The following is a 123,730-nucleotide window of genomic DNA, read 5'->3' as shown; positions in this document are numbered from 1 at the left end:
GATACCTTGTACTGACAGACATGAAGTGTATCACCAAACCTTGAATCAAGACATACCGACAGACATGAAGTGTATCACCAAGTCATGAATCAAGACATACCGACAGACATGAAGTGTATCACCAAGTCATGAATCACAACATACTGACAGACATGAAGTGTATCACCAAACCATGAATCAAGACATACTGACAGACATGAAGTGTATCACCAAACCTTGAATCAAGACATACTGACAGACATGACTTGTATCACCAAGTCATGAATCAAGACATACTGACAGACATGAAGTGTATCACCAAGCCATGAATCTAGACATACTGACAGACATGAAGTCTATCACCATGACATGAATCAAGACATACTGACACACATGAAGTGTATCACCAAGACATGAATCAAGACATACTGACAGACATGAAGTGTATCACCAAGCCATGAATCTAGACATACTGACAGACATGAAGTGTATCACCAAGCCATGAATCTAGACATACTGACAGACATGAAGTGTATCACCAAGACATGAATCACAACAAACACAGAGAACTAGCGCAACAACTTTCGACCTTGTAAAACTTAGATAATAAATAACAGATGTTACCATCATCAGACGGTAATATTGTAATCCTTAAACTCTTAGCGACTACTTTCATAGCTAATGTATCACATTTACTACTCTTGCCACAAAAGTTGACTTTTTCAGACAAAAATTTACACTTATGAAAGCTCGGTGTGTATGACAGCGGGGCCCTGAACTAGATAAAATGAAAATTAAATGTGTTTGAACATTTAAATCAAATATAGCAACCAAAATTTGGCATTATTGCATCAAGATTTATTTATATTGTGAACAAAGACAAGTAAAAATGGCAAAAAGAATGATGAATAAGAGAATACAGGTAACAGCTTTCATATTTCAGTCCCACCAATATTTTCAGTAAAACTTAAATATCAGCTTGTTTTTTAAAACAGGTATTAAAGTGGTCATATGGATGACGACTGGATATTTATTTTGGATCTTTTAATTCATAAAACATTTTATCATGGTTTCCTACTTGCAAAATTAATGTGAAACAACATATGCCAAGTCTGTGTTTGTAACTCAATACATTGCAAAATGCTAAAAATGTTTTTAAAAAAAAAGAAAAAAAAAAGTTGTTATTGTACAATACAATAACAAACATTTTGCACATTTATTAATGTTTTCCAATTTATTGAGTTACAAACAAGGACTTGTAATATGTTGTTTCACACTAATTTTTCAAGTAGGAAGCCATGATAAAATGTTTTTATAAATCCAAAATCCAAAATAAATACCCGGTCATCATCCATATGGCCACTTTAATGTTGATCAGACAAAAATAATGTTATTTTGAATATTCCACTTAGAATGAGATTACTGTATGATAGAGATTACAAGAAATGTCTGGCAATGATGCCATGTGTATAAACCTGGTATCAGATTCAGAATCAGATTCACATTGGAGGACAACATGAGACTAGTCTCATATCGAGCCTCAGGTTCAGCCTTACATATTCACATGTATGGAAAATTAAGATAACACCCAACACAAGCTGTCAAACAAGAACTATCACCATGGAGACTACAGGAAGTGGCCCCCACTTCACATCCACCATAAAATGATACTTCTAAAGATTTCTCAATAAGATCAAAATCTTTCTAAACGGCTGGAATAGTGCCTACCAATCAACATAAATCAGATGAACTTTGACCTACTACAAATGTTTCAGTGACAAGATAGTATCTTTCTTTTCCAGTCGTTTTTCACCTGTGTAAGCCCAGTTATTCCCTCTCCCGTCATGTGGATGTGAATAGAGAATATGTCCTTTAGCCTCGACTGTGTGACTGTTTTTGTTTAGTGTCGTCATGATTTTTTCGAATATGACACTATATGAGGCTGAATTTGAGACCATCTGAATCTGACACCAGATTTAATACATGTAATGGTACCTAGTCTATTACAACTGTATTTGTATATGAATATCTCTGATAGTTTTTTATTTGTATAATAAGTGTATATTTTGAAATGAGTGTCTTGTTTTAATGTCCAATGATATCACAGAAATTATGTACAAAGATGTAAATTATTGTGAAAAATATCAATAAATGATGTCATAGAAATATGTATGTACTATGATGTGGATACTATTCGAGAATACTCTAAAGCTGTCGTTTATTAGCCCTAACAGACCTACTATGTTGGGTCCTGTGTGTGTGTGTGTGTGTGTGTGTGTGTGTGAGTCTACCTGTAACTCAAACATGAATAGGCCAATTTCAATCAAACCTTCAACAAATGTCAGGTGCCATAGTCATATCACTTTGTTTCATGACCTTCAAGATAATGTAAAAAATTTACATTTTGCCCATTGACACCACAAGCTCATTAAATACAGTAGACTGTATTCATGTGTCTACACCCATGTTATCAATAACAAGCTTGGTAGTGATATCTGTACCTTTGACCTTGACATTCAAGGTCAAATAGGCACAACGTGTCATAAAACTTCACATTTTGCCCACTATGAAAGTTTAATAAAAAGTGACCTTATTTGATTGTCTACACCCATTTGATCCATAATGGGTTTTCTAATGAGACCTTGACCTCTGTCTTCTACATGTATATTGTAGAGTAGTGCATTTCTGTAAAAAACAGCCGTTACTCACGTATTTGATGAAATTGATACTTGCCTCATTCATCCATCACTTTATTCATATTTTAACACACATTGTTCATTTCAAATCTTTGTCAAGTTTATTCAAAATCTGAAATGGCTACTAAGTACCTAGTCTAGCTGCATGGCCAGTTTGAAAAAAAACAATGCACGGTTACATGAACGTTTACCCATTAAAATGGGCCGATGACAGTCCCTCCTCCAAGAATGCTCTAAAATGTGTGTTAAATGCCCACACCAAGTCTTTAAAATACAAACCATGTACATTTTATTAGCTACAAAGGCAAGGTAAAGTTTTGAAATCAAAATTTTTGTTTGGATTTCTCTGATCTACCGACACACCTACTAGATGTACATGTAAATCATAGGTCACACAAGGATATATACGAGTGAGCTATTGACTGTAATATATTTATGAAAGTATTATCACAGGTGTCAGAAATTTACTTCAAACTTTAAAACTTGAAAAATCCATAACTACAGGTACCCGAACTGTAATCCTGATTTTTTGTTTCGATATCAATCTCATTTTTGGTTTTAATTGCAATTTTCATAACTGTATTGAGAAGTCCACAGTCTTTGATTTAATTTTTGCCAACTTTCATTTCCACCTCAAGCTTGAGGCTCCAGGCAATTTTGCTGATTTCTGCATCTTTACCAACCATTCTTTGAAAACAGCACTTTTCAAAAACTGTTTTGAAGCTGTATTTGATATTAGATTTTTCTAACTTCAATATTAAGCTCATTCTCTGCAGCTTCGGCTATCTTCCAGTGTATTGTGCTGACTTCTGTCTTGGTGAGTGTTTTCTCCATGTGTCTGTAGTCTATCCTGTAACAATGACTCAGTCTTTGTGTCTTAGGATGAACGAACTCATCAATCAATGTCACTTGCTCTACCAAGTCGCCGCCAACACTGCGTACAATGTCGTAAAAATCATTGGGTTGATATCCTGATGGACACCAGAATGAAATATCATTTCGTAGTAGTGGATATTTGCTGAAAGGCTGAAATACAAGGTAAGATCAAGATATGTAACTTATATTATTATAGCTCACTTATGCTAGAGACATCATTTGCTACAAAGGGCCTTGAGATTAGCCACTAGGAGTGAGGAGTGCTGTAATAGATTTCAAAACCTTTGCGATCTGTAAATTTGGGTAAACTTAACCTTCACGGGCAGGGAAACATTTCCACTTGACTTTGATATTAAACTCAACTTTGATTCAATTATTATTGTTCAGTGTATGAAAATAAATAACATGCCATCCTTCAGGTTTGTGCACATAACTATAGCATTGATACCCTTGGCCTTCACTGTGACATCATCAGTGTTAGCATGGAATGAGTACCATTCCTTGGGAAGGTAATAAATCATCACATTGTGAAAACTGTGTTTTCAAAAATACTAGCGTTCATTAAAGTGGCCATGTGGATGAGGATTGGGTATTTGTTTTTCAATTTGGATTTATAAAACTATTTTATCATGGCTTCCTCGTTGAAAAATCAATGTGAAACAACATATGCCAAGTCCTTGTTTGTAACTAGCTAAATAAATTGCCATAGATTGATAAATGTGTAAAATGTTTACACATCTTTTAGCTTTTTGCAATTTATTGAGTCACAAACACAGACTTGGTCAATGTTGTTTCACATTGATGTTTCAAGTAAGAAGCCATGATAAAATTGTTTTATAAATCCAAAATAAATACCAAATCCTCATCCATATGACCACTTAAGGAATGATCGTCATTTACCTGGAATTGAATACTGAATGGATTCTCTTTTCTAAACTGAGACAGAAACCTATCATCTTCACTCCAGAATAATCTAATATCTGGAATATTAAATAGAATCATTGCGAGGCGTTCTAATCCCAAACCAAAGGCATATCCAATCTTGTTAGTGGCACCAGCTGAAAAAAAGAAAATAAACCAATGTTAGTTTGAGAGTGAAGGTTGCTGCCATAAATGGAGATTTCTACCATATCTAATGTCACTGTACATGTGTGGTGCTAATTGTCTGGTAAGCATTCATTGTCTTGTCAATACTTTTGTCTTTTAGAAATAGGATTCAGAACTTTCATTACAGAAATTTGACATACATATATGGTAAGTAGTATAACAAAATCCCATGATGCATTAGTGCAGGTTTGTTGTACTTGGATTATTTGCATTAGTGCTGGTTGTATTTTCTGATGCTATACTTTCACATGGAGTGAAAGGGGAGCAGAAAACACCCAAACACAAATGTACCCAAACTGGCACTCACATGTAATGGGGTTCCGTTATCATTACATGTTTATCCGAGACAGCGATATTCTATATAAATCATACTGTATGTATCACAGAATGAGTTTTAAGGAATACAGTGTGATCATGAGATTTTACCTCATTTCAATGAAAATGCCAAATAAACTAATACAACACAAAACCTTCCAATCATTTTAACAAAAATTTTAATAACTTGAAAATAAAACTCGTTATATTACACTGTACCTCTGTTGAGAATTTCTTGTTCCATGATTCCACTGCCTAGTACCTCTAACCATTCTCCTTGGAATTTGATCTCCAGTTCCCAGGATGGATGAGTAAATGGAAAGTATACATCAACCCATTTAGTCTCAATATCTAGAAAATATATACATTATGTAAGATGACAATCGAGTAAAATTTTCTTCTGACAAGAAATAAATTGATCATATAAATTGCCTGGTGAATTTGCTGTTATAGTGGAATAATACTATACATTATATTCTGTATCCTACAAGTACTTCACAAAGGTGAAAATATTTAAATACAATGTCAATGTCTGATATGAGTGTTGAACAATCCTTCATAGATTGAAGCATGAAAGCAGCAAAAACTGACACTGAGATTCTGTCTATGTTGATCTAACCACATCATCTTCCATGTATTAGTATTTGGTACATATCGTAGGCTGAATTTACCTTGTAGTCTTCTGTTACCACCAAAATTATGGGAGATGCCATGGGTTTTATCAATCCCCAGATATTCATTTTGATAAACATAATCATATGAAATGAAACCACTAAAACCTGCACTATCAAGATTTCACAGTTTTCTTTCTCATGTAGTTCAGCTCAAGAATCCCTTGCTTGCCCTTGAAGATGATGTAAAACTGGGATAGCTAGGTTTTAACACTGGGAAGGTACAGTGTTAGCAGTACTGAGATTGCCTGATAGAGTATACTATATGCAGTTCTCCAGCTGCACTATACGTATACAGTAGTTTACTATTACACAAAACTTGAAATGCTTTTTTTTTTACCTTTGCCAAATAGATGTTCTATAAGTTCTGTCAGAGTCTGTTTTAACTGGAATTCTACAAGTTTGACTGCTTCTAGAGTGTGGTGCTCTTGTTTGACAGGAGACTTCTTTCCAATCTCAAAGAGACTGAGAAACGACGGATCGTTGCAGTCTTTAAACAACTAGAATATAGGGAAAGAGGACAATTATTAGTACATAATTTTATAATTGTAGGAATTTTTCATCATTTACTATAATGTACACTTCATAACATACCCGACTTACTACCAAACCTGAAAGATTATAAAATTTCAATTAGGCGACACAATGTTTTTACATCTCACACAGTTTTTGCTATGAATTACACAAATAAAATACAGGTACAAATGTATTGACAGCATGCACACACATGAAATGTTACATTTTATCTCACTGTGAACACAAATAAACATTCCTGTATTTGAATTTTGAATCCTGCTTGCAATCATTTCATCTGACAGATGTGTAGATGTCATTATTATAAAAATATTCCACACAAAATCAAACTAATATTTCCTCTACCACCATGAATGTTGATAATTATTACAATATGATTCTGTTTCTATCATTCCTACTACAAATTCCATATCTCCATAGGGACGTATGGTATAGTATCCTTTGACAGACAAATTTAGAGTTTAGCACAGATTTGCATTAAGTGTGCTTGGCTAGCTAATTTAGAAAGATAAAAACAGTCAAATTGGTGACAAAACACTTCAACAAGGTCTAACAAAACAGTTTTTGATGTGGATAAAATTACCCAAGAATAAGAGAGAGAACATATGAACACACTCTTAAGAACTTGTAATACATCCATAACGGGATATCCTGTATTGTATAAGTGTATTAAGTAAAATGCATATCTTTGTATGTCAGACCAAAGGCATTACACTCAGACAAAGTAATCTACAGCCTTGAGCATATATAAATTTTACATGGCTGTTTTTATTTGTCTAGTTACTGTGAGAAAAATATATCAGTAGCATCCTGAATCATGCATATATCACTCCATATATGTGATCAAGCACTCACATTAGTTCACACACTTTCTATATACATGGAACTGACCAGATGATGCTCTGTTAACCTGGCAAATGCTAGTCAGAACTTTAGGAAACCCTTTTGGGGATGAGTTTTGCTGAGACATGCACTTTTCATTTGGGTTTTTAAAACATGGATATATTATGTTCATTAATACATCCATGGTTTCAAGAAACCCCTCTGGTCCATTGTATCTTACCTCATGTTCATGATACAATCTAACACCTTCCATTTGATGAAATACAGGATAATGGCTAGCATCTACGGTATCTCTACGGTAGACATCACCTACCACTAGGAAGGCATCTAGTCCTGATCTCACCAAATCATACTGATGAGCTGACGTATGTGTACGTAATATTGTGTCTGTATTCAAGTAATAGTTGTCCTGTTTCTGCCGACTGATGTGGTCTTTTGGTACAAGCACTGAATCAAAATTTTGTTCCGAACTGACAATCGGACTCAAGTTGTCATAAATAGAGAAGATAGGGTTACCACGGGAAGTAGCAAATCGTTTATAAAAGAAGTCACGTATTTGTTCTTTGATCAGGCAAACTGGGTGGTGTTTGAGGTTGTGCAAATCTCGGCCAATCTTTGAGAGAATTTTTGGAGAGACTGTGGTCATGTCATCTCTATGGAACGATTTCCCTTGTATCAAAATATTGTTATTCTCCTGTACGGAAGACTGAGGATGATGTAGATAAGATGAGGTGTGTAGTGGTTGCCATGACAACTGAGGTTTCCTGGAGATCCTCATCAAATGATGGTAGTTTCTGCAGGTTTTATACCACATTGCTTTGCTCCTCAAAGTCAACATCTTTAGTAAGATAGCATGCATTCAATTATCAAAAGGCACTTTTGGTGTGAACCTTATCCTGCTCTGGAGTATCCTTCAGTGTCTGTAAGCTGGATCAGAAAAATTGAAAGTTTATGCTACCTTTCAAAAAACATTTGTCAAAATCCAATAGCAAAAATAATAGTATCTTTATAATCCCATATAATCATACAATAATAATTATCATTATCCTATGTTTTGAATAACATATTTAAATAAGTACTAGTTATGGATTTTCTGCCGATATTTTCTATCCTCATCTCATTTGAATTTGAATTTGAATTTTCCGTATAATCCTTTTAGTTCTATTTTACTTATTTCTCTTCATTTGAGTTTTGTAACAATACTAACATGATTATAATTTATAGTAAATCATTTGGGAATTTTTGCATGTTCGAAAAAATGTTATCTTTAGTCCGAGGAAGCTCTGACTTCAGTATGGGGTCAAGTCATGCCAATATATGGTACCACTTGTCATTTACTGACTGAAATCCACCTTATACAATCAATTTAGTCTGACTAGTTACACAAGGGGATTCATACACTTTGATGTCCACAGCTGTAATCTGCAACTTGCAAGTTGCAAGCAGAATTCTAGTTCTCAATTCCTACGCTGGTGGCGGTGTCCAGTTCAAATGTTAACCTTTTTCATAATTATATGAAGAAAATGAGGTAGATATGTTGGAGGTCATGAATACCATCCTCAATCACCATATGTACTTACAAATCGCACACTTTGATCATACCTGCAAAACAGCGATTCGGTGGTTTCACATGTCGCTGGGCGCAGCCATTTTTTGATTCCCTAGCTAGATGAAAATTGTATGAAATGGTTATGAAATCTCCGCGACTCTTTTATAGCGACTGATTTAGTCATATTCGTGATTAATTTGGAATATCAATTCCTAATTTGTTCCAGAAAGTAGTGTGTTTTTTCAGTTAATGAAGATGAATTGACATGCATTTTATAATTCAAAAACAACCAAGTTAGGGTGTTAATTGCAATGATCTCTGGGAACAAATCGGTAGCTCTCACAACACAGAAGTCATGGCATCGCGGACGAAAGTACTAACTCTGTACAAACAGATGCTACGAGAATCAAAGAAATTTACGGGTTACAATTATAGGTAAGCATCTATATTATTAGGCAAGTAGCATAATATCGGCTTTAGTGACCAGATATCGCCGCATGCGATGATGCACACGCGTGGTACCGTGTATGTGAATTGTGATGTAATTTAAACGCATGTGACTGTTGTTTTAAAACTGGTCCACGTCGCTCAATAAAAACTTACGTAAACATTTATTTTGTTTGATGAATATGATTTAAAGTAGCTTGTACACATTTTTCTCAGATCTAAAAGACAATCTTTACGCAGACCTGGCCATTCGAAAAGCGGTATTCTTAGTAAACCGATCGCGTGTAGCGCCATCATTGTCAGTAACTTGATTTTCTTTCTTCTTTTTTTTTGGTGGGGGGGGGGGGGGGGCTAATGAAATACATGGTGTGTTTTTTTTAAATTTTACATAATGATTTAACAATTTGCGGGAAAGTTTCTTTTAAAAATCGTATTTGATAAAAACGGAAAATCCGACAGTAGATTTTACATACTCATACCATTTTCCCAAAACATAATATACTTTATTTACTTGCTACTATTAACCAATTACAGTTTGTGTTTGTTGTCTATAGTTTTTTGGATGGACATATGATATATTGTGTTCTACCATCTTTGACCTGTAGTGATATTCCCTGTATAAATGACAATATAATTATTTTATTAATTTTACATGAAGAGATGTACCTTATCCCTGTTGCATTTATGTGTATGGTATGGGTAATGATAAACAAGTAATGATGTGCTTCAGTGTTGAAAACATGCATACATTATGCAAACTTTATGCAAATCACTGTTATTTATATGTAAATAATTATGCTAATTGGTCATCACCATGAGAACACTGACATGTATTTACAGAATTTTTTCAGAATTTTTCAAAATGTTTTTCAGAATTGAGATCACTAAACGTTTGATCTCAATAAAATGTTGTAATAAAACTTTGAGTGTAGTCTTCATTTCATTTAAAAGTGTGACTAGATTTTTTTTTAAATGCTCAAAAGAAACTGAAGTTAGTGACAAAGCACATCTTCTCTGCATGTTCTTTCCATTTACATGTTCTTCAGAAATAGGATACGTGTAGGCCAGATTTCAGGTTAATTTTTGACAGCAAGTGAAAGAACCTGCAATGTCATTCAGGCTATTAAAAGTAATGTGAGTCGTTGACTAATGTTCTGTTTTATAGGTCAAGAGGTTAATTCCCCAGATTACTGTAATAAACTGTTTTAGCACTTAATGTGTTTATAGTAATTAGAAGACACATTTCTTTAATTTATAGTGTATGTGTGTTGAGTAGTAATATGAAGTGTGTTTTGAAAGGTAGGAAATAAGCAAAATTTCAAAAAATGTTTATGATAGCTTTAATTAATCTCACAAAAATACCACATCTCCATTTAACTGAAATGAAAAATATTAAAGTATTTCATTTTATTTATTTAGTTATTTTTATTTATTTATTATTCTTTCTTCACAGGCAAGTCAACATTACACAATATTAATAATAATTAAAGTAACAAGTAACATGTACAATAGACTACAACAGGACAAAAAGACCATAAATATACCTGAAACACTAATGACAAACAAACAAATATAAATACAAAAAAAAAAGGAAAAAAAGGCAGTCGGTAAAGGGAATAGACAAACAGGTGGCAAGCTTATGATACCTTTGCCTCACAAATACTACAACTCTCTTTCCCTGAAATCAATCAACTACGTTCTAGCACTTAGCAATATTTTCTATATGCTGATAAGTATGTGTACATTCAGTTTGGTAGTTGCTACATGTATATGTATAATGAAACCCTAAACTGTAAGATTACTTGTTGTTTGCGTTCTGCATCGTGGAGTGCAAACAACGACAAATTGATCACTGTCTAAATGAAATGTATTCCATCTGAAAACATTATTATTAAGAATAGGAAATGACTAGAAGACGGCACTGCATCACAAAAAGTAATTTAGTATCTCAGCAGTATAATAATGTATACAGCTGTTAATCAAGCACACATCCCAGTAGACTTGGCAGATGAAATGAAGTACTATAATGACATTACTGGTAACATTATTAACTTACTCTTAGGCAATCACATCCTCTATTTTATCAAATTATTTGTAATTAAAATGACAAAATCAGGATTTATAGCGCAGATTGTGCAATATTAATAAATGTGTATTATCTGTAGGAAGGTTCAGGTACTTTTTAGGTACGGTATAAATATTTTTATATATTGTAAAATATTTATGGTTATAGACAAGAATACAAGAAAATGATACAAAATTGAAAAAATAAATTAGCATGTCAATATTCAAAGTGAAATATAGATGTGCATGTAATATACACGCCAATACATGTAGATGAATAATTAATAAGGTAGCTGTAAAGTAGTGGAATAACATTTAGCCTGTCCATACTACAATATCTGATTCGGATTTACCTATCCATACTTGTGGTTAATTCCTGATTCAGATAGAAGCCTACTCAGTCTCTGAGTGGTGGTTTCAATTTGGATCAGAGTAATTTGAATCAGATCGTGATCAGTTAGTACTGGTTTGGACAGGTACATGTACATGTGAGTACTCGAGTGAATTAGTTTGATGATAAGTAATCCGAATTGAAGCTGGTATATGTGTAGACAGGTACACTAATGTAATTCGTATGAAATCCATTGTTCAGTTTTTTTAGTGTAGACAGAAAGTAGATTTGATGCAGATTAAAGTGATCTGGATCGGTTGAATTTAGATTGGATCAGGATCAGATATGGACAGGGATATTTTCTGCATTCCATCAATTGGTAATTTCAAAGAAATGTGAAAATTAATCAGCAGTCTTCACCCCTTACCAGTTCTGCCAACATGCGTGAAATGCACAACTACTGCTTAGTGTGATATTTGTTAGTATTACTGAGTCAACAGAAACAGAAGTGGATTCCACCCTATCAAAGTGAAAATGATAAAATGCTAATATGCAGCTAAAAAATTCATGTTTTGTACAAATTCCCCACATTATTGTGTTTTCGAAAGTAACCTGAATTGTTTCGTGGTCTGAGGTTTCACTAAACATTTTGGATACCATTATAGAAAGGATTGACTTTTTTCTTGATCAAACATCATATGTACATTGCATCATAATTTGATATCTTTTAAAATCATTATTCATTTCAAATTGTAATTTTGCAAATATTTACGCACCTTATAATCTTCAGAATACACTATATATAAATCCTCACGGTCACTAATCCCATCACACTGTGTTTCACTATTTTGACAGAATCAAGATATAATCAAATATTACTACCCAATATTTGTCTTCATTCCATTCAGGAAATTATGTATGATTTGAGTTGCTATTGTCACTACAAATCATTAATTTCATAGAAAGTCAAACACTTTCTGTCCACAGAATCAAGGTATAGCTGGATATTACTCCACAATATTATTCTTCATTTAACTAAGAAAATACAAGAGAAGGTGTTTTGTCAGTAATTCCACTCAAAGTCAAACACTTAATGTCAGTACGTTGACAAAACCAGGACATACATACGATGTACATGGAAATAGGGTTATCCTAGCAGTAGCCTAGATACATGCAGTTTAAGCCATTCTCATCCATACAGTCATCTATCATTCTATATAAACACACTGCTCAGTTGCAAATTTATCTTTTCATGCTTTCATAATCATGATGCTTATGAAACCAATTCTAAACGCAAGATTTTTGATGTAAACAAACTCATAAATCTATTCAAAATAAGACAACTCTTGATTATATACACCTAGGTATATATTCTCTAGGTGTTTATATAATAGATTTCTATGAGAGTCAGGATATCTGGGACCTCTAAACTCGCCACTGCGCCAACTCTCATTACTTATAGCTTAAAGTCAGTCAAAGGTCACACAGAATACATGGATTTGAATATAGGAATTCATCACAATATATTGTATACACGTTATTACTTTCTCATTTATAAAAATACCTGAACTGCAGTCATTGCATCATAAATCAGACTTCTGTCATATGATATATTCAAAACAAGACTACTACAGTCTTTGATGTTTAAAAATGTCACTCAGGTTATTTTTTTGAACTCATAATTGTGTTATCTTCCTCATAAAGTCAAAGGCCATTTGTTATACATAACCAATGATAGCTTGAACACAGCTATACTTGAACATGGCAGTTAATATTAAATTACTAAGATAAAGCAAGGCGTACATGGTTCGCTTGATTTCCCTCTGGTATTACCAGAAAATCAAAGGTTTTGCACGAGAAAGAGATGCACATAATCCAGATGTGAAAATTTTTCAGCATTACTTTTTGCTCGAAATAGTATATGAAGAATTATTTCTTTTATTCTACTTACATGTACAAATAAATATATATGTTGATATACATGTGTGTATTATGACAAGTTTACACACATGCAGTTACTCTCAAATTTTAATGTCATGACAATTTCAAAAGGTGGCGTAGTTATGTTATCGACTTGTTCATTTAATTTATCTAAATGTGATGGTGTAAATCTCCTGGTTACTAGTGATTCTGTAAGAATAACAAATAGAGATTAGCCAGTCTCTATGGTTACAATCATCATTTATGATTATTAGCATTTTAGTCCATTTATTCGATGCAATTATTTTTCTTTTTTTAGATTTTATCTTCATGATGACGATTTTCATATATGAGACAAATTGCTGCATTCTGCTACAGTATCATTATCAATAATTCAGTAATAATTATATGAGTAAAACGTCTACAATTCTAACCTCTCTGTACCCTTTGACAGGCCATGCAGTTTGCTGCAGTAATTAGTCAAAATCTATATTGCAAAGAGGTTTAACAAATTAATAATAACAATAATAATAACTTTATTGCCAGAAATTATAGGCTTACAAAATACTATAAATTTATCTACAAATGTACAAAATATCAAAATGTACAAGTCAATGAACAACAAAATAGACAATGTAGAGAATTACAAAATAAATTTATGACTAGGACCACAAAAATAGATGTTATGAACTAGTTGAGCTTGTGGCCCCAAAGAAGAACTCAGTGTGATTATGCAGTGCATTGTGTCAGACCGACAGCTTGGAAAATAAAAAGGATTCATTTGAAAATAAAGTGAAAACAGAAACAATAAAGAAATTAACTTGAAAAAAGATGATGTTTAAAAAAAATGCAGTTTAAAAATGATAATCTTCTAAAGAACAGGCTGAAAATGACTGGAAAAGGACAAGACAATTGTACTGAAATCTTTCTAATCCAGCAATGAAGTATCCAGGGAGTAACATTAACATTCTGTACCTTACAGCGGAACTATACCGTGTGTGCCTCCAGGCTAGAAAGGAAAAAACATGGCTAAGCTTTCACCAATGATACATTCGTTCTTTGTATTCCCTAACATCCCTGGATTCTTTAATGACATATTACTCACTTAATAAACCTGTTGATTTGTGTCTCTCCCCAGGACATATGCAGTAAGAAGGATACGGGATGCATTTAGAGAAAATAAGTCGCTCACAGACAGCGATCAAATTACTCAACTTCTAGTCAAAGCAGAGGAAAACCTAGCAATTATCAAGAGACAGGTGAGGATTATCGATATGCTGTTTAAATTTACAACTAAAGTGAAACACTAAGTTTTTATGAGATTTCAGCTTTTTATAGCACAGTATGTGAAGGTCAGTTGTGGGTTTTTACATGTACTTGTGGTAACTGTATTAACAGTATAAATTAAACATATTTTTGTGAAACCACTTTACTGAATTTCAGAGTATGAAGTCTTTGTATTTCTGTTTTAGCATTTGATGATGTTTGACATCAGTGGTGAATTATTAATTGTCTTGTTTTTTTTCTATAAACATATCTTTATTTGTTTTAAGGTGCATTTATCAATGTTTTTACTACAGTTTCAGAACCATAGTAACAGGGATGGGGCCTAACAGGAGAGGGAGGCTTGTAACAGGGAGGGAAGCCTACATTGTAAAAAGAGGGAGATATCTAATGACAGAGAGATGGGGGGGGGGGGAACTAATAACAGATGGAGGGGTGGGATCTAGTAATAGCATGAGTTGAACCTAGTAATTGAGGGAGGAAGGCTAGTAACAGGGAGAGTAGGAACAGAGGGAGGGGGACCGAGTAACAGAAGAAATAGTCTGGATTCCAACGTGGTTTCTAACTAAAAAGGTGTAAATGGTAACGATACTGTATAGGAACTAGACTATAAAAGAAGGGACCTAGTAACAGAAGAAGGGGAACCAAGTAATTGAGGGACAAACCTAGTAGGGGGATTGAGTAACAGTCGGTGAGGGGGGGGGGGATACTAAGTAACAAAGGGTGTGTTGTGGGGATATGGATAAATTTGTTGAACATTCAGTTACAATTTGATATGGAACTGAAAAACCGTGTTAAATTTTGGGTACTCTCTCTGTATCCTTAACAACAGTGTGATTTATTAAACCAATGTTTATTTCATAAAAAGAGAGTAGAATGGTTTACTACAGGGTACAATAATTCGTCTATCTTAGAGGGTACTTTACAAGAATCATAGCAGTAGAAGTAATAACAAACAGGAATAAATCTATCAACCAATGATCTTTTTTTTATACATGTAGGATCAGAAATTGTTGTTATCAGATTGATTTCTTTTCATTACAGGTTGTTATAAGTCAGTTATATTCTGAGCCAAGGCTTGTTATAGAGGTTCCCAAGTCACCGACAAGTGAAGGGAGTCAGTAGTAGACATTATTTATTGATATTTTTGTTCTGGTGCTATAAATGCTGAGACTATGCAGTGTAATGGACAGCAATGGTACAGTGTTGGATGTAATCTTTGCATGGAATGGAATGAAATGTAGACCATAGATGTCATGTATGGTGACAAACAAGTTTGGATGGAATGTAAACCACCTGAGTCCCTTTTTGTGCTGATGATACATTTCAGATGAGATGAAATTTATGGAGGCTTTAATGATTCTGCACTCTGGCATGTTCAGCCATTTTGCTGAGTTTCATCGATATAGATTTGACATTGTTATATCATAGAACTGCATATCTATGAATCAACTAGAGTGCTGTTGAAGAAAGAGAATTGATTTTAGTTTTCCTTCACTACAATGTACATGTATGCTGAGAATTGATTGTTATCTTCACATTTACCCCGGTCTCTTATTTATGAAAATTATTATTTGTTGTTCAATATTTGTAAGAAAAACTTAATTTTGAATGTTAATTTTTAGAAGTTTGAAATTGAAATAAAGCTATCTTTATGTCATATCAATTGAAAAACAATAAATTAGCATGTCAATTAAACCTGCCCTTTTCAGTAAACAGCGCCCTCTAGTGGTATTGCTGTCATACATACTTAGGTCACAAATGAGGCTGAAAGACACTTGACATTAAGTTTTACAGAAGGGAGATTCTTGAATGAATATGCATGAAAAGTTACCCAATCTGTGCTCAAATCAGATTGTGCCATTGGATGTTATATTTGAAAGAGATTTAATTTAGGTGAATTTGAAATCTGGTGGAAGTAGGACTTAAAATGTATGTATGAACTATCTGGTTTGTTCTTTTGCAAACATCAAAAACGGGGCTATATCAGTCTGAGTCATTGATTTGGAAAGTTGTAATTCACCCCAGGAATGTTACCATGGTAATGAAGAAAATGTTAATAAAGTGATTTTCTTGCATCAAGGAAAACTTACCATGAAAACTTGTTACCTTGACGTCATCCTAACAGAGATTGATATGTGTATTTGTACATACTCTACTGCCTCTAATGATAGTTGAATTTTGTTGTTGTGAGTCAAAATGATAAAAAATGGCATTTTTTGTGAGTCACCACATCGTAAGAGATAGGGGAACAACAAATTTTGGTGTATCACTAGAAATTGTGTGTGTCAGTGGTGCGTCAAATTGGGTTAGAGGGCATACTGGAGTACTCTCTTTAAGTTATACTCTGTCAACTCGACATAGAACACTCATACAGTTCTATCTTGCCTCAAATTCTAGCTTACACAGTATGGTAAACATGCACTCCAATGCATTCCAGTGCAAATATTAAAGTATATTTCTACCTCAGCAGTAATGATATCAACTTGTTGACTTTTGTGTACAACATTCTTTCGCAACACATCAAAACTTTGTTATTATTTTGTTATTGTTGTCAATTGTTTATTAGTTTATGTTTTGAAAAAAATGAATTCATCTTACAGATAGCAAGTAAACAATATGTGTGATATTTGTTATGAGAACAAAACAGGTTTCAATGTAAAGGTTTTAGACAAGGTGAATTGTATAAACAACTTTTAGTTTCCATGAATCATTCCAACAGATTTCTTGAGAAATTGAGGTAGATTTGAATAAAAAAAAGTCTCAAATGTTTAAAACAACTTCGGGTTACATGTATATTATATGTTACGCTTATCCTGACGAATTGTGCATCTCTCTCTCTCTCTCTCTCTCTCTCTCTCTCTCTCTCTCTCTCTCTCTCTCTCTCTCTCTCTCTCTCTCTCTCTCTCTCTCTCTCTCTCTCTCTCTCTCTCTCTCTCTCTCTCTCTCTCTCTCTCTCTCTCTCTCTCTCTCTCTCTCTCTCTCTCAGTAACCTTACACTTGACGCTAAACTTCGTAAATGTTCTGATAATTTCATCAATCAGCAGGGCAGTTAAAAACCAGAGACTTCAAATATTTTGACGACTAACAGCCATCTTCATCTGGAATGAAGTCGTAACCCAAAAGAGATCACGACCTCAAGCCTAAGGTGGTACGGTGTAAATGTTATAGTTGTACCGGTCACAACCACAACCCCCGGCAACTTCGTGTAAAAGTAAACAGCGCCCTCGTTCGTGTCTCTGTATCTGCAAACAAGAGCACAATGGGGAGGGTTTATTAATTATAACAAGACGTTACATTATATTATTAAAAGTATAAACTATAATTTTATATGCGTCTACTTTCAAGAGTCACGTGTTAAATGACGGAACTCCAATTAAGATATTTGACCCAGGTAATGTCTTGTATTATCAACCCAAAAGTTGAATCTCTCACAGAACGCCTTACATTGAAAGACTGTGCCAGCATGCGAAAGTATTCAATCTTAAAGCAAAACACAAGTTTGCTCTTAATAAGAAGAATAGTATGCAGAAAGGTGAAAGGGGCAAGGTTGAACTAGATAAGGGGACACCTACAAACCACGTGTCTAGCGAAAGTTTAAAAACAGACTTAGTGTAAAAACATGAGGCATACATATAATTTGGGTCATATACTAGTATATGTGTCAATGTGCTAACATTTTGTAACCGTGCCATGAACCATATAGGTCGATGTCCATTGAGGTAATTCGCCTCTCGCTCTTATTACAAACACATGAACATTTGTCAACCGACTTATTTGGTCTAGTTATGTCACGTGACAGTGGTTTGACAGATCATAGAAGTATCACAATCCCCCCAAAAAAGTAACACACACGGACTTGTTTTGGACTAAGTTTATAACGTGTGTCGCCTACTAAATTGCTACAACTACTTAAATTTTGTCTCTGTCTGTCTATGTTCGTCTGTCTGGCTGTCTGTCTGGCTGTTTGTCTGTCTGTCTGTCTGTCTGTCTGTCTGTCTGTCTGTCTGTCTGTCTGCCTGCCTGTTTGTTTGTCTGTCTGTCTGTCTGTCTGTATGTCTGTCTGTCTGTCTGTCTGTCTGTCTGTCTGTCTGTCTGTCTGTCTGTCTGTCTGTCTGTCTGTCTGTCTGTCTGCACTCTCATTGTAGACACATAACATGTTATAAGCCTATATACATGTACCATGTCTTTGTGATTGATGGGCAATGTTTGCTTTCAAAAAGTACTATCATCAAAGCTTCCGCTAGCCACCACAAGTGTGAGAACATCGTACTAAATAAATATGTCTGAAATACCCAATGTCTACATCATCAACTTTTTTCGTGTCACGTAAAACACGTACATGCAGTTGATTATTTTACGTGAGGGTCTGAGCGTTGTCCCTCATTTTAGGAAAACAGCGCAGATATAATGTGTAATTGATCTAAGGGTAAACTATTATAGTGCAAAACTAACAGGAAATCACATCAACTCTACTTGAGATTCTCCGATGACTGTATTCAGTATTTTCCAACTCATAATGACTATTGGCGACGTGCAGAAAGGATGGATGTCAATGGCGTCCTTGTACCACCTTTTACGTCATTAAGTTATGTTGATTAGGTTGCGTGCTTTCAAGTTCTAGGTGTTTACTAGAACGAACATTGTACATGTACCCACACTGTCAGTGATTTCATTCAGATAGCCTGATGCGTAGGAAAATATCGATATATGACACTTTGTCAAATGCTACAGACATGCTGTAAACACTTTGTACAGCCATACAATAGACACTGTAACACTTTGTACAGTAGATGCAATATGTAACACTTTGTACGGTGGTACATCCATGCAATAGATCACACTTTCGACAGTGTTACAACCATGCAATAGATAACACTTTTACGGTGTTACATCCATGCAATAGATAACACTTTGTACAGTGTTACAGTCATGCAATAGATAACACTTTGTACAGTGTTACAACCATGCAATAGATAACACTTTTTACGGTGTTACATCCATGCAGTAGATAACACTTTGTACAGTGTTACATCCATGCAATAGATAACACTTTGTACAGTGTTACATCCATGCAATAGATAACACTTTGTACAGTGTTACATCCATTCATTAGATAACACTTTGTACAGTGTTACAGCCATGCAATAGATAACACTTTTTACGGTGGTACATCCATGCAGTAGATAACACTTTGTGCAGTGTTACATCCATGCAATAGATAACACTTTTACGGTGTTACATCCATGCAATAGATAACACTTTGTACAGTGTTACAGTCATGCAATAGATAACACTTTGTACAGTGTTACATCCATGCAACAGATCACACTTTGTACAGTGTTACAGCCATGCAATAGATAACACGTTGTAGTGTTACAGGCATGCGATAGATGACACTTTGTACAGTGTTACAGCCATGCAATAGATAACACTCACTTTGCAGTGTTACATCCATGCAACATATCACACTTTGTACAGTGTTACAGCCATGCAATAGATCACACTTTGTGCAGTGTTACATCCATGCATTTTGTGCAGTGTTACAGCCATGCAATAGATCACACTTTGTGCAGTGTTACATCCATGCATTAGATAACACTTTGTCCAGTGTTACAGTCATGCATTAGATAACACTTTGTCCAGTGTTACAGCCATGCATTAGATAACACTTCGTACATTGCTACAGTAAGTACTAGTAATGCACACGTACAACCCAGGGTACGTACCGTCCATCCCACTTCTCTCCAGTTGTAGCCGCAATTACTAGTAATGTACACGTACAACCCAGGGTACCGTCCATCCCACTTCTCTCCAGTTGTAGACGCAATTACTAGTAATGTACACGTACTACTCAAAATGACAAAGCGGATAAGACATCAAAAAGAACGACTCTCATTTCAATTCCACATATATAGTGTTATCTCTATATGAGTGTAAATCATGACCTCCTAGGTCTTAAATCGATGAACCAGATTAGCTTTAATCACTGATTTCACAATTGCCTACTAGAACTATAAAATGCCTGTGTCAATCAAAGGTAGTTGATATGTATGCTATTAGTAGTGTGTTGTTCTTTGAATTCACATGTTAAATTTTACACCTGCGGTCTATATAAGTTAACTTAAGAAACTAAATTCATTCAGTTATGTAAAGAAGAGGAGTGAAATGGTTCGGTTTCTAGCACATATACACGTAAAGACTACAACATCGACAATACACAAATAGACAGACATATACATATAATATACCTACATGACAAAAAGGATAAGAACTATCCAGTATATAAACAAAAGATTATTACATACCTGCACTCCAACATCTGCGCATATATACTTACTCAAGAAATAGAGTGATGATATTTAGTATTTCAGAGAGTGTATGTCAACAAGAAATTTTAAACCAGCCATGTGTTACCCCCCGGTGTGTGAGCTATTTTGGTGTTTAATTTCCATACACCGTGTACTGATACTCTGAACCGGAATGCTTGTAATTACAGGAACATGTCCGACAGTCTGTTTACCTACATAGGCATAGCTGCCCTGGTAATAACACTAAATGGAAACGTGTTCACCACGTGCCCATTCTGTCAACGTCGGAATTCTTGGTTACCATGGAAACACAGATAATGTGATATTGGTCATATTGTCATTCGTATGCACAAGGGATGAGTATCATTTCCGATATCAAATTATGTCTTCAAAACACTTTGTAGAGCAATGCTCGGTTATACATATATTATCTCTTTGCAGATTATGTCCTAAATCCTGAATTCGTGGAATTTGTTGCACTGTTTTTTACGTAAGCTTACTGTGATACAGTAATGATAACAGAATATTTATAGTCTGTCTTATTTTCACAAGGAATATATCAGGATCCTCTCTGTTTTCAAATAATTTAAAATCTGCAACAGTTCTAGCCCTTTAGCATACTATCACATACTATCTGATACTAAAGGTCTCTGCGTGCGTTGAAGTAATTACAATTTTCTGCTCAACCAAACTGTCTCATTGTAAATCGTGCAACAGTTCATGTCTACGTTTTCGTTTGCGATGTAATGACCGCATGATTGTAAGTAGTCGTTTAATTAATTGCTTCTTGCCGTATTGGATGAGGAGAGACGAGCTCTATTTTGCGATGAGAGAAAGATTCTCTCTGGATTTAGTAGTCATTTGCGTCTGCTCTGTACACAGGTTGCACAGCATGGTGTTATGGAAAGAAAGAACAATGACTCGTATCTACTTTGCATAGTTCATCTCAATCCAGGTTCCACGGATTGCAGGCAATTATATCTAAATCATTCCAACTCTGTTATCAGATACATTTCTCTTTCTAAAAATGCACTTTTGTCATGATCGCATACATATGATTCGAATCATTTGTCAAATTTGGTGATAATGATGACCAATAAACCATAGACTTTGTTGCATTGGATGTGCCGACAAAGCAAAACCTAGTTATGGTGAGATTGTGTGTTCTGAAGCTAGCTGTAACTGATACATACTTCACGAAGTTCTTCTTCAATGACCCTAGCCCTACAATTGTGCAAAGTTACTGGTAATATGAACTAGACAAGGACATTTTAAAATGATAAAGCGAAAGTGAAGAACGTACAGAATATATAAAAACGTCAGTTTTTGAACAATATTTGATTATGTCATACATAATTATTTACTTTTAAATTGGCCTGATTGTTTTCTGACAAAACAAATATTTAGGAAATTTATTCGTATGAATTAATTGTCCTTGACATCATGGATACAAATATCTCATATGTAACCTAGGAATGGTACACTACATTACTTCATTTCTTTACAAGTAGACTATAATGACAAAGTCCTCAAAAACACTCAATGGAACGGAATGTCCTTAATGCGCTGTTATTTGCCGAGGTATATTCAGACCGTGTGCATTCCACGCTGGTAAAGTGGAATGCCTCTCGAAAACTAAAATCTCAAACTTCTGCTAAAAATTCCTACCCATTCTGAGTTAAAATCAAGAAAACATTTAGGGTTAACCTTGCGAATGTTTAAAATAGAAGTCAAAATGTTATCAAAATTAACGCATTTTAGAATCCAATATGGCCGGCGCCGAATACGGTAGCTCTAACTAGATAAGTCTTATGTCCTTATTTCATAAACACCCTCAACTGTGGGAAATATCAGTTTGTCGATTACCTTGAAAACAAGATGGTGATTCCCAAGTTTCTTTTATCATTTAAAAAGAATCAGGAATAAAGTTTGGAGAGCTTTGAATAAATTTGATTTTCACGGGAAATTGGTCCCCATGGCACATTCTACTTTTTGAGAAAAAAATAATGTTCTGGACACAAGACAGTCTGTAGCCGCGTTTATTAATACATACCTGAATTAACACGACATGTCAGAGGTAAGCAAATTTACTCGAGTGTGACCCCGCTTTTTAAAACAACAACTTTATGGGTGTCTAGATTAATAAATAGCCCAGTAATTCTCATGGTCATTTGGCATGGCGCGATGAAAAAGGACGTTGTCCCTGTTTCATGATTATGTATGACCTACGCTGATCATGAATTAATTTTTCATACTAGGTGTAATGAAGTGAGAGGAGTGATTTGTACATTCAAAGTCAGAGAAAAGTCAATAACACTAAAGAGGATGAACAATAGATAAATCAGTGTATCAATTGTTGTAATTACTGTGACGATTTTGTTAAAGTACAACATCAAAAGATTCTGTGGTAAAAATAAGTTGTTTCCAAAACGACATTACTATACTCACCATTAACTTAACTGAAAATATTTTTTTAACCTGAGTATCAAAATTAAATTTATTATAAATGCTAGGTTTTCGTCACAAGATTCTTAAATTATAGTATAAAACTGCAATCATATCATTCCCTAAAACACAACATTACTTTGTATCGAATTCATAAATGAATATTTTCACTGGCGAGATCATCCATCAAACTGTGCTCTGTTTGCAGACTTGGAGGGAAAAAAACAGAACATCCTTTCGCTACCCTCTGTCTGCTGATATACAGTCCATCACAATAATGCAGGCTACATATCTAACCAAAGTATGGATTTTGCTAACCGAGGTTGTACGGAAGGGTTGGCGGCGGAAGAGTTCGACCTTGAGAGGTCGTAAGCCACACTATAAATTAGGCTATTCCCCTGCATATCAATACACAGATATTAAGGATTATATTGCTCTTTATGCATACTGAATTCCACGAGTTCCATGGTGTTACGTCCCATGTTCCCTTGATGTGTAACAGACATGTTATGTAATGAAAACCTTGACGATACTATTCACTTTTTGTCCCAGGTAAATTGATTCCAGACCGTATTGACAATTCAATTAATCATTTTGCTTTAGATCATTAAACTCGGGAGGTCACCATACCGTGACTGAGAACCGTGGATTCTTTGCTTGTATAGGGTTGCTGAACTTATGCACACACACACACACACACTTTTTTGACTGAAAAATGCAACATCAAAATAAAGCTAAGATATACAGGAGTCAGTCCATAACGTATAGAACATATTCAAAAAAGAATCTCTTCGCGTATGTCATTTTAAAACGTACGTCTTTTTCAACATTCTTGGTAAAATTGTTTGATGTGTGTTAATATGACAATTTAAAAGTGTTCTTGCGTCTTTGAGTCCACAAGATGCATCTGTTTGATACACCAAAACTATTGAAATAATACTCTTAACGGAGTGTAACATGAAACGAAGTTTTGGTTATATGTTTAATGTGTAGTTAAAGCGATTAATTGAGTGAAACTTTGAAATAATATGTACATCAACGATGTGTCGAGTTGAGTAGCAAAATATGAAATATCCATACTTGTAAAGAAAAGATAATGATTTAAATTGCGGAAATATCTTACTTTTATTTATTTTTTTTAATTCACCGTTGCCATGGAGTTGCTGTCCTGCCGTTCAAGTTGATGTTTCGTCGTGTCACATTAATTAATTATGTTGTTGAAATGTTGGTGAAATCTTTGGACTTTGTCGGAAGGGAAAAGAAGATAACAAATTAACATAAACCCGATTAAAGGTTTAACACATGCAACTGTTGTACAAAATATCTCGATTAATATTCATGAATTCATTGATGAACGCCATTAGTGAAAGACTAGATGACAATCTGAGACCACAGGGAGTAGGAAGCATGTGATTAGTGATTTGATTTTCATTTATTTTTAATTTATTCATATTTTTAACGTCGCGTTCTCCCTTTCCCTGGCCAGTGTTCTGTTCCGGCAAAATATTCACTCTTACTAAATAAAGACATCTTGTCCATTTTTGATCTTCACACTTATCCAACTGAAAATGTATTTAATCTTATAATTACCACTTAGGTGTCAGTTACAATAACATTTTACCTTGCATCTTGACTTCTGATAGATTATCACTCCAAATGAACAATGAATCATGCATACCACCAAAAAATAAATAAATAAACTTATGAATAGTTGGAGCTATCGGAGGGCGTATGATTTTTCAGTGGTGTCATTTTGGTAAATATCGTGAGGAGTTGGTGTGTGAACTGGAATTTTAGCAATGACAATTTTCTTCACTGAAAAAGATAAAATTGTGTAAAACATGGCCACCCTTTCAGTTACTATTGACTGCCCCTTAAATACCTCAACGTTAGGAAATAATTTCGTTCACGTTCACACAACGTTAATGCTATCAAACATTTGAACCACATCGTATGTACACACATCTATACAATGTAAACACGTGTTCTTTTGAAAAAAAACCCCGTACAGAATGAAAAGACATCAGTCCGCATAAAATATTTATGACAGTGTGTATATTTTTTTCTGTCCTTTTAACGAGCAAGTGGCACATATATTTACCATGCATACAAGTTTATATATAACATCAATGGCCAGGGATGATATCGTTTAGCATGGAATCGCCAAGGTAATAATGTAATCTATAACTAAATCCAATTGACGTATATAGTACTGTGTCACGTCAACTATCGCGAGATTTGAATGCTTGGACACTGGGTTCAACCAACGGTTATCAGGCTATGAAGTCAATGTCCCAATAAATTAGATATTCGCCTCACGTTACGTAGTATTCATACGACCTTGGCGTCTTCTTCGCAACGGCATACATCTGTTAGACTGCCAAGGAATTTGGTTGTATCCTCCTTAATTAATGATTTCGAATACCATCGTGTGGTACGTGTGGGCGTTCTATTCCATCCATTTATTAGCCCCATCTACACGTAGGTCGCCCTACCTGAGGCAGTCCCAAGTCCTACCTGAGGTAGGATAGATTTGTGTCTACACGTAGGAAGGTTACAGTGGAGATGTCGCGCCTTCCGTCCTGACAGTACATAGGACGAAGTCAGGAGGGTTTCAGGAAACCTCGCAAAGGTGTCCTAAGTCAGGACAGTTTCAGGACAGGTTCAGGACGTGTTTACGTCTACACGGGCTTCAAACTATCCTGAATCCTACCTCAGGTAGGATATTTACTGCCGTGTAGACGGGGCTATTGATAGTGAGTGATCGCGAAACACACATCCTGCTACAAAACTGGATAGATTTTAACAAAATAATATTAATAAAAGAAAAAAGATGGAAAACAATATTTGCATCCTACCTGCGGCATTTAATACTTAACTCGTTGTTTCAATTTAACACTGGGTCACACAACGGTGTAATTACGGGTAAAATATTGACATGGTCATGAAAGTCCCACAACATACAGTAAATAGCCTTAGTCAGTCTCTCTCCATCAACAGGCAATCACATTGATGCTTGCGTCATATGACTTACTGTGGTGTCCATGTGAATGCAAATTCGACTCTAGTCTTGATTTAGACCACCTACGACGCCACGAGAGACATAATGATAACTCTATAGCGCTATCGACACACTATGCCAAAACCTATTTACATCATTTCTCTATGGCATGGACCTATAACGACGGGTTGGGTTAGGTTAGGCTAGGCTAGGCTAGACTAGGTTAGGTTATGTTCAGTTAGGCAAGGGCAGGCCAACCCGTAACCTGCATTGAGTTAACAGTCTGAGAATTGTTTTATCAGAGAAACATTTGTTCAATTCACCATGATGCTTTGATAACTTACACATTTTCAGGTATATAATTACATTTATATTTTGTGTATTGGTTTTTTTAAAATTTCAATTTTATTATAAAGTTTTCAAAAGTAACTGGCTCAACTTTATTCCGTCACCCTGAACTGCTTGTATTAATATAGAAAACAACTGCTATGTTCGATTATGATTATGGAAATGACACAATTCTTGCCATGAACTGTTTTGACTACGACAGTATCCAACTGGTGAAAGGTGAACTGTAATCCATTCAATCTTTCCTGTTCGTCTTCGTTTTAATGGCTGAGTCGTGACAGATCTTAGAGACTTTGTATTCAAACGAACTGTACCGGTGTTACACATCAAGACTAACGAGTGTGTTTGGTGAATAGACTTTGATGTATAACAACGTTTCAATATCTGTCACTGTAGTAAGCCATTGATCGATCTCATGTACATTTGTTCATTTAAAGGTACTGTATATTTGACCCAACACCATTATAATATAGTTTTTTAAACAGTCCTCCAAGTTATAAAGGATTCTGAAGAATACTTATGCCTCGTGTTACATTTTAACTCTGTCTGAAGAAGCCATTATAACATTTCTCATGTTATAATTGATTCTAGAATAGTAATTTATTGATTTATACATTGTTCTACATCACATCACAAATCTTTTAGTCCGAACAAATCATTCAATGTCATACTTCTGGATCAAGTAGCTTTACAGTATATATTTGATACTAATTGCTTTGGTAATTCATTCCGTTCAATTTTCTCTCCGTACGACAACCCAAAATGGGCATTACATACATACATACATACATACATACATACATACATACATACATACATACACACATACACACACACACACATACATACATGCATACATACACACACACACATACATACATACATACATACATACATACATACATACATACATACATACATACATACATACATACATACACATACATACACACACATACATACATACATACATACATACATACATACATACATACAGACATACAGACAGACAGACAGACAGACAGACAGACAGACAGACAGACAGACAGACAGACAGACAGACATGCATGCATGAATGTATATATTAGAGTCTTGATTTCATTAAGAATGTGTGCTGCTTTTACGCTCTTTTATTAATTCACTTAAATTAATTTTGTAAAATGTAACGCCTGTGTATATCTCGGTCTAACGATAACACCTCATACCATTGTGTACTTTCCTCTCAATACGTATATAAAATGGCCAGTCACTCAACTTTGTATGGCGGTTGCTGTCATTTGAAAATAGAACATTAGCTTTCTTTTTAATTTAAAGCAGTGCGCAACAGGATATGATGTTCAGTACTCCATTATCTTAGTTTGCCAGCCAATTAACATGGCTGTCTCCTGTTGGTCATTGTCGGTATACAAACGACATTAATGTACATTACGGACTGCGTATACCTTACAAAGGAAATTATGAGAAGACACTTACAGATGACATGTTCTCACTCTCTTTCTCTCTCGTACAGAGATGGGGAGAGAGAGAGAGAGAGCGAGAGAGAGAGAGAGAGAGAGAGAGAGAGAGAGAGAGAGAGAGAGAGAGAGAGAGAGAGAGAGAGAGAGAGAGAGAGAGAGAGAGAGAGAGAGAGAGAGAGAAAGAAATGGAAAGGAAGTGGGGAAAATAAGGGGAGAGACAGTTGGGTGTATTATGAAATATATTGCGTTGTGTATTAATGTTGAGATACCTCCAGACGAAATACTGCATCTTGTATTTAGGTGATCATGTATCGCTTTCAAGCATAAAACAATACCAAATAGCATCGTTGTACGTTTCCGAACTGAGAGTAAAACTTCCAGAATAGGAAATGAAATGAGAACAGTTACTACTAAATAAGTGGAAAAGAGGAACAGGAATAGGGAAATGGAAAAGTAGCAAATGGTCCACGTCACATATCGCTTAACATTATTGAAAGTCGTGAAAGATACAAGATAACAGTACTAACAATACACGCTTTACTAAGTAGCAGCTGCCCGTGACATCTATCAAGGGTTGAATTAATGGATTGGCTTATCATTTCAGATTGCATACCAATATCAGTGTTATATTTTAGTCTATGCAGTGTATACGTAGAATGAAGCTAAATATCATGGCTATACATCAGTAACAATACATTGTGTTCTACTCTTTTTTACCATGATTACATAAACTTGTCTCTGTGTACGTAAGCATAAGTGAAAACCTACCTGCAAATATGTATTACGTATGAAAAGTCATTATAGTTTATAGCCAATCATGTATTCCATACGAGACTTGAAAGTAAATACTCAGGGAAAAAGAAATTGCAGAAGAGGTAATACTGACGTCCATTACACATGTATTCTAAATAATAATAAAATATCCGGTTATTTAAAGATTAAGTTTTTTTGAAGGTCATGGTCATGTCAAGATGATTTTAAGAGATGTACGTAAAGGAAATACAACGAGGTGTGTTTCCTACTAATACCACATCTCCTTTTGTGGTGACGACTTGGATCATCAGACTCCACTCTCATCTCTTAATGTCATATATACACTCGCATTCATATTCAAACCCGGTCAGAGTGTCGGAATATCATTATATCGTAGTTTTTTCCCGCTTTTATTATCAATTAATTATCCCTACATTTTGTTTATTTCATCACTGAACGTTAGCAGTTTGAGAGGTGAAGACGGCGTTAGCAGTTCAAGTGCTAAAGAGTAAATGTAACTGATACGAAAAGAGAGAATTTGCAATATTTTGATAAGAAAAGGTATAATTGCAAAACTGTATTCAAAGGGAAATTTATTCCTATACGATTGAGATATATACTCCTCAAATAAACTAATCAGGCTGTACAAATGCCACACAAAAGATACTTTTACCATGAAAACAATAAAAAAAATAACAATTTCTATCTTTGAGTGTAGAAGAATATAATAATTGGCTGAATTTTAAAGGTTTCACGGAGAGATAGAAAACTGGCAACATAACGAAACATTGCATATCAATGCATGACATGTTGTCTGTATGTATTGAGAGGAATCTTCGATGTTTAGCCACTGCAGTACCAAACACTCTCATAAGAAAAGTATAGAAATGAAATGCTCTCCTCTCTAGGACCTTCTTGAACCAGGAATAAATTTTGTTACCATTTGAAATATAGTCATATTCAAATTAGTTTTAATAAATAAAAGTGTCTTGAATATTGAAGGCGATGGATTACGTCCTCAAAGTGTTTAAAGTAATCTCAATAGAATGTGCTATCTTAAGACTCATCACCAAAGCTCCTCATTAGTAATTTCAGTGGTTGGTCCTTTAAACATTATAGCTTTTGTAATTTTCATGAAAAGCTTTCAGACAAAATGATTAAATGACTGGATAACTGATAAAAGCTAGGGCGATTATGTGTTGCTGATCAGTATGCTATCGTGTAACAGTGCAGGTCACAAGGAAATATCCGGGATAATGGAGAAATTGACCCCTTGTGAAATGCACTGAAATTAGTTTTCGGGTGAATGTCCGTTGTATTTTAGCTTCAGTGAAGAGAATTACCATGTTCTTTAGTGTGCTTTAGGATACAAACACAAATGATTCAAATTCTTTGGGTGCTATAATTTTTGCTTTGGACACAGAATAGCACATCCGGCGTAATAGCAGCACGTCAAATTAGATTTTATCATTGGATAAAAAGGAATAGTGCAGTGTTTTAAGGAATGAAGTGACATTGTGGAAGCATTTATATTAAACTTAGCAATGTCATCATGTTATTCAAATATGACACAGTTCACGGATCTGTCAGAAGCATGTCTGGAATGACATACATGTCGCATCGGTCGATGATCTAGCTACAAGAACGAAGACACATACCACCCTGGGACATTTGGGAAGGTCAAAACACGACCACAAACCATTTCAACTGTCATAAGTTTTATTTCCATGGGTATGCGCTTTCAAAACCCTCTCTTATCTAATATACAATCTATATTTTACACACAAAGTCTCTCAAAAAATGCTGGGACAAGACTACAAAAATATTTTACAGGTGATGTAAATTTCAGGTAAGTACAACTGGTAACAATCGTATATTCAGTTTTCACTGTAAACTGTGACATTTCGTCGTCAGTAAAACCTCTTCTGATTGGTTGGATAATAAGGCTATTGCGTGGTCTCAGTTCTGTCACAGACAACTAACACAGTGTGTTAGTTATATGTGGTTCTGTGTTCTAATTGTACAGACGAATCCCTTAAAAGTCGATTTTGCCCATTTTTTGTATATATTAAATAATGTGAGTCATTGAGAGTAATTTTTATCACAGTTCAACTCAGTTTGGTAACAAAAAACAAATTGTGGTCAATGGGAAAATCATTTTTTGTGTCAGATTCAAAGGAATTTTCACCATTTGGAGCATTTCAGCATCGACTACTAGGTACAAAGTCCTTTATGTGACGAACTATATGAACATAGAGAGATTTACCATCAATGTAATTACTGAGACGAACACCTCATCAATGCGAGTTTACATAAAACTTCAGAAGCACAATCCACAGTGCAATCTAAACACTCAACTGCTACACGTTGTGAATATTTTGGTACATTATATCTATCCACGCACATTTCAACTGTGCATTTGGTTGGTTGACTGGCTTGACGAGTTAGGTGGCGTCACATACAACTACTAGAAACTTTACCAATCACTGATATTTACAAAGGAAACAGTTAACAGGCATAAGTGGAGTGTTCGTAAAAAGAACACTAATAACTTAAAAGTGCAATGCAGTGTAAACATTCAAACCTCAAAAAATTCGAGGTATATATGTGAAATGCCTGTGTTTTCAAAAGAAACGTTTTTCTCTTTGTCAGGATATTCAAATTATAAGCCCAACGTTCAACGAATCTCTGGACATAAAGTGTTTCTAACCTAACTTACAAATTTATCATAATGTCATATTTCTCCTGTAAGCCTACGTCATATTTTACCATTCAAACCAACGAGATTTCTCTTCTTGGATTTTCTTTCCATCACAATAAATAACTGCTTCAAAGTTACGAATGCATGCAAAAGACTTTAAACAGCATGCTCACATTGAATAGAAGGCGACACTAGAAGGTGTTCGGTCACTTCCTCGAGCACCATTTGAAATTCATCACTTGTACAAGCACAATACGATACTTACAATATCAAGTGTGAGATACAGAAATATGGCAATCCATCAAGAAACTAAACACTACAGTTCTGGAAACAAACATACATTTCTGTATACCTAATGGTATAATTGTAAACAAGCACTTTCACACAGTGCTTCCAAATTCAGTCCTTCAGACCGAGAACTCCACTTCAATATCAAGAAATTCAAGTTTGATATAGAAAGCAAAATGTTATTCTAGTACTACTAAATTTGAAATTAGTGGTCCTTATAACAAACTCCTTGTACATAATCTTTACACTAGTGTTACAATTCATCTCATATACATATTAATAGAGTTATATACTATAGTACTGTAAACGATTTGTGTATATAATTGTAAATACAATGTATAAACATGCAGGCCAAGTGTATAGACAGTTGTTGTACATTCTCCTGGGCCCAGTGTATACACACACTGTATATATATGTGTAGGGCTAGTGTAGATATACACTATATATATATGTATATTTATTGGTCAAATGTGTGCATACATGTAGGCCTAGTATATATATATATACATATACATGTAGGCCAGTCTATACAGACAATGTACACACACGGATGCCAAGTGTATACATTCAGTGGATACAGTTACATGAAAGTGCAGTGTATGCGTACAATGTGTATACTTGTAGACCAAGGGTAGAATACAATGCATGTACACATAGGCCAAGTGTGTAATGTATATAGATATAGACCTACAAGTGTAGACACCAATATAAATCATACTGGCAGTACAGTTTCAAGGTATCCATATTTCAATAGATAACCAGTGTCTGAACGGTTCAATGATCACAATCAGTGAGCGGCTTATTTAACCTATGTAATTAAACTCAAGTTATTGATTAGGTGACATATTAGGACAACGAAAGCGGTTACAGTAACTACTTGATGACAGTATGCAAATTACAGGTAACGATACATATGTCTCAACATTATCAATTCGGGTGCATATTGTTACTATTGTTACTTGCATTTGAACATGAACATATTTGGACAATAATGTCAGTGCAGTGTATTAAAGCTGTGCTGAATGACCTGGGTTGAGACACCATGTCGTAAACCAGATACCTTTACACAAGAACCGATTTGCCATATTACTCTATTTGATGAGACCGAACAGTCGAGGTCCCAGTCGATATGAGAACGGAGAATCAACGTGCCCTTCGATCTCAGAACGGAAGTCAGTGTGCTCTATGACCTTAGAACGAAGAACCGACCTAACAAATAATCATATAACAATATGCAAATATAGATACTATCACATGGACAATTCGACAAGTCTGAAAATATCACCTACGACATCTCAGTTCGAAATGCCATAAACACATATCACTCTCTGAGTTCACCACTATAATGCTAACCATTTACAGTTGTACGTGACAAGTGACAACCTTACTTGTCAAGAAAGCTGGAGTTATAACTCTGAAACTTATAACAGAATATGAACCTTTTCAAATAATAACTTACTTTACATTGGTCTGTTGAATTATGTCCAACCGGAACCGGAACCCAACTATATTAACAAGCACACAATAAGATATCTCGAGATTTCATGAACAATGTCAAAGACGTATTTTCATGACTTTTGTAATTCTTTTAGTTTGGTAATATCTTAAACAAATACCATCGTATTTTCAGTCCTAAAGGTAGATAATTATACACACTGACACTGGCTAATTAATTATTTCAGTAGCAATAGCGGAAATGACGTCTGGCGGAAATGACGTCTGGCTTACAGACTATGGAGAAAATATATGGGGTAATAAGCAATCGTCAGATAAAACGTCATTCCGTTTTTAATATGCAAAATTTTAAAATTCAATTTGACATAGTCAGATAGATTTTACCTTCCCGACATTAAACCAAGGTTTACTAGGTTTAATTGAACGCCTTTACCCAATTTCCATAAGTTTCTCTCTGTCGTAAATTGTTGGACCAGCACCAGACATGTAGAGTAGTACTGTATATTGTACTCCTGTTTCTTATATGCTACACGTCACTAACTTGCTCTCCAAGACCAGGACAGTAATTTCCGGATAGTAAACACACAAGAAACATTCCATAACTTAACACTTGTCAATCTTCACTTACAGTTTATATACACATTTCAATTCAACTCAGCTAAAAATGCGCCAATTATAATTAAAACTACAAACGTGACACATTGGCAAATTCGGCAAATTCACATAATGATTAATTCAGTTATTAAATGCATGCAATGCTGTATTTACATGCATATATTATTGCTTGACAATTTCATACACTATATTTCTTTAGTTTATTTTATCTATTTACAATATATGATAAATCATTATCAATTTGCAAATTAATAGTCAGCTTTCAGCTGTTAAAGATAGTGTTATCTTTGTATTCAATATATTCTAATTAATCTAAGCACACGTCATCATGATTGACAGCTCAATATGCTCTGCCTGTCGTCTGATCTTTATAAACAATTTGAAAAAAAAAGAACCGAAACAGATTGAGATCATGTTTCAGTCAGAGCATACCCGTATGCAATGTCTATCAGCTTTAACCACGGCAATAACCCACTCTCTCACGAGATTGCGTATATCCCCGCAAATCATGTAAGCCTTGTTTCTTACAGAGTTTTGTTTTCACATGAAAACACGTAGAAATCAAATTTTGTAACACAAAATAAAAAAATAAAAAGGCAAGTTTTTTTTCAACCAGAATTATAACTGCAGTGGCTTAGCATATCCAAGTCTTCAGTCATCTCTTCACGTACATAACTTTTTAAAATTACGCTCGCATTCCTTGTAAATGTTTTAGTGGCCAGCAATCGGCAAGAAACACGCAGAAAGTTCCATTTTCGTTAGTGTTCATGGTATGATTTGCCGACTCTATTTAGTAAACAAATTGTTATGGTAATTTTCAAGAGAGTCCAAATGTCATTGATAGCTTTTTGATTGGCGCGTTTGTCAATGCATTTCACCACTTGTAAATATCAAACATAAATGGTACTGTTCGAGAAGTAATGACCTTTGACACAATAACGTCATATCCGGCAACCAATCCGGTCAAAATCTAAATCGTAGATATAGTTTAACATCTTACGTTTCTCTTGTTTAAGTAAATGTAAGTTTTAATATTCCGAATGTTCCATCCACAATCCGAGAAGGACTTCGTTCCACAGTTGTTTCTATGAGCAATATGATCAATATCGCAATACAGTTTAAATATATACTGCCTTCAACATATCTTCTGGTCCAAGTTCAAGATTGTGTAGTTCGTAATGGTCTTGGAGCATTATCCACAGCAACATTAAAGTTACAAAGTAATTTTTCGATTTTCTCTGAAATTAGAAAATAAATGCATGTTAGTAAGGTAGTTGATAAATGGCGGGAATACCAGTAGTTTTCTATATTTTATTACATTACAAATATTTACATGTAGTACTACCAGTTACACACTAATGTTATTGTGTTGAAGCTGATTTTTAAAAAAAATAAATTAAAATTGCCAGCTTCTTTCGCCGCTTCATGTAAAGGGCGTCCTTCAAATGAGATGATATCCTTGGATCTAGTCGCAACTTTACATATCACGTGAAAGCAATGCCACATACAGTATACTATTATTTTACATGTATTTGCTCACTTTCTAAAAGCCTAAAATTCAGGTTTTTTTTTTTGAAATTTAAAGTCGTAAATCCAAAGGCATTTTTGCGGCAATGGTAGACACCGGGGAAAAAATACTAAGACTTGCGAGAATATTAAATCTCCATCACCGTTGTCTGGTAGTGACGTCACTGAATGTTTAACCTTTGACATTGCCAGGATTTCAACTCTTAATAGCATTTCCATAATCTTTGAATGTGATCAGCATCAATTAGGTACCTAAAAATCAATGATCCATGTACATAGATATAATCTTTAGTGGATATTTCTCAAATTATAATTCTATGTTTACTGTAAAGTATAGCGTTACATATACAATTTCATAGAATAGGGAATTTGGAAATAGTTGTCAAAATTGTTCTCTATTCATTGAGGTGTAGTGTACACTATCGTTAATAATTATACCTGTCTGGACATAGAATGGAAATCATGGTGTAAAATTGTTTTTTGCTTTAATCGGCTTCCTGGTTTTATTTTTTATTTTTTTGGTCTTTTTAATATGTGTCCTTCTAAGGGGACAGTATATGCATATTTTAAGAATCACTGCGTGGGCGCTTTCTTGTTGTTCTTACGTTCCACTAATAACTAAGGTTTGACCTGTAGACACTGGGAATGTATATCGAACAGTGCACTAGAGTGACCTCATCAAAGGGTCACCTTCAATTATATTGTAATGCACATACACAAAATACAAATGCATGTTTTTTATGAAAGGTTTATTGTTAATCCCCCCATTGGCTTTCAGTTCATTATTTCAAAACGAATTGCTCGGTTTACATGTAAACTGACTCTGACGCAGTATAACATTACATTAGGATATTCAATGTAAAACAAGCTTCACACAAGATGGTAGTACACGGCCTGAACAAAACCAAATTACCATCTTTTATCATTGAAGCATTCAGAATTAGAATTGAAGCAATGATTCACGCTTTTGTCAGATAATCTGGTGTAGATAGATAACAAAACATTGTCCCTGGCTGTATTCAATTATAAGGGCATCTTATTGAAATGTGGTCTATTGTACTTGTGAAAAGATACGACGCAGAATTGCTGCAATCTGGTGAATAACCTCGTCCTAGGCCCACCTTTTACGGTGATGTAGTTGTCATGGTTACCGTAAAGCAAGATAACGAACAGGAATTTGATAAAGAAAACTCTTCCATGACGACGTTGAATTGTTGTACAATAGAAATATTATTGGTGGTAACGAATGGCAGTGTTATTCCTGTCTTTAGAAATATGACGACTGCATATAAAACCGCCAGAATTGTAGTCGGCCTTCACTAAACATAAAGGGTCATAGAAAGGACAGGAAAGTGAGCAGTGGGCGGTCTATGTTGACTACGATACTCGCACAAATGCATACGAGTGACAAATTGAATATTGGCATAAATCCATACCAACAAATTCCTAACGAATGTATCAAAACTAATATATCACGACACGGAGTCAAAGGCAATGCTATGGTATAGGTCTATTTTGTGCTTCCAGTCATGTTCGATATGCTCGCCCCTGCGAAACACTACCACCTCGTCACTCAATCTTGACCACCTTCTCTCGTAAACCTAGATTTAGATGATTTACTGAAACTAGCGAATAAGTTCATCTAATGAACGTGTTACTATGACAACCATGTCGTACGTTAAATTTTGATGGGTACTGATTAGGACATAATAATGTTCACCATAGCAACAATTAATCAATTTTCTTGTTAGTTTTTTACATATAATGACATGAATACTGGTACAAACCAACAGCTGTAAAGATACCGTGGAATTAATCAGGTGGAAGATCTCTGGCTGGTGATGAAGAGTCATGGAAATGTATCCATCTGGCCTGCCACCCCCCCCCCCCACGTTAAAATACTGGTGGACCAGTAAACGGTTATGATTTTTTCTCCCAAAATTGATCATGGACATACACTTTTAAACTCTGAGGCAAGGCTCTGAAATAAAAGTCACTGTATAACAGTGCAGTACCAAATAGTTTTCTTGACTTCCTAGCAAAAAAAAATAGCGTTTTTCTTAGTCGGAGAGCAACTATTGTATTGTACTTGCAAATCGCCTCAGGTGGCAATCAATGTACAATCTATCGTGCATCGTTTCTATAACATGGTACTGTTAATTATTAGATTTTATAAAAATGAAAGATAAAAATGATTTCACTGCTCCACATATCTGACATGTCGACGACCTGGACAGAATATAAGAAATTACTACCACATGTAGACATAACACTCTTATAAGATTACATAAACATTTCACCACTTAGCTTGCATAACTATTATTTTGTGACATTGTGGAAGTATGCGGTGAGAGAACATAATTTTTTTCGAAAGTATTACGACACTATTAGGCCAGTATCCGGGTTGGAAACAAAATGTCTATTGAGGATTAAATACAACGCAAAACACTCTTGATATGGATTGTTCATCTGATTGCATTTATACCAGTACGTATTCTGAATAATGGGTCAATCTGTTGACAGAGACTGGAGTATGCAGTCGAAAATTTCTGGTAACAATTTTTCAAAAAACTGAATGTCATACACCAGTGCAATTACTTAGCACCGAGTTTACATATCAGAGCATGCACGGTTTAGTTATGGAATGCATGACTTGCGATAAATGGATTGACAATATTACTGGTACTAGTTAAAAACTAAGCGATGTTAAAAATAGAGTTAATAAAAGGCACCAATTCCTAGAATTATACTGCATGCAGATAATTATATATCACCTGAACGCAAATGAAACATGAGCAAATTAATGTACAGCGATATATGGAAGGTGTCCTAGGTAATGTGATATAGCCGTTGACGATATGCTATGCTATCAGGGTTGCGAATTACACATGAGAAAATAGTGGGGCTCAAATCCTGTCCAGTGTGAAATATTTTCATTTAAAAACGGAGCACTAACTCTCTGACAATACATACCAGGGTCATGTAAAGCGAACTCTTCAAAACACTTGGTATTTTTGAATAATATGGCTTAAGCCTCATATAGGTCTATTATATAAGACAAACAATATTGACAGTGACGTGAATTGACACAGAGCAACCATACAAATATACGCTAACGTCAATAGCTACGTGATTAGCTAGATGTGGTTGCAAAAGGCAACTGTAATTAAATGATGGAATGTCGCTGAGGTACGTGTAAGGCCATGACATGTTTTACGCCTTAGGGCTTTGTGAAAATCAAAGCTTTGAACCAACAAAGTGTCCGTGTCACGACTATATAACGTCGGTTGAAATACAGTCTTAATGAAGGTGAGATCATATGTCTTGGAATCTAATCGTAAGTTCAAAATAAAATTATGACCATTCATTTCCTATTAGATATGTGCTAAAAGTCTCCAGGTTAAACTAAACTTAAGACAGGTCTGCAGCGCAATGTGTTCTATATCACTAGGTGATGTAAATTTCAGGATGCATCATAGGGCAATCGAAATGAAGGAAAGTAATTACTTATATATGTACTAATTTACAAAAATATTATAAATATTTCCCTGAAAATGACGTATATATAGCTGTGGTCTAATAGTATACCTAAACCAAATTTGTTTTTTTCGTACGAGAACATATTAGTTAAGATAATAGGAAACCAAATTTGTCAATTAATGTGCAAAGTAAACTAATTTGAAGTCAAGTACTTGTACAAAAATAATGAGATCCTGTCTTAACCCAACTTGGGACAAAAATAACAGGTTTATGTATATTCAGTTCTTTGGATAATGTGGTGCACAGACAGTCCTGCAGAAGTCAGTCAGACCAGACATACAGACAGACATTATCATTACAGTACCTCCCGTTTTGCACTCGACAGAGACAGACATGCAGTCGGCGGTCTCAGTGATGGCGTTTTATTGAGAAAATTTACGGCATTAATTTGTCGATAACTACTGAGCCGACACATTTCGAACACGGGGTTGCTAGTGCGATAAAGCGATGAAACCCGTCTATTGAAACAAAATACGCTGTGGCCAAAAATGTATTGGCATTTCATCTTTTTGAATTCTCTGTAAAAAAAAATTGTAATTTCATTTACATCCGGGGTTTAGAAGATACATACAAATCTAAACATTTACAAGTAGATTTTTGTAACATAATCACATTAAATGGTCAACAGATGTGAACTCGTCCATCTGAAATCGATTTATGTGACACCATGAAGAGTCACATGTGAAGCTGTTATTGATCGATCGACGCTTCCTTTGTAGAGACATATGCGTTATTTCCCACTGTAGAATTAATTATATTGGTTTTGGGGCGACACTAAATAACTTTTAAACCGTACTAGTAACGTCACTCTCCTCATTTCAGTTGTTTGTAGCATGGATATGAGGGATTGAACAGGGGAACAAATCACCACTCAGGTTTACATAGCTTACATTGCGAAGTTAGAAATCGCTATCGGGGGAGTATCAGAAATGAATTGAAGAATATACCTTGAAGGTTATCGTGTAAACATAGACTTTAGATGGAGACTGTGTTGGCTATAATATGACAGTAGTATCGAATGAACCGTACACAAACCAAGAAGCTATACCTGATATCATTTTATACGAACAAAAACAAGAAAAATTCATGGACGACTGTTCAACCTTCAATAATACTATTCCACATTTACAAAAGTATGCGATATTAACTGGACGTCGACAAACGAACACTCATCCGAAGAAAAAAAAGATATCGAAAAAACTCCTGTCAAAATGACGTATGTTTAAAAGCGAGACTTTCGGGTATTGAATAGACACTATTTACATAATTATCTGTGGGAAGCTTACCGGCCGCACTACATGCTTAACAATAGTAATCTTCATTAGTCCAAATAAATTCGGAAATGTGTTGAATAGTCGCCCTAGTGTTAAAGCAGGAGGAACGCGGAGTACCTAGGGAAAACCTCAAATGTTCCGTAGGTTCAAACTGAGCATGATAACTGTCTTGCATATAACAGCCTAAGTACGAGGTTACACAACATGTTTGATGCAACTAGCCAAAACACACAAAAAAGCAACAGCAACAAAAAAAACACCACATGATTTTAAATGCTGACGCAAATATAACACGTCGAGTTAGCGAAATATGTATTCCATACAAAAGTACGACTCGTGTTTAGATTTAGTCGATACTATCATTTAAATACAATTGAAAGGCTGCATGTTACTGTATATACTTAGAGTTCCAGACTGTCATGATTGAAATACTATACTGTGTAATATATATTATTTGTACTTTATCTTCAAGGAATTGAATCTAAACAGAAAGAATAGTTACAAAGTCAACTTGGCTTTTACTTTCTATAATTTCTGAAAACATTACAATGTATATGAACAGTCTGCATAGTGAGTATCGTACATTACTTGGATTTCCTTTTAGCGTTGAGACAATCAGGCAAACAAAGTCTGTATGAAAGCGTAGAATTTAAGTGTCTATGAAATGACTAATTTCAAAGATATAGATTGGAAGAATAATTAGAATGAACATAACATGACGTAATATAATATATCTGTATATATTATAACAGAAATTATACATGTATATTTAATCCATAGATATATTTCCTATTTTTCTAAGACTGTTCGGGACAAATGAACAATAAGTGAGTTAAGTAAGCGTATTAGCAACCTATAACAATAAATGTTAAACAGTTCAGAGGTTGTCTAAAACTCATTTCTACTTTATCCGACTAGAACATAACGTCAGGTATAGAAGTCTGATGTGAACTTATTAAAAACATTGATGTATAGAACACAGGCCATTATTGCTTACTTCAATGTACACGTATACCAGAACTACTGTATTATCACCAAAATAACTCAATCCTATCAGAAAATGATGAGACAAGAATACGGTGACATACGAGGGTTAATTCAGAGCACATAAACGCAGTGACGTCACAATAAAGATATTTCTGTTAGATTTAAGGCAGGAGGATGCATGGGTGATTCTGAAAAAACATGAATTGACGGCAGTCGACATTTTATTCTCCAAAGGTCTCAACAGGCTAATGTTCGATGCACGCAATCGAGGGTCGTTATAAGGTTAGTTGTCGATGGCGTGCATCGAGTGGCTTCTACAGAAATGAATACACTCAAACTATACTCATAACCTTCGCTGTCATACTAAAACCTCATTGTACTTCAGACCTAGGAGAACGTTTTTAAGCGGTATAAAACAGAATTTATCAGTAAATTTATGACAATCCGACGGCACGTATGAAGGTCTATTGATCACAAAACGATCGATTTATATGCTCTGAACAAAATACCAGACATCGAGGAACTGAAAATGTGAATATACATGGAATTGAATTAATTTCTTCAATAGTTTTTTTTTTGCGTTTTAAACCTTTTCACATTATATCATTCAATTTTAGTATTTTTATCTGTCCTGCTTTTAATGACTCTGCTGAGTGCAGTGAACCACGTGATTAGCCAGTCGGGGTTTTCTTGTTAGTCTGTCGGCTATTTTTTCAAATTGCATATACATACACTTAAAAAAACCTCACTGCGCAGTTCTAATGTGTGAAGAATTTAGTACATTTACTGTTAGCTAAATCCCATGGAAACCTTAGCTGAAATGCCAACATTCTGTCTGCACAATCGAGTTTTCAAATATTTGTCATCGACGTCCTAATGCCATGGCAACTTCTAAATATACAATTGTACCCAATTCCCTTTCCGTTTTACAAGCATTAACAAGTTGTGATATCGATGGAAAGCAGACCTTGTTGACACAGACTGACAACTCAGAGCAAATCTTTCCCTCTCTTTACCCGCTACGCAGCCTGACTACTTGACGGTGAGGTAGACTATACACAAGTATAGAGCAAATATTGATAATGTCCCTAGAGATGGGACCCACTATAAGATTACTTTTAGGTCAGAGTATACATTTCATTTTCTTTCAAACTAATGAGGAAATATCATCATGTTCCTTACTAATTTCTCTAAAACTAATTATGTAATAAATGAACACATGCATATGATGTTTCAATTTATCAATACAAAAATAAGATATGTATGTATGTATGTATGTATGTATGTATGTATGTATGTATGTATGTATGTATGTATGTATGTATGTATGTATGTATGTATGTATGTATGTATGTATGAATGTATGTATGTATGTATGTATGTATGCAAACGATGCTTATATTAAACAGATGTACCTATTCCCCGTCTTCATAATACTTAAATATTTCCTGTACGTGACAAAAATGAATAACGGTATCTTTTAATATGCAGCTAGACAACATAACATGAATCTAGGCAACAAATGACTGCAAAAGTAATTGAACAAATTAAGTTAATCAGCAGACATATGTCTATATCAGCTGTGTAGTAGCGACAACGACCCTGGTACACAACTTATATGTCTGCACGACATATATTCATTCCGATCATAGTTTCTCTACGACAGACGGACTTGTAGTGCAATGCAACCGCCATTGAATCGTGTTATATACACCTTGTGAAGGTGTGCCAAGGGGTCCCTAATCTAAAACCGTTACAGAAGTATATATGGCATCACCATACAATTGTCATAGCTTCTGGAGAGTATATAACGAGTACTTGAAATTCTAAGCTTAGCCTACTGTTGCTTAGTTGTCAACCGATATCTGAGTCACCAACAGTCTTTTGTCAAATTTCATAAAATATAGACGTGCTAGGTTTTTTAAAATACAATTCGTTTGATATGGTGCAATTACTTTCAATGACAGTCTTTTGAGACTGGTATATCTTGAATGGTGTAATAATTGTGGACGTGAAGTGAATTCCATCAATGAAAGAGTTTCCGACATTTCAAATCACTAAGTAATTATTAAGTGGCTGTGAGTTGTTGTTTAATCCTCCCTAAGCATATTACCTAATTCCAAACTAATTTTGTGATTAACTTGTACCATACCTATAAGTATATATGACGGATGACACTGTCACCATAAAATAATACTACCCTCTTCAATGTTGCCCCATTTTGTAAAGACTTCGAATTCCGATTTTTAGTTTTTTTTTTTTATTAACGAGCATTGTATTTTCGACTTTTAAACGAACACTACTGTACTTACGACTTCACGACAAACCAAATCGGTCAAAAAATGTACGAATTGACTAGGTCATAATATAATTCGTTGAATGTGATTCGTATCAGTAAATCGATTACTTAGCAAGGTTGGTAGTTATATGAGGGCATGGGGAGGGGTGATTTCAATTTACTTTAACTACCATGGTACCGTAAGAATGACGACACGGTTACCACTCATTATGACAGTAAATGGAGACAAAGAACAGAAGCCCGTATACAAAGGTGTCAGACCAGAAGTTAGAGTTCTAAAATCGTACCAAATACCATAGACAAAAAACATCAAAACTAAAAAAAAAAATGAGCGAAAGTATTTTATCACGGTTGATAACTTTATCAAACACATCAAACATACAAATGGCATAGCTTTAGTAGACAAGTGCTATATAATATCTAAATACATATCCTGCCATTAATACGGATGCCACCATTCTCGATTATATAATGTTAATGTAATGGTATTCTGAAGTCAATTAAATACTTATTAGGTCATTTGACTTGCCAAATAACTGGGTGATTTATTCTTGCCACGCGAAGTAAAACATAACATTAAATCTTACACAAGTACATGAAGATTTATGAACATACTGACAAGAACTGTAAAATTTAATATCATTTTTTTTCATGTCATACTTACATGGAAAGTATTTACTTTATGACAGATTCAAACAGGTTTCAGCTGATATATCAAATGTAACACGTATCTAATAAATAAATCAAGGAATAATCTGACAGTTCGATTCGTCAACCTACCCACTGTCACAATATTTCTTACATCTAACAAACATTATACAATGTACAAGCATAATTACGACGATTTACAGCCACGTGGATAGGCAGTATAGTTGGTAACTCGCCGGTCTGCCACCACTTTTCAAATGCACTTATTTGATAGACTTCTATAATTCTTTGTAATCCGTCGGAAGTCAGAACATGTTTACAGTTTGTTTTCTCTATGTTGTACATGGATGTTCTGGTATCGAAAATTCAACCTCTGCCCTTAGCAAGCAAGGTTTGCTCCTACACATCTCATTAGTGTGTCCGGAGGTCAAGCGTGCAACATAGGGCTGGACTGGTCAGTCACGTACAGTAGTTACGTATATGCATGATTTCCACAGAAGATAGACTTAGAGACTTAGCCAGTCAGACATGACGTAAGTATGTCATGGATGAATTTTTTTTTTAAAAAGGAAAAAGAAAGAAAATATTCTTATGTGTGTTTCATGGCGACAGGGTATGATTACAGTAGGCGTCCGATCAGACAAAATACGATAATTCGAACAATTTAGCCTATAGCCATAGCCATGAAGGTGCGATGCAGTCCCTAGATCTCCCCTGACATTTTAGATATTTCTATAAGTTCAACCATAACATAAAAGATTCCCCGATTTGGCTATGTACTGGCACATTTTTTTTATACGTATGAATTTTCATCTGCCGAGGGTAATATTTGTGACTCAAAGGATTAATTACAAATTCTGTAAAGTTGTGATAGCTGCATCTAAATAATCCATGACTATCAAAATATACTGATATTATAGGATTTTCCTTAAAACCCCATGGAAATAATCCTCTTCTGTCTGTCTACCCTTTCAATATTTGATGATATAATTCTGAGTGCGGAGACAGTTTTATGGTGATTATGTATCGGGTAACACACTGTACTACCCAAATCAACTCAATATTATATGCCAGAGTGCAACTTGAAGGGGGTATTTTAACCGTTGCTAGGCTTTCCGGGCGCTGTATTTAATCAGAAAGCCCTAGATCTAGATCTTGTGCTTTTGGTGATGATATTGTACTATCCTTAACACACCTGTACGTGGTGTAATCGAGATTGACAGTTTTGTCATTAACTATGTACACATATACAACACGCCAACCCACATTGTTAGCAAATTACTGAAGGATAAAATTCGCCCAGTCATCGTGATCATGATTCTGTCGAAAATGAAGGTATGAATTAAATAATTGCATGACAACACATGAAACAAAAAATTATTTAAAAACAGCTATACCAACACCTCACTGCAAAGAATGTTAAATGACATAGGTACCGGTGTGGATTACTGATTGTCTGGTCATTCAAATTATCTGATTAATAAATGACAATTTGACAGAGTATTCATTCAGTCAGTCACGGTTAATGTGAGATGGCGTTTCATTAATAATAAATGACGAGGTATGTATGTTTTCTGTCAATTGAAACTTGATTACGCGACACCAACCAGCTCAAGTCAAGGTTATCGTGCTTTGAATAGTACTAGTTTAGTCAAATAAACTACCAATAATGCTAGTTTAGTCAAATAAACTACCAATAATGCTAGTTTAGTCAATTAAAATATATGTTGCACTTACAGAATTAAACCAATTTTATTAGGGCTCTGTGAGATTAGATAGATCGCTATAAAGTATATATCGCTATCAAGAACATTAACATTTTTCGTCATTTCTTCTCGCTAGTTTGTGGCCCTTGTTACTTAAGTTATACGATATGCATTCTTATGTATGTATGTATGTATGTATGTATGTATGTATGTATGTATGTATGTATGTATGTATGTATGTATGTATGTATGTATGTATGTATGTATGTATGTATGTATGTATGTATGTATGCATGTATGTAGGTAGGTAGGTGTGTGTGTGTATGTATGTATGTATGTATGTATGTATGTATGTATGTATGTATGTGTGTGTGTGCGTGTGTGTGTATGTATGTATGTATGTATGTATGTATGTATGTATGTATGTATGTATGTATGTATGTATGTATGCATGTATGCATGTATGAACTTGTCGTGCAAGTTACAATGTAGGTAGGTCATTGGTCATGTGGTTATTGACCTAGTTACCAGACTGACCTTGTAAATTTTACTGAGTAAAGGAATGACTTGGCGAAATTCACTTCAACATTTATGGCTTGTATGGTGAAAGGTTTGCAGTCATACACTCAGATTACAGGATGAGAGAAGAACACGCCGTCTGATTATTTTACTAGAAGGACATCCGTTGTTCCGTGAAATTCTCATTGTTAGGTGACGACGTAGTTTTACATAATATATATAGAAAATTATAATAATTTAGGAAATTCAAATATCAAATACCAATAAGTGACTAAGGAAGAGGATATTATTACGTATATTCATTAATAAATGAATTCATAATTATGCAAATTTGACATTAAACTACTTCGGAGTGCAGTATATAAGATGTTAATTAGTTTATCTACAAATTCACATAGAAATTGAAATTGTGTTTGAAACCTCTGTTGAGTCATAAAACATCACGTAACCATAAAATTCCACCATCGTGTTTTTTAAAAGAAAATGGGCAATCTTGGATGTGTGTGCTAAAACGGATTTTGAAGGGTTTGAGGGCCAATTCGATAAATTAGATGCCTCTTTTCCACATGTTTAAAAAAAAGTGTCCAGCAATTTCGTCAATTTTTTTTGCCCGGTTTCATACAAATTTGTCCGAAGATTCCCTGAGGTAAGGTACTAGACTAGAAAAAACGTTTTTTGGCCATTGCGTTCATGTAAAATACTAAATGTTTCTTGTGGTTTGATACCGGATACATTGGCAAGAATAGCTGAATGGGTTTGTGTATGTAACAAACTATTTGCTATTATTGAGAATGAGACGGCGTTCCTATTGTTTAAATGCCATTAAACAAATGCTAGCCTACCGAGCAGTTCACTTATCCTGACAATGGACTTGAATTTCAAGTACTATTATTTTTCATCGATGACAATTAATTCTCGATGTTTTAAAACAGTAATATTACAATGTCTTATGTATCGTCTCAAAAGCTATTTTTTCGTCGACGGGTCAGAACATTTCAGGTTAAAGTATCGTCTGGAATTTGTGATTTATCGAGAATTGGAAACAAGCCAAAATTGTTGCAAGTGAAATGGTACATAACGAGGGCTAGAACGATCTGTAGTATAGTAGCAACAGTGGTGAATAGATAGGAAACATGTTTGACGCGAGTGTTAAGTAAATAAAATCGTCGAGAGCTCGGAGCTGTCCCTCGTACTCGAAAAACGAAGGAGTCAGTTTAGGTATTAAGGTTTTCAATTTTTCCAGATTTTCAGGGTGATTAGTGGCGCTAGGAGAGGGGGGGGGGGTGATGGAACTGTCGGATTGCATTGTACCTTGATCAAAGTATACACAACCGGTGTGTAAAATGCAGGGTAAATGTTACTTTGTATATTTATGCTGATTATTAACATATGCTAACGACATGGGTGAGATAATATTACCGGTAAAGATGAGATACAAGCAGTCATGTGACAGGGGTTATGAAAAGCGTTACGCCACCAATTGTTATCGTTTCAATGTAATGAACTTAAAACACTGTGAACCAGTTAGAATACTCAGTTGATACTCAAAACAGTGCAGCTGCTCGTAAACTTGTAAAGGTCACTTGTGTAACAGTTTAATGTTACAATAATAACCTATATGTATCTGGTACAGGCATGACTGCAATGTCTAGCATAAAAGTACAGCTGACATTAGCTCTAGCTGTGATATCACATTGAAATTTAAAGTGAAATTGACGTCAAATGCCGAAATCTGCACTTTGCAAATATAATATCAACCCCTCTTATATCATCCCCAATGCACTGTACTACAACGCAAGATGCAAGATTTCTATTGATTCTGATGTCCGGAAGCACAACCCATACTTTCACATACTGAATAGAAAGTCATGCGTCTGCCTCCCGATTGAACTGTAAATATAAAATTCAAACAATAAAGTATAGTTTACCCGTAAATATTATACAAAATGCATCCAGAGTGCATCGCTGTCTGTAGTCGTGTCATTTGCTCTGGTGTAACATTCAAACATATAGTTGTGACCGTGGTTATTGTCCCAGAATGTTTGGCCGTTCACTTCATACAATATCGCAAACTGTAGTCGGGCTCCAACGTGAAATTCTCGTGGTGTTGTCAAACCAAACGAAAATCTATCAAAAGGTCCGTCGCACGAATCTTGAACATAGCTAGCCGGGATGTCGTAATGTGTAGCCCATTCGTTAGTTGTGAAACGAACTTTGACAGTTTTGTGATATCCGATATTTGCCACTTTGACAGTCCCAAGAATAGTTAGGTCTGAGACAACTGCGTTTTCTAAACACACTTTGTGTTGCCGTGTTCTGTCGAGAAAATCGACATCGCCACTTGGTTGAGAAAAACATGCAGTCAGATATTTATGATCCGATATGCCATCGTTACTGCCTAGTGAACTGTATGCAGAGTCAGGAACTTTAGGTACAGAATCAGTAAGAATATGACGCACAGTTTCTAAATCAAGGCCCAGAGCGTCTGCAAATTTTACTGACTTACGTCGGGTTGGGGTACCAGGGGGAGTTTTCGACGGATCTTTCAGTGAACTCCCGGACGGCTTACGATGTCTTGTAGGGCTTAGCGGCGACGATTCTCCAGACGAAGAGGCCGCACTACTTGTGTACGAACTGTATCCGTTGATCTGATCGAGTTGAAATTCTTCCGGTGACCGACATTCTCGAGGCGGATAATCAACCGGCGACCAGAATACAGGAGGACTGGTCGGTTCTTCCGTGTTCTGGTTATAGTCCTGGTTCGGCCTGTACCCATCAGGTCCGAATATACTGAAAGTATTAGCGTCTTTAGCGTGTCTGCTTTGTTCGTTCATGATCTTAAGAGTTCTTGCTTGAGGACACCGCGAAATGTCACCATAGCTCCAATGCAGTAGTCGTACTAAATACCTAATTACTACCTGGATTCACCGGTCATGAGCCCAACATCGACTGTGATCACGCATTTTCACACAAATGGTGAAAGGCGTCCTTCAAGTACAACGGACCGGTGTTATGGTTACGATGAAAACTCATACGATGCCTAGTGCATTGGTTTGACCAAGGTGGCTGACACACTCATGTGTTTTTTGCGTATTTTTTAGAGATACCCACCGGCTTGTGTGTACGTGCAAAGGTCTCGTGATTTGATTGGTCGACGCTGTAGGGCCACGCCTACTTTGGGGTTAACAGAGGACGGGGGTGAACTGCAGGTCGAGATCAGAAATGCGACAGACGCAAACAAAAATAAATGCACTTTCTAATTTTCTTCGAACACTTTAAACCCTTTTTTTAAAGACTGATTTTTCGCAATCGTTTTTAAAAAATCCTTGCCAAGTACTATCCAACGACGACATGACATGCGTACAAAGTGCCGGATGCAGCTGATCTAAATATGTGCAGACAGCTACTGAATTACGCTGTGACGTCAAAACCATGTCCTGCTATTGAAAGAAGCGGATTCATTCCCTACTACATTAACTGAAAGTAATACATAAGTCTGTCGTTTTCGAACGGGCATAGGACATTTTGGTGAATAATTGATCCGTATATACTTCCAAGTAGGTTGTTTGTAAAGATGTCAAAAACAAAAAATAAAATATTTTGCAACTGTGTCAGCTTCCCTTGAGAAACCATGCAACGCTACAACATTATTTGCATATTTCGTACCTGCAGAGGTCATAGGAGTCAGCCAGGGCTTCTTCGACGACCTATGACCGCGTTCTATGTTTTTTTGTTTACCAACTGAAACACATGGTGTACCTTACCTTCATCGCCTTGACGCACGCACGAAACTGAATTAATGCAGGTAATGCTGGTAAGAATTGGATCGTGGAACGTGTCAGTTTTTATCATGAAACTATGGTATTCGCGACCTACTCCAGACACTAAATTCATAGAAGTATTTTGGGGGTTAACTTGTTCATGTTGCTGTATAACTTTATACCGTTTTATTATGTTGGAATTGATTGGTAAAGGCAAGTCCCATGTAAAACCACTGTCAGTGATCCATATGTCAAATCGAGTGCCTCTAACTTTTCATTTCTTCGTAGTTTGAAATAAAGATAAAATCTTTGCTTTTTTTTCGACCATAGTAAAATACAGTATATAAAGCTAACAGTCAAGTTCCTTTACAAGAAGTTCAGAATTTCCTGTTTTCTGTTTTCTTTTTTGAAGGTAGCAAGATGGCGCCCTCTGTAGACGGTTATTGCCACTGTCGTTGTCAATGTTGAAATCGTTGAATTACACAATTGATACGGTATTAACCAAATACTAAATGCCAGGATACGAATGTACCCACTCATGTGTAAATAAACATACGTACGAGTATTTATTTTTGAAAATTACAGAAGGGATTTTCGTAGTTATATATATTGTGCAGCAATCTGATTGAATTTTGATGTAGTAAATACGGCTCGATTTCTCTATTTACCTGTATTTCCTTAGTTTATTGTCGTTTAATTTGTTTTCGATTTTGTTGTTCCGGGGGTGAGCACATAGAAAGGAGGCGCTCACTCCCGAAACAACAGAATTGAAAACGAAGGAAATACTAGAGGTACAGATGTTGCTATTTCTTCTGCATTTCTTGAACTGTAGTATACAGTATTTGTTTCCTAACGTTACTCGGAATGTCTATTTCGAGATAACAGGAATTTAGACAATTGATAGCGTCATTGGAATTTGAAAACTATCATGTCAGAGATTTGAAATCGACATGCTTTGAGTAAAAGGGTCGCGACCCCGATGCAGTGACCTTTAACCCCCACTTCAGTTAAGATGACACAAAGCTGTCTGTATGCATTAATTCTTGTTATTATGGATGCAAATAAGGTCACCAGGTGAAACTCAGTGTAGATGAAGTATATTTTACTGAACGTGCTTTCATAACAATTACTATTCGTCACCATACCATAACGGAGTATATACAATAAAAAATAGACTAAGTGATCATTTTCTATTACACGTCTATTTCAGGCCTGCCTTTCAAGAATATTGTACACAACCTGACGTAAGTTAAATGCATTACACTCTAACCATGTTTCAATTACAGCAACTTTATTTATTTATTTATTTTTGAATAATTGCACACTTTAAAATCAAATATACAAATTACTACTATCAATAAAGGAAAACATAGAGGCCTAAACAATGACTGGTTTCGATGATTCGATCAGAATGCGGAGATAGTTTAGTATGTATTAGTGAGCTTACTGACTACAATGAAAGCACTTTCTGTGCGCACTATCACAATCAAAACATTTCCTCGTCTGTGGTTCTATTGATGGTGGAGAAAAAAACCTTAGAGGTAAGGACGAAATTTTGCGAGCTTATTGACAACAATAAAAGTATTTTGTGAGTTTTATCATATACAAAAAAACTCTTCCTCATCTGTGGTTTCATTGATGATGGAGACTATTGTCTGTGGATATATTGATTCAGAAAAATCTTAGAGGTAGGATCAAAGTTTTGTTACGATAACAGTTGGTTTCATAAGATATCATTGAAACCTTCAACTGTGTATCACGCGCACATATTCTTTTTTTGATGCTACAATACAAATATAGATAAGGGCAATGCCGACTCGTTACAAAAAAACCATTATGACTAATCTAACATAGTACTACTACTGATGTAACTGTGTTCTGTTATAATTTTAAACTTTATGCATTTATTTATTTATGCCAGACATACATGTATATATGGCTTCAGAGTTAACAATGTGTTACATTACCCGTAGCTTGTTTTCCTTTTCAGTGATTCGGCATGTCTGAAATGTTGTCCTTATTTAAACAAATTGCCCTATATCAAAGATACAAATGTGTGTGTGTGTGTGTGTGACACTCACGTATAGTTATATTTACAGTTTCGGTGATCGATGTCTGGTGAAACTAACCGTAATATAATAGCAGTTGTATCTGCTCACATGGTGTACAGATTCCATACACAATGGCGTCATTTTATTTTGTGATTCAATATATTACTTTGTTCAAAGTAAACCAAGACAATTATCATACAAAAGAAAACAAAAGAAAGGAAAACAAAACAAAACAAAGAAAACAAAAGAAAGGAAAACAAAACAAAACAAAGAAAACAAAAGAAAGAAAACAAAACAAAGGGAAACAAAGGAAAACAAAAAGAAAACAAAACAAAGACAATTAAAAAGAAATGTACTCTGAGCTGCAACTAACATTTTAACCGTAAACAAAAAACTTCATACACTCTCATGCTTGTAGGTTGGGTAATGAAATTGCGTCTTATTTCTTCGATTAAACTACATTCTACAAGACACTGTGGCTACTAATTCTGTTGGACAACATCCTTTTAATTAATTTACCGAAATAACAAGTTATCAAGTATCTGCAGCTCTACATTTGCAGTTTGTTGGAAAATAATTCCAAATGTATCAAAAATATCAAAGGTAATTTAATATTGTCAGTTTGTTGGAAAATAATTTCAAATGTATCAGAAATAGGTAATTCAATATACTCTTTGTGTTCATCTAATTTGGTAAAAGCAATCTTTCCACTCTAAGGCAAAAGGCTTAAATTGTCAAGACGGTTGAAAAGACTGGTATCTTTAATCACATAATTTCAATGACGGTTTATCCTCCATGGCCAGTCACATTTCACTTATTTGCTTAATTGAATTTTCATCGTGGATTGCTACATTAATTAATTGCCTTGTTGTGCCTGTGGCAACATTATAGGAGGCGTGTATTATTTGTTTACTGTTTTCTAAAATCGTTAATATTCAACAATCGTACTGGCCGCATCACTTTATAGATTGAAAAGAGTGAAAATAATGTAAAAAGTTCATTTTATCTATTAAATCGGATGCTCAGCTGATGTTGAGGCAAACTACTTATGAAATTGATGCATTTACGTAAATGTTTCAGGGTCTTTGCAAAGGTTAAAGGTCAAAGATCAATATATAATGAATGAAATGGCGTTCAGTTGTTATCTAGTCAAGCCAGTTTGCCAATTCTGTCTACACGTTTTGCAACTTCTGGTTGTACATAATTAAACGATTAAAATAAACTAAAAGACTAAAATAAAATGATTAAAAAGTTAAGAACTAAATGAACTAACTACTGAAAATCTCAAATACTGAGCATATTTGGATACATAATTGTAACAAAAATCATTTTTAAAAAATCGGTTATTTTCAGACTAGGGATTTCATCATCTTGCACTGGAGAACGTTTGTAATCTGGAGACACCTTGGAATGTATGTTAATTAATTTTTGAGCCTGTCCTTTTGACTAAACATTCCGTTTTTACCAAATTGTATATTGTAGAAGATCCGACTATTTTTCCTTGAACCATTTTTCACCAAAGCACCCTGAGAAAGAACTCTACTAAATATTACACTAAACTGGCGATGTTTCGTATTTTAAAAAAAAAACACTCCCGATTTACATGTTTACTTACTTAGGCAACCATTATGCCGCACACGTACACAATATTACAGATACCAAACATAACAAGTAGTATGGGAAGTCGTCTAGACATCAAACCAATCACACACATACATACATACATACAAACAAACACACATACATACACACTCAGTATGGCATGCTTATAGCATAACGGAATATCAAGCTCGAATTTAGATGTGCTCTAAAGTAATTATTTTTCTCAATAAATTATGTTTGTTCAAATTATTGCAGTTCATCCTTAAAGACATAGCACAGCTACGACCCTAGCGTAAATACAATTTATGACAAATCATAGCATGAACTACTGTATGTCTAATTGTAATATTTCTTGGTGAAGTAAAATTTACTAAATCCTATACATACAGTTATCTTTCTGTAAGTTTTTATAAAAATGAATATAAAGGACGTTGATATTAAATGTAAAATCATATTTTTTTCAATCATAAAAATATTCCTGAGTCACATGTATTAGGTAATATGTCAAAGACATACTGGTGACTATTAAGCCTGTATGGCAATGTCCATAAACAAAATTATTGCTATAATAATTAGATTGATACAAAAAAATCACAATGTCATTTCCGATTAAGTACTTTCTTAAATGGACATCATGAATACTGATAGGTATGTATGTATGTATGTATGTATGTATGTATGTATGTATGTATGTATGATTTTGTATGTGTGTATGTGTGTGTATGTATGTATGTATGTATGTATGTATGTATGTATGTATGTATGTATGTATGTATGCATGCATGCATGCATGCATGCATGCATGTGTGTGTATGCATGCATGCACATGCACGTGTGTGTGTGTGTGTGTATGTGTATGTGTATGTCTGTGTGGAAGGCTGTGATTGTGTCACAGCATACTGTACATTCACCTTCTTACATCCAACATTTTAATCTTGTTATTTTGATCTCATGTCAATTATTGTCCCTTCTTTTTATCATCAATGTCATCGCTTGTAACCATGACAATAGACTCCTATGTACATAGCATCTGGGATATTAAATTTCCAATACAGGTTATTAGCACCACAATGTTTCAATGCCACTCAATACTTACATACAACTTTCAGCTATTTACAGATAGATGTCTAAAATCTATTACTTAACCTAAATCCTATTTGTAACTTGTTAATCTAGCTATGCATAATGTGGCATGCATCATGTAAATAGTATGTAACCATTCAAGGTTACGTAGAAATTTGCCAATTTATAGACAATAGTAAATGTTATTCTAATAATCTCAGTAAATCATTGTTTCAGCTTAGCAACTAGTTAAAACAATTAAAAACAAACTTGTTCTCCTATAAAAATATAAAATTGAGAGACAGTGGTAACTTGAAACATGGTATGGTATATGTATATCAAGGGTTAGGAAGGAAACCCTGGATACATCAGCATTTTTCTTGAGATATACCATAATTCTACACTTCTTTGTGGAAATTCAATCTCTCCCTATTGCATTGAATGTATTTGGTTGAATGATGATGTAGAGTGGACAGCATATAAACCTGAGACATATCACTCCCGTTTATAAAATCAAACAAGTCATTGTATAACACGTCTCAAGCAGATAATCCAAATCATGGCAGTGTATGTGGATATTCCATCATTTTCCATCAGCAAAAATCACATCTAGGGTTCTCAGTTATTTTCACACTCCTACACTTGGATACCTGTGAACAAAAAGAATCTTCGATTAGCTGTACAATGAGATGTCTATATTGTCAAAGATTTATAGTTGAAAACCTGGAATCCATTTACAGGAGGTCATATGAATAGACCTAAAGCTAGGCTAATCAGTAGAGCTGACTTCCATGTGTAGTTATTGTGTATATATTAACTGAGCATTTCAGCTTTGGTTTGCTTATTGCACAGCCATTTTGTTCTAATTGGGTATATATGATCTACTCACTTACCAATATCATTATTTTATAGATATGTCCTGTTAAATAATCTCTAAAGATGTGCAAGTATCATTTCATTACTTTATGAAATTTAAAAATGCATTTCCACTCAAGTATAAGTAGACTGAAGTACATAGCATAACACCAAACACCAGCACAACAGGATTAGTGCATATTCAATTTCCTATACATAATCATCCTCTAGCGGATGGAAGAACTTTACAGGCATACCTACCTACCTACCTACCTACCAACATACATACCTACCAACATACATACCTACATACCTACATACCTACCTACATACATACATACATACATACATACATACACACATACATACATACATACATACATACACACACACACATAAATAAATACATACATACATACATACATACATACATACATACATACATACATACATACATACATACATACATACATACATACATACATACATACATACATACATACATACATACAAACACATATACAGTTACACACACTATTAGTTATCCCAGCAGCAAGCAAAAACAGTCTGTAAATCTAATTGTTCCATTTGCTATTCAGGTTAATCTTCTGAAAAGTTATCAAAAGTTGTAAAGCTAAAATGTACTAGTGATAATGGATAACTATGGTTTGGTTAACTAATCAAGATTAACATGGTTTTACAAGATGTTACAGATGGTCTGAATTTCTATTGGAACTAAATATGGTATTACTTCCGTCCTTGACAACAAGTAGTAAGTAATTGCTTCTATTTCTATGTCAGAGTACTATTACAATATATATAACCCAGAACATGTTAGAAAATGCCAACAAAATTCTACAACAACATTCTGACATTGTGTCCATTTGAAATTAAGCTGTTATGCTAGTTCTAATTGTAGAGATCTAGAGTTACAAATCGCGATTGAGAAGCCACACCATACATCTAATATTAATATCAGATGTAGGGATCAGCTAAGTTTTCACTATTTATCTTCATTTATTTGTTTGAATTGTTCTTTGCATCTAAACGTGTTCATACGCCCCAAATAATTTACTTCTATGTAACTTAATGGTGACATGATTTAAAAGAAATTACATGAAGTAGCAAAAATAAGTGCTAAAAGGTGTCTGTGATATTACAGATAAATTGATGGATTTCAGTCAAGGTCATTGGTCAGGGTCTCAAAAGAAAGATTACACCTAATAATATGGGAATGCACATTTGAATACCGTCTCAGTCTTAAAGTTTTTTTAATTAGGCGATAAATTATAATTCTTCATCACAAATATAGCCATCATTCAGTAAAACAATTAAGCGCACCAAAAGTAATGCAACTGTATATTTCTTGTTCTAGTTACATTTAGACATAATTTTAAAAGATATAGACAACACATAAATGCTACAGACTGCCTGCAATAGGCAAGATATAGTTTGATTTTGATCATTGGCCCTGAAGGTCAAAGTCAGGGGAAAGTTCACTATGTAAAAAGAAAACTTGTATGTGAATATATGAAGTTAGACATTTGAATGAAGTCACTAATAGGTGTTTTAAAGGGTTTTTGTTTGTTATGGATAATATATTGATTTGTTACTCCAAATATATGGCTGCCATTCAATAAAACATGACATGATCAGCAATTGTCAGCAAATAAATATTACAAAGGGTCTTTGATTGGCAAGAAAATGGCTTGATTTTGAGAATTGATCCTGAAGGTCAAGGTCAAAGCTTTAAAAGGAAGCTCATATCAGCTCATTCATTGAGTAGATATTTATTTGGAGTCACTATGTATTACAGTATTTGAGCTATATCGTCAATATAAATCGATTTTTAACTATAAACATGGCCACCACTCGGTCAAATTTGCATATGTCGTGAAACAAGAGACGTACATACATCCTATATGAAATATCACCTTTGTGCCAGGCTTGAAAGAAATTGGATATTTGCATGTCTGAGAAAGGACGTAAATTACGGATGGACGGACAGAGCCCGTTGTAATAGCCCTCTTCGGGAGACTATGACAACACAAGCAATAGAGAAAGTCAAAGGTCAAACTCCCGGTCAAACTGAACTAGCCAGCTACTATATATCGGATTTTAGTCGGGTTGCCATACCATTTGGGATAGTCCTGCTTGTAGACAGAGTACGTTGGGACTCTATTCTGGCAATGTCCCATTCCTTCTCGAGGGACAATGTCAGAATCGAGGCAAACTCTGTCAACGAGCTGCAAGCACTACACTTGAGACAAATATATTCGTGAGGTCAGGCAACAACTACAACTGTTACTATAAATTTCAAACATTTACATTGCTGCATACATTAAACCAGGCTTCCATATATACTATTGTACAGAATAGGATTTTCACAGATCTGTTTGTTATTGATTTACATTCACAGGTCAGGTCAGGTCAAACGTTCCACCGTATATACGGAAGAGGCCGCCATTGATTTATACTCAGCCAGTCATAATAGTGACACTTTTATACATTCATATATTAAATTCACATTGTTAAATTCGCTATCGCATACTTTTGGTGTGCTGATTTTCAGTGTTAATATTTAAAATAAAATGATACTCACTGCCAACGATAATCTGGTCTACAGCGTTGCTGTCTCGTCACACAAAGTGATGTCCCCATCTATTTCTTGGGTTATAGGAGTCATTCGTTGATGCATAGCAGATCACAGCATAGTTTTTACTGTAGTTGTTGTCCCAATAAGTTTGTCCATTGACAGTATAGGAGATAGCGAACTCTAGTCGACATCCTACCCTAATATTCTGAGGCAGTGACAAACCAAAGGAAAAACGATCCGTCTCCCCGTCACATGATTCCTGTACGTAGCTCGCTGGTATTTCGTAGAATTTAGTCCAGTTGTCCATAGTAAAGCGTACGTTTATTTGTTTCTTATATCCTATATTAGCAACCCGGACTGTCCCAAGAACTGTAAGATCTGGAACAACTACGTTCTCTAGGCAGACTTTTTGCTGTGCAACTCTGGACAAAAAGTTTGGTGCAATACATGGATGTGGGAAGCACGCGGATAAGTATCGATATTCGTCATCCGGAGATTTATTCTCTGGCATGATCCCTCGACTTTGTAAAGTCTGCCAGGCATTTTCAACTTCAGAATCTTCTTTTAAAATCGTATGTACAGCTTCTACCAAGTCCTCACCAACGGCATCAGCAAAGCGGACTTGTTTTTTCTCTATCGGTGTACCTGGAGGAGTTCTGGCCGGGCTTTTCAAACAGCTACCTGATGGTTTCCGCTCGCGTGTCGGAGATGTATCGTCGGTGCTAGTTTTATCGTCATGGACTGAATCGCATGATAAGACGATCCAATCAGGACTCAGTTTTAACTTCGGTTTGCGTTTTCCACTCATTGGTTTACTGTTTACGACAAACCCGGTGATTATTGTTTCAAATAATAAATTAATGGCTTCGCTTCGTTGCCATCCAGGTCTACACGTGTGACAGAGCGCAGACGCTATACGCTAGAAGCAGGCATGTACACACAGTCGATTGTCGGTAAACCGTCGTCGACTGTACAAAAATATACACGACGTCGAAATATATACTTGTCGTTCAAGTATTAAACTGGATTGTGCCAGAGATACGCAGCCTACGTGCACCAGACAGGGTGGATCTGTTTTCATTCATGTAAATAAAACCACGTGACAAAACTACGTCACAGCAGACGACGACTCCGGTTCATTTCTATACGATCAATGCGTGGACAAACGAAAAATAAATATGTAAAGATATAAGATTAGCTATCATATCTTTCAAGTAAAAATCATAGCGTTTTTCTGACACTACAAAAATTAAGAAGAAAAGTCACATGGTCAAGTGACGTAGATAAGGGTTCCCCCATGTCACGAGTGTGGTGAGTCTATTTACAATATTGACCCCGGATCATTGCTCCAGAATGTTCGCAAGATTTATGTCATGACATTCATAGCAGTGACCCACATACATACACTCTGTTAATACGGCTTTCTTTCTGTCCTTCAGCATACGGTACTAGTATTTTTCCCATAGAATGTGATTTGAAAGACTGGTGTGTTCAGAGTCACGGAAAACAGATGTCAACGTACACCCGGCAATATGTAAGTCATCAGATCTGCTTGGCAAGCACAATGTTATATACTTGTAGGAATCAAAACGAATTTCTGGCTGGTGGTTGTGAATGATAAGCATTTCTGGAGTCCTCATCAAATAAAGGGAAGTGGGGAACACGCGAAAAAAGGGAGGTTGTAATGACAATGTTCTCTAGAAATACATATTTATGTTCTGAATCATTTAAAGATGTAGCTCACTTCGAATATTGTCTTTTATTATCATTATTGCAGACGTTCAATATTATCGAACGATAGACAACTTATAACTTTCATGTAAACATTCTCGCAAACCAGAGCTGTTATTTCTTCCGCTACACTTCGAAATACAGCACGTTTCGACGGTGTCGTAAAAGAGGCCGTGGTTTGCGACGATGAATGTAAACCACGTGATCTAAGCGTGACTCGGAACGAGGCTATTATTACACGCATTATTGATATTTGTTGGCCTAACGTTAGGACACAGTAATCGTCTCTCGAGCGTAGGCTAGTTCAATGACGTCATTTCTCATGTGACTTGTGACGTTTTCTTGTCTCGGTCACTCTGACCTTCAAGGCAACACTGTACATCAGAAAGTACGGTATGCTAGGAAGATCTAGGTGGAGTTTCTGTTCGTAAAGGGGGGTTTCAATATGTCGATGGTCTCAGACGTGAATCTCTCCCTACACCCTCAGACCACTAAAATATGTTTTAGTGATCTGAGCTACACCATAAAAACTCTTATCAGTAGGTGGGGGAAGGACGGACGGGTGTCAGATTTTTTGGGGTGGGTCATATTTAGGGAAATAGAATGAGGAGGGGTTGCATTTTATTGTAACTAGTTGTATTATCTATTTTTGCACTATTTTGTGACTTTGGCATCCCACCACTACCAATGTGGTACCATATATATTATGAAAACATATCCAGTCAAATCGCTGGTGGCGTTGAAGCAATTGTAAGTTGTGGTGTGATGAGCGTACAGGGTCTCACAGAAATGAAGGGAGAAACATTTGTGTTAAAGATCTTAGGGATATTATAGCGGGGCAGAGATGTTGATCTCGGTGTAGACAATATTTGTAGCGTGCCCATCTAGTCTTTGAGGTCACACTTTGAGCTATGCCAATTAGTACACAGCTGCAGCTTTGGTATTTCCTAATACATTGAATGAAAAATTACAATTGTTAAGTTTACAATTTGTTTTCATTTTCTAACTGTGAAGGTAATTTTGCACAATTTGTCTAGACGAGCAACACGCTACCATGACTCTTTCATTGGGTGAAGTTGTCATTGCGTGTACATGGTTGTGTTTGTTGTCCGCTCAAGGAGAAATTCCATGTTTCCCATGAATGAAAGTTTCGAAATAGAAGCATTGACTCTTTGTGTATTGTTTGCGACTGTTGCCGTGGACATGTTGTTTATATATACATATATATATATATATTATATATATATATATATATATATATATATATATATATATATATATATCATGTGCAAAAAGAGTTCGCATCACGGAGCCTATACAATCGTAAATGACGTCACTATCTTGTATCTGGTTGGGTGAAAGGTCATCTGTACAGAGCACCACATGCAAAGTTCGACGACACGGTATGACGCCGTCAATCTTGACAAATATATCATTTATGTAACAGAGTCCATCGTTTCTGGTTTGTTTTTATCAGTGACTTTATCCACCTACATACATATATTTGCACTACGTGACGTTTCGCAGTGGGTTTAGGGGGCCGTCATAGTATACGACCGTGGGGGGAGTCACGGACAAAAATTAGGAAAGGCAGCAGGGGAGCTGTTCGAAACCACTTTCCGTTAATATACATATAAAGAACCAGAATAGAGTCGTTGGTCCCTCAGTCAGACTTAGCAAATGTGATCTTGGGATGATGATTGAGTGCCATGGAACCATTCTACACAACATTTTGTGGTTAGAAAATGTCTCGTTTGCTTTCATCACATATAATAATTGATATTAGATCAGCTGTATGATATATTGGAACAAATATATCTGCCACTGGGGTTGGAATAATGCCAAAAACTGACACTAAGCATTTTGTCCTTTCCCATAGGAAATATTCAAAAATAGGCTATGGGGTCAACAGAGGACATGTGTGCTAATGATATGCAAATAGGTAAAGCATGGATTCTTGATTGCGCAATATTTGCATTTGAGTTCATTCGAGCATATGAGCCGTATCATTTCTGAAACTTTCCAGGAATGAATTTGATGATGATGATGATGATGATGATGATGATGATGATGATGATGATGATGATGATGATGATGATATGATGATGATGATGATGATGATGATGATGATGATGATGATGATGATGGTGATGATGATGATGATGAGGAGGAGGAGGAGGAGGGGAGGAGGAGCAGGAGGGTGGTGGTGGTGGTGGTGGTGGTGGTGGTGGGGGCGGCGGCGGCGGCGGTGGTGGTGGTGGTGGTGGTGGTGGTGTGATGTTGACGATGACGAGACGACGACGACGACGATTGTATAAATTTACCAACTATTTTCTCTCGGTTAGTCCGACTCAGAACTTGAGTCGATATTACGAGTTTTTTTCTTCCTAGCACTATGGACATTGTTCAACATCCTTCCAACATACTTTGTTATCCTTCAACAAGTCACCAATGTTATTTCCATGACAACAAAGGAATGAATGTAGATATGTTGGTTAATTTACGTTGAGTTGTGTTGTGCTGTGGCATGTTACGTTACGTTATATTTCAGTATGATGTTATGTACTGTTATGTTATGTACTGCTATGTTATGTTATGTTATATTATGTTATTTTATGTTATGTTATGTTATGTTATGTTATGTTATGTTATGTTATGTTATGTTATTTTATGTTATGTCATGTCATGTCATGTCATGCCATGTCATGTCATGTCATGTCATGTCATGTCATGTCATGTTATGTTATGTCATGTTATGTCATGTCATGTCATGTTATGTTATGTTATGCATTTCTTTACGGCTTGGCCACTCAAACGTATCGTGTGGTACGGAATCCAGTCGGGGTGGATACAGTCACAATTTGATATTTAATTATTTTCGTCATAATTTCATTTGTGTCACTCTAGTAGTTTTTGCTTTAACTAATTTGATACAAGATCTTATTATCGTCTTTACACCTGAAATCCCCAGCGTTAATTAAATTGATTATGGAAGATACGTCATAAGCATCGATAACAATAATAATAATAATGATTGTAACAACGAAATCACAGACTTGATATCCATTTTTCTATTCCTTCTAAACGTTAATATAAAAACTGTCAAGTAAACATCTTGTTTAATAACACATAAATTATGTAATATCTTCATGCGTGTATGTAAACAACAGATAGTTTATACCTGGAAGCATTTCCCTTCATGTTATATGATTATCATAGCTTCACCATAGAGGGATACAATATGAAACTACCATATTCGAATACCTACAGCGACATACTCACCTTTAAGTTTGCTACTTACATAATTAGTAACCTGTATAAAGCTATCAACCTAAATAATGCATGCATGCACCCAAACTTACCAATGATACCTCCCTACCCATCTACTAGTACCTGTATATACGCATCACCCATGCAACTTACAAAACTTGTAACGTGACTACACATCGTCTAGTGATAGAGGAACTATGGGTCATACAAGAGAAAAGCACAGATGTATCACTAATATAATGCATTGACGTACCTATGGCATTGACTTTGACCTTGACACCGATATCACATCTATGCGAAGTGTGTCCACAGTGTGTCTATTTTCGGAGGATGGTTAGTCTTTGTGTAGCACTCTAAGACATAATTATCTCCATTGTTATTATCCCAATAGGTTACCCCATCAACTTCATAGTAGATGGCTAACTCGATTTGGTCACCGACACCAAAGAATCGTGGAGGAGTAATACCGAATGCGAACCTGTCGGTCGGTCCATCACACGATCCTTGTACGTAGCACGCCGAGATGTCGTACTGGTTCTTCCATTGATTAGCGGTAAATCGTACCTTTACAACCTTATGGTACGAGATATTGGCTACACGTACAGTCCCTAGAATGGTCAAATCAGATACTGCAATTCGCTCTAAACAGACTCTCTGGTTTTGTACGTTTTGTAGATACTCTGGGTCGATTTCTGGTTGTGGGAAGCAAGCTTCTAAGTATTTCTGCTCTGGGGCCTGTTCGGCAAAGTGGACCTTTAAATGTCTACTGCGCGAGGACCTGCGAGGTCGAACTACAATTCTTCTGTATGTACGTGGGCTTTCTTGTGATGTTACTTCAGCCGGCTTTATTGTTGGTTTTCTGTAAGGATGACAATTGTCTCGTTGAGGACACGGTGACTGCGACGAGGCTTTTCTATTAGGAAGTGGGTTGTCCTCCAGGGTTCGTGGCTGTTCAGACACGGGCTGTATTGCCACTGTTGAGTAATTTTGCTGGGGGATGAGAGGAGTAAAATTAAGTCTTGCCCCATACCAACAAGTCTGTGTAAGCGGCGAATACTTAATTCGTGGACGTTGTGATGGCGGTGTTGACCAGGGTTTAGTAAACGCACCTACCAGAGTCTTTAAGCAACCAAGCGCTGTGCAGTCCATGCCGATTTTGACGAATCGTACGAAGTGATTACTATGATGAGGAAGACATTGGAAAATTAGCGTTGTATTGCGTGCTGGCACCAAGCGTTGCTCGTCTACACAGTGCTTTTGTGAGTCGACGTCGAGACATCACTGAGAGATCTCCGTGAAGCCCATTCAGCGAGTAGATGGAAACTCAGCTGATGATGAGGCAAAACAGTGGAATGCTCTGAGAACGCATACATTGCCTGTTCGCATCGTGAGTTCATATGAAGGTCACGTATTGCCATGCACTGAGAGTGTGATCATACAAATCTATAGAGAGAGGGGAGACAAGTCAATTTACATAGCTTCATCTAATAACAAACTAAAACCGATTTACATATATAATTAAATGAACTGCAATATGCCAATAGCTGATTGAAATGAACACCACTGCGTATGTACAGACATCGATTATATATTACACAGTACATTAGAATATTAATGTGCCGGTGTTATTCCCGGTTAAAATCGTAGTGTATGGCACTTACAGTGGTTTATAGCGTGACAAGGTCGTGATTACTTTTGATTCATCAGCCAGTGACCCCAGATGTGATCAAATATTTAAACTTAAATCAATAATATTTTCAAAATAAATCTTGGTTTCAAATCTTAAAAAATATGAAAAATAAAAATGCCATGTGTGTGATAAATGGTAAGCTTACATTGTGGTTATAGTTTAGGTGTCATTGTAAAAAATAAATGCGGAAGTGAAAGGCCTCAATATGATTGATATTGATACTAGTTGGGGCACAGGGTTAGTGTATTAAAGTAAACTGATTCTTATTGGTTGATTAAAACGGTTTATATTATGTATTGCTTAATCACATAATCACTCGTGATATAGAATTAAGGATGGAACATAAGGAGACAGAAAGTATAAACCACATAAGAAAGAACTTCAAGCAGTTAATATTGGATTTGATTTTGAAATCAAATTCATGTATCTCGTGTTGGCATGGCCCCTGCTTGTATCTTCTACGTACACACGTGGCAATAGATCAGTGTCATATTCCTAATCAATCTAAAAAAAATTATTTGATTTTATACCTTTAAAAACACTTTACGGAAACTACATGAACGTATATGTAATTGCAACCACAGAACGATGAAACCATATTGTGAGGAGACATTGCCATTGCTTGTAGAGGGGGGGGGGTATATTATATATGATGACAAAATCAGTATTTCCTATATTTGATATCATAAACGTAAATAGAAGTAAGACATTACAGTTGGGGGTCAGTGACCAACTTAACTGTCACTGACCCACTTATTGCTTGAAATTTTCTCATTGTATGTACACCATCTCAATATAAGTTAACCCCTGCCCCTAGGCCCTGTCCCTCCCCCGTGTATTCATTTTTTGAATTTCCACTTGTCATGATCACCTACTATCAAATAAGCTCAGTGCTACAAGTATTTACACACAATAATGTTCCCTTTTAAAAGAGAGATTTGTATTTGGAACCATGTCAAGAAAAAACGCCATCAACGTCGTATCTCATAAAATCTCTAGACTTAGTATTATACTAGTATATCCTAACATTATTACAAAAGCCAATGTTAACATTCACTTGACTTTGTTTTTAAAAGTTCGCATTGATCAGATTTTTGTTTCTTTTCGCTGTCTTTCAGTTTTAAATATAAACTGCTTGTTGAACAGGTTTTCGACTTGTTATAATTGCTTAAGAAGAAATCCAATCACGTCTACCCCTCTTCAATATTTCGATCGCGGCAGGCATATACAACAAAACAATATATAAATGATGAACTTTTAAAATCACAGTGACTTCATTTCAGGTTGAATAATATCTTCTAAAAACTAACATATGTATAAACGTACTAGTATTTTCATTCTATCATGTGTCCACTAATGCACCAACATACATATAATAAAGGCAGACATCTCTTGAATTACGTATACTATAGGAGCATCTCTTTGTTACCTGAATAACCCCCCCCCCCCACCCCTTCAGACAGCAATACATTCCGTGTAACGTTTCCGGCACTCAACTATCTACTGCTGCAGAAAGCTGATTTCGACCAGAAATCGATAGCACCTCAGACAGCTTGCAATATGAATGTATATTTATAAAATATTCCTACTCAGATTTCGTTTCACAAGACATGCTTTGAATGCTTTTTTTATTCATTCCCTTCTTAGACTAATAATAAGTATGCAGTTCTCCTATTTCTGTGTTTATATTCCGTATTGCTGGTCGATGGCCTGAAATGCGAACTCGGAATAATTGAATTCAACATACACTGTCTGCTAGACTGTATATATCTTAGGTAGGAATACTATTTATCAGTTCTATTTTTTGAAAAATAAAAGTAGTTTTACAATCATGTGAAATTCTACAAAAAACGAAACGTCAACAGTTTCAAGATATGTTTTATACTACAGGGACTACGCATGGTGGACGATACACAGTCAGCGAATTGAGATTTACATCTATATTGAAATCTAGTCGGATCGTTGAACTTCTCGGTGAAAGGCCCCTGTTACAAAATTATACGTAGTAACCAACGGATAATGTATGGACTCAATATTGTCGTATGAATTACCGATAACGTATCAAAATCAGTCAATAATGCAGTTGACCGATAATATAGTACCTTTTCCGAACAAAGATGAAGTAAAGAATGACATAATAATAGTATTCGTATGTGTTGATAAATCATTACTGTATCGAATTGAACTTTTGTTCCAAAACCAACTTGAAAATTGTGCCTGAAATTTCCGACTGTACACTTTAATATAGTTTTTAGTATACTGTTATCATATTTTTAATGGTGTGTCTATGACGCATCAATCCAAGTATTTTGTATGTATAATTGGTAACTTTCTATTCTTGATATGCAAATTAAGGTATAATTTCACAAAACAGCTTAAAACTCGTGTGTGTTTTCTGATATTACCGATTGATGTTTTAAAATATGACCTTTAACCTCTGGGACAGCTGGTGTTAGTACAACAAGAAAAATCTCTGGGCTGTTGGCACTGCTGTCACACCGTAAGTAGCTTATGCGGCCGATAACAATTGTGTGCTATGAATATCACGGCAATATTGCGAATACATCTAAATATTAACTGAATTGAAGTGTGTATTGACGTTGCATCGTCATGAATGAAGTGGGTTTCCCTGCGAAATTTCAGGAACTAATGGCGTGTTGACCAAGAACGATACAGTAGTGTAATTTTAGTTCGACAAGACTGATGTAATGATGTTAATAACGATGAATTGGTATGTATTGAAAAGCATTGACCGTTTTGTGGTGAGGACACGCATGAGGAAAATGGTAGAAATCAGTGTTTAAATTGTGGCTGTGTTGGGAGCTACGACTTGTATGAAACTAGGGGTTTGTTGTATTGCAGTAACCTGGAGAATTGAGTATTATAGGTAGCACTTTGGACCTTTCTTTTTGAACGTTGTTTGTTCTACATCTTCGTTATCGTCCTATATAAACACATGGCGTGATTTCATGTACTCTAAAATACACATAATATTTGTTCACACTACATACTATATTTCTTGATTTGAGAAATTTCTGGGTGGGATTCGCATGTTTTGGCGGTGTTGGTAACTGTTCAAGTATAAGATGGATTCACCGACGCATCAGTGCAGTGGCACTGTAATTAAACGGTAAATGGGTGTGCGTTGTTGTGATATTACCGCAGGCCATATCAGGAACTGTGCCCAGGGGAGTCTTTAGTCATGACATTGCATTACCTCTGAAAGCTGTTTTAACCACAGGCACTCGAATCAATGTGCATGATTTAAAAAAAATGTATAATGAATAATCACTATACATTTTCCCCCAAATCATACAGATTGATTCGAGTTCCTGTGGTTTTAGCATCCATGTAACCTGTTGTACACAACCTGATAGTTGTTTCAGTTCTCCTCCAACATGTTGTATACCAGGTAATTGTTTTAGCGCTCATACAACCTTGTACACTGTCTTGCTACTATGCTAGCTATTTTGGCATCCCTCGTATGTAACTTGTTGTATACTTGATAGCTGTTTTGGCACCTCTGTAACCTGCTGTAACCTGTTACAGGTAGCTGCATTAGCACTCACATAATATGTTGTACACCAGGTAACTGATTTATTACTACTATATAAACTGCTGTACACGAGGTAGCTGTTTAGAATCTCTGTAACATGTATACCCTACCTTCTTAGCAAGTTCGAGGTCTGTCTAAGATAACATGGTTGTAATCATCCACGTATATGTTGTTAGTCGTTACCCGATGGTTATATTAATAAATCTCATTTAGAAATGTATTTTTATTGTCCATAATGACATAGTGCAGTGATTTTGAAGATCACCAAAACAGAATCGCAAATTGGCAAAGGTTCTAACGTTATGGTTCTTGGTGGTCAGTACTGTTTTATATCGATCTATCCTCACATAGTATTCTAACGGCTAAATCAAGTTGAATATTATGTCAAGCAACTATAGTAGAACTAACTTCAGTGGAACAGATATTTGGAATAAAACATGACGCAGTGCCGTAACATATTGATTACCAAAAAAATCGCAAAAACGCCACGTCCACGCTGTCCTATTTGCATATACTGAACACCCCTTTTAGGCTGCTTCGACGTCAATAATGCTAGTGAGTAATTGCTCCTAAATATGTACGTTTTAGTGGGTTTTTTTTCTGATTTCAGCAGAACATGGGGCCTCAGTTATCCTACTGAATGTGCCACTATAAGCACTGACACAAATGACTAATTGTTGAGTCACGTTGACCAATAATATTTTCTATTGAAGGTGTCACGCGATAGAACACAGAAAACTACAGCGTTAATGTGGTATAAAACTAGCTGTTGATTATATAGGTGTGAATTTCCATACCTCAGTCTGTGAATTGGTGGTTAACTTTTTTGCCACGTGTTGACTTTGATAATTATGGCTTGTAACTGTTATCACGCTGGTGGATTTTGAGAATTTTATAATTGTTCACTTTGCATTGTAACATGTGGTGATGTGGCTTATATTCTTTGTTTGGCCAGGGTTACGATTTCCCTTGCAGTACTTTGAATTGATATTGTTATATAATATTTTCTATAGACTACAGTTCAAAGTATAAGAACATTTTATGTTTCATATTTTTTGGGTATAGTTAAAGTTTATTTTCGACGGTAATCTAAGAACTGCTGCTTATTTATATTTATCAAACGGAGTAACTTTTGTTGTTGAAACTTATCTCATCATCGTACACTGATTGATTTTCATGGGAAAATATATTTATGGATTTATATGATACGAGAGATGTCAAAGGTTATATGTCTGATATCAGTGGCTAAAGGTCACATGTCTGGGCATAGAGGTTTACGGTTATGTATGTCTGGTACTGAAGTAGGGTTTTCTTAATTTGTTGTTATACACGTATGTGAGTGTGGTGGAGTGTTCAGGTAGCATATACTCGGTTATTTTCACCGTCAATGTTTGTGAGTTAAAATATATTTTGTACTTACTAGTAGAATGGACTATAGAAGAAAGGTATAAATTCTAAAACCTCTCTTGGAACTGTTATATTATCCTCAGGTGGTTATGTTAGGATATGGGTCTATACTCCGTATGGAACATTATCCAGACTTTCAGTCGATTGAAGATGCCCAAAAGAAGTAGAGAAAATAATATCTTTTCCAATTAAATTCGCTAATTCATCCTGGTCCGTCATTCTAGCTAGAACTTTAACATATTCAGATAAAAAATATGGCAATTGATGTTTAAACATCTATAATACATGGACAATAGCTGACGATAGAGGGCGACCTCGCATGGTATATTTATCGTCAGGTACCGTCTGTATAGATGAATTGGCGGAGGAAGTGAAAGATACAAGTTATTAGTGAAAAAACCTAGTAACTAACAACTATATGGATATCAGTAAGAATTTTTGGATAATTCTTTAAACACTATCAGATTAATATGAATTAACAAAAGCTTGTGTTTGTGTTTTAGGTTGAAAACGCCGACAACGTCGTTAGCATTGACTGTGGTTTTCTCAATTTTGGTCTTTGGTCCTCTCATTGCCATGGCGGCTGACTCCGATCCAGAAGTTTTTGGCGGTTTCGTATACAAAGAGTTTGAAGTTCCCACCCGTGATAGAATTCTCTACGACAACTTTCCAGATAATTTTACATGGGCTGTAGCTACATCCTCATACCAAATCGAAGGGGCCTGGAACGAGGATGGAAAGGGGCAAAGTATTTGGGATACCTTCAGTCACCAAGAAGGGCGCGTTTATGGAGATCATAATGGCGATGTGGCCTGTGATAGTTATCATAAAATTGAAGAGGATGTTGCGCTGTTGAAAAATCTTAGCGTCACACACTATAGATTTTCGTTGTCTTGGCCAAGAATTCTCCCGGATGGAACAACTGCTCGTGTAAATCAGGCTGGTATTGACTACTACCAACGCCTTATCGATGCATTAGTTGAAGCCAATATTCAACCGATGGTAACGCTGTATCATTGGGATCTGCCTCAAGCTCTTGAAGACATGGGAGGCTGGGAAAACGATATCGTGGCGGTTTACTTCAACGACTTTGCAGACCTCTGTTTTAAGACTTTCGGTGATAGAGTCAAGATGTGGATAACTTTGAACGAACCCCTCATTTCATCCAAGATGGGTTATGAATTGGGTATTCATGCTCCTGGTGTGCAGCATCAAGGCAGCTCTATCTATAGAGTTGGTCACAATATGTTGAAAGCACATTCCAAGGCTTGGCACACCTACAATTCAAAATATCGGAACACACAGAAAGGATTTGTCGGTATTACTTTGGTTATCTTCTGGGGCGAGCCAGCCTCAGACGATGAAGAAGATATAGATGCAGCGGACCGATATATGCAATTCCACGCAGGCTGGTTCGCTCATCCCATCTTTATCGGAGATTACCCAGAAGTAATGAAGAAACAGATACTGACAAAGAGTCGAAGTCAGTGTCTGACGTCATCTAGGCTACCTACTTTCAATGAAGAGGAAATTCGGTTGATTCGTGGCACAGCAGATTTCCTAGGTGTCAACTACTATACAGCAGAAAAAATCAGAAATAGAGAATCGGCTTCTCTACCGGCTGGATACTTGGAAGATCAAGATATATCTATATCGTTGGACGATAGTTGGCCAAAGTGCGACGTTCCTTGGATGAGACCAGTGCCGTGGGGTCTTCGCGAAGTCTTAAACTGGGTTAAAGATCAGTACGGTAACCCACCCATCTATATCACAGAAAATGGAATTGCTGAGAAAGATACAGGAGAGATGGTTCTGGAGGACACGTGGAGAAGTAAATACCTGACAGCCCATATCAACGAAGTCTTAAAAGGTAAACACCATCTCATTCATTCTTAGTACTTGATCCTTCACTTTCCATCGCTCATCTGACTGAGTGTTTCCCCTTCAAATCTTACATAAGAAATCGTGTTAATGGGAGACTGGTATAGTGTTTATTAGCGTTATTATTGACGGGGTGTGGTGGTGCATGATGGTATGTATGTATGTATGTATGTATGTATGTATGTATGTATGTATGTATGTATGTATGTATGTATGTATGTATGTATGTATGTATGTATGTATGTATGTATGTATGTATGTCTGTCTGTCTGACGGTCTGTCTGTCTGTCTGTCTGTCTGTGTCTGTCTGTGTCTGTGTCTACGTACGTGCGTGCGTGCGTGCTCTTATGAATTCATGGTTTGAAGATAGCTGGTACATATAGTCTATCATGTGTGCTGAGTGTATGCATTATATAGTAATAGTATAATGTTCTCATCGTATTCGGTGTATTCTATAGTTGTGCATAACTATACTGCGTTGTCTTGCTGCTGTATTAAACCACTGATTTCTACCATCATTATACATGTACATCAAAGAATACTATTATAGTTATCATTATATACCAGGCCGAGATTACACATCAACGAATTTACATAGTTATGTCATAAACTACACGCCATCTCGAACATATTGAATTTTAAATGTCGACAGATGCTTGTGCTAATATGTATTTATGATCATCAAAATGATTGCAATTACAAGTTGTAATGAGGTACTAGGAAATCTGAATTTTCTTGGAATATAAAATAGCAGTACAAGCGACTTTCAACAGTCTAACTGAATTGTAGTCTTAGTACTTTCAATCCCCGTCCTACAATGAAATCGTCAAAATCATGAACTCTCTCGTCATCAATACTGAAACTACCAGTTTGTCAGTAATTGTCTTATGCTAATTATCTCATACATTACACAACCAATGACGTCATAATGCACCACTCTGTAATTTTTTTCAACGATAATTTATGTACATATTGCACAATTGTATTCCATGTCTGATGAAAACTAACTGCATAACATTAATGTAAATATTGTCAATTTCTTTTTCTGTTTAATTTCAAGGTCATAGGTCATCAAGTGCACTCATATGAAGCAATGTGACGTCATGCTTGGTAACCTAGCAACTCTCTTCACGCATTATTACTAATTTCATTTCATTTATTTTCACAATATTTTGACCGCTAACATATTCTACCTGTGCTTGAAGCTGTTGTAAAATAAATGCTTTATTTTATCACTACATCGTAATTTTTACTTAACACGTATGCAAAATGTAATACATCTGTACGTTCATTCTATCACAACCATACCGTTGCTGTAGGCCACTCTCATCCAAATAAAAATGTTAAAAGTGACACTAAAACTAAACTAAATTCATATATATTATACGCCATGCACCGGTAGGTTGTTGTCGTTCAAAATGTGGTGAAAATTTTGTTATATTTAATATTTCAGCTAGGAAGGTGGATGGTGTCAACGTACAAGGGTACACAGCATGGTCATTGATGGACAACTTTGAGTGGGCGGATGGTTACAAGATGCGATTTGGTCTGCACTTTGTTGATTTCAACGATCCCAATCGATCAAGAAAACCAAAGTCATCCGCGGCTTTGTTTAGAGACATCGTTCAAAACAACGGGTTTAAAAAACCTGCCAAATTGTAGAATTCAAACCGCATAAATAATTAACATATTTCATGTTTTTTACCATTATAGCTTACGTAATCGATGACGTAGACGTGAGAGGATACACGGCCAGTTCACTTATGGACGATTTCGAATGGGATTCTGGGTATTCACTTAGGTTTGGATTTTACCACGTAGACTTCAATGATGAAAGGAGAACCCGTATTCCGAAGGTTTCAATCGAAACCTTTTCTGAAATCATTAAAAAGAATGGTTTCGGGAATGCTTATGATAATGATGGTAACAATAACAAGGGTTTTAATAAACTTTGGAACATTTTCAAACAATTTTCATATTTGTTTCAACGAGCAGACTAATGTGTTTTGACGAGATATCAACTTCAAAACATTTTTGAAGGTGGATTTTTATGTATTTGATATAAAAACTGTTCAAGCTCAATATTGTTCTTCGTGACTTGGAGTGATGAACCAGACAGCCAAATTTATGCAGTTGTAATTGTAAGGACTACTACTGTCAATGTCAGTGTTTACAGTGATGGACCAATCACAAGATAACTTTCAGTTGAATCAGAAGACTTACCGATGACACACGTCTGCCCCTATTCTGTGATCATACAAACGCAGTTCTTACTGGACTTGTCAAAATTCTATATTTGTATAGGTAAAACAACGAGGCGTGTTAGCACCGAGTTGCATGCCCTGCTAACACCATGGCTCCTTTTGTGGTGATGACTTGATAATATTCATTCTGCCACTCCATCCGCATCTCTTGTTTTCAATATACACCCACAATGTCCTCCTTCAAACCAGATTAAGCACATTGATCCAACCATAGTGTCTATGGTCGAACCGTGGTATTAGTCAAGTTACCCCAAGCAGAAAGAAAGTGTCACCTCCTGTGTTACAGTATCTTTGACATTTGGAGCAGAATGACACCAAATACTTCATGATTTCTAGTGACTTTATAGTTGTATCGTCTGCAATAGTTCCCATCATAGTAGCTGTGGAAGTCTAAAACATATTTCACTCAAATATCCAATATGATGACCCCAATTCTGAATTTCTAATACAACATTTGTAAAAAAAAAATGACCATTCACTCGAAAATATTCTTTGATTTCATTTGGCAATCTGTCTGTCATAATATCGACGACGAACTAGTTGTAATGTGTCGGCAGCTTTTTAATTGATCACTCGAAAACTGACAATAGTTTCAATAAATCAACTTCATGGTAGTACATGTCGATTTCCGATTAAAAGTTTTCATTTTTATTCAATGGGTTGTAATATTATTAGAGATAAAAGAAACAATATATGCAGTGAACAAGCCAAATAAATTTACTCGCTAAAATTCCAAACTTATGGTTGATATCATACAGTTTCTTTTTACAAGTACTTAGAAATGTTACATATTGTATATACCTGGAATGTTTGTGTTGGTATGCAGTGAGGTGAACATAAACACATGACGTGTATCTATGTGAATTGCCATAATAATTGTAATACCAATATAGGAACATACCCTCCTGTCTGTCTGTCTGTCTGTCTGTCTGTCTGTCTGTCTGTCTGTCTGTCTGTCTGTCTGTCTGTCTGTTGACCGGTGGCCCTCTCTCTCTATTTCTTTGTGTTAGTATAAACACCTTTCCATATACCATCCCATGTAAACTATTTTAAATATGCCCAGTCTATTGACAACGTATATCATCATTTAGTAAAATTCAAAATAGGTTGACCCGATGTCAAAATGCACACCACCTCACTACTACATTTTGTAAATGTATTGCCCCTGCTATTTTTACATTGTCTTTGTAAAAGTTAATGTTGACCATTATTAATGGTTTGTACTTAAGTAACGTAACGTATAAGACTAATAACGGTTTATGTTGCCTAAGACCGAAATATAAAAATTGCATAGAAGAATCTCACTTGCCAAAAGTGCTCACGCTGTTGGCAGTGTGTGGGTGTGGGTGTGTGAGTGTATATGGGGGGGGGGGATTCCGCTCACGTTGTTTGTAATGTCGATATACCTTGTACCTTGTATATCGACGTGTCCGATAAATAGCGGCTTATTTTTTATTAAATGATCACAATGAAAGCTATCACAATTCCTTTTCCAATTCGCATAAAGTGATTAGGGATGTTTCGAAACTATCTTTTGTGTTTCTCATCAGTTGTAAGCTTATTGGATATCTCCCAAATTATGTACTTTCATGGGATTATAAGCATCATAACGTGATGCTAAAATATATATCGAGTGCTTACTCTGTCCAATTCTGTCGTTTTTCTCCTAAGATGATGGTACGTACGTACGTGTGTGTGTGTGTGTGTGTGTGTGTGTGTGTGTGTGTGTGTGTGTGTGTTTACAAGTTAATCAAATGTCCGTCCCCACCAAATATTCTTGAAAATCTATGAATGGGGAAGAGTGAGCGTTATTGTACACTACATGCTTGCATGGTAGTGATATATCATATCGGACACATCATCCTGAGTAATAACTGTAAACTGCAACACGTGACCTTCACTTTGGATATCAATAGACAAATCACGTGTCACAAAAATGAATGTAAATTTTAACATCAGTCGGAGAACTGTTTAATATAACGAGGTTAGTTTTCATCGTTTGTCCTTTTAGCAGTTATTCATATACCAAACACAAATTCAAGTTACCGGGTCTTCTTTATCGTCTACCTTTCTTGCCTTTTTTTTTTAATTCGGCGTGCCTGGATTCTTGAGATGAAAAATCCTATGACGTCAGTCATGAATTCGAAGAACTCAAAGACTGTGATGATTGAGAGTCCGATGTAAAGACCAAGTGTTCCACCGATGTCACTGAACAACTGCTCAATCTGTAATTAAAACATAGCACTCTGAAACCTTGGAAACTGAAATGAGGGCGCACTTCATACAAGCTTCTAGTACTATGATATACGAAGTGGAAAGGACATATAACTTTTCCTTCAATAGCTTACTGTATCTGTACTTTCTTTACGTTTCTATGGTTGTTACTAGGACGGTAATCAAGCTATAAACAATCTAGGTAAAGTAAAACTTGTGTTACTAAATACGGTGGATAACGATGTATTGTTACGTGAAAGTATAATCACCCCTTCAATCAAGATAAACACGGCATGAGGTTGAATGTGAGGACCACTTCATGAAAACTTGCTATCAGAGACGCCACCCTACTGTGGGTGTACTTTCATTTGTAGCTTACACACCTTGACATCAACAAGTTGCAATCTTACTTTGCACGTAGACTGACTACAGTTTGTGTGTATAGATTGATTTCCATGATAGTAGTATCTGCGCAAACATAATTTCCTCCAACGATTATGGTTATAATACTCACTGGATAGGCTGGTTGCTCGCTAATTGTCTGAGAGTTTAATTCTTCAAAATAAACCTCTAGCCTCGCCAAATTCAATCTGTTGGCAAAAAACAGTCAGAGAGTACTCTGAAGCATAGCTTGAAAATATGACGAATTTACGACTGTCAACATTCACATCCAAAATTTAAATTCAAAGTAATATCACGCTTATATATACAGGTTAATAATTCAGCCAATTACCACTAATGTTAGCAATACCCAGTATCCATGCCCACCTACTGATGCTGAGAGAGAGAATCGGGACAAGTATGCCTTTACGTATACTATGACCAAAACTTTTCAAGGAGAATATCACTCCAATATAGAACGTGTGATTCATAACCCAACTGAGACAAGGGTACCGCACTAACATGCCTCTACAATCTCGGTGGATTATACCGCCATCAATGTTGAATAAGAGAAATGCACACGTATTTCAAATTTTTGAATATTTCATATCAGTATAGTATGGACTTACCTAACACTGTCAAGGTCATTGAGGTTTCGTGTTTTACTGTTTGTGGCCTGTATTGACCTAAGTAAATGTCTCTGAAAGTACAAATCACGATGTTAATTTCAACACTTACAGCATTTCTCGAATCCCCTTTCATTCAAGTTCAACTGCTCGTGTCAGCAATTTATAAATGCTGGCGTAGCCTATTACAAACATCGATAAACAGTCCATTGCTAGAAATATACACCAGTAACGTGGTTTATGATCAGATACAAAGAAACGTTCTTGTAGGTGACTATATCTATCTATGATGATCATAATCACCACTCTAGATCTTCAGCTAACCGAGTCTTTTGTGACCAAATATTCTCTCGAACAATAATAAAATCTACAGTTTGACTATGGAGCCAACCACGTAATCACATAACATGCAGACACACCAACTTCAGTTTGTTTTTGAGAAACCTATTCTAAGTTATGTCGCCTGCAAAACATAACTTCAAGATAGCTGGATAGTTTTCACACATCGTTTCTAATATACTCAGTTTGAGTTTGAGTTTGTATAAAGTAACTTTATGTAATGAAATGTGGTAAATAAATTGTCTACTTACCAGGTACACATGTGATGGCCAAACTGATTGAGATGAACTGATATCGTAATATTTATCCCTGAAAAAGACAATAGAAGGAGGATGCGAGTATATATATATATATATCTGTGTGTGTGTGTGTGTGTATGTATGTGTGTGTATGTGTGTATGTATGTATGTGTGTGTATGTGTGTGTGTGTGTGTGTGTGTGTGTGTGTGCTCTGTAGATATATATTGAATTATAGGCCAGTCGTTTCAATATTGGGTTCTAAGAGTTCCGAGTATACCGTGTGCTTTAGTTAGTGTGATGTCATTCTGAATATGAAATACTGTGAATGGAGTCAGAAAATATTTCAATCATAGGCATTTGAGATAAAGATACTAACCAGCAAATCTGTGGACAATTACATTTCAAAGCATTCTTCTGGAACATAAAATTCATTAACTGTATACACATATCTAGAGGAGAAGAAAAAGAACACAAACACGGTCCATGGATATATATACACACAAATATATATATATATATATATATATATATATATATATATATATATATATATATATATATATATATATATATATATATATATATATATATTGAGAGAAAGTAGACGATAAACGACTTGCCAGATTTTTGACATCATATTTTTCATCGACAGATATTCTAACTTGCCTCTATTCGGGATTGAATTTTCGCTATCTATTAATTTGTCTGGGTGGTACTTCAAAGACTAGAGCCCTCTTTGTACTATTCAAATTCCGGCACGACGTTGTTGGACTGAGAGTAGTCTTGATAAACTATTATTATAGAACATATAAGTACCTCCGTTTATATCCTCGATGGAGGGTTACAGAAATAACACAACGATAACAGCTAAACACGAGTGTTGAACAGAACCTCTCCTCTGTCCGTATTTCTAAACGCCCACTTTACTGAATAAGGTAGATTCTAAACATAAATCGATACATGCTCCTATACCTTCATCCTAGATAGAGATTTCGACTAACATGTAACGAATTTTAGAAGGTAGAATAACAGATTGGCACAATATTCACATAAATCCTTACAATATACAAGATGGTCTAAATATACAAATAGTCTACAATTCAGTTAATCAATAATTTAGAGATAAACAATATAAATTAAAATGGTTTACCGATTTCAAATAATCCTTCATAAATAAATAAATAAATAAATAAATAAATAAATAAATAAATAAATAAATAAAAGTGTTGTTATAAGTGTTGTAGTTATATCTACGACCTTTGTTGTGAGTGGAGAAAGATTTACATAAACTCTGACCACCAATTGGAGGCCCGAGACATAACTCGATAAACCATGCTGTAATTTGTGAAGAATAACGTTGTGAATAATTGTTTTGTTATTTACCTTGTGTTTTATTTAGTATATTACATGGTGGTATATCTCCAACACGTAAGATTTGTTCACACCCACATTTCGACACAATGGCACTTTCAAGACATTCACTTTCACAAGCCTATAACAGAAAAAAAAATTTTAAATGCATTTTATATCGAAAGCTAAAATTTTATCAAAATCACCAATACAGTTATTGTCCTTAAATGTACACTGTCAGAGAATTTCCTTAACAGATCGAGAGAGTAAAACGTGTTATTAAATTATTAAGTGTTATGTTAGTGAGTACTGTGTGGGCCACTTGAAATTGTGCGACTGAAAACAGTTTTGTTTGCTCAGTATAATTATGTAGTAAGGGCACTTACGTCCACTTTGTATCTATAATCTTTACTAAACCGTGTTTCTTCTCCTTGTTTGCTATTTTTGTCACCGAAACATGTCCCATATGGCTCTGAAAGCCTGGATATTACAAACTGTAAACGAAGGAGATGCAAAGATGACAGTCAAATTTAAAGCCGTGACCACTAGATGGCGGTTTGGTCAACCGATGCATGCGCTTTGAGCGAGGCTCTCTTGTGAATGGAACAGTGCAAACAGCAAAGCAAGGGTGAATTTCGTTATTACTTCATTTTTCAATAACCAGTGCGTAATAAATGTACAAATTATATGATCTACTCAAGATGAATTCAACGCACATCAAACGTTATTATGATGTTGCTAGCAAGACTGGAAGTATTTCAGGAAAATATGACGACCTCTATTTGTGATACGTTACAATGCTATGCTATGCTATTTAATAACGTAGCAGTTATTGTAATCGCTACGTGTGGAATGTTGAATGTCAATGTCAATGAGAACCAAAACAAATGTCAATCTTCAATATATCTGTAACAATGTACTCAAGTCGTGTGTTGGACTTCATTTTCACAAAATGATGATAACCTGCTGCACGAAAACTAAATGGACACGGGATGATGAATGTTGAATTTCAATATTCAATCATAGACAGTAAGTGGAGAGAAACAATGTTGAACAATGAAGGCCAGGCTATACTTAGCAACCATCGAGAAGACAGACTCCCTTTTAATAGTTCACAAGAAAATAGCTCATATAATTTTACAGCAGGATTTCAAAAGAACATATTTCACTTCTGATACGTCATCATGCAATAGCCAATACTTTTCAACCTCGGTCAATAAACCCAGTTCCGTTTCTAAAATCTCAGAAATTAGGTACGAAAAAAATGTATGTTTTTGTACCTCACGTAAACCAAGTGACGTCACAGTACCAGACTTGATAGTAAACCCCTCACTCTTCGGAAAAACAGGGACATCGTGAGGGAAAATTGTAACACGTGCACCAACGTCCCGTCCATACAAACTAATGTATTCAGACTGATCCATGTATAATGTTAATTTGAGCCCTATGAAGGGAATATTGAATTGAAAATTAAACAGATATAAGTTAGGCCTAAAAAATTGTTTGGTTCCGGTTGTGTTACCCGACCCCGTCTCATTTTTCACTGCCGAGCCTAAAATTTTTTTTTTACGAATTTGAGAAAAAAAAGGAGATAAAATCGCGAAAATTGTGAAGTCTCGCATGTCTATCAATAGCTAACAGGAAAGGGGAATGGAAATAGTTGTCTTGCAACTAATCTAGTCTAACCCCTATAAATGCATTTGATAATTGACAATAAATATTATCTGGGCATATCAAATATATGATAAATCTGGAATCCTCAAAACTGACACACAACAAGAAAAATAAATAAGTAAATACGTCCATTCGAAACTACAAAATTAACCGACCGTAGATATTTTTTAAACTCTCGTTTGAACTCTGACCTGCAGCAGTGGATGTTCCTGATATTCATTGGTATTTTATTCAATATTTTCGCACATGGGTACTTTATGGTAAATTGACCCGACCTGTGTTTGGCTCTTGGAATACGTAAATCATTCTTGTACTTTGCCTTGTTGAAATGACTTATTTCAGTAAAATAATTGTGATGTGAAAGATCTTTGGAAGCCTATTGTGTAATACGTTATGGGCAAAGATCGCTAAATGTAGGTTATGTTGCTGATAAATATTCAAAATATATTGTCCAAAGGGACAGGGAACTGCTTCCATATGGCAAAGTGTTGAGAGATATTAATACTTTATTTTCAAGGGGAATTGGTGTCCTGGGAGCGTTCTAACTGAATGATAAAAACTTACCAAAAGTATTTCCTGTTCTAGTACTTTGCAAAACTGGCATTCCACTTCTCCCATGATTAAATTTAAAACAATTGCCATATCTTTCATCTTGAAAAGTGTAGAAGTCCTCACTGCAATAACGAGAGGTAAAAAGCTTATCATCCAACAATACGCGCAGGAAATTTCACAGAATTGGCTTGAATAGCTGTTTCTTCAAGAAAAAAAAATTAAAATAAAATGTCTTCTAAAAAGTCGACAAATACCCTTGTTTTCGGCCACGTACTTTGGAAATGGGATAATGTCTACAATAAGGTTTAAATAACGGTGTGTGTTTACTAGCAATGCTATTATCATCCCAACCATTAGTCATACCAGATAAAGTTGAATATCCTCGAAACATTCAGTCAGACAACGGCAAACAATACAGTTTCTTAGTTTTAATTTGTTTCCATTTATTTGCATAAAACATCCTTTTTATAGTATCTTTTGTATTGAGGTCAACATATCAGAAATAGCTTACTAAATGGATTTCTAATGGTAGACATTGTATAATTTCACTGATGAAGATAGAGGGTACTATGGAGCATAAATAAACAACATTCAATGGGTATAGATGATGGATAGAGATGCTGATTAGTTGACTCAACTATTCATTGCAGCATCAACAACTTACGATGCATACACAATTCTTTTCTAACCTGATATTACATGGCTGTCCATCAAACGTGCATTGCAGGATGAAATCTTCCAACTGGTGTCCGTATTCCAAGACTTCATCAGGAGATAGTTTCAAGACATTCTCGATATCACTAAAATCAGGAGTCGAACTGAAAGTCATGAAGCTTTCCCAGTCAGGAGGATTGTTACCTTTGACCCTTTCAAACCGGTTCTCAATGTAGTAATGACTGCGAAATTCTTCATATAGGTCTAAGTTCCCTGATATGTCTAAGAAATTAACAAACCAGCCATCTTCAAAAACATCAGTCGGAGTAAAACCTGTAATAAACATCGAATTTGATCCGTGAGTACATGTTGAGTCATGATATGCAATATGATTTATTTATCGAAATGACTGATCTAATTCCAAACAACAAAATGTACATAAATCTCAGTAAAAATAGAGGTATTTAATTAAAGTAAGTACAGGAACAGGAAGTTGATAAGTAGACACTAACTTCTGTTATTAGGCATTTTTGGTATCAGATCATTTCTTATCCTATTTTAATTCTGGACAATGTTTTCGCCAACCATTCTTTCTCAAGGATAACAACGGGTATAGTTTTCCACTACTGGTTACACAAATGCGCTTTTAAGGTATCGCCATACTGTGTGTAAACATGTCACTATTGTAATGTTGGTTTTAAAAAAATGACATACCATTATGAATACAATGTGGGCCTTCATCCGAGCCGTCAGGACAATCTACCTGCGTATCGCATATATCATATATATGAATACAATCACTATTATTACACTGGAAATGGTCCTGTGCACATACAGCTGAAATCATAAAACAAGTAACAGATTAGTTTGACAGTTGTCATAAATCTGAGGAATAAAACATTCACTTTATACATCAGCGCTTTGTGACATCATGCGATGAACCTATCATATATAAAGATACTAGCCGTGGCATTACAAAGTCCTTGAGATACCCTTACACATTATGTAGTGGTACTTGTTGCTTACAATATAACGCGTACGGGTACTAGGTTATACCCCCCCCCCCCCATTATTTCTCATGCACAGATGTGGCTTGACATTTGGTTTATACAGATATTTGCATGGACAAAAAATACACAATGCCAAAGTTGCACAGCTGAGATAACAATGAGAGTGTGTGTAAGTGGAAATTTATCAGTATAACCTACCTCCTGATGTCGATGATGATGATGCATCTGTGGTGATCGTATCATCAGTGTTTACATCATACATCGTAGTAGTTTCTGTTGTACACAGTCAACAGGAAATTAAAACACGTATTGATAAGATCTATGTCTTACGACTTTGTAATACATAACATGTTATCACTGGGTCGTCTATATGTTATACAATCACACTGTCACATTATCAACAGTTTGGTTAAATTGATAGTGTTTCACTTAACATTAACTAACATTACTTCGTATTGTTCATACGTTGAGAAATCTTTTCAAGGTTATTGTTGTTGAATGCATGCTTAACTTTGCAATTTTAAAGGGGAAAGCGATAGGTCACCTACAGACACAAGAACACAATGTAACTTTTATTGCTAGTTAGTTTTGCACATCCTGCAACATGGTTCATTGAGCGAACAGTACTGTGTACTGAAATGTTGTTACTGTATGTAACCCTGTGTAAATAATAGAATCATAAATTAAATGGGTGAATACATTTTTAGAAAAAATACAACCCAATAAATTCACGTGAATGGAAATATGTTCGTCGCAATTAACCGTTTATACTTAGTATTTCTCTAAAACATTAAAGGTGAACTGAAATTGTGTCTACAAATCTCTGTAGCCGGTTACTTCAAAGGCCAACTCACCGAAAGTACAATTGTATTCATCAGTCATATCTTCACAGTCGGGTTGTATGTCACATACTTTATAGTTTGATAGACAAAGCGAACCATTATCACACTGGTGCCCATAACAAGCTGAATTGTACAATAAGAACAAATTAATGATATTTAGTGTGACTCTAGGCTTAGCCTATAAATATAGTTCTAAACAGGTCATATAAAACCAGGGTTGTAGTCCCAATAATGTTAAATTGATTCATGTAGGTGCTTAAAAGAAAACCTTGTTTGTTTGTTTATCATATTGCGGCTCACTGAAGTACTTCGGTAGCTGAAGTTATATAGTTATATATAGTTGATCAAGATGGTTCTAATGGGAAATACATTGCAAAGTTTACTTGTTTAAAATTTCCAAATAAAATTACAGTTTAACAATCTTTCTATGTCAAAATTTACAACTTACGCAGTGTTATATTGGTACTGTTTCCAATCACTAGGTCATAGGTCAGGTTGAAACCTTTCTCGGCGTAAGAGGAATCACTAATGAAAATAACTTCTACTTCACCAGAATCTGAAGTCCATTTGAGTGGCACAACGCTTCCACAGAATGGGTATGATAGTCGATGAGTTAACTTGTCTTCAAACTACATGAAATGACAAAATGGTGTCAAATATGATCTCAAGCTAGCAGTGAGTTTAAGTTTAACTTTTCGGAAAAGAGCAGTTATATTTTATGAAGACTTTCATAAGATATGTGTACCAGTCAATAGTATTAGAACAGATTGTTGATTACCCAGATTTGATCTGAATGCCTCCCTAAGGTGAGGTGAGGTGAGGTGAGGCGAGGCGAGGCTAGGTATGGGTATGTTTATTGAGTTAATCCGATCATTCAAAGACACTGTACTTAGACTACAAAATAATAGTTTGCACTCTATTCACACATACATACACGTCACAATTGTCATATCATTATTAAAATGCAGTGTGTCAATGGAACAGCAGAAATTAAAGGCACGTAAAGTGATTGTACTTGTAACACTAGTGAATAATCTTGTTGCTCACTGTTGCCTTATCCTATAATGATATTTAGGGTGAATATTCACACACATATACAGAACCACAGGTACATATACAGACAGACAGACAGACAGACAGACATACATATACACGCACACGCAGACATGACACTGACTAGCAGATAGACAGACAGACAGACAGACAGACAGACAGACAGACAGACAGACAGACAGACAGACAGACAGACAGACACAGACATACTGACATACTGACTGACATACACACATATGCACGAATTGTCTTTCCTACAACATTCGTAACTTGTATATTATTAGTGTAGTGGACATGAAACTAAGATATCCCCTGCGTAACATACCACATTGCTTGTGTTCCTCTAAATGCCAACTGCATGGACATGTGTGGAGCATGTAATGAGTATAGGTGAAACAGTATAGTTAAATAACAGACCTGGACATAGTCAAAGGAACAGCTGGGGTCATCTTCAATAGCAATCTCATTAAAGGTAAACGTGATACCCTGTCCATATTGGTGAGACACAGAGACTGTAGTGATACAATCTAAATCGTCTGGATAGTCTTCAGGGTACAATGGAGACACTATTCTTCCTGACATCTCCGTCAGTGTCATACCACAGGTATCTGAGAAAACCATGACAATATAGTAATAGTGAACGAATTATACATAAATACATACTAAAACATACATTTAGGACTCGATCTTACGGCTGCCATTATCGATAATTTTGATGGCAATGGCATGCACATAAAACTCTTAATTGTATCGTGGTATTGACATGGGGTGGGGTGGGGTCATATTTTACAAATCCATTCTCGGGGAGGGCTATATTTTAGAAAATTGAATGGTCACAATTAATTTTGACTCGTTGTATTGTCTAACTTTTGTGCTTTTAAACCCCACCGCAGCCACTGACTTCACATACCGCGGCTGCAACATCCCACCACTGCCACCACGGCAACATAATATATATAACAGATCAGTAAAATTGATGCTGCTAATTGTGGTGTTAGGAGAGGAGTGGGTTAAAGGGGAAGAGTGTGGTAAGATATTGGGATAATGTGCTGGAGTGGGGATGTTGACCTCGGTCCCAGCAATGTCAGTAGTGTGTACCCTTCTAGTCTTTTGAAGTTCCGCCTTTCATCTCTGCCAGTTCAAACAATTAAATCCAAACACAGATGAATCAATGTATAACCTTCGCACAAATTTGGTGTGGTGGTGGTAGGAGTAGCCAACAGCATTTGGAATTATCATTGTGGTGACAGCGATCGGATCGAGTCATTACCCATTGATTCTGAGACGTGTCACCTTTAACATCTGGCAGAATTCAGCCAATTGTTGAAATATTTGCACGGGGGGGGGGGGGTCATGTGAAAGGAATATGAGGGAGGGTCACATTTTATGCAACAGATCCTGCTTAGTTTTCCCCGACCCTCAAATTGTATAAATTACTGGAGGCTGACTAAAGACACCGATACACTTCTGAGGTTCAATACTTCATCAATATATCGTATTTGCATACAAATTTATAATGTAGTCGTTTTGAGAGATGTGTATGTATGTATGTATGTATGTATGTATGTATGTATGTATGTATGTATGTATGTATGTATGTATGTATGTATGTACGTACGTACGTACGTGGGGGGGGGGTGGATGGGTGTTTGTGTAAAAGTGTAACGGTGAGTTCGCATACGTACGGCCACAGCCATTCTCGTCTGTATAGTCCTCACAATCGATGTAGACATCACATCTAGCAGGAAACCGAATGCACTTTGTACCATTATCACATTGGAAGCCAGGACAAGCTATCAAAACGGAAAGATAGAGTACGTACAAAATTTAAAAAAAAAATAGAATTTATCGAAAATTGAAGTTACAAATGCATCAGGTATTGGTGAATGAGACAGACAAGCTGTACACTATGTTTCACTGTAAGAAACCTAGAAGACTAGGGAAAAATTGAATACTTACATGGTCGATTAGTTGTGTTACTTGGAATAACACTTATGTAAGAAACATTAAAACCTGTCGCAGTTGAGCTTACATCGCTTACAAATTCAATTGCAACTACTGCTGAATCGGAAGTCCAAGCTTGGGGTAAATCTTGTCCACAATACTTCCACGACGTTCGATTCGTTTCCAGGTCTAGAAACTACAAATTGACAGGTTGGTTACAAGTTTGGTTACTGTCGATCGTCAAGATTGGTATATTGTGGTGTTAGAGATATTGCGGATACAGACAAGCACAAAGACAGACAGACAGACAGACAGACAGACAGACAGACAGACAGACAGACAGACAGACAGACAGACGGATAGATAGACAGACCGAATGACTGGAAAACAATCATTAGAAAAACAACATCACTATATTATCTGTCTTCACGAGAATTGAAAATGATTGAGAGGTCGAGTCGTAAAAAAATCTTGTCATAGAGAGAAAGAGGTTGGAGAGAGAGAGAGAGAGAGAGAGAGAGAGAGAGAGAGAGAGAGAGAGAGAGAGAGAGAGAGAGAGAGAGAGAGAGAGAGAGAAAGGCGGACAGACAGACAGACAGAGACAGAGACAGAGACAGCGACAGACAGACAGACAAACTGTCAGACAGACAGACAGACAGACGGACGGACGGACGGACGGACGGACAGACAGACAGACAGACAGACAGACAGACAGACAGACAGACAGACAGACAGACAGACAGACAGACAGACAGACAGACAGACAGACAGACAGACAGACAGACAGACAGACAGACAGACAGACAGACAGACAGACAAACAGACAGATGTCAATGTTTGTAAATACGATGCACCTGAAAAAAATATATTCATTTCATATATGTACTATACCTGGACGTAATCATAGTCACAAGTCGGATGAAACTCGACATTTAGTGTAAGAAACTCCAACTGTACTGCTCCCAATCCACCATCCTTTGTATCTATGATAATCGTACACATCATGTTGTTCTGGTAGTTATTCGGATACCGGCTATGAGATACCACATCTCCCGATGTACCGTTAACACTTTGGTTACAGTCTGCAGTTTGGTGTAAAGATTACGGATTAGAATACCTCAACACTAAGATTATCTAAAATTGTCAGCGTCCAGCATCACAAAAAACGTCCAATCTCGAATCATATTATTCAACATCTTCTCATTGCGATATTCTTTAGTAATTTGATAGTAGGTTAATTATAACTATATAAGATATGGTTATGTACTGTCTTAAATGTTAAAGATTACTAGTCAGGAGACAGCATTCATGTCAGAGATGTCCTTTGCCAAAACCAAAATGAATTTGAAAGGTCGGTCTGTGCTTGACAGATTCATTATTTACCGATGTCACATAGCTCATCAGATTCGTCATCTTCGTCTTCACAATCAAAGTAATCATCGCAGACCCAATTATCATCTATACACTTCCCACTTTCACATCGAAAACCATCACACGCTGGAATGATAAAAGTAAAGGATCATATGGTAAGTACAAGACTTAAAAATAAAACATATTTAAATGTATACATTGACGTGTCTGACTGACTGACTGACTGACTAACTGACTGACTGACTGACTGACTATGATTGTCTAACTGACTGACTATTGGTTTAAGGAATGCTTTTGTCATGTATTGTGCTCGCATATATCAGGGATACAGATATTGATAAGTGAATGATAGAACAGTATAAATTGTAATTAAAAGACAATGATGATGATGATGATGATGATGATGATGATGATGATGATGATGATGATGATGATCAACCAGGATCACAAATCAGTGTAACAATTATACGACAAAGACTGAACAAATCTTGGTAAACTTACGACAGCCTTCTTCATCTGTTTTATCAAAACAGTCTACATAACCATCACATCTTGAACTAGATGGCTTGCAACTATAAATATCACACAGGAATTCTTCTGGCTGACACTCCTCGATTTCATCTACTCATGATAAAGAGAAGAGAAGCCATAGAACACACTAAGGATAAGTATGTGAGGTAATAATAAATCGATACCCGTTCACTGAAATGTCAACACCCATTTAATTCATCTGCCAGGTTTCATATTTAGAGACCGTATCAGTACCCACACAATCATTCTAAATATGGTCAGCAGAGAGGCACAATGCTATGATTTACGAAACACTCATGGAAAGGGCAATACATAAACCTTTGTGGAATGTTTGGTACCATATTAGGAATAAAAATACATATTTTGAACCTCATACAATCAAATAAAACTGGTGTTATCTGGATGTTATATGCTAAAGGTCGAATGCATGATAAACAATATGCATGATGCATAACTTAATGATAATATGCTGGTACTAAGAGACCTTGTAACAGATGTGTGTACTACAATACATCTTCGTGTCATACCCAGTCTAATCAACATCGCCACCATTTGCAACACCAGTTTGATTTAATAGTCCTGTTTACTTGTGATTAAACTGTTTACTTGTTTTTACCCTGTTTTAAAAAATTCTTCCTGTACAATAGATTCAAAGTACAAAAGTAAGTACCCATTTCTTATCCTTGTTGCCAAAATAATGAACAAACAAAAGTAATAATCTCAGACATCGCTTACTTTCCAGAGAACATAGACCAGGATATTCATCAGAACCATCTGGACAATCCAATCCGCCATCACACTTCCAATACAGTGTTATACAATGGCCACTGTTGCATCGAAATTCATCAGGCAAGCAAAACTCTATTCAAAAAATTTAGAAAATCACAAATCTCTTGTTATTAAAGATAATATTCATTTACACAGGGAAATTACTACAAAATTGTTATCGTTAATGTTTATGAATATTATACACACATTATCACGTGTCTAGTAAAACATCTCATAGTGATATTGAGGACACTGTAAATACGCTGGCATGTGTATACTATTAATAAACACTGTTCATTTACATTAATATGTAATATGTGAACAAAATTATCGTATATACAATATCCAACAAAGATTAGGTATATGATATGAATGTCTTATATATATATATATATATATATATATATATATATATATATATATATATATATATATATATATATATATATATATATATATATATATATATAATATTTATATACATATATATTTAAAACAGCAGTGCCGACCCTGAACTCGACAATGTGCGCAGGGGCATAACTTCTGCCGGTATTAGTGTATCAACGAAGTACATTCTGTGTAGGAGGATGCTCAATCTATAGAGATATTCTGTTCATATAGTTACGTTATACAGGGGATGTGGGTTTGTGTTGATCAACCGTAAGATTTGACATCGGTATCTCCGTCGGAAAACACAAAATTAACATACGATCAGCAGATCCACGTTTTACCCATGGTATAAAGGGTCAGTGTATGCCATCAGACAAATAAACATATTCTGAGTGTGTTAGAAAAGGAATTTTGTTTGAACGTAAATGCTTGAAGCAAAACACGTGGTGAAACAATTCAGAATTCTAAAATGAACTCAGTTTTATTGTAGTTTTAAATCCTAACCTGCAGGGGGTACCATAGTAGCGGATTGACAGTCGTTCTCATCTGTTCTATCTTCACAATCGAATGAACCATCACATGTCAGATCATCAGCTATACACACCGAACCACGATCGCATAGAAATCCACCATAACAATCAGCATCTATAAAGGTGGTTCATACAGACTTTGTTGACACAAAAATGATACGAGTACATGGAATCAATGAGGTTCGAATGTTTTACTATTCTAAATTCCAAAGACGATTCCCAGCGATTTATACGTAAAATATCATAAAATAGATGTAATGTAATTGTTCTTGTACTGTAATACTTAATAGGAAGAAAGAGCTGATTACAATCATTTATTTTATTTCAAGACAAATAAATCGGGCTAAAAAATTGTTATTTAGACCGATGTAGAAAGAACGTAAGAATTACTTACCAGGACAATTGTCCTCATCCGAACCATCTAAACAGTTCAAACGTCCATCACATCGAACAGTCTTGGATAAACAACCACCCTTTACCTTACACTTGTATTCAGTGGCTTTGCAATCTGCAATGTAGTGTTAACAATTTACTAATACGATCAAATCATTACTGAGAACAGAGGATATATAAAATAACTAACGTACAAGAAATGACAGAATCTTTCTGTTCATTAAAAGCAAAGAAAGACCACTACACTGACAATTTAAAAATATGTATCAACTACGCCAATTCAAATTCGCTAGCGTTGAAAATTGTAACCGAAGTTGGTCATTTCTGTTCATTTACAGGCAGTCATTTTGTTTTTGACAGCTAATTAAATTAGCTGTAAGAGAGGCATAGTTTTACTCTGTGCGCACATTACATTTAGTTTTATAGCAAAGATTGGGAAAAGATGGTTATTTGTTTCTTTGCTAAAGTTTAGAAAATATTTCGAGCAAAATCGACCGAAATTGTTTTGTGTAGTTAGTTTTGTTCTTGCCCTATCCTTTTCGATGTTAGTTTCTTTAAGTATGCCTGTTATTTGTGATGCTTAAAACCTGTAAACAATAGAGTCCATTTGTTGTTGTTCTTTTTGTGGTCCACTTGTTGCAAAAGTATCTTAAAACCAAACAAACAAACAAGCAAGCAAGTTAGTACACAAACACATATGTATGCATAACAAAACAAACTTCATGTTTCGAGTTTGGCATTCTTTAGCGCACGCGTGCATATCATTGGCCTTTTGATTCAGCGAAATTTAGATTTTAAGGAATCAAGTTATGATATTTCTAACTGCACATGACATGATATGGCATGGCAGGTCTTTCACCTTTAATAAATCTCACAACACACTGAGAAGTGCCTGTGAAAACTACTCAACTGTGAAATGATCCAGGCAGAAAGCTGAACGAACTGTGATTGGTGAGATTACTCTAATCACAAATACAGTGTCGATTTAAGTTTTTATTGTGATACGTTATCTATTGTAAGCACTTCAACAGCTTGTTCCACTGAATTGAGATTACTGTCAACTCAAAATATTCTATTCCAAAAGTTATGATTCATTGTTGGTGATATCTAAAATCAAAACAACTAAAACTGGGTTACATAATATATCCCTCGAAGAAAAGAACAGACTTTCTGGTGGCTGTGAAATTCATAGACTGTGTCACTACAAAATGGCATCAATATTTTGTGATAGCTATGTACCCATTCCGTTTACGACAACGATGTATAGAGGGCCTGCGGATAGTAAGGCTGATACTACATACCACAGTCATTCTCGTCCTCGCCTTCATAACACTCAACGTTTCTATCACAAACAGACACTTTAGGAATACAAGGTCCCCTCTCACTGCCACTGGCACAACGGAATTGGTTTTCACCGCATTCACCTGTTCAAATTGACAATAATCATATTTTATGATGCCATTATGTATGTCATGGGATGTTGACAATGTGATATATATATATATATATATATATATATATATATATATATATATATATATATATATATATATATATATATATATATACATATATTTAATCAGGATTACTTAATAAGTCTTCTGTCCATGTGCGCCTACACATACCAGTGATGACATCATAATCTAGTCTGTTCATATGAAATATTACTAAGATAAACTGCATGCAGGAATAATTGTTATTTAATAATACGAGAAGTAGCCTATACAGTACCAATTTCACTTTAACAACTGACTGACACAAAGATAACAAGAGGACGTTATTACTCACCATATACACACCCTAGTTCGTCACTGTTGTCCCCAACACAGTGTCTGACCCCGTCACATACCAAAAATTGCTTAATACAGTACAAACCGTTGGCACAAGCAAAATCACCCGATATACACGGACCTGAATTTATAAAGATAAAAGACGTTGGTTATACAAAGACAAATGATAAGGTCTCACATCACAGGTTCTGAAAAACAACATTTGTTGGAAACCATAATAACTTTTGAGGTAAGTTTCTTTACCCCTTCCGAATCTGTATCTTAGAATTGTACAAATATGTAGTACATTCTCTTACAAAGGGTTAAACGTGTGAACTTACAGTACTTATTGACATTATATGTCAATGAAAAATAATATTATCCCCAAACAGCTTGCAATGTATTGATCTGGCCAGTCTGATTAAAATAATGGAAATCCATGCTATTACATATAATACTTACTATAATATGGCAATATGATACCGTCATCGACAACAAGCATGCCTTTATGTGGAGAAGCAGCTATGGCCGAACGTCGTAATTTATTCGTATTGCAAACTGTAACACCCGGAAAATCCAATGAGGGTTTTGTTTTCACATTTATCTTTAAAGGTAGTAAAAAGTATGATAATGTAAATTGGGATCATTACAGATGTAATAAAAATTATTAATTTCATATAAATCTTTGACTTTGTCATCATCATCCTCCTCCTCCTCCTCCTCCTCCTCCTCCTCCTCCTCCTCATCATCATCATCATCATCATCATCATCATCATCATCATCATCATCATCACCATCATGTCAAAACAACGGATTCTTTCCAGTACACAGAAAGGCTGCTAAGATTTTATCTTTCCAATTTTTTCAACAAGAGGGTATGACATTTTTAAAGAACGTAGTGTAATAAACTAAAGACACAAAGAAAGGGAGATGTCTCGTTGCATATGTTATAATCAAATGAAAATTCTTGCTCATTGTCAAACATTTGAATACCAAATTTTCGCTGACGCCTTGTCAACATCACTCCCCTGTCGATGCTTACGAGATGTAAGCAAAACGTTTGAATTCACGTCAAAAGAAATCATTTTTTTACTCTGTGAGGAGAAATTTTCATTAGATGCTATGACCCAAGAGTCCATGAACGTTCATTCTCGTGTGTTTTAATCTCTGACTTTTGTATCATATAATTCTGTTACATATCATTACCACAATGATTATTTTACCCATCCCTTTCTTCCCCGTTTCTATTTTTTCTTTATACATACCTTGTTTGTTACTTCAAATTTTGAATAATTAGTGACCAGAAAGGATGCCTGTACAAGAAATGCCATTAATGCACATATAAATATGAAGGTCCATATTAGGCGTCCAAACATACTTCTTGCTGTCACTACACGTGGAATTCCATGGGCTGTCGTTTTCTCCATAAATTCCTTGCCAATGGCAAAAAGTCCGGTATAGAGAGCCCCCAATGAATGTTGATTTTCACGTGAGGTTTTAAGGTGCACGTTAATCATGTTCTCATGTAGTTGAACAGTACTGCCTGTACGAGTTTCAAAAGCGAATTGACTGTCCATTGTTGAACCTCTACTACCATTTGCCGTTTGATTCAATGAGTCTGTACTACCACTAGATGTTGTATTGACCACTTCTTTCATACTGCGAGGTGTTGTGTTACTATTGTCATGACTTCCTGGTGCTGAGTATGGCGTCATAACATTTGTAGATTCTTCTAAGCCTTGATTGTCAGATGTTGTGAATATTTCTCTCTGGTAGACATCAAAATTGGTTATGACGTCACCACTACTTCAATAAAAAGTTCCAAGTTTTATAGGAATCATCTTTTCAAGAAATATGACGTACGTACGTACATACATACATACATACATACATACATACATACATACATACATACATACATACATACATACATACTGCATGCATGCGTGCAGGCTGACAGACAGACAGACAGACAGACAGACAGACAGACAGACAGACAAAGACGAAAGACAAATCCCCAACTGTAGTGTTTTGAATGTTAATGGTCACAGTGGGCAAGTGTGCAAATTGAAACGATAGTCGTAATCACCCTTGCATGTATTATTGTAGATTGACTAAAAATAGAAAATAAGGCACACATACCTAAAGAAATTGACAATTTAAAAAGAAATTTTACTGTTGGATATGCCAATAATAATTAATTGATAGCATTTATATGCATAATTACCGTAAGGTAATTCATTATCAATTTTATAATCAATGAAAAATGATTTGAGAAAATGGCAAAATACACAGACACTATTAGTTGTGTATGATTCGACATACCCTCATATCATTCAGGAAAATTGCCATTACTCTAATTTAATGTTGCTATGGAAACTAGATACCAAAATGTTGTGCTTACACAATGCGAGGAGGAGAAATCACTAAAGGTGTTGCCACTTCAAAATTAGTTATCAAACTGTTATGGAAACTTTACTTGGATTAAAGAATCCTAGCTCTTTGCCAAAATGTGTCAAATTCGCACATAAATAATTTCTATCCTTGAGATTTTATAAGTGACGGATACACAAATATCATCAGCAATGTCTTGTTTGGTTTCCATGGTAACCACAATTAGTAAGGATATTGTATTTACCTGAAACCTATTCACTATATAATCTTATCTAAATACCATATTTCCATGGGTTTCCCCAAAAGGCTGAGTGAAAATTTCTAGATAGCATAGTTAGGAAAACTGTTAGTACTGCATTGCTATGTTGACACTGAAGTCACATATCTGCTATGTTTTAATGGACAAGATATATAAAGACATGAAAAGAGCATGTTACCATGGTTACGGGAATCAAGTTACTATATTATATTTATAGTGTGCATAATATATTAATGTTACGAGTTATCCGAATGAACATTAACGTTCATATATATTGTTACGACTTTACATGAAGCAGTACTTTTTCAAAATACATAAGCAATGTATTGTATAGTGTTATAACATCTTGATTCTTTGGCACATAACAAACATTACCTTGAAGGCAATATATCAGATAGACACAAATAAAACGAATATTATATCGAGGGCAACTCAGTTCAGAGGTACCAGTAAAGAAGGGCTGAATACCAATTATAGCATAAACACATTTATACCATTGTAAACCGAATTCTTTTGATATTTGAATGCCCTTGTAATACATTGATACTATAAATAGGAATTTCCATGGTCTAATTTAACGCTCCTTTTAATTTTAACAAATTATTCGACATTAATATATATGATACATTGATGTATCACACGCAATGACATATATATCATACGAACTAACATTATATTATTTTTGTTCTGACCTTGGTGTCACACGGATGGTGACCAGGTAAAACAAAGGATGGTGATGTGCATTTGATGAGACTGTTTTATGTCATTCTTGTCATTCTATTTATAACAATACTATCATACGGAATGTTAAATGAGTTAAGGATGTGTCTACGAGGTAAACACAAACACAGATACAGATACAGATACAGATACAGATACAGATACAGATACAGATAGACACATATACATATACCACAGCTTTCCTTTACATCTATTATTGCTGTTCTCAAATTCGCTGACGTAGAACACCTTTTCAAGATGATCAATGAACATTGCTTTTATATATATATATATATATATACATATATATATATATATATATATATATATATATATATATATATATATATATATATATATATAACATATACATATATAAACATATACACACACTTGTCACATCGACACGTTGCTGAAAACATTTTTCTGTTGGGATTGAAAGTAAGGCTGACTTGGAACTTTTCAACCCATTCATCGAAAACCCAACATATTACTCGCTATTTTTTTAAGTTTAAGAGTAGAGCTCACCCAACACGTTTGCCTCGATTAAATTATTTCTGCCTATAAAGCGATACATCTCCAATAACGTAAGTGGTGCAACACTGTGAAGGATGTTACACTATGAAAGGCAGAGGGAAGGAATATTCGACTTTCATTTTTAAAAAAATCTTTTTAAAAGAACGTCAAAATACTCTTACATTTTTTGCCGATCTTCCACTTCCTTAAGATATTTGCCGAAAAGCCAACTTGCTCTGAAGGGAGCCGTGGTGTGTATTTTCCTGTCCATGATTAGTGATGACATGACTTTTGACGTGAACAGTCAGGGAGTGTACGAAAACTTTGTACCAGGGAGGCTGGATGTGTATAGAAAGAAAATACCACACAAAGGCGTAAAGCTATTTTCTTTGTCTAAAATCCATCGCCAATCGTCCCCTACGCTCAGCTGCCCTTCATTCTTTAGAGAGTTCGTTTTCCACACTACACTACACTACACCCTACACTACAACTCCACAACTACAACGTTACCCCTTAATGTATTTATATGATAGTCCAAAGTACGCAACCTGCAACATTCTTTGTCTATTAAGTATGGTGGATGGGAGTATTGGTTGCTGTATTTAAGGCTGTAAATTTTACCACACAGCTGAGGTTGCAATCTGACATATGAAATGACAGCTGTCGACCTGATACCCCACGTGTTATTGTATTAAATATGACGTTAAATCACTGGACTATTTAGTGTTACTATTGCTATTAAGACGATTATATTTAACATGTTTATTCTGAATGAAATTACTCGACCTTATCATTTCTTTTTAAAACCATACCCTCTACAAACGTAGAGAGAGAAAAACCTTATGAACTAACGTTTGAAAGGTGGTAGCCCCAGGGATACATAATGACAAATACCTATATGATGGCAACACTGAAAACAATTTCATGAAATACTGCTATATATGTATGATCATAATATTATTTGGTATTTTCCTTCTTTCTCCTCCTCTTCCTCCTCCTCCTCCTCCTCCTCCTCTTCCTCCTCCTCCTCATCATCAGCATCATCATCACCACCACCACCACGATCATCATCATCATCATCACCATCATCATTATCACCACCACCACCACCACCACCGCCGCCGCCGCCGCCGCCACCACCACTAATATCATCATCACCATCACCATCATCATCATCATCATGACAGCGGTGACGTGAAGATGTTGCTGCTTAGGTTCATAACGACGATTGAATGGATGGTATTTTTATCAAGAAAATGATATAATTATATTATAACACTGTAGCCAAACAAATATATTAATTTATTGTGTATATATAATAAAAGTTAGTCAATGTAGTATCACAAATACAGTGTTCCCATAGTAAATGACAGTGAATAAAATTGAATGAATTTGTTAGGAATGGCATATATATTTGAATTGTAAGTTTATGTCATTGACATAAACAAGGTTAGGACTTATGTTGCCAAACTGGCTTCAGCTACCAACTGTGTCACTTTAAACCTAGAATATTTGCTCTTTAAACTAATTCCCGAGTTTCTGTTTAGGCCATTAGCATAACAATATTTGACGATCCCCATATGATGGTCTGGATAATAGTCACTGTACTTGTTCAAACAATGTTGTTATTTTGGATTGAAGGATTAGTGAACATTTGCGACATATGTGTAAATATTAACCATCGAACGTAAAAGTTAACTAGGCAGATAGAAAGTAAAAATAGATAATTATATGCAAATTGTTGACTCCCATGGTATAGTCTCATTGAAACGTGCTTATAATTCAAAATGTGTGCATTAATTATGGAACATATCGACCATTGATGTTGACTTGTCATCAGAAAAGTCGCAAATAATTAAATAACTGCAGTGAGTGGTTAGTCTCATGGAATTGATGAGGGCAGTACACCTAACAATGCTAAATTGTACTTCATTTTATAGCTAATGATCAGCATGGTCGAAGGGAATGTATTAGCAAACAATTTAGCAGAGAAGGTGAGAGAGAGAGAGAGAGAGAGAGAGAGAGAGAGAGAGAGAGAGAGAGAGAGAGAGAGAGAGAGAGAGAGAGAGAGAGAGAGAAAGAGAAAGAGAGAGAGATTGACAGACAGACAGACAGACAGACATACAGACAGACAGACAGACAGACAGACAGACAGACAGACAGACAGACAGACAGACAGAGACTGGTGAGATGCAGACACAAACACAAGGGGAAAGCGTGACACAGCAATAAAGATTTGTAAAACAATGTAAAGAGACCAAAAATGGTAGTAAAAGTGGATTTCTTTAAAGTCAGTGTTTGGATTAGAATTACAAGTTAGGAGTGAAAAAGGTTTCTGCCAAGGCAGAAGAAAAATTCTGCTCAGAACAAAAGAATAACCCTTTTTAATTGGCATTGCTTCACTTGAATATAACACTAATGCGGGGACCTGGGATTGAAACCATGGCCTTTAATTAAGTTCGCACGAAGAGGCAATAGCGGAGATCAGTGTGATAAACATGTACATGTTAATACCATGTATTATGTAATTATTAGCTACATACTTTCTCGGCTTGTTTTGTTGTTTTGATTTGTTGAATGGTACACATTGGCCATAGGGATGTATGGTTTTCAATGAACATCTGCATAATTTATTTATATGTTAGAAGTTTATTGAATGTTGGAGTTTTATCACATGGTAAGTCAATGTATTTAAGGCAAACGAAACTGTCAAATAAAGTTTGTATGGATCCAGTAGATATACATAAAGAGTGGCACAATTTACACCAAATAAAAGTCATACTTTTTGTCAGTGAATACCAATTTCCTGAAGAGCTTTTAATAATCGAATCCAGAATTTACAGACGGTAGTTCCATGATTGCTTTTGGTATTTATAAAAGATACGCACATGTTTATACTGAGGGTTTGTCAACCAAGTATGCTATTAATTTCACGTTTACTTCAGCCTGGTATGACTCTATACACCATACACACAAGTAATAACCATTAAATTCAAAAAGTTCTAAATCTGGTATTTGATGATATAATAAAACGATCAATCATTTTCTACCAATCGTTTCCATAAGTAAAACTACTTTTTGTCATCAAAAAGTCAAACCTTTATGATTTGAAATTCTATTGAAAGCGTGTATTAATAATGATAATTACAATAGTATTAATGCAATCCTTTGAAACCCCATATGGTGCATGCACAACTCCTGGACGTTAAATCAATCACAAATAATTGTTATTTATGACACATTTATTAATTAGACATTATACTGAGATGTACGTTCCTATGATGGCTGATGTTCGATACATCACCTGATCTTTCGTATATTTCGTTTTTCATGGGTGTAACTTTGGTGAATTGTAGTCAAACATGCCATCTCTTTGGTGATTTGCAAATGATGTGGATCCTGTTTACAAGTGTATGTCTGGCCTCACCAAAGGATGTCTGTAGTAAGAATGAAGTGCAAAGGCCTTCAATTCATTAGATTAATGCGCTGCTTAAAGACAGCTGGTCAATACCCTCTCCCTCTAAAAAGGACACTCTGGAAATACAATGAAATTTTTTCCTGTCAAAGGAAAATGGTCACAACAAACACACAACAGTTGCATATCATAAAAGGCGAATTAAAGAAAATCAGTTGATGTTTAGATAGGCTACTAATATCACGAACACTAGCTAAAGTGTAAATCCACTGATATGAAATTCGTGTTGAAGTCCACATTTGCCTTCGTAAATTGTACATTCTTTAAACTTTTCAAATAATGTTGACGGTTTTACTCACTTGATTACAGTCAGTGCCACGCGCCACAGACTCAGACCACAGACCAGCAAATGCAACTTGAAAAAAAGTTGCGGACACTTAAACTATCTGAAGAGATACATACATTCATGGGTCTATTGGTATTGAGAAAATACACATCCCTTTTTGAATACATGAGGAACAACTACCTACAAAAAATTGTTGGCGAGTGGCCATATGGTCAATCTAATTGTGTAATAAAGCTGCACTACAAATGTAGCGATAGTCGCATCTACGCATCATTTGAATAACATATTGTCTATCCATCCATCCACATATTTATAATGACACTTAAAGACTTGTGAACTTTGACATCTCTCTTTCGACGTATAGCATCGTGTAGGCGAACTAAATGAGCACATGACGTTTTTTCTTTCGCCATATGGAAAACAATCGATAACATATCACTTCGGTACCGGAATATCTCTTCTTGATGAATAAACACGCACCGCATCGGTCCCAGTGGTTACGTAGAAACACTGTTTTCGTTGACAGGTGAGTACACAGTTATTTTTAAGAAGAAAGTCGACATTATTGCTTCAAACTTTTATTTCGTAAACGACTGACAGCATTTTAATCCATGAGGAAGGTCATGTTTAGAGAAAGTAAATTGAGGGAGGGTCCCATTTTTGAAAAAACGGAATCTGAGGAGTGTCACATTGAATGCAACAGACTGGGTATGTTTTACCAGGATCCTTCTCCTTGTCATTACCGAAGGCTACCTTAGAGGTCATTCGTTGATTTGAATTTCCGACATTTTCGCCTTGTCTTTGCAATTCTCAGCCGAGTTACAATTTCGAACATTTTTACTTTATATTTCTCAGTTATACTTTCCCGATTTATTTATTTATAACATCCCTTTTGTATTAGGGACTCACTGCGATTGTTAGGAGCATCACTAACAAAATATTAAAATACATACACTACTAAAAAGACGAGTAGAAACATATACAGGAACAATCAAAACAAAAACCAAAGTTAGGTAAGAAAAAAATACGCTTCAAATGTTAGTTGTCAGAAATTCTAACCGCTAAACTATTCTATATTAGTTTTAACAAAATCTTTTCTGTTTTCAATTGCCTCAATAAGGTATTGTTTGACAAGTTTATCTATTTGTTTACTTACAGACGCATTGCAATGTTTCGTATTATCTCCTATAAATAAACAGAGTAGTTCTTTCCCTTGTTTAAAATCTTGCACTCTCCATTGTTGAGTAATAGTTCTTCTGTTCCTTTCATTAAGATCTGTCGTTGTGTAGAATGGCTTTCATGTGTAAAATGAAAGTGTTCAAGTGTCTCATCAGCTTTTCCACAACAAGGACATGTACAATAATCATCATTATAATTTCCCCATTTTCTCTTTTCATATGCATGACAGAGAGAATATGATCTTGTCTTAAATTTCAATTGTGACCCTTTAATATTAGTAAATGATTTAAGATTACTCTTCTGGTTCTAAGATTGATGAAAGCCCATCTGTGCAAAAACTTGTTTTCAATTTACAGTAATGGATAAGACTATCCTTATTTGTCATGTTTTCTTTCCATATGGGCTCATCTTTTTTGAATATAATGTTTGATTTTATTCTCTGGAAGATTTTGAATTTTAAATTCCTGATTCAGGAGAAGTATTCCTGTTTGTAGAAACAATGTACTGAAATCGATTACAGTTGTGGTTCTAATCTAATCTTAGATACAACCAACATTAACTTGAAGTGTCTAACAAAGTCGCCGGATCGCGGAGCCGGTATGATTTAGTTCTCTTCTAACCGTGATTCAGAAGGCTAACAAAGTTTCATACTACCGCGGTTGGGTTTCAACAGTTTGAAGCTGATAACAGTCAAAACGTCTGCTGCCCATGATGTTAGATACAATACACAATACTCAATAGTGATCGTAATTTCGTCCACTTTATCATTTTGCAAATATTTCAAAGATCATATCGCCACCGAGTTCTTTAAAGTCAGTGTTTGGATTAGAATTACAAGTTAGGAGTGAAAAAGTGACCTGTCTGCTGATTTCTTTAAAGCTCTCTGTGGGACATTAATTTTTTAAGTAATCAATGTCTTCCAATTTCGCAAAATGAATTTCTACAATTTATTTGAATCTCTACATGTGAAATGCTAATTAATGAAATTTTAATCGTTTTTTTTTCAACGTAATGACTAGGTCGCCTTATTGTCGACTCTCGCGGCTTGTCCGACGACTTTCATTGATTACAAAATATGACGAGTTTGAGATTGAGAACAGATGACAAGTAGGCCAATGTCTCTGATGGCCATCTATGAATAATGCATTATCTAAATTTAATAATGAAATGGGTTGATTTGTTTTCAAGGCACAATTAAATGAAATGGCAATATCCTAATTGCTTTGCGGGAAATGAGTTGAATTCGCTAAACAGGCAGATTAGTATGAAATTACAATATGTTAAACTATATAACATATTTTATGCAATAGGGTGTATTTTAGCTAGCATTTACCTACATTGCTATCTTGACCAGTTTCATATTACACATATTTGGATCAATTGAACAATTGTCTAAAAGTAGTGCATAATACTTCTGCTGTCATTGTGGACAAACTTGTAGCGGCTACACAGTAATTTAACTGTTATAACAGCATTCGTGACAGTGTAATCTCTTGAAGGATCAGACAGTTTCACTGCATTGAGTAGGGCTTATATTATTCATCGATAATGCAATTTTGAAGTTCTACGGGAAGGGCAAACTCTATTGCAAATCGTGACTCCGCGACCAAGCCCACTGCACTAGTCTGGTGTTATCAAAGGGCGTAGCAATCGTGCAATTGATTGATTGATTGATTGATTGATTGATTGATTGATTGATTGATTGATTGATTGATTGATTGATTGATTGATTGATTGATTGATTGATTGATTGATTGATTGATTGATTGATTGATTGATTGATTGATTGATTGATTGATTGATTGATTGATTGATTGATTGATTGGTTGATTGATTGATTGATGGATGGATGGATTAATCATGATTGATTGATTGATGGATGGATGGATGGATGGGTGGGTGGGTGGGTGGATTGATTGATTGATTGATTGATTGATTGATTGATTGATTGATTGATTGATTGATTGATTGATTGATTGATTGATTGACAGATCGATCGATCGATCGATTGGTTGGTTGTATTAACGTCCTAATGTTTGGAGAGTTATCTCATCAAGTCAACACCCGATCTCTTCCATCCTGGTAGTATACGATCATACATCAACATGTACAACCTTCAAAACCATGCCACTATGGAAATGACTATATAGTACCTACAAACTGACACATTCCCCTCTTTACTATAACAGTATATGTAATTATTTTCAGTACAGTTGTGCCACACCTCAATTGCTATTCGTTTTCTGTCAGAGCAACAAGATGACACAAATACATCATATTGAATTGTTATATTGGAAGCGGAGCTACAATCACTATCATGCGATAAGTGCACAAGACAGAATATTTTGGGCGTATCCAATGACTATTTCCAGAACATGACGAACGTCTCCCTTTTTTCTTGTTCAACAGTGAATCTCTAGAAGCAGGAGATCATGGCTCCCAATTACGTAAGAATTCCAAATCCAACGAAAGCGCAATCCAATTTTCATCCGACTGGCTTTCAACATTAACACTACAGTCCAATGATGACAGATTGCGAAAAGAAACCCACAATGGCAGTGAGATTAACAGAAAAGAGACAGCCAAGAGGATTGCTATGTGGACGGTTATCAAAGACTTTGGACTCAACACAACATCTCATGGTATCCCAAGAATCTTTGGAGCAACTAACAGGGCTATCCGTTATTGCTGGGTGGTCGTTACACTGTTGGCATTCTTCGCATTTTTCTTGCAGGCGACAACGTTGATTAATGAGTACTTAGATTATCCAGTGATAACAAAGGTGTGTATGATCATATATATATCATGTGTGTGTCCGTCCACCCTACACATAAACGTGTATACATCCATCCATCCATCCATCCATCCATCCATCCATCCACACGCGCGCACATACACACACACACGCACACACACACACACACACATACATACATACATACATACATACATACATACATACATACATACATACATACATACATACATTAGCAGTGTATTTTGCTTACCATGGATATGGAATTTAATGACAAGCAAGTAGACTTGATTCGATACATACACAATGTACATAACATATACATAACATATGACAATTTTTTGAGCCGCCAACTTCCACTATAAACTTTCGAACCTTTTTTGATATGAAGTGAATGATTTATTTCGGAAAAAGTCAGTTTGTCTGAATGTTTATATTTCAGATAGAAGTAGTTACAGCAATGAGACTCTACTTCCCTAAAATAACGATTTGTAACGTGAATAAACTACGTAGATCTGCTATCGCTTCATCTCAATATAGCAAGTTACTCACAATTGATGACGAAGTGGTCCTGCCGTATTATGGTAAGTTTAGTATAAAGTTTTACAGTTGTTTATAAAATGATCTATCGAATGTATCTACATTGTTTTGATCACTTATCAAGCCAATGCAATAAGTACAAACAAACTATTGATACGTCTCATTTATCAAACCTTTTTTCAACAAAGGCTATACCCAGTATAGTTAGGTATGAAATTATTCAAAAGATGGGTTAATTTAAAACAATTGTTCAAGTTCGAATTTCCGGTGAATTTGATTATTTTTATATCCATTACATTGTATTTCATTTCTTGCTTCAGGGCCCTGTCTTGATGGTGACTTTGCCTGTTCGGTTGACAATGTTTGCGTCAAACCGTTTCTACGATGTGACGGTATCAATCATTGCCGTGACTTCAGTGACGAAGCAAATTGCACCTACGGTATGTATAAGGATGCGACCAAGTATGGTACTTGGCCTGTTGTAATGCATAATAGAATGTAAAGAGCTCCATCAACGACCATAGTGTGGATATGTTAACAAAACCATTTTAACGACTCGGAGGGGACTTGTAACGTAACACTGGATCAACTGACGGGACACTAGCTATACTAATGAAACAGATTTCCTCAAAAATATCTATTCTACAGCTAATCCGTTCTTGCCATTACCCAAATATTGTGTGTACTAATTTCGTTTCAAGTGAGCCGGTTTTTTTTTAGAGAGAATGGTCATAGACAGATGGATAGACAGTTAACCAGATAGACAGACAGACAGACAGACAGACAGACAGACAGACAGACAGACAGACAGACAGACAGACAGACAGATAGATAGATAGATAGATAGATAGATAGATAGATAGATAGATAGACAGATAGATAGATAGATAGATAGATAGATAGACAGACAGTATAACAACAAATAGCATCCCCTTAGAGGATGTGCAAAATAAGAATTGAAAAAAATAGAAAGCCCATTGAAATTGAATGCAGTATCCGATTATGAAAGTAAATTGTTTTCTTCTTTGAATAGGTGAATGTGGTGATAATCAATTCAAGTGTTCCAGTGGTAGTGATCTAGGGTTTTGCATACGTAATAAGCTTGAATGTGATCGTATTCTACACTGTTATGATGGCGCTGATGAAAACAACTGCGGTACGTATACTGATAATTTTGTTGTGATTAACAGTAAAACTTTGCAACTTGTCTGACAAGCAGGTGTTTCAGTCATATTTAACACAATATGCTATGGGTGTTATGCTACATGTCACGGACACTACAAGTACAAATCAGCACACGTCATCGGGGTCTAGGGCACCCATACTTGACTGCAGCTCCTATTATACATACTAGGTATGGGCACCTAAAGTTCTCTACTTGAGTGACCTTACTATAGCGTCTGTGCTATTACATAGGTACACCGCTATGGTTACTTCCAATTTTAGTGTGTGACACGCGTAACTGATTATAGGACCCGCGATGCCCTGCTATATACATCCAAGCTTCAAAACTGGTGATGATGGTTGTCTTCTTTTTTTCCTTCTCTTTCCAGTGTGCAAGTCACGGGAATTTAAATGTGAGAGCCGAGGTGGATGTATTGATAAACTTCAATTTTGTGACGGATTCAATGACTGTATTGATGGAAGCGACGAATACAACTTAGTCTGCATTCGTAGTGGTAGTGGTAGTGGTGAGTGACATAGTAGAAAATTGGCCTGTCCAAAACAAATATTTATATTTTACTGACAAAGGTAGAAATGTGATTGTCACAGGACGATCTCACGAATCTGGGGAAAATTACTTATTACATCAAAATGTTCTTGTCAACTTGTATCTTATTTATGTAAAACACAGACAATCTTGTTCAAAATCGTAGAACTTAAACTAGTTTTACTTACCTATCCTCATCGCCACGTTTAGGACTTTGGCTTGTATCAAAACATATTTACTCCCGAAGGGGCGAAGCGAGGGGACTTCTACATTGGGGTCCGTTCGGCCGGCCGTGCGTACGTGCATGCATACATACATACATACATACATACATACATACATACATACATACATACATACATACATGTGCCTGTCTGTCAGTACACCTCTGACGACATACATGGGTCCATTCCAATCAAACCTGGCACAAAGTTCAGATACCTCAGTCCACAGATGCACATCACTTTGATTCCAGACTTTTGCGCCAATCGTCAAATGTCTGTCACAGTTATCATAACATTTCTGTTTTTGCTCACTAACTCTGGAACCTCAATAGATACAGACCTAACTTGGGTGTCTATAGTTCTGTTATCCATGCATGGTGTGCTTTCTACTGAGACATGGACAGGCTTCAACCAAACCTGGCACAACTGTCACATACTTAAGTCTAATTATGTAGATCAGCTTATTTCATGAACTTCGCAATAATGACCAAATGACGGGCATATGTATCGTAAAATTCAGCACACGAATAAGTAATTTGAAAACATTCAAACTCAATGAACAATTTTTATATTGCACAATGTTTGCGACAAACATTACACTTTGAGAGGCTGACAATCACCGAGCAGTGTGCATGGTTAGCTGTCTTCCACACTCGGTGTCCTTTGTCACACACGATATTCTTACAAATTAATTTTTTTTTTCATTTCTCATTATTCTGTATTTGTGTAATTTATATATCGCTTATTTCAGATAATTGTGTTGGATTCTCCTGTGATGAAGGAAGGACATGTATTCCATTAACTTACAAATTTGATGGCCATTATGACTGCATCGATAAATCTGACGAGGAAGATGAGAATGCTCCATCTCGGTACAATTCTCATCTAGGTAATGGCGACAACAGGTTTTGCATGAACATGAAAAAAAAAATAACGGAAACTCTAGCTCAATTTATTGTTTCCAAAATGTCAGAACATCTTGCACAACCAGATGTAAACGAATGCCTTCTGTATAAAGGAAGTCAGTTCGTTCCTACACACAATAATTGTAGGAGTGCAACATCTTAGCTATACCTATCATACATGATATACCCCTTAATTGGCAAATAGTAATAAGACATCTGAAGATTGTATACTTGAGATATTGCTTAATTACCAATAGTCAATAACCATGCATATGAATAATCTAGCTGCATAGGACACATATAATTAATTATCATCAATGTGTGCATCAAATTATATGGAATTTAAAGCTTGTATTATCAATATCTATCTATCTATCTATCTATCTATCTATCTATCTATCTATCTATCTATCTATCTATCTATCTATCTATCTATCTATCTATCTATCTATCTATCTATCTATCTTTCTTTCTGTCTGTCTGCCTGTCTGCCTGTCTGTCTGTCTGTCTGTCTGTCTGTCTATCTATCTATCTATCTATCTTTCTATCTATCTATCTATCTATCTATCTGTCTGTCTGTCTGTCTGTCTGTCTGTCTGTATATCTATCTATCTATCTATCTATCTATCTATCTATCTATCTATCTATCTATCTATCTATCTATCTATCTATCTATCTATAATCTATGTATCAAATCATTAAGTAAACAAATGACTGATTACAATTAAAAACTGCATCAATATGAAATTCGAAGTGTGCATTCTTATCCTAATTACTGAAAATCATCATTTATGCAACTTTGCAATTATTTCATATAGTTTAGTAAATACACTGGTGATAACAAAATGCATGTGTCCTGTAAAGCTTTGATTTGACTTACAGTTTCAGTCAGTTATTAGCATAATTAATGATATGTGTGGTAATTGATCAAAACATTAATACATGCTTCAAGATTCCTATAATTTTGTACATACATTAATAATAATAACAACGTGCACGTATATTATAAAGTTTACATATGTAACTTTTTTTTTATTTCATGAGTCATTTGTATAAATAATGATTTCTGGTAGTTAGGCGATATCTCAAAACTTTAAGCTAAAATCGCCATAATACTCAATAATTTGCATAATTAATTATTTCAAAATCCATATCATAATGATCCATTGACAATAGCAACGCACACTTCCATTACAAAGCTTGTGTATTTTTAATATGTATTTTAATGAGGAATGTACGTAATTGATATTTGTTGGTAATTAGGCAATATCTTATGAACGAAAGCTTCAAAGGATGACAATCCTCAAAATTCACATACTTTCATAACTTTGCACATACATCGACGTAACAACGTACACGTATCTGATTTAGCTTGATGTTATTTTTTCTTGCAATGAGTTATTCGTAAGTGGGCAATATGTTATGAATGTTAATCTTCGAATTTCGTATAATTTTATACATGTGTTCCTGTCAAAGTGCACAATCCCTTGAAAACTTGTTGATGTAGTTTTTTTAAATGTAATGGGTCATTTGCATGATATCAAGGGTTACAGAAACACCAATCCGTGCCGAAAGCATTTTAGTGTTTGTCTGCTTTTTGTGTTCATTTACAGTCCCTTGCACTGACAAAGAGTTCTCATGTGATTTTAAGTGTATACCCCACTATTGGACATGTGACGATTATTGTGATTGTCTAAGCTGCTCTGATGAACAACAAGACTGTGACAATACCAATTCTAATACTGGAGGTGGTGGTGGTGGTGGTGGTGGTGGTGGTGGTGGTGATGGTGGTGGTGGCGGAGAAGAAGGTAGACATTACATAACCAATTGTTTGAAAATAATTCATTGAGTCTTTACGAAGATTCATGTTTTACATTGAAATGGTGCGTTTGCAACAGATTTACATGCATGAATTTTTTTCTTCCTTAACTTTATATTATTAATCAAAACTACAGAAAACTTACCATTTATTTTGTACTATTACCATGGTAATATATTTGTACGTCTGTTATTGTAGATATATGGTTGTCTGTAGTCAACATCTCAATTGGTTATCATTGAATTGCATTTAGTCTTGCTGTTGCTATTAGAAATTCTCGGAGTATTTTGCTTAAATGTTTCAGATTCCTGTAAGGATGAAAATGCTGTTATGTGTGATAACATATGTCTCCCAAGTAACTATAGATGTGATGGTTTTATAGACTGTCAGAACGCTGAAGATGAAGAAAGTTGTGGTATGTTAAAATTCATATCAGTAAGACAGTATAGTTGGAAGAGTTTGTCAGTGGCAGAAGAGACCACATTTACTGATCGCATTTCACAAATTAGTATGAAAAACGGAAATAATCGAAAGTTGAAAATTTAATTGGTTACTTCGATTGGGTAAGTGTAAATGATCATTAAAATAATACAGGTTCCATCTATCTAAGTAATTAACAAGGTGATTTGATAACCAGACCTATCAAAAGGAGCCGATACCCAAAATACCCAAAAGGAGCCAATAAACACTAAACCTAAAGGCTTCCATCGCTGGTATATCCTTGGCGTTGTACAGACTCTAGCTGCTGTCGTAAAAAAGTAGTTGGGGTAAAGTTGAGTACAATCACAACCGAAACATTAGTGTGATTTCACAGCCATGATCATTAATCTACTTTGGCTTCACATTCATCATATGTCACTTTCACTCATGCATAAACAGTTAAGATTAATATCAACATCTTTCGTTTGATGTAATTGATTGTATCTCTACCATTTCACAGTCTGCGATAAATTTTCCTGTGACAACGGTACGACATGCATTGACGAGACCTGGGTATGTGACGACATCCACGATTGTACTGACAACACAGATGAACATTGCGGAGGACCTGGTGCTACTATAGGTATCACATCTTCTTTTTGTAATGATTAGTACTGTCTTACATAAGTAAAATTAACCTAATGAACTAACAATCTAAGTACATGTGTACGTTATTCTTGGAATCTGTCCATTTGTAACAACGATGTGTACAAATTCAGAATTTATCATCTTTCAAGAAAACTGTATAATATGAAAACAATTTAAGTTGTTGTATTTATCTATTTATCTCATTCAAATTTAGAATTGCAATGTCTAGATTTCGTTGAGAGAGGAAGACATCAAAGCATTCCAGAAAACTTACGATGTTATAGTTTACGTGGTGGGTGTACCCTAGTAGTGGTAGGTGTACCCTAGTAGTGGTAGGTGTACCATAGTAATGGTGGGTGTACCATAGTAGTGGTGGGTGTACCCTAGTAGTGGTGGGTGTACCCTAGTAGTGGTGGGTGTACCCTAGTAGTGGTGGGTGTACCCTAGTAGTGGTGGGTGTACCCTAGTAGTTGTGGGTGTACCCTAGTAGTGGTGGGTGTACCATAGTAATGGTGGGTGTACCCTAGTAGTGGTAGGTGTACCCTAGTAGTGGTAGGTGTACCATAGTAGTGGTAGGTGTACCCTAGTAGTGGTAGGTGTAGCCTAGTAGTGGTAGGTGTACCCTAGTAGTGGTGGGTGTACCCTAGTAGTGGTGGGTGTACCATAGTAGTGGTAGGTGTATCCTAGTAGTGGTGGGTGTACCCTAGTAGTGGTGGGTGTACCATAGTAGTGGTGGATGTACCATAGTAGTGGTAGGTGTACCCTAGTAGTGGTAGGTGTATCCTAGTAGTGGTAGGTGTACCCTAGTAGTGGTGGGTGTACCATAGTAGTGGTAGGTGTACCCTAGTAGTGGTGGGTGTACCATAGTAGTGGTAGGTGTATCCTAGTAGTGGTAGGTGTACCCTAGTAGTGGTGGGTGTACCATAGTAGTGGTGGGTGTACCCTAGTAGTGGTAGGTGTACCCTAGTAGTGGTGGGTGTACCCTAGTAGTGGTGGGTGTACCATAGTAGTGGTAGGTGTACCCTAGTAGTGGTAGGTGTACCCTAGTAGTGGTGGGTGTACCATAGTAGTGGTAGGTGTACCCTAGTAGTGGTGGGTGTACCATAGTAGTGGTGGGTGTACCCTAGTAGTGGTAGGTGTACCCTAGTAGTGGTAGGTGTACCCTAGTAGTGGTGGGTGTACCATAGTAGTGGTAGGTGTACCCTAGTAGTGGTGGGTGTACCCTAGTAGTGGTGGGTGTACCCTAGTAGTGGTGGGTGTACCCTAGTAGTGGTGGGTGTACCATAGTAGTGGTAGGTGTACCCTAGTAGTGGTGGGTGTACCCTAGTAGTGGTGGGTGTACCCTAGTAGTGGTGGGTGTACCCTAGTAGTGGTGGGTGTACCCTAGTAGTGGTGGGTGTACCCTAGTAGTGGTGGGTGTACCATAGTAGTGGTAGGTGTACCCTAGTAGTGGTAGGTGTACCATAGTAGTGGTGGGTGTACCATAGTAGTGGTGGGTGTACCCTAGTAGTGGTAGGTGTACCCTAGTAGTGGTGGGTGTACCCTAGTAGTGGTAGGTGTACCCTAGCAGTGGTGGGTGTACCATAGTAGTGGTGGGTGTAGCAGAGTAGTGGTAAGTGTACCATAGTAGTGGTAGGTGTACCCTAGTAGTGGTGGGTGTACCATAGTAGTGGTGGGTGTACCCTAGTAGTGGTGGGTGTACCATAGTAGTGGTGGGTGTACCCTAGTAGTGGTGGGTGTACCATAGTAGTGGTGGGTGTACCATAGTAGTGGTGGGTGTACCCTAGTAGTGGTGGGTGTACCATAGTAGTGGTGGGTGTACCCTAGTAGTGGTGGGTGTACCATAGTAGTGGTGGGTGTACCATAGTAGTGGTGGGTGTACCCTAGTAGTGGTAGGTGTACCATAGTAGTGGTGGGTGTACCCTAGTAGTGGTGGGTGTACCATAGTAGTGGTAGGTGTACCCTAGTAGTGGTGGGTGTACCCTAGTAGTGGTGGGTGTACCCTAGTAGTGGTGGGTGTACCATAGTAGTGGTAGGTGTACCCTAGTAGTGGTAGGTGTACCCTAGTAGTGGTAGGTGTACCCTAGTAGTGGTGGGTGTACCATAGTAGTGGTGGGTGTACCCTAGTAGTGGTAGGTGTACCCTAGTAGTGGTAGGTGTACCCTAGTAGTGGTGGGTGTACCATAGTAGTGGTGGGTGTACCATAGTAGTGGTGGGTGTACCATAGTAGTGGTAGGTGTACCATAGTAGTGGTAGGTGTACCCTAGTAGTGGTAGGTGTATCCTAGTAGTGGTAGGTGTACCCTAGTAGTGGTGGGTGTACCATAGTAGTGGTAGGTGTACCCTAGTAGTGGTGGGTGTACCATAGTAGTGGTAGGTGTATCCTAGTAGTGGTAGGTGTACCCTAGTAGTGGTGGGTGTACCATAGTAGTGGTGGGTGTACCCTAGTAGTGGTAGGTGTACCCTAGTAGTGGTAGGTGTACCCTAGTAGTGGTAGGTGTACCCTAGTAGTGGTGGGTGTACCCTAGTAGTGGTGGGTGTACCATAGTAGTGGTGGGTGTACCCTAGTAGTGGTGGGTGTACCCTAGTAGTGGTGGGTGTACCCTAGTAGTGGTAGGTGTACCCTAGTAGTGGTAGGTGTACCCTAGTAGTGGTGGGTGTACCATAGTAGTGGTAGGTGTACCCTAGTAGTGGTGGGTGTACCCTAGTAGTGGTGGGTGTACCATAGTAGTGGTGGGTGTACCCTAGTAGTGGTGGGTGTACCCTAGTAGTGGTGGGTGTACCATAGTAGTGGTAGGTGTATCCTAGTAGTGGTAGGTGTACCCTAGTAGTGGTGGGTGTACCATAGTAGTGGTGGGTGTACCCTAGTAGTGGTGGGTGTACCCTAGTAGTGGTGGGTGTACCCTAGTAGTGGTGGGTGTACCATAGTAATGGTGGGTGTACCCTAGTAGTGGTAGGTGTACCCTAGTAGTGGTAGGTGTACCATAGTAGTGGTAGGTGTACCCTAGTAGTGGTAGGTGTAGCCTAGTAGTGGTAGGTGTACCCTAGTAGTGGTGGGTGTACCCTAGTAGTGGTGGGTGTACCCTAGTAGTGGTGGGTGTACCATAGTAGTGGTAGGTGTACCCTAGTAGTGGTGGGTGTACCCTAGTAGTGGTAGGTGTACCATAGTAGTGGTGGGTGTACCCTAGTAGTGGTAGGTGTACCATAGAAGTGGTAGGTGTACCCTAGTAGTGGTAGGTGTACGCTAGTAGTGTTGGGTGTACCCTAGTAGTGGTGGGTGTAGCAGAGTAGTGGTAAGTGTACCATAGTAGTGGTAGGTGTACCATAGTAGTGGTAAGTGTACCATAGTAGTGGTAGGTGTACCCTAGTAGTGGTAGGTGTACCATAGAAGTGGTAGGTGTACCCTAGTAGTGGTAGGTGTACGCTAGTAGTGTTGGGTGTACCCTAGTAGTGGTGGGTGTAGCAGAGTAGTGGTAAGTGTACCATAGTAGTGGTAGGTGTACCATAGTAGTGGTAAGTGTACCATAGTAGTGGTAGGTGTACCCTAGTAGTGGTAGGTGTACCCTAGTAGTGGTGGGTGTACCATAGTAGTGGTAGGTGTACCCTAGTAGTGGTGGGTGTACCCTAGTAGTGGTGGGTGTACCATAGTAGTGGTGGGTGTACCCTAGTAGTGGTAGGTGTACCATAGTAGTGGTAGGTGTACCCTAGTAGTGGTAGGTGTACCCTAGTAGTGGTAGGTGTACCATAGTAGTGGTAGGTGTACCCTAGTAGTGGTAGGTGTACCCTAGTAGTGGTAGGTGTACCCTAGTAGTGGTGGGTGTACCCTAGTAGTGGTGGGTGTACCATAGTAGTGGTAGGTGTACCCTAGTAGTGGTAGGTGTACCCTAGTAGTGGTGGGTGTACCATAGTAGTGGTGGGTGTACCATAGTAGTGGTAGGTGTACCCTAGTAGTGGTAGGTGTAGCATAGTAGTGGTGGGTGTACCATAGTAGTGGTGGGTGTACCCTAGTAGTGGTAGGTGTACCATAGTAGTGGTAGGTGTACCCTAGTAGTGGTGGGTGTACCATAGTAGTGGTAGGTGTACCCTAGTAGTGGTAGGTGTACCCTAGTAGTGGTAGGTGTACCATAGTAGTGGTAGGTGTACCCTAGTAGTGGTAGGTGTACCCTAGCAGTGGTGGGTGTACCCTAGTAGTGGTAGGTGTACCCTAGTAGTGGTAGGTGTACCATAGTAGTGGTGGGTGTACCATAGTAGTGGTAGGTGTACCCTAGTAGTGGTAGGTGTACCATAGTAGTGGTGGGTGTACCATAGTAGTGGTAGGTGTACCATAGTAGTGGTAGGTGTACGCTAGTAGTGGTAGGTGTACCCTAGTAGTGGTAGGTGTACCCTAGTAGTGGTAGGTGTACCATAGTAGTGGTAGGTGTACCCTAGTAGTGGTGGGTGTACCATAGTAGTGGTAGGTGTACCCTAGTAGTGGTAGGTGTACCCTAGTAGTGGTAGGTGTACCATAGTAGTGGTAGGTGTACCCTAGTAGTGGTAGGTGTACCCTAGCAGTGGTGGGTGTACCCTAGTAGTGGTAGGTGTACCCTAGTAGTGGTAGGTGTACCATAGTAGTGGTGGGTGTACCATAGTAGTGGTAGGTGTACCCTAGTAGTGGTAGGTGTACCATAGTAGTGGTGGGTGTACCATAGTAGTGGTAGGTGTACCCTAGTAGTGGTGGGTGTACCCTAGTAGTGGTAGGTGTACCCTAGTAGTGGTGGGTGTACCCTAGTAGTGGTAGGTGTACCATAGTAGTGGTAGGTGTACCATAGTAGTGGTGGGTGTACCCTAGTAGTGGTAGGTGTACCCTAGTAGTGGTAGGTGTACCATAGTAGTGGTAGGTGTACCATAGTAGTGGTAGGTGTACCCTAGTAGTGGTAGGTGTACCCTAGTAGTGGTAGGTGTACCATAGTAGTGGTGGGTGTACCCTAGTAGTGGTAGGTGTACCCTAGTAGTGGTAGGTGTACCATAGTAGTGGTAGGTGTACCATAGTAGTGGTAGGTGTACCCTAGTAGTGGTAGGTGTACCCTAGTAGTGGTGGGTGTACCATAGTAGTGGTAGGTGTACCATAGTAGTGGTAGGTGTACCCTAGTAGTGGTGGGTGTACCATAGTAGTGGTAGGTGTACCCTAGTAGTGGTAGGTGTACCATAGAAGTGGTGGGTGTACCCTAGTAGTGGTAAGTGTACCATAGTAGTGGTAGGTGTACCCTAGTAGTGGTAGGTGTACCCTAGTAGTGGTGGGTGTACCATAGTAGTGGTAGGTGTACCCTAGTAGTGGTGGGTGTACCCTAGTAGTGGTAGGTGTACCATAGTAGTGGTGGGTGTACCCTAGTAGTGGTAGGTGTACCCTAGTAGTGGTGGGTGTACCATAGTAGTGGTAGGTGTACCATAGTAGTGGTAGGTGTACCCTAGTAGTGGTGGGTGTACCATAGTAGTGGTAGGTGTACCCTAGTAGTGGTAGGTGTACCATAGAAGTGGTGGGTGTACCCTAGTAGTGGTAAGTGTACCATAGTAGTGGTAGGTGTACCCTAGTAGTGGTAGGTGTACCCTAGTAGTGGTGGGTGTACCATAGTAGTGGTAGGTGTACCCTAGTAGTGGTGGGTGTACCCTAGTAGTGGTAGGTGTACCATAGAAGTGGTAGGTGTACCCTAGTAGTGGTAGGTGTACCATAGTAGTGGTGGGTGTACCCTAGTAGTGGTAGGTGTACCATAGTAGTGGTAGGTGTACCATAGTAGTGGTGGGTGTACCCTAGTAGTGGTAGGGGTACCATAGTAGTGGTAGGTGTACCATTTATGGTCGGGCTGGGAGGCTGAGGACAGAATACTTTGGTCAAATAAAGTTGACTCATTAGTGTTCTGGTGACAGAACAAAAACTAAGACAGTGAAACTCTGTCGTAGTGTTGCTTTTGAATTGTATATGTACTCCATGAAATGTTGACACCAGGTTCCAACATGTAAATTTGAATGCATGGCTTAGTAGCATTAATCTTATTTTTAGCATATAATATCTGTTTGATGCCTTTATTTCTTGCCAGCAGCTCAACAATATACTGTTTATTATATGAATAACAAAGTTTTTGGTAAATTATGTAAAACATGGCACTATTTCCTTTATATTCACAGATGCATTTGATTACTCTTCACATGATTCCTCCTTATCTGATTACTCTTTACCTGATTACCCTTCACTTGATTACTCTTCATCTGACGAATTCTGTTGCACCAGTACGAGTGACGGACCTGCATCAGCGGCATGCATTGACACGAGTCGTGTATGTGACAATATAACTGACTGTCAGTTTGGTGACGATGAAGATCCAAGTATATGTGGTGATGCTGGGCGTATACCGTCTACATTCTGTTGTTACAATGGGGGGCTTTGCCTTGATCCAGACGACATGTGTGATGGTATTATAGATTGTGTGGAGGGAGAAGATGAAGATGAAGATAACTGCTATGATGTCGGAGTTCTTCCAGTTGATGGACAGGAATCACCTCCCGAGTATAATATGGGATTTTTATCATTTGAACCACAGCCCGTGGATAACATGGAGGATATACCAACTGAGGGGTTAGGACATGGTCCAATAGTTACAACTGACGCCATTCCGAAGCCAACACTTCCTATGGATAACATGGACAGTGTGCCAACTGAAGGAAGTGAATATGGTTCCATGAATAGTACAAACGTGACGTCGCATGATGGCATGGGAACTGATCTTGTGAATAGCACTAAAGGAAAGCTTCTTGATAGAAAGGATCGTGAAACACAAAGTCTACAATTATATTGCTGTGATGAGAGTGACATATGTGTGAATGGGACACAATTATGTGATTCTGTTTTGGATTGTCCAAAAGGAGATGATGAAGGAAGTTGTGATTCATATGCACATATTATGAAGAGGATGGTTAAAGGTAATAAGGGCATACAAATTACACGTTTTCTTCCAAAATGTTTAAAATAAAACATACAGTATCCAGAAATGTAACGATACTGTGACAGCAGCCAACACAAAGGTCTGGACAGAGGCTGATCGATGTAGCTTGCATGGTTTCTGAGAGTATGGCAGTCAAAGCAACTCCCTTACAAAGTGTGGTAAAAGTAAGGCTTTATGCACTAATAGTACTTGTAATTGCCACACAGACATGATGTAAATGAAGTACAGGATCTTGATCTTACAGCGTATTGCACGTTACTGTTCACTGCCTTAGTTTTATACCATCACACAGAAAGCAATCAGAATCTTCACATTATTCACTTTAAGATAGCAAAATGACAATCTTGATATATGAAATAAGTCATTTAAAAGGGTAATGCAACTAGACGCAGTAATGAGGGCGCTGAATTATCTGGTGTATACATTTGATGCCTCATGGCACGCTCGTTCATTTCATTTAGACGTCAGGTGTAAACTGAATGTCTTCCGTAAGGACAGACACTCATGTTTTAGTATAGCGCAAAACTTATCTCACCAACAAGGCAAGTTACCTCTCTCATTGTCCATTCATGTCTTTCAATTATAGAACCCACTTTCAAAAGTACTGAACGACCTATACCCAGTTGTGAAGGTTTTCAGTGTAATGATGGCGAATGTGTCGAGCTATACTCAGAATGTGATACTAAGTTAGACTGTACAGATGCTAGTGATGAACTGAACTGTCGAGACAAAGGTAAACTATTTCTATACATTTCCGAAAATTTACATCCACGTAGCCGAGTTGAAGCCAGGAAACATCGATCGAATTACGAATGTTGCTGCATTTTCATATTTTGTATTCCACTGGTCGTCAACAAACCTCGAATGATATATGACGTGTGAACAGATAGATGGATAATCCTCATATGGCAAGATGTAAATCTCCACAAATTGTTGATTCAATGGAACAGTTTAGTCACAAATGTACATTTTTATTTTCGCCTTCGATGCACCTATATTGATTAGTACAATCAATTTAAATACAATGTGCGGTGATAAAATAGCATCTAGGTCATCAACTTTAAATCTTGTAAAGAAGTCCTGGTGAAGAACACTTAACACGTGTCCATGCGTGACTGAATTTCTCTCTCTAACAGTATCGCAAGAACAAAGGTTGCATTATAGATACTCTAATGTTGTTAACTTTTGATATCACAATATCTCATTATTTTCGTCTTCCCATAGTAAAATTACCAGAAGACGTCTTTCTCGAAAACTGGTTTCATCATTTCCGTATTATCACTGAAGATGAAAATAAATATGACGACTTCAGAAAGAATATATACAAAGATAGGCGTTTTGATAGGGTCAAAGGTGAAGATCCTCCTGATTGGAATAGTTTTGCGACATTCAGTACCACACCGGATTACAGTGATTTAGAAGAGGTGTTCAAACTGCAAAAAGAGGAGATTGAATATCTTGGACACCAAGCAGAAGATTTGATATTGCAATGTAGCTTTGATGAACGTGAATGTAATGCCAGGTGAGTTCTGATTGCTTCGGTAGCTCAGTATCCAAACATGGAAACATGAATTACTTTCCTGCGTATCTGTTCAGAACTCCAGTACATGATATAATGCATTATCAACGACTTGTTTAAAAAACAGCGTGATCCTACGTCGACATTTGTCATATATCTGGTGCCTGATCACTTCCTTTATCTTTCAATATCCTCGATTTATATCTTAGTGTTTTAGAAATACGAGATTGTTTTACGAAAACTAATTTAAACCAAATATGTTTACATTTTAGTGATTTTGAGGTCTTTCAAGACGAACGTTACGGAAACTGTTTCACATTTCCGAACAATAAACTACTGGACGTCAGCCGCATTGGTTCCAAACATGGTCTGAAATTAACTCTCTTTATTGAGCAAGATGAATATATTAGTATATATGGCCGTCAAGCTGGTGCACGTGTTACCATAACGCCACCTGACTCATCCAACTTCATTCATCCCGTTGAGAAAGGAATAACAATTAGACCTGGAACGGCTACATCAATGGGCATAAAAGAGGTAACTACATTATATTTCCATTGTTACATTTTTGTATCTGAGTTGAAAGTAATGTAATAACTCTGTCGTAATGTTTATCTGATATAAAACCTACTTTGATATAAGTAAAGTTAAAACAAAACGATGTATATTTTCTGAATTTTCACAACTTAAAGAACTTCAATGACACAGCATTCAAATAAATGCTGTAGTCAACAGAGAGAAACTTCACCAATATAACTTACCACTGTCCGTTATTTTGCTGTGTGAATTGTTTGTTTGTTTGTTGTTGTTGTTGTTGTTGTTGTTGTTGTTTAATTAGATGTTAAAGTTAGGGTAGTCAACATTTCACGTAAAGCTAACAGGAGTGTTGGGTTATAATAATTATCTCTTTCAAAATTACTTTGAGTGTGTGTGTGTGTGTGTGTGTGCCTGTGTGTGTCTGTGTCTGTGTCTGTGTCTGTGTCTGTGTCTGTGTGTGGTGACTTACTCCTTTGAAGTAAATTATCATCGAAAAGAATACCAATATCATTTAATTTCCACTTTCGAGAACAGAAACGATACCAATATAGTATTATCATATTGAACTATGAAATATGACTACGCAACACTATACTTTGGATTCATACACAAGTTCTCTTCTTCCACTTTTGATTGAGAAACAGACACGTTTCGAACAAATCACTTGTCCTTCTTCAGTGTCTAACAGGATCTGACAGAATGATCCAAATTTACTGGAGGTGTTGAGTATCAACCAGGAATGTGAAAAGGTTAGCTTCAATATATGTAAATTCAGGTGTGAAAGTATTCGTCAGTTATATCTATCTAGCAGGACCATTTCTGGATACTACTGATTATTTGCCTACCTTTTCACCAGTTGTATTTAATCTTTTTTTTCCAAGCGTGTTGTCGTTAAAAAGCCCTATCCCCATGGCAACTGTACCACGGGAAATAGTCAAAAGGACCGTAACAGGATGTTGTCTGGTCAAGCCTATACTTACTTGGTAAGTAGTCTTTCACCATGTAATATTCTAGTAATAATTACAGGTGGTGTGTTGTGGACTGTGTATGTCAGTTGATATATAGATAGCAGGTGTAAGAGCTTACTCCTCCATAGGTTTAGTAGATGAATGGGATTTTGTTGTTGCAGTTCACCATTATATATTTCATCATTTCACTTGACCAATCTGTGAACCCATCATATTAAACATAAAGAATGGTATAGTGAACGTTGCCTCTCTGCCTTGTCATTTTATACACATTTAGAAATTTGAGAATCTGTGCTTCATTCTTTCAGTTGAAAGAACGTTAACGTGAAATAATTATTTTATATAAAGAAGGTGATTGTATACCTTGTAACGTGTAGGATATTTTCTACAGGGATGCCAGACAGCTTGTGTCCAGCGACATATGTTAGAATACTGTGGTTGTGTGGATACTTTTCAAATGGATAGTCCAAGATGCCAGCTTTTAAACAAAACGCAAGGTATTGGTTTTAAAAAAAAAACATTATCAGATTGTGTGTAGGTAATGACCAATCATACTAGAAGCCTTTCACTTTTGTAGAGGAATGAGCAATTTTAAATTGCAATAAAAAAACTTCATCAGGACAGGTTTAACAAAAATTGTCGACACTAGGTTTTCCTTTCAGATTTTCAACCTACTTTTTATATTTCCGTGTGTAGAGTTTAAAACGATTTCCCTATAGATCAGTTTGACATCATTACTATTATATCATTATCTAAGTTTCAAAATTGTTTACTTTTCTCATATTCTCTTGTCTTACCCAACCACCATTTTATCTCAACGTGACCAATATATGTTAGTGTCGTGCTGTTTTACTTTACAGATATGTGTAAACAACTTATGTATTTTTTTCATCGAGAGGACTTGCTACCCTGTGAATGTCCACAATCGTGCACGTAAGTTATAACGTAATGTAATGTAATGTGTAAATGCTTGATTATTCTAGGGTAAAATAGTAGTCGTAGGTGGCGCTGTTACACGTGCCCACAACTATCGTATTTTACGTTGTGCATAAAAACATGTTCTTATCACCATTCTGTGTGAGTGTGAGTGAGTGAGTGAGTGTGTGTGTGTGTGTGTGTGTGTGTGTGTGTGTGTGTGCATGAATGCATGCCATCTGTGTGCCAACTGTTTGACTTCCTATAGTATTAAGCGGAATATTGGACTGCTTTTAAAAACGTCAAATTTATTGTCCGTTGCTACCATTCCATGTTACTTCTAGAGAAAGACAATACACAGAAAGATTATCAACAGCCGCCTGGCCATCACAAAGTTATATCGTAAGTATACTAAGAACTATGAGGTGATTTCAACTAACCAAGAGTTAGATGATTCTTGTAAACGATACAATTGTAACATTCCCGAGGTAGGAGATTTTGTGATTACATATGTAATAGTAGACTGCAAACGTACAATAAATGGGGTCTTTTTGCGTGACTTTGCTTTTCACGTTTCCAAGACGTATTGTTTAACCAATCATCGACATAGCAACTGGCATTTTGGGTTTCTATTACACGCGCTCCGTAAACTTTGACAAAAAAAGGGAAAACGGCTCCGACAGAAAAGATAGAGCATTTTAAGATGACAACACTTGGAGATAAACACTGTTTGGGTTTGGATTTCTGTTTCTTTATACTATTCACCTTTATCTTTACAGGACAGCTTGCTGCGAGCTATTAGATATGTCAATGTGAAGACCATAAACATCAACGACAAGGCGGCTGTCAGGTATCAGTTACAAAGACATTTTTAATATAAATGATAACATTAGAAATCACCAATTATATGCAGCCAACTAATTATCTGTATTAAAAGTATCAAATCCAAAATAAAGAATTAAAACAAATCATTATCACATCAACTCAAATTGGCGATGTATGACTTGGTGTTTCACGTTCAAAATGTGCATGGCTTGACAGGTTCACTTTATCAATCTGAATCTGATTATCAACACCCACTTGCCTTTCCTCCAAACAGAAACTTTTAATTCAAGGCAAACACATGTCGAAAGGCCCTGTTGTGTGTGCATGTGACATTCAAGGCCTAGTTTCAATGTCAAATGTTTACATATATGTAAACAGTGCAGTATTAAGTGAATATTACCGGCAACTGTATGTGATTTTTTAAAAAGAATTTGTTTAGAATTTCTCTTGACAAACTAATTGGAATCCGAGAAGTGGATATTTGATTCATGAGATCCCTTTAAATTGATTTCAGTGAGAATCTACTTAGTCTAGAGGTATATTTTGAAGAAATTAATTATGAGAAGATAGAAGAGCAGCCTGCTTATGAGGTATTGGTTGTTTTAAGGTTCTGTTGTCTGTCTTTGAAATAATATCGATTCCAGTATTCTTCTAACCTTAGTATACCATCCCTAGAAGCACGCAAAGTCTTAATGTATGATACCTAAACTACCATGTATTGAATTAAGGACCCACCTACCGGTAATTAATCGTTATATATTTCTATTTCGACTAGGGGCTTCGCTTCGCTTTTGAATGAAATGACCCAACAACTTATCTATCTCTATCTATATCTCTATATCTAACTATCTATCTATCTATCTATCTATCTATCTATCTATCTATCTATCTATCTATCTATCTATCTATCTATCTATCTATCTATCTATCTATCTATCTCTATCTATCTATCTATCTATCTATCTATCTATCTATCTATCTATCTATCTATCTATCTATCTATCTATCTATCTATCTATCTATCTATCGACAGAGGGGTTTCATTTTTCTTTTCAAATTGACTCGACTGCAACTTTGCTTATGATTTTAGCTACTACAACTGGTGAGTGATATTGGTGGCTCCTTGGGACTTTATGTAGGACTTTCATTGATCACGGTCTGTGAGGCATTTGAGCTTATATACCACCTTTGTAAAGCTGCGTGTGGGAGATAAATATACAACGTTACCTGAATGGGGAACTAGAAATCACAGAATATCGCTTCCCAAAGAATTGTATGTGTCGGCTATGAAGAC

General features: G+C 36.2%; 7 protein-coding genes across 12 annotated transcripts; 2 read left to right on the top strand and 5 right to left on the bottom strand.

The window, feature by feature from the left end:
- Nucleotides 1–2,802: 2,802 nt before the first annotated feature.
- On the bottom strand, nucleotides 2,803–7,833 carry LOC144437759 (phenylalanine--tRNA ligase, mitochondrial-like). The gene is made up of 5 exons (XM_078126775.1): nucleotides 7,242–7,833; nucleotides 5,985–6,144; nucleotides 5,193–5,324; nucleotides 4,452–4,609; nucleotides 2,803–3,701 (listed from the first exon to the last, which is right to left on the bottom strand). The coding sequence occupies exons 1-5, from the start codon at nucleotides 7,797–7,799 to the stop codon at nucleotides 3,411–3,413; spliced, it is 1,299 nt and encodes a 432-aa protein (XP_077982901.1). The 5' UTR covers nucleotides 7,800–7,833; the 3' UTR covers nucleotides 2,803–3,410.
- Nucleotides 7,834–8,903: 1,070 nt separating this feature from the next.
- Nucleotides 8,904–16,156, top strand: LOC144438202 (LYR motif-containing protein 4-like). The gene is made up of 3 exons (XM_078127245.1): nucleotides 8,904–9,005; nucleotides 14,471–14,591; nucleotides 15,661–16,156. Exons 1-3 carry the CDS (start codon nucleotides 8,926–8,928, stop codon nucleotides 15,739–15,741), a joined length of 282 nt encoding a protein of 93 aa, XP_077983371.1. The 5' UTR covers nucleotides 8,904–8,925; the 3' UTR covers nucleotides 15,742–16,156.
- A 14,459-nt stretch (nucleotides 16,157–30,615) lies between these two features.
- On the bottom strand, nucleotides 30,616–64,791 carry LOC144437667 (glycogen-binding subunit 76A-like). 2 transcript variants are annotated; one of them, XM_078126671.1, is made up of 2 exons: nucleotides 63,673–64,791; nucleotides 30,616–35,229 (listed from the first exon to the last, which is right to left on the bottom strand). In XM_078126671.1, exon 1 carries the CDS (start codon nucleotides 64,566–64,568, stop codon nucleotides 63,711–63,713), a length of 858 nt encoding a protein of 285 aa, XP_077982797.1. In that variant the 5' UTR covers nucleotides 64,569–64,791; the 3' UTR covers nucleotides 30,616–35,229; nucleotides 63,673–63,710. The 2 variants fall into 2 exon arrangements, with proteins under 2 accessions (XP_077982797.1, XP_077982796.1); XM_078126670.1 differs by lacking the exon at nucleotides 63,673–64,791 and adding an exon at nucleotides 48,420–49,557.
- Nucleotides 54,738–59,659, bottom strand: LOC144437463 (glycogen-binding subunit 76A-like). The gene is made up of 2 exons (XM_078126406.1): nucleotides 58,425–59,659; nucleotides 54,738–55,617 (listed from the first exon to the last, which is right to left on the bottom strand). Exon 1 carries the CDS (start codon nucleotides 59,224–59,226, stop codon nucleotides 58,462–58,464), a length of 765 nt encoding a protein of 254 aa, XP_077982532.1. The 5' UTR covers nucleotides 59,227–59,659; the 3' UTR covers nucleotides 54,738–55,617; nucleotides 58,425–58,461.
- Nucleotides 59,781–74,939, top strand: LOC144437666 (cytosolic beta-glucosidase-like). Of its 5 annotated transcripts, XM_078126667.1 has the most exons (4): nucleotides 59,781–59,952; nucleotides 63,811–64,806; nucleotides 70,576–71,942; nucleotides 73,667–74,939. In XM_078126667.1, the coding sequence occupies exons 3-4, from the start codon at nucleotides 70,649–70,651 to the stop codon at nucleotides 73,951–73,953; spliced, it is 1,581 nt and encodes a 526-aa protein (XP_077982793.1). In that variant the 5' UTR covers nucleotides 59,781–59,952; nucleotides 63,811–64,806; nucleotides 70,576–70,648; the 3' UTR covers nucleotides 73,954–74,939. The 5 variants fall into 5 exon arrangements, with proteins under 5 accessions (XP_077982793.1, XP_077982795.1, XP_077982794.1 ...); XM_078126669.1 differs by lacking the exons at nucleotides 59,781–59,952; nucleotides 63,811–64,806 and adding an exon at nucleotides 66,796–66,884; XM_078126668.1 differs by lacking the exons at nucleotides 59,781–59,952; nucleotides 63,811–64,806 and adding an exon at nucleotides 66,921–67,609.
- A 1,341-nt stretch (nucleotides 74,940–76,280) lies between these two features.
- Nucleotides 76,281–85,518, bottom strand: LOC144437442 (degenerin mec-10-like). Its single transcript, XM_078126383.1, has 15 exons — nucleotides 85,486–85,518; nucleotides 84,548–84,728; nucleotides 84,112–84,222; nucleotides 83,456–83,530; nucleotides 82,962–83,084; nucleotides 82,283–82,580; nucleotides 81,606–81,715; nucleotides 80,648–80,811; nucleotides 79,754–79,861; nucleotides 79,401–79,509; nucleotides 78,394–78,466; nucleotides 78,029–78,086; nucleotides 77,442–77,512; nucleotides 76,946–77,021; nucleotides 76,281–76,442 (listed from the first exon to the last, which is right to left on the bottom strand). The coding sequence occupies exons 1-15, from the start codon at nucleotides 85,516–85,518 to the stop codon at nucleotides 76,281–76,283; spliced, it is 1,752 nt and encodes a 583-aa protein (XP_077982509.1).
- Nucleotides 85,519–87,981: 2,463 nt separating this feature from the next.
- LOC144437441 (uncharacterized) lies at nucleotides 87,982–97,014 on the bottom strand. Its single transcript, XM_078126382.1, has 11 exons — nucleotides 96,920–97,014; nucleotides 94,114–94,651; nucleotides 93,311–93,452; nucleotides 92,868–92,990; nucleotides 92,381–92,503; nucleotides 91,081–91,194; nucleotides 90,661–90,801; nucleotides 89,734–89,859; nucleotides 88,969–89,088; nucleotides 88,480–88,593; nucleotides 87,982–88,178 (listed from the first exon to the last, which is right to left on the bottom strand). Exons 1-11 carry the CDS (start codon nucleotides 97,006–97,008, stop codon nucleotides 87,982–87,984), a joined length of 1,827 nt encoding a protein of 608 aa, XP_077982508.1. The 5' UTR covers nucleotides 97,009–97,014.
- Between the last annotated feature and the right edge of the window lie 26,716 nt (nucleotides 97,015–123,730).

Source organism: Glandiceps talaboti, chromosome 7 (assembly GCF_964340395.1).
Source record: "Glandiceps talaboti chromosome 7, keGlaTala1.1, whole genome shotgun sequence".
Classification (NCBI taxonomy): domain Eukaryota; kingdom Metazoa; phylum Hemichordata; class Enteropneusta; family Spengelidae; genus Glandiceps; species Glandiceps talaboti.
The sequence above is the reverse complement of the archived record's forward strand: the minus strand, read 5'-3'. Positions and strand labels throughout refer to the sequence as shown.

Excerpts from the sequence above, each read along its gene's own strand:
- LOC144438202 (XM_078127245.1), top strand. The coding sequence starts at position 8,926 with ATGGCATCGCGGACGAAAGTACTAACTCTGTACAAACAGATGCTACGA. Across the intron at positions 9,006-14,470 it reads TTTACGGGTTACAATTATAG|GACATATGCAGTAAGAAGGA; the intron begins GTAAGCATCTAT and ends GTCTCTCCCCAG. Across the intron at positions 14,592-15,660 it reads TAGCAATTATCAAGAGACAG|GTTGTTATAAGTCAGTTATA; the intron begins GTGAGGATTATC and ends TTTTCATTACAG.
- LOC144437441 (XM_078126382.1), bottom strand. The coding sequence starts at position 97,008 with ATGGACAGGAAAATACACACCACGGCTCCCTTCAGAGCAAGTTGGCTT. Across the intron at positions 94,652-96,919 it reads GTGGAAGATCGGCAAAAAAT|TGGTGACGTCATAACCAATT; the intron begins GTAAGAGTATTT and ends TTATTGAAGTAG. Across the intron at positions 88,179-88,479 it reads TGATGAGCTATGTGACATCG|ACTGTAACCAAAGTGTTAAC; the intron begins GTAAATAATGAA and ends ACCAAACTGCAG.
- LOC144437759 (XM_078126775.1), bottom strand. The coding sequence starts at position 7,799 with ATGAGGATCTCCAGGAAACCTCAGTTGTCATGGCAACCACTACACACC. Across the intron at positions 6,145-7,241 it reads GATTGTATCATGAACATGAG|TTGTTTAAAGACTGCAACGA; the intron begins GTAAGATACAAT and ends CCTATATTCTAG. Across the intron at positions 3,702-4,451 it reads CATTCAGTATTCAATTCCAG|CCTTTCAGCAAATATCCACT; the intron begins GTAAATGACGAT and ends CTTGTATTTCAG.
- LOC144437667 (XM_078126670.1), bottom strand. The coding sequence starts at position 49,325 with ATGAACGAACAAAGCAGACACGCTAAAGACGCTAATACTTTCAGTATA.
- LOC144437463 (XM_078126406.1), bottom strand. The coding sequence starts at position 59,226 with ATGAGTGGAAAACGCAAACCGAAGTTAAAACTGAGTCCTGATTGGATC.
- LOC144437442 (XM_078126383.1), bottom strand. The coding sequence starts at position 85,518 with ATGTCCATGCAGTTGGCATTTAGAGGAACACAA. Across the intron at positions 82,581-82,961 it reads CCCACATTGTATTCATAATG|GTTTTACTCCGACTGATGTT; the intron begins GTATGTCATTTT and ends TGTTTATTACAG. Across the intron at positions 80,812-81,605 it reads TAGAACAGGAAATACTTTTG|GGCTCAAATTAACATTATAC; the intron begins GTAAGTTTTTAT and ends TTCCCTTCATAG.
- LOC144437666 (XM_078126665.1), top strand. The coding sequence starts at position 67,818 with ATGATGTTAATAACGATGAATTG. Across the intron at positions 67,841-70,575 it reads ATGTTAATAACGATGAATTG|GTTGAAAACGCCGACAACGT; the intron begins GTATGTATTGAA and ends TTTGTGTTTTAG. Across the intron at positions 71,943-73,666 it reads TATCAACGAAGTCTTAAAAG|CTTACGTAATCGATGACGTA; the intron begins GTAAACACCATC and ends TTACCATTATAG.